Source organism: Dipodomys merriami, unplaced genomic scaffold, assembly GCF_024711535.1.
Source record: "Dipodomys merriami isolate MVZ:Mamm:240054 unplaced genomic scaffold, mDipMer1.0.p SCAF_8, whole genome shotgun sequence".
NCBI lineage: Eukaryota > Metazoa > Chordata > Mammalia > Rodentia > Heteromyidae > Dipodomys > Dipodomys merriami.
In genome coordinates, this window is record NW_027206401.1 from 41,644,623 (window position 1) to 41,788,801 (window position 144,179).

Consider the following 144,179-nt stretch of genomic DNA (forward strand, 5'->3'; position numbering starts at 1 on the left):
ACTGTGCTGAGAATTCAGGTTTAGAAGGCAAATTTAAAACATGAAAATCCTTTTCCCCTCCAAGGAATGCTTATATATCTGAAGATGGGTAACCCAAAGACGAGGTCAACCTTCAGGCAAGTACTAAGCCAGCCCTGGCTAAAGCAAACACCAACATCACCAGCAGCCTCACCAAGCCCCAGCTGGCATCATCTGAACCTGCGACCATTCACATCGTAGCCTCGTACATGTGCTTTAACAGGAGGGTGGTGCGGGCAGCCCACTTGGGCAGAGAAAGTTCAATAAAGAGAGAGCCACTTCCTGTATGCTTGAGGAGTAACAAGATCAGGCCAAAGATGTGAGGAGCCCACTTCCCGGGTCTCCGCCGTGCCCTTCACGTGCTGCACAGCAGTCCCAAAACATGTCCTTGAAGAGAGCCAGGGAGCCTGGGCACCAGGAGGCTGCCTGCCTGCCTGCTGAGCAGCAGCAGCAGGAGTGTAGCAGGAAAGGCAGCAAGTCAGTGTGCCTCCCGTGCCTCCTCTGGAGACACTCAGAGGGAGACTGAGGTCAGCATGCCACGCTCTGCTCCAGAAGGAGCAGCAACTACACTCCCCAAGGGCCAGCCCACTCAGCTGATGTACCGAGCCCCTGAGCAGGAGAGGCAGGTGGGCAGCAGGGTTGATTCGCTCCACACCTATTATATAATACGTGGGTAAGGAGTAAAAAAGGAACCAGCGGTATCAGGTTGGTGCCCCAGGCCCAGAAGGGTCAAGCCCAAAGAACCCAGGGGACACAGTGGACAGCAGTAAGCTGCCCTCCTGCCATCTCTCCCCCACTCCTACTCTTCCCCTTCCTCCGCGTCAACTCCATACTAACTAACTAAAGGTTTTCTCCTAATGGTTCTTCTAACCTCGCCCCTCCTCAGGACTCCCAGTCTCCTCCTTATTTCTCTCTCCTCCCTCTGGACTGTCTACTGTTTTCCCCTAACCTCCTCCTAACCTCCCCTCTTCAGGAGTCTGGACTTCCCCCCTCCCCACATACACCCAGCCTCCAAGCACACAGCTTATATATACCCAGAGAGGCTGCGCCCTCTCCCACACTAATAGTTTCAAACCAGCATTCATGCTTCTCCCCCATGCTGCCCCTTCTCCAATCCCAACAGGCAGTCCATCTCTTGATGCCCCGCCCCCTCCAGCAGGCTGGACCATGGGGCCAAGCTGACTATTGGGCCCCACTGACTATCAGGGCCCTATTATGGAGTTATTACATCTCAGACCTGCGCCTTGCAACTTCGCTGCTTGGTATTCCTAGGCTATCTCCACCAACACTTTTTTTTTTTTTTACGTTTGTGTGCTTTTCATTTTTTTTCTTTTTTAATATAAATATATTTTATTGTAAAGATAGTGTCCAGAAGGATTACAGTTATGTGAGTAAGGTAATGAGTACATTTCCTATGGAGCATTGTTACCCCCTCCTTTGTATTTCCCCTACCATCCCTTCCCTCCCTACCTCCCTGAGTCCTCCTACCCCCTTCTGAAGTTGTAAAGTTCATTTTCAATATAGTGTCTTGTACATCTCATTGTTACAATGGGTCAACCTGCATCCTTATTTCAGCATTTTGTTAATTCCCTTTCCCTCCCGAAATTAGGTAAATGTATATGCAAGATGCAGGGTACCAAATCCAACACAGTGACAACAGGGGATATACCATAGGGGGAAGAACATACAAAAGAAAGAAAAGAAAATCACATAGTATGTTAACAAGAAAGAGAAACCTCATCCATATTTTGGGGTTCATTTCACTTAACATCATTCTAAAAGTACATTTCTTCAAGCAAAATTGTTACTCCCTCCTTTGTTTTTCTCCTAGAATCCCTTCCTTCCCCACCTCCCCAAGTCTTCCCTCCTTCCCAAGTCTTTGCATTTTATCTTCACCCAACTAGAGGACATGATCCCAGAAATAGGAGATTCTAATAGTTTTCTTGTTTTTTGTTTTGTTTTGTTTTGTTTCATTGTTTTTGCAGTGCTGGAGTTTGAACTTAGGGATTTATGCTTGCTAGGAAGTTTGTACCTCTTTTCTTTTTTGTCTCTGCCTCTTTCTTTCCTTTCTCTCTCTCTCTCTCTCTCTCTCTCTCTCTCTCTCTCTCTCTCTCTCTCATTCTATTTCTTTTTCTTTTCCTTTTTTGTCAGTCATGGGCTTGAACTCTGGGCCTGGACACTGTCCCTCAGCTCTTCAGCCCAAGGCAAGTACTTGAGCCACAGGCTACTTTGGTTTTCTAGTGGTTTATTGGAGATAAGAGTCTCAAGGCCTTACTAGCCTGGGCTTACTTTGAACCCTGATTCTCAGATCTCAGCCTCCAAGTAGCTAGGATAACAGGGGTGAGCCACCAGTGCCCTGCCTAGGTTTTACCTCTTGAAGGGTTCTACCTCAGTCCTGTTTTTGCTCTTGTTATCTTTGACAAAGGATTCCACAATTTTTGGGTGTAAGTCTAGACAGGACCACAATCTTCTTATTTATTCTTTCTGCTTTAGCTGGTTTGACAGGTGTGTGCCATGCCTAGCTTTTTCTGTTGAGACTGGCCCAGATTGGCCTCAAACTAAAATCCTCCTATCTTAGCCTCCTATGTTGGTAGGATTATAGGCATGAGCCACCACACCAGTTTCTTGTTACTTGGTTTGATATTCTAGAAGAGCTTTACATCTATGTCATTTTATCATGATCCAGTGAACATAGCATTGTTATCTTAACTGCATGCTTGCAGGTATAATTTTTTAACTACCTTAAGAGGGATAAGTTTGATTTTCACTATTATCACTGAAGTTCAGTCACTCAGTCAAAATGCAAATAGGCCTCAAAGTGTATCTCAGTAAAGGTCCTAGAACACTGTTACATGAGCATTAAAGAGAAAGTGTATATAGCTGAGGCTTTTGCTGGAATGTACAGAGTTGTGCCTTCAGTCTTCTCTCAGTCTACATCAATCCCCTTGCCCTTGGGAGCCTGTTCGTGCTGCTGCTGGACCGGGGCTGGCCCCTCTTCCTGTTACTGGAGTTTACCATGGGATTGCAGGTTTCCAGGCAGAGTTAGATACCCATGTCTACCTCATAGCCTCTTTGTCCTTTTGGACAAACAGAGCTGGGTGCTGGTAGCTCACACTTGTAATCCAACTACTCAGGAAGCTAAGATCTGAGGATACTGGTTCTAAGTCAGCATGGTGGCAGACTTTTATCTGGAAATAACCACCAATAAAGCCAGAAGTGGAGCCATGACTCTTGTACAGTAGAGCACTAGCCTTTAGAAAACAAGCCCTGAATCCAAGCTCCAGGACTTGCACAAAACAAAAACAAAACAAACAAACCATAAAACAGAACAAGAGTGGGGAGCTGTATTTCTATTCTGAAGACAGCTCCTCTTTTGGAGAAACACAGTTAATTGCTTGCTGCTGATGGAGATGGACTCCCTTTGTCCTTTCCTAGAACTCAGGATTTTGCACTTGCTGTGCTTATTAGGTTAACCATCTACTGCTTGATCTCCCTCCCTCCTTCCTGGAGAAAGTACTTGTGGGCTGGTTCCCTTGGAAAGTCAATCCTATAAGAACTCAGAAGAAAACCCTACTACATTTTTGGTGGGAGTGTAAACTTGTAAAACCTCAAAAGACTCCACATAGAGCTCCCCTATGACCCAGCAATCCCACTTTTGGGCATTTACCCAAATGTTCACAAACAAGACCACACTAAAGCTACCAGCACGACTATGTTTATTGCAGCATTATTTACAATAGCTAAGATATGGAACCAACCCAGATGCTCCTCAGTAGATGAATGGATCAAGAAAATGTGGAATTCTATGCCTCCATTAGTTAGGAAATGGAGAAAATTGGAGAAAATTGGTTAAGTGAAGTAAGCCAGGCCCAAAGAAACATAGGTCCCATGGTTTCTGTTTCTCTCTTATTTGTAATATCTTATTTGTAATAACTAGTATATGTCTGGGACAAGCAGAAAAGGTCAGATAAGTTGATGTTAAGCGAAATGAACCCCATTTGTGTCCCTAAATGCTTTTTTTTCTTCCTTGCTATTGTTTCTAAAGTATTTATAAGGTACAATGTGTGTTGTTTTTTTGCTTTGTATGTCCCTCCCTTGTGGTATAACCCCTGTTTTCTCTGTATTTGATGTTGGTATAATTTGTGGAGGGGAAGGGAAAACATGTTTATGTAGGGATACAGATTGTTTTCCATTGAAACAATGAGATGTACAAGACGCATGTCAAAAAATGAACTTTACAATTTAGGCTGGGGTAGGGGTGCAGGGGGGTGTAGTTGAGGAGGTGGGAGGGATGGGATGGTAGGGGAAGGACAAAGGAGGAGGCAACCAATGCTGGATGAGAAATGTACTCATTACCTTGCTCATGTAACTGACTCCTCTATCCAGTATGGTACCTTGCTCATGTAACTGACTCCTCTGTCCAGTATTTTTAGTCCAGTATTTTCATGTTGGGAGCCAACTATCTCACTGGAACATCTTGAGGCTGTTTCACCTTCTCACCCTGCCCTAAGTAACGACCACCTTTTCACCTTGCCCTAAGCAAGCACCCTACAGCTGCTTCGGCCAAAAAAGCTTCCTTAACGGCCAATGAAAAAGCTTCCTTATTCCAAGCATATAAATACCCTTGTGTGAAAAATAAAAATGGGCAGCTTGATCAGAATCCTTGTCTTGCTGTCATTCTTCGTGTCTCTTGTCCCTTCATTCCTTCTCGCTTAGGTTCATTGCCCTCGTTGAAGTCCTGTGGGTTGGGACATTTTCACAATAAAAACTTATTTTAAAAATGTAACTGTGACCTCTCTGTACAGTATTTTCACACAAAAAAAAAACATTTAGAACTCAGCCCTCTCAATAGCTGGGACTACAGGTAAGAAGGCGAAAATGGTGAAAATGAAGGACACAAACTCAGAATATATGCGATCAAAAACAGAATATATGTGATCATGACTTAGAAAGTGTATCCAATATAGGACAAAGTAGTCTGTGAAGAAGTCTGTGAAGTATGTCAGCATTGCTGGAGGTAGCAACAGAGGGAAGTTTGTCTGCAGGCATGTTGTTCATGTCTTGTCTTCAAGGCAAGTACCATGGTGATGGATTTTGTGCCTGTCCACTTGAGCTGCAGGACGAAAGGAAACTCAGGGACTGAATCGCACAGGCCAGCACTTGACAGTGTTGTTCCCATCCCTTCCTTCTGAAACTTTATCCCTTTACACACCCCTACATCCCACCTTCCCCCCTCCCCCGGCACCCTCATTTTTTTTAACCTCCCCACCCCACTCCTAGATGAGCTAAAAAGATTTCCTTAGAGCATCAATAAAACACAGAGCAGAGCTCAGTGACCACCTACTTGTTTACAAGTGGAGATGTTCTGCACTTCCACAAGTTTTGGTTGGGGCTGTCCTAGCGATACAGGCAGCAGTAACACAATATCGAGAAACAATTCATAGTATTTTTCTTGAGTCGCTGCCAGATATTGGCTCTTCTATTGGCTGCAGGACCTGGGATAGAAGAGATGCTGCCCTCCCCCTCTGACTCTGGGCCCTGGGTAGCCATTTCTGCTGCTGGTGTTTCTGCAGGACGAGGGAGGGTAGGGGTGCTGCCCTCCCTCTGTGCCTTTGGGCCCCTGGGGGCCCTTTCTGCTGCTGGTGCTTCTGCAGCACAAGGGGCTGGAGGGGTGCTGCCCTCCCCCTCTGCCTCTGGGCCCTGGGTAGCCATTTCTGCTGCTGGTGTTTCTGCAGGACGAGGGGGGGGAGGGGTGCTGCCCTCCCTCTGTGCCTTTGGGCCCCTGGGGGCCCTTTCTGCTGCTGGTGCTTCTGCAGGACAAGGGGGGGGAGGGGTGCTGCCCTCCCCCTCTGCCTCTGGGCCCTGGGTAGCCATTTCTGCTGCTGGTGTTTCTGCAGGATGAGGTGGGAGAGGGGTGCTGCCCTCCCTCTGTGCCTTTGGGCCCCTGGGGGCCATTTCTGCTGCTGGTGCTTCTGCAGGATGATGGGTGAGAGGGGTGCTGCCCTCCCCCTCTGCCTCTGGGCCCCAGTTGGATATTTCTATTACCCATGTTATTGAAGGCAGCTTACTGCTGTCCACTGTGTCCCCTGGGTCCTTCGGAATTGACCCTTCTGGGCCTGGGGCAGCCGAGCTGAGACCCTTCTCCCCTTTTTTACTCCTTGTCCACGTGTCATACAGTATCTGGGGAAGGGAATCAGCCCTGCTGCCCACCTGCCTCTCCTGCTCAGGGGCTGGGGACATCAGCTGAGTCGGTTGGTCCTTGGGGAATGTAGTTGCTGCAACTTCTGGAGCAGGGCTTGGCGTGCTGCCCTCAGTCTCCCTCCTTGTTTCAATTGTGCTGAGTCTCCAGAGGAGACAGTGGAGGCACACTGATTTGCTGCCTTTCCTGCCACACTCCTGCTGCTGCTCAGCAAGCGGGCAGGCAGCCCCGTGGTACCCAGGCTCGTTGGCTGTCTTTAATGATATTTTTGAGGACTGCTGCATAGGCGTGGGGCAAAGCGGAGACCCGGGAACTGGGCTCCTCACCACATCTTTCGCCTGATCTTGTTGCTCCTCGAGCATACAGTAAGTGGCCCTTTCCTTGTTAAATTTTCTGCGCAAGAGGGCTGCCCACACCAGCCTCCTATTGAAGCCCATATACGAGACCATGATGTGAATGATTCTAGGGTCCGGCTGGGTCAGATGATGCTGGCTAGGGATCGGTGAGGCTGCTGGTGATGTTGGTGTTTGCTTTAGCCAGGGGTGGCGTAGTACTTGCCTGATGGTTGGCCTCTTCTTAGGATTCTCCCTCATAAGATACATGAGCAATCCTCGGAGTTCAGGAGAACAGGATTTTCTTAAGTTGAATTTTCCTTGTAAAACTTGAATTCGCAGAATAGTCCATGATCTTCCTTTATAGGGCACGTTGCCCATCACCATAAAATAAAGTAATATCCCCAGGGCCCAGACATCCACCTTGGGGCCCTGGTATCTACGCTGCTTGAACAACTCAGGGGCCCAGTAGGCCATAGTGCCACACTCCCCATCAAGGTCCTGCCCGGGCAGAAATCGAGTACTTGACCCAAAGTCACATAACTTGGCTGTTCCTGTGCTATTCAGCAGGACGTTTTCTGGTTTTATATCTCTATGAGCAATTCCATTGTCATGGCAGTATTTGACCGCCCTCAGGATCTGTTCAAACAGAGTCCTGGCCTCTTCCTCCTCCTCCAACCTGCCCACCTTTTGCACGTGGTCCACTAGGTCTCCTCCATCCATGTACTCCATCACTACGTACAGCCGCTCCATTGTTTCCACCACTTCATAGAGCTTCACTATGTGCGGGTGCTCTACAAGTTTGAAAATTTGCAATTCCTCTGTGAAGTAGAGGCTGTCCAACTTGTCAAGCACCTTTATAGCCACGAGGGTGCCTGTGAGCAGGTGCTTGGCCAACTTGACAGGAGCAAAGCCCCCCTCACGGAGGGTCTTCAGCACCTGGTAGTGAGCCCTAAGGAGCTCCTCGGAGGAGGAACTGGCCTCAAGGCCCAGCAGGGCCCTTGCCTGTCTACGCTTCGTAATCATCCTACACAGCACCCTAGCGATGCTGTCTAGGGAGAAAATAAATGAAATCCCCCAAAATATATATCATATATATATATATGATATATGTGATATATATGATGATATGAACAAAGCCTCTGATCACTATAATAAATGTAAATGTACAATGAATGATAAAATGTGCTAACTATATCACTAAACAAAATCTAATATGTAAATATAGAAGGAAGGAATAATGAACAAAAAGCCTAAATGCTACTGATACCTAATAGAAAACAATCAAGTCCAAAAGTCAAAGCCTAATCACAATCCAAAAACACAATCCTGAAAATCCAAGCCAAGTCAAGAAACCAAATCCACACACAAGCAATAATCAATATGATCAATCCGCTAAACTCCAACCCTCCCACTACCTACGAAAGTTCACCTGTCACCACACAATATATATACAGGCATGGTTGTCGTTACCTTACAATGATGTCTGTGATGTCAGAGCCACCAAGTTACTGGGCTAGAGGATACTTTTAGAGGTGTGTTCCTGGACTGGCCTTGCACTCAGGGCCTGGGCACTGTCCCTTAGCTTTTACAAAGTTGGTGCTCTACTAGTTGAGCCACAACCCAAATTGTATCTTCTTGGTGGTTCTTGAGAGATTATGGGCTCAGGGATTTCCAGTCCAGGTTGCCTTTGTATTGGCATCCTCACATATGAGCCTCCTGCTTAGCTAGGATGGCAGGCCTTAGCCTTATACTTACAAGACACTTTGAGTTCATTATAATTTGAGTGCAGTACAAGTTTCTTAGTTGGTTATATAGATTGATATAGAATATTTCTGTCCATTGCAATCTCATCAGAGTGTGGGTGCTCATATCTATCATTCTAGCTGCTTGTAGGGTTAGACTTGGGAAGATTGGAGTTGGAAGCCAGCCTGGGCAAAATAGTCCATGAGAGCTCATGGCAAGGGAAGAAGCCAGCAAATGGGGTATGCCTCTCCCTCCCAGCTAAGCTGAAGTGAAAACTAGGATGGGATTCGGCTCTGCCTGCAACAAAAGCAAGTAAGTCATAGGGGAGCTCTATGTGGAGTCTTTTGAGGAACCTCCATACTACTTTCCAAAGTAGTTGAACATGTTTACACTCTCACCAACAATGCAGTAGGGTTCCCTCCTGGCCACATCCCCTCCACCATCTGTTACTAGATTTCTTGATTATAGCCATTGTAACTGGGGTCAGGTGGAATCTCAATGTTGTTTTGATTTGCATTTCTTTTATGGCTAGACAGGTTGAGCATTTCTTCACATATCTCTTGGCCATTCTTATTTCCTCTTCAGAGAAGTTTCTCTTTAGGTCTTTAGCCCACTTATTTATTGGGCAGTTGATTCTTTGAGGATTTTTTGTTGGGGGATTTAATTTTTTGAGTTCCAAGTATATTTTAGGTATGAGACCCTTGTCCGTTGTATGGCTAGTGAAGATCTTCTCCCAATCCATAGGCTTTCTATTGATCTTGCTAGCTATGTCCTTTGCCATGCAGAAGCTCTGCAGCTTCATGCAATCCCATTTGTCCAACCTTTCTTTGATTGGTTGTGTTTCTGGGTCTCTATTGAGAAAATTTTGGCCTGTGCCAAGGAGACCTAGGGTTTCTCCTATTCCATCTGTAATGTTTTCAGAGTATCTGCTTTGACTCCAAGGTCTTTGATCCATTTGGAGTTGATTCTGGTGCAGGGTGATACATAGGGACCTAGCTTTAGTTTTCTACAGGTATTTACCAATTTTGCCAGCCAGCACCGTTTATTGAGGAGGCTGTCTTTCTTCCATTCTATTTTTTTAGCTCAAGCCTATAATCCTAGCAAGTTATTAAGCCGACCAGCTGACAATTGCTGTTCCAGGCAGCATAGGCAGGAAACGCCACCGGACTCATATATCCAGTTTGCCACCTGAGAACCAGAAGTGTCACTGTGGCTCAGAGTGGAAGACTGCTGGCCTTGAGCAAACTGCTCTAAGAGAGAGCTCTGGCTCTGAGGTCAAGAGCAATGACACCCCCTCAAAAAAAATCCAAGGGAGCTCAGAGAGAGAGAGAGATGTATGTAGCTCAATAAATTCAGCCTTAAACACACTAATTACCAAGCCCCAAATCTAGTCAACAGTAGGGTGACCAGCATATGGGTCCTTCAGAAATGAATAATGACAATGCTTTCAGACAGACTGAGGAATTTATTTTTACCTATTGATCTGCCCTGACAAAAACAAATGGGATTCTCATGGTGAATTCCAGGTTGCTTTGAGCTTTTTCTTAGAGGTATGAAGAAGGGAGGTCCCTCTGGCAGAGTTATAGTAAGGAATGTTTCAGCAAAATGAGCCTCTTTTTCTTTGCTAAATAAAAAAGCAACTCACCAACCGAAACCATAAACAGTAGTGTATTAAGACATCAATTGCATTCAGTTGGAAGCTAATAACTTCATTCATAAGGATGAAACCTAGCTCCTGAAACATGAAACAGACCTTGACCAGCCCCTGCCCACACCTCATCCTGAAATGCTTTTTTAAATCCTGGTTTCCACCTTCCCCATGAGGAAGGCAGAACGAGGAGCTGACACTGATTTAAAGATGAGCACATTGAGTGCTAAGACACATGACCACAGCCCTCTGTGATCCTCCTCTGTCTCTCCAAGTCACACCAACCGAAGGATCTTGGAATGTCAGTTAACTGAAAAGAACCCCTCCTGCGAGTCACATCAAGTCCAGCTGAGGCTACCTGACAAACCGCTTTGATGTTGAGATCATCTCCACTGTGAATATGATGCAGTGTCTGGACTGAGAAGAGAGCACAGGGAGAAGGCAGCTCTGGTGAGAGGATGTGGCTTCATCTTTGTGGGTGCTGCTAGTGTCTGTCTCTCCTGTGTGGAGCAGGGTCCTCAGGTAGAGAGAAGAGACTGTAGGAATGGGGCTTGGCTAGGTCTGTGTGGGTTCTGACTGGCTGTAGCTCACAAATCTTCAGGACAGGCCTTACTAACATAGTTGAGTGGAAGTGGTTTTGTCCTTGTAGAGGCTAAAGGGAGTATCCCTAGTTCAGATAGGACCCTTACTTAGAATAGACCTTTGGGGCTTGGGGTGAGGTCCTTGAGCCTGGCAATGTGTGCCCACAAGCCACCAGCTCTGGTGTCCTTGCCTGTCCTGGGGGGGGTCTGTCCCTTAGGTACACATGTCACCAGCCCAAGTGTACACACCTCTAATCCTGGCAGCCTAAGACCTGCAGCATTTTTTCCCCTGAAACGTCCCATTAGATGCTACTTTAACCTCTGTAACATCTCAGACCTGCGCCCTGGAACTTTGTCTCTTGTCTCTTTGGCTATTCATCCCAACATTTTTTTTAATGTTTAGGCGGTTTTCATTTTTATTCTTTTTTCATATATATACATACACTCATGTAAAGATACTGTACAGAGGGGTTACAGTGTAAGGTAATGAGTTCATTTCCTATGGAGCACTGTTACACCTTCCTGTGTTTTCTCACCTACTATGCCTTCCCTCCCCATCTCAACTCCTCCCCCCCAAGATGTCAAGTTCATCTACAACATAGTGTCTTGTGAGTCTTATTGTTGTAATGGTTCATCCTTGTCCTTATATCAACATTTTGTTATTCCCTTTCCCCTCCCCAAATTATATAATATATATATACACACACACAAGATGGAAGGTACCAAAATCCAAGACACTGACAACAGGGGAAATACCATAGCGGGAAGAAGAACAGAAAATCACATAGTCCGTTAAAAACAACTACAAAGAAAAAACTCTGTGTCCATATTTTGGGGTTCATTTTACTTAGCATCATCTTATATGGTCATATGTACATTTAGTTCCTCAATTCCTCAAAAAAAATCATACACTTTGTTCAAACAGGGTTCATTTCAGGGATGCAAAGCTGGTTCAGTAAACTCAAATCAATTCATTCATCAATGAGAGCAAGGATAAGCACCACATGATTATCTCAATAGACACAGAAAAAAACATTTGACAAGATCCAGCACCCCTTTATGATGAAAGTTCTGGAGATATAATAAAGGCTGTGTATGACAAACGTACAGCTAGCATTATGGTGAAAAGCTAAAACCATTTCCTCTAAATTCAGGAATGAGACAGGATTTGACTCTTTCCATTCCTCTTCAACTTAGCATAGAATGCTTAGCTAGAGCAGTAAGACAAGATGCAAACATAAAGGGGATCCAAATAGGAAAAGATGAAGTAAACCTCTCACTTGAGCTTTTGTGCTCAAGGTTAGAGGTCTGCCACTTGAGTGACACCTCTGCTTGCAACTTTTGGGTAGTTAATTGGAGATAAAGGCTCTCATGAATTTCCCTTCCCGAGCTGGGAGAAGCGGTCCTAGATGTGGTTCCCCTCCACAATCCTAAGCTGGACCACAGTGGTGATGCTCAGTCTCACTCCCATTACAACTCTGTGATGCAAAGTACCCAAAAAGCAAGAATCTTTTGCACTTTGAGGTTTCAAGTAAATAAAAGTAAATAAAATCAATAGGGAGAAGATTCCTACAGCAAGGAATTTCAAATGGATGTTCAGGAGTGACAGGAATCTGCCATGAAATTTTCCTTGAATATATTGGAGACATATGTTGAAGGCTCAGAAGTAAGACAGGGGATATGAACATGACTGGTCATTTTATTCAAATCTTGCTCAATAGTTTGTTATATACTTCTCCCCCCACCCCAAATACCTTCTGTCTTCTGGCAAGGACCTAGACTATCTTTGCTGGCCAATATTCTCCAGACTCTTGATTTGCTATTTATGCCTCATCTTTGATAAATCAGTGTTGACATTTGAGGTACACACACAGGGTTTTTGTGGTATTCTTGATGATAGCATGTTGATATGGGTTTTCAATTACTGATGAATTAGACTTTTATGCCTCAGGCATCTCAAGCTCTGAGAAGGAAGTTCTACCCCCAAATGAAATTCCTAAAGATCAGGTACCAAAAGCTCTCTCTTCCTTGAACAGTATCTTATGTTTCTTATGACATTTTGGTTGCCATGGTGATAGTAAGGGGTGAAAGCCTGAGTACAAGGAAGGGGTGGTGAAAGATTTTCTTTGAGTTAGAAGGAAATTTAGCCTTTAGCATCTTTGGACAAAGATCACTCTATCATGTTATGGAAATTTATCTGTGTTGCTGGTGCATATTCCACATGAAATTATAATTAAGTTATAATTAAAGCACAAGTACACATTTAACATAGTTGGCCCTCAACATATTACTTTCACTCAGTTTCATCTCAACCATCATTATCTGATTCTATTGATTTTTTGTTGCACTCTTGAGTGCTAAGATTCTGGCAAATGTATGCCCCAATACAACAGTTTTGACTGAGAAAGTTTTGAGTGGCTAGGTATTACGTGGGGGTTTCCTCTGGCTTTTTTCCTTCCCAGATGATTATGACTGGAGGCTATACAGTGCCCTCTCTAAACAATTATGCATTATGAAAAACAAAGAGTAGCCCCCTATATCGTCTGCTATTTTAATTTAAGATTTGGGATGTGGGGATTGGAGAAAAGTTGGCTTCGGTTACATTATAGCCTCTGTAAAACATCCAAGAGACAAAGGAACTGAATATCAGTTTCAGAAACAACTTTGGTTACAAGGTGAAGGTAGACCAGAAAGCTTAGTTATCCTTTGTTTTCTGAAAATATTTTTTCCCCACTGTCAGCTAGGAGAGAGAGTACATTGCCAATAATTTGAAGAAGACAGTTTGAATTTTGCTTTTCCCTGGGTTTGGAGAGTATTATTTGCATATGCAAATAATTTCATTCTATTACTCTCAATTTGGCAGGATAAATAAGTAAAAATAAAATATATATTGAAGAAATCCAATATACCTACCAGTCTTTTTTTAATCTTTTTTTTGTGTGCAAATACTGTACAGAGGGGTTACAATTACATGGGCAAGATAATGAGTACATTTCTTATCAAGCATTGTAGCCTCCTCCTTTGTTTCCCCTTCCCATCCCTTCCCATCTCCCCCCACACGCTCCCCCCCCCCGCCAAAGTTGTAAAGTTCGTTTTTCCACATAATGTCTTGTACATCTCATTATTGCAGTGGGTCCACCTGTATCCCTATTTAAACAATTTGTTTTTTCCCTTCCCCCCACAAAATATACCAACATCAAACACAGTGAAAACAGGGGTTATATCGTGGGGAGGGACATACAAAGAAACAAAAAATACCTTATAAATATGTTAGAAACAATCTCAAGAAAGAAAAATCATTTGAGGGATGGGAAGGGGAAACAAAGGAGGAGGCTACAATGCTTGATAAGAAATGTACTCATTATCTTGCCCATGTAATTGTTACCTCTCTGTACAGTATTTTCACAAATAAAAAGAAAAATAAATAAAGAATTATGTAAAATGTGATTGCTTTAAAAAAAGAAAAAAGCATTTGAATCCTTATCTTGGGGTTCATTTTGCCTAACATCAACTTATCTGACCTTTTCTGCTTGTCTCAGACATATGCTAGCAGTCTTGATTTATTTTCTTTATTATCATAGAGAACTGGAGAAATCGTAAGTTATTTTCCCCTCTAGAACTCAAAACCCTGTTTCCTCAACATCTGTTAGAATTGTTTTTTTTTTTTTTTTTTTTTTTTTTTGCAAAATGCCAGCCTCAGTGTTCATTTTTATACATGTTATAGAAGTTCATAGAATTTAACAAATTATTTATTCATTGCTTTGTGTACCTCAGGCTTTCTAGACAGCTGGTTCTCAAAAGGACTCCTAAAGGAACTGGAGTCACACAGACATTTCTCGGCTTTAGCCCAGAATAAGAATAATATTACCTAGATATTGCTATTTTTATTCTATAATGAGGACACTGAGTCTAAAATTATACACCGTTCTGAACTATTACATTTCTGGTTCACTTTAACCTCAATAAGGGCATCAGATTTTCCTGGAATCAGATTCATGCAATGTCTGTTTCAAAGCCATATATGGCTTGCTACCATTAGAATTCAGTCTTTATTTCTTATTATGAGAGAGCCCTCTGGCTGTCCAACCAGCTGTAAATTTTTGCCAGTTCTGAATAAAGATTTCCAAGAATAATGAGTCATTGTTGACTTGATGAAGAAAATGGAATTAAAGTAATTTACATCTGTGCTGACTATCCTTTAAAGTTTTTGAACAAATGTGGGGGAAGTGAAAAAGATGTAAGGCAAAAAATGACTGTGGCTTTCTAAATGTGCAGGAGTAGTTGAAAAAGATTAGTGCTATCCTAATGTACTCTTCTGTAAATGAAATGAGCAAAAGGTTGTGTCTTTGCTAGTGTGACTAACTGGTAATTAGAACTCCTACTTAGTTTTAAGAACTTCCCGAAGAGATTGGATCCCCCAAATAGATAGATCTGTCCCTGCTCTGTTTCTCAACACTCTCCTGCCCAAAGAAGATGGTGGAAGTTTTGGCTTGGTAGGAAGGTAATCTGAAGATGGTTTTCTAGATTTAAGATGCCTGGCTCAATGCAATCATTGAGTTTCCTGTGCTGGAAGCTTTGTCCCTATTGTGGTAGTATAAGGTAGGATTTTTATGAGGTAGGAGGGGATCAGGTCATTGCAGGACATGTCCTTCAGAAGGGCTAAGTGCTAGTGTCTTGGAGTGAGTTTATTCTGAATAGATGAGTTGTTAGAAAGCAAACCCCACTCCGTATGTGGTCCCATGTCATGATGCAGTCTTCATCAGAGGCTGAATCTACAGCTGCCTGATCTCAGAGTATGAGAAAATGGACCAATCCAGTGAAGGTCATCTCTGACCTGAAGCTGACTTTAAGGCCTAGAAAGTGGTACCTTTCCTTGATTTATCAAACTACCTGGGCACAGACTCCTCCACAGAGCATCAGTAAAGTAAAAGAATCTTTTGCAAATTACCATTAAAGATCACCTTTCCCAGATGTTTTGAAGAATCTTTGTCTGTGTTTATCCTTTACCACCTGGAGACCTTCTTGGGGCTCATCTGCCCAAGTGTCTTGCAGTTGCCTTTGTACCCTGGCCCATCACATGATGCACTTTTCTTAATCAAATGGACAATCAATATTTGAGCCAAATCAGTCAAGATATACATTTTTAGCCTTTGATCTTTCTATATGTTTAAAGTTTTGTTCTTTTGTTTAAAATGGTACATTTACTGTGCAGTAAAATTTTGGGAGGGATCATAGAGTCTTGGGAAAAGACTCCAGTGAGCTACAAGGTCCAGGGCCAATGGGCTTCCGCAAAAGTGGATTTATGCATGCAAATTCAGTCAGTAAGCATAAAACCTCCTCAGCACTCAGACTTACTCCTCTCAGGAGCATGGGCCACAGACTTCTGAGTGAGGTTTTCTGGTGGATCCCCACACATGCTCCTTGAGGTATGAGACAATTTGGCTTAATTTTCAGCAGAAAATACTGTTCTGAATAGATTATTCAAATAAAAATTTCCATTTGCACACACTAGAAACCTTATCAGGGGATTTTGCTTCCTAAAGAAATTTAGAAAAATATTTGCACTGATTTCTCATTAAAGTAAAACATGTAAAAAAAACCCTATATGTTTCTAAAATTACAGATTATAAATCATCAGAGAGAGAGAGAAAAAAACTGGTATTTTTTGTGCATGCCAAATATAAGCTGGAAAGCACCTTCATATTTTCAGAAGTCTGCAGCTGAAACACAGAAGAAGAAAAGGTGTAAGACATCGATAACGAATGTTTAAAAACTGATCAATCTTTTTGACAGAAAAGGAAACCTGGTAACTGTATTTTTGCTCCTTCATTAGATAAATGATCCACCCAAGATGTTGAAAAAGACCATTTGGTGATGGGTCTCAACTAGCAAGGAATAAAATTACTTTAAAAGGTAGATATATTTGCATAAGAAATTTGACTTTTTCGTTATGTTGAAAAACAAGCTTTACAACTTTGGTGGGGGGGGGTAGGGGGAGGGAGAGAGATGGGAAGGGATGAAAAGGGGAAACAAAGGAGGAGGCTACAATGCTTGATAAGAAATGTACTCATCATCTTGCCCATGTAATTGTAACCCCTCTGTACGGTATTTTCACAATTAAAAAAATACTTTAAGAACAAACTAAAAGAAAAGAAATTTGACTTTTTAAAAATCAGTCTACATAAAATTAATTTAAATTCATTAATGTATTTATATTGTGTTTAAGTAGTTGTAACAGAGAATTGCCATTTAACAAAACAGTTTATGAATACGATGCACCACGATCAATGTCACCCTTTTTAACATTCTCACTCATCCCTCCCCTACCCAATCTTTCCCTCATCCTTCTTAATATTGTAGAATGTACATTCAGTTACTGACTTCATTCTTCCCATCTTCTCTTTATTTGTCTATCCTTTGTCTACCCTTGACCTCACCCTATCCCTTTAGAGTACCTGCTTCCATGGTGTTTATTTTGTCGAACTTGTCTTTGCATGCCTAGGGTATTACATTTTTTTGGTTCTCCCTATCATAGTTAGGTTATAGAGTTGTATATATTTGCATTTTTTTTGTGCTGGTACTAAGGCTTGAGCTTAGGTCCAGGGAACTGTCCCTGAGCTTTTTTGCTCAATGCTTAGCATTCTCCTACTTGAGCCACAGCTCCACTTTGGGCTTTTTGCTGGTTCATTGGAAATAAGAGTTTCCTAGACTTTCCTCATGGACTGGCTTTGAATCTTTATTTTAAATATATATATTTTTTATTGTAAAGATACTGTACAGAGTTACATGAGCAAGGTAATGAGTCCATTTCCTATTGAGCATGGTTACCCCCTCCTTTGTTTTTCCCCTACATCCCTTTCCTCTCCACCTACCCAACTCCTCCCTCCCCACTCAAAGTTGTAAAGTTTGTTTTCAACATAGTGTCTTGTATATCTCGCTGTTACAATGGGTCAACCTGTATCCTTATTTCAGCATTTTGTTATTTCCCTTCCCCTCCCCAAATTAGAAAAATGCATATACAAGGTGCTGGACACCTTGATCCTCAGATCTCAGCCTCCTGAGCAGCTTAGGATTACAGGCATGAGCTGGTACTTGACTCTTGAAAATGACTAATTTTTATGTCTAAGAGTATGATGACTATGAAATGTGACAAACAATGGAAATAAATCTTAACAGGTCATGGAAGAAGAGAACCATGTTGTTCTTTCAACCTGATATACAAGGAGACATTGTCCACAGAAGGGCAAATGTTTTTGTCTTAAGATAGCATTTTAGGCTGCAAGAGGATTCTATTTCAGGACACTTTGTATCACTGTAGGTCTGGAAATGATGTCCACACTCCAGAGCCCTACTGTGAATGTTATTCATGCCTGTCCCTGTGGGAGAAAATGTTTTAGTGAAGGTTTAAGAAAAAAAAAACTAAATGCTCTGTGTAGATAAGTTTTAGGTCTTGGTGTTTCTATCTTTGAAAGTTACGTGGTCTATTTCTGGAATAGAGAAAACAATCAGTACATTCTTTTGAGTGAATAAATGAGTCAATGAATGAATAAATGATAAACCCATTTAGTCCCTAACGGAATTCAACATGTATCCTATCTAGCATTGATACAACATGCCTTGAAATTGTCAGGGTTGTCAAAAGGAGACCACCATATGTTTCAGGTCGAAAAGAGTTTATTGCAGTCTTCACTCTAGAGTAGTGTGTAGCACAGTGGCAAAGAGAGATTGCATAGGAAAGGGCCAGAAAGAGGTGTGACAGTATCGGATGAGGAAATGACCCCAGAGATTGTCCTTTTGCTGACTCACAGTCAGATGATTGACAATCAGGTGATTGACAGCCACAAGTGGTTACCAGCTTCAGGCAATTAATTTGTGGTAAAGCTACACATTGTCCTTCAAGAAAGGGGACTGGGAGAATAGGGTTGTTCCAAACAGTTTGCATTTGTATTTCTTTGATGGGGAATGATGTTGAATACCTATTCACTTGTACATCTATAGAAGGGAAAGAGCACCACGGAAGACCTCGCAGAAACAGTACAGTCAAAAGAAAGTCTGTATTACTGGGCACAGGACTACACTGGACAGTTGGAGTGCCCAAAAATGTGCAGTCCCCAGTCTGGTCTCATGGCCTCTTTTAAGGCAGAAAGCCCATCCCCCCCCCTTACTCACTCAGGGGAGGGAAGTAACTAATGGTTCTTTCCTGCAGGTGCAAGCCAAGCATGATGTTACAGAAGCTAAAACAATATTGTAAGTAAGCATGAGCGGGCTAAGACAATGCTGTATGCCATCATCAGTGAGGTAATCTGATAACTATAACTATGACTACTACTATGATCACTTCTATAACTCATTACATAATCATTTTCACAACCTGGCACTATGGTTTGCTATCTAGGAACAGAACGAAACAAGGCTACATATACCTTTAAATGTAGAACTATGAGTAAATAGTTTCATGGTTGGGGGTGCAGTCCTCTATAAGATGGAGTCATAAAAACAAAATGGAGTTATAGAAGCTAAAAGTAAACTCTAAGGTGGTGAAATTTTATGAGCCTTATAACAACTGGGCCATTTGGGTAGTTTTTGCAAAGTCTCTTCAGATTTTATAATCCTTGCTACTCAAGAGACTGAAAGCTGAGAATTGCGGCTGGAAAAAAAACCTGGGCAGACAAATCTGAGAGACTTCTCTCTTCAATTAACCAGCCTGTAGTGAAGGTGAAGCTCAAGTGGTAGAGCACCAACCTTGAGCAAAAAAGCTAACGGGAGAGTGTGAGGGCCTGAGTTCAAGCCCCAATACCAGCACACACACACACACACACACACACACACACACACACACACACACACACACACACACACACACACACACACCCCACACACACATTGTGACTGGCAATTAGCAGACATTGTTGAATAAAGGCAATAAGAGTAAGTAAAACTGGCTTTACTTATAAGGGTGTGTGTGTGTGTGTGTGTGTGTGTGTGTGTGTGTGTGTGTGTGTGTGGCTGGCCACAAGCAATGGCTCTCGGAAGCAATCAGTTTCTATAGTACACTTAAATTTTGGGGATTTTGAAAATATCAAGATTTAAATTCTAAACACAGCTGGTTATATTTATGATAGAAGTACTTTGTGATTTCACATTAAATATTGGTTCATTCAAGCATTTAAAGTACTTATCATCACAGTGTCTGGAAACCCAGAAAGATTTTAGACTAGAATACAAATTGTAACATTATCTTTCTTTTATACATATATTAGATTTGATGGTCTAAGCACAGGATTTACTAGCTTTTTTAAAAAAAAATTCTAGACTACAATATGTTTTCTAATCCTGTGGTATAAATGAGATTTTGAAAATATGAAAACATTTCTAAAGTCCACATCTAAGGCTATCCTATAATTTATTAAATATTTTTCTAATTATGAAAGTAATAGCCACACCATTTTGTGGATTTAGGAAAAGATGACAGTCTATTAAAAAATAACTTTAATTGGGCCAAATCATGTCCACTGGGACTCTCTGGCTTTATTACTTGTACACATGTCTCTATGTGTTTATCCAGACATGTAATGCATGTGTGTGGATCAGTGCAATACAGACATGTTTACTGTATACTTTCAGTCATAGCATGTGAATGACTGGAGGATTATTTGTGTAAATACTTGTATACAGAGAACAGTTTTTACTATGTTTTTGCTTTTTTGTTTTTAATATATATGTTTCATTGTAAAGATACTGTACAGAGGGGTTACAGTTACATGAGTACGGTAATGAGGACATTTCCTATCCAGCATTGTTACCCCTCCTTTGTTTTTCCCCTACCATCCCTTCACTTACCACCTCCCTAACTCCTCCCTCCCCCACCTCTCGAAGTTGTAAATTTCATTTTCAACATAGTGTCTTGTACATCTTGTTGTTACATGGGTCAACCTGTATCCTTATTTCAGCATTTTGTTAGTTCCCTTCCCCTCCCCAAATTAGAAAAATATACAAGATGCAGGGCACCTGAGTCAAAGAGAATGAAAACAGGGGTTATACCATGGGGGAAGAACATACAAAAGAAACAAAAAAAATCACATAGTACATTATAAATAAGTTAAAAACAATAGCAAGAAAGATAAAACCTCTTGTGTCCCTATCTTGGGCTTCATTTCATTTAGCATCATCTTATATGGTCATATGTACATAGCTTTTGACCTTTTCTGCTCGTCCTAGACATATACTAGTTATTGCAGATAAGGAAACCATGGGACCTATATGTTTCTTTGGGCCAGCTTACTTATCAAGTCTTTCTACTTCCCTAACAAATGGGGCAATGTCATACTTTCTGTTGGAAGCATAGAATTCATATTTATGTTTGTGTGTGAGTGTGCTTATGTGTGTCACATTTTCTTGATATCCATCTACTGAGGGGCATTGGGGTTGGTTCCATATCTTAGCTATGGTAAATAATGCTGTTATAAACATAGTTGTGCTGGTATCTTTAGTATGGTCTGGTCTTGTTTGTGATCATTTGGGTAAATGCCCAAAAGTGGGATTGCTGGGTCATAGGGGATCTCTATGTGGAGTCTTTTTTTTTGTTGTTGTTTTTGGTCCGGCCTGAACTCTGGGCCTAGGTGCTGTCCCTCAGCAATTCAGCTCAAGGCTAGTGCTCTACCACTTGAGTCACAGTGCCACTCCCGGCTTTTTTCTTTTTGCTTATGTGGTGCTGAGGAATCGAACCCAGGACCTCAGGCATGCAAGGCAAGCGCTCTACCACTGAGCCTCCTTCCCAGCCCATATGTGGAGTCTTTTGAGGAACCTCCATACTGCTTTCCCAAGTGGCTGAACAAGTTTACACTCCCACCAACAATACTATTTGCTTTTTGCAGCAAATCTAAAACTAAGTGCTCATTATTCCTTTGTTAATAACTGTGGTTCTTTGCAAAGGTAACTGCTCATCTTTTCTGTTCTCAGTGCCCAACATGTGACGTTATTTGGCTAGCGTCATTCCGTGTTTACAGAACTCATCAAATAATGATTCATTAGTAAACTTCTGTTAGAGGCTTACCCAGTGTGAGAAAGCCAGTTGGGGTATGTTAGGAAAAACCTAAGCTATTAGGTAATTCTGAGTAAGGCAAAAAATTCATGACTTCCTTCCACTCCAGAGGCCTCATAAAGGCAAAGACTCAAGAAGCAAATTCCTTAAAGATTTTCCCACATTCAGTTCTATGCATCTAGGCTGATGAATGTCTGAACCCTCCAGGATAGTCATGAATTTCTACTGTATTCTTTTCTTTAAGATGAAGACTTAAAATACCTTATTGGATGCAATCCTCTCCAAATGTTAATTCTAGGCAGATTGAATCAGTAATTTAATTATGTGGGAATAGCTTAATTTACAACTTTAACTTTACTGAAGTCAAAACAGATCATCCCAGCCCATTTGGGTGGTAAGAAGAAAGCAGTATGCTAAATTCACAGAGTAAAACCACTTATTCTCTAAAATAAAAAAAATCTTGAATATACAAAATTGTGGACCTGAAAGCTAAAATGGAATGTAGTTTTAAAAGTTAACATGTGGTGTAATTTTATAAAACCTCAGTTATAGTGAAAAATCAGTGGACATGGACAGGTATAAACCTCGTTATCTCTGACTGTAGCTTCCCTTAGATGGTTTATGAATGAAGGCACTGTGTGATGTCCCTTCAAATTTATCTCCAAGTTTTCTAGAAGAAAGTTATATGGGCTTTCTATTGATCTTGTGAGCTATGTCCTTTGCCATGCAGAAGCTCTGCAATTTCATGCAATCCCATTTGTCCAACCTTTCTTTGATTGGTTGTGTTTCTGAGTCTCTATTAAGAAAACTTTGGCCTGTGCCAAGGAGACCTAGGGTTTCTCCTATTCTGTCCTGTAATGTTTTCAGGGTATTTGCTTTGACTTCAAGGTCTTTGGTCCATTTTGGGTTGATTCTGGTACAGGGTGATATATAGGGACCTAGCTTTAGTTTTCTACAGGTATTTACCAATTTTGCCAGCACCTTTTACCATTCTATTTTTTTAGCTCCCTTGTCAAAGATTAGGTGGCTATATAGATCTGTGGGTTCATTTCTGGGTCTTTAGTACTATTCCCATTGGTCCTCAGGTCTGTTCTAATGCCAGTACCAAGCTGTTTTGATTACTAGGATTTGTAGTTGAGTTTGAAATTTGGTATTGATATTCCTCAAGCATTATTCTTTCTGTGAAGGATTATTTTTGCTATTTGGGATCTTTTATTGTTCCATATGAATTTTTGGATTGCTTCTTCTATTTCCTTGAAGAATGAGGTTGGATTGGGAGAATATCTTCACTAGCCATACAACAGACAAGGGCCTCATATCTAAAATATACCTGGAACTTAAAAAATTAAATCCCCCAAAAACAAATCTTCAAAGAAACAACTGCCCAATAAATAAGTGGGCTAAAGTCTTAAAGAGAAACTTCTCTGAAGAGGAAAGAAGGATGGCCAATAGAGACATGAAGAAATGTTCAACCTCTCTAGCCATAAAAGAAATGCAAATCAAGACAACATTGAGATACCACCTTACCCCAGTTAGAATGACTATAATCAAGAACTCTAATAACAACAGATACTGGAGGGGATGTGGACAGAAGGGAACCTTACTGCATTGTTGGTGGGAGTGTAAACTTGTTCAACCATTTTGGAAAGCATTATAGAGGTTCCTCAAAAGACTCCACATAGAGCTCTCCTATGACCCAGCAATCCCACTTTTGAGCATTTACCCAAATGATCACAAACAAGACCACACTAAAGCTACCAGCACAACTATGTTTATTGCAGCATTATTTACCATAGCTAAGATATGGAACCAACCCAGATGCCCCTCACTAGATGAATGGATCAAGAAAATGTGGTATATATACACAATGGAATTCTATGCCTCCATCAGAAAGAATGACATTGCCCCTTTTGTTAAGAAATGGAAAGACTTGGAAAAAATTATACTAATTGAAGTAAGCCAGGGCCAAAGAAACATAGGTCCCATGTTTTCCCTTATTTGCAATAACTAGTATGTCTGAGTCAAGCAGAAAAGGTCAGATAAGTTGATGTTAGGGGAATGAACCCTAAGATAAGTATTCAAATGTTTTTTTTGTTTTTTTTTTCCTTTCATGCAATTGTTTCTAACATATTTATAAGATTATTTCTATGTTGCTTTGTATGTCCCTCCCCCACAGTATAACCCATGCTTTCAATGTATTTGATGTTGGTATAATTTGTGGAGGGAAAGGGAAAATACCAAATCGTTTAACTAGGGATACAGGTGAACTCATTGCAACAATGAGATGTACAAGTTGTTATGTTGAAAAACGAACCGTGGGGGGAAGGAATGGGTAGGGGGTGGGGGAGAGTATGGGAAGGGATGGGAAGGGGAAACAAAGGAGGCAACAATGCTTGATAAGAAATGTACTTGTTATCTTGCCCATGTAATTGTAACCCCTCTGTACGGGATTCTCACAATAAAAAAATAAAATAAATTATATGGCTCACCCACGGCACTTTGCATAAACTAGCAATGTTTAAATGAAATAAAAATCCATCCTGATCCTGAATTTTCTTCTCAGGCACCAGGTGTTGGGAAAGGTGCCTCCCCCTTTGTAATTATCTCCCAAGAGTTTCCTGTGGGGATCTGTTGACATCCTTCGATAGGCTGGGGGTCTGTGGAAGGTAGGTGAATAACCTTGTGTCTTCTAAGAACTTAATGATTGACTTTTCTAGGCATTATTGCATTATCCATGGAAGTGTTTGCTTGTGGGGCCACTGAACTGCCATGCACAAGGAATGCTAGCCCTGTGCATGGCTACTGATCCCTTATAGGATCCGGGGATTTTTCATTTCCTTTCCTTCCTCCCCATCTCTCACAAATGGGAAGCACTAAACTTCTGAGTCTAGCATCTATCAGCTGTATATTTTAAACAGTGGTCTATGGCTTAGTAACTGGACAGATATCTAGTGCAATACTCAGTGTGTTGAAATCTGCTCTAAAAGTTTCTGTTTGTAAACTTGTTTCTTTCTACATCTGAAATATCAGATGTTTGGCAATCTAAGAAAATTCCCAATTTAGATAAACTTAATGAATTAAAATTCCTTTAGCAGTTCCACAACAAAATAGTGGGGTTAAGTAATTCTATACAATATTTTTGTTGTTATGTTGTTGTGGGGCCTGAATTCTGAGCGTGGGTGCTGTCCCTCAGCTCTTCAGCTCAAAGTGAGTGCTCTATCACTTGAGCCACAGTGTCACTTCTGGCTTTTTCTGCTTATGTGGTGCTGAGGAATTGAACCCAGGGAAAACGCTCTACCACTGAGCCACCTTCCCAGCCCCATTTGTTTTAACTTATTTCATATTAAACACTAGCTATATTAGCATATAGCTAGTTCTTTCTATGAAAAAGGAGACAGAAGCTTTGTGTGGTTTATTCTTTTAAATGCATCCTTCTAAAACATGACTGAAAATGCATTCTGTTATTAATCCCCTTGTTTCCTCTCCCCTGCCAGTCTGTTGATCACTGCTTAGGAGACTTGTTGGCCCCATGTGTCTTTAAAATTGCCAATTAGCAGCTCTGTCCTGATACAGCTTGTTACGAGACCCAAAAGAGAAATATTATTTAAAAACAGGCAATCATTTCTTCCATGATTAGGTTCAAAATATGTAAGGAGAGCTGTAAGAAACAAAGGATGGTTTTCAGGTTCTTTAAAAGCATTCTAAAACCTAGAAATATCACTACAAATGTAATCAGGAGCTGCGGCACGGTCCTCAGAGTGGGAATGCCCAGGAGACCGGGCGATGTTTGCTTCACTTAGTACACACTGTTTGGAGACTCTCTGGCAACATTAAGTCAAATTTAGGTCCAGACATTCTGTTCAGATCAAAGCCGAAGGCCCCTCTCTCAGCTGATTAAGTGAAAACTGCTCATCATGTGACACAAATGCGAAGTGTTCAACTTGGGCTTCTGTTTGTGGGAAATTAAATAGGCAGATGTTTGATCATTTGTCATATAAATACATATATACTCTTGGTATATATGTATCTTAAATGCTCAAAAAATAAAACACATGCATAACAAAATAGTGAGATATGGTATGTATCTAAGTTTATATAGGTGTTTTTATATTTAGTATATAAAATGTATAATAATTATATAATATGCATATGTGTATGCATATATATTTGTCATATGTTATATATAATTGCATAGATTGCATATAATATATGAATATAAAACTACATAATATGAAATATATAATGTATATGATTACTATATATAATATATAATGAATATATGTGTATGATTGTATGATTGTCAAATTATATATATAATACATATGTTACATTAAATAATATGATAATATAATAAAATGTAATATATGATATAATATAAATATATAAATCTATAAACATAAAAGTACAAATAAATATAAAAATAAAATAAAAAGATATTTATAATGTATGTAATATAATATTTAATATATCAATGCAACATATAATATGCAATGTAAGAAAATGTAATATATTATTATATATAATTCCATAATGCACTTATATAATAATATATTACATATTTATTATAACATACTTAATGTTATATATAATTAGATCTTAATGATGTTTCACTGCAAAAAAGTTAGCTTTTTTCTTCTCACAAAAATCTTTTTGTGGTTTATATGCTATGGCTTAGTTAACGATGTCTGAAGTCTAGAGTATAATTTTTTTGAGAAATGTTTATATTACTTTCCTTCCACATTTTCATCCTACATCATACTTTTACTTTTAGCCCTCCCCATTTAAAATACTTTATTTCTCATTTTTAATCTTTCATATTTATTTTATACTTTAATCTTGCATATTATTCCATACTAAGTATAAGTACGATATAATGCAAAAAGTTGTGTCTGAATAATATAAATACTGGGCAAAATTTATTAAAAGATATACAAATCTAGATATATATATTCAGAAATAAAATTTGGGTTCAAAACTTAGGAGGATAAGATCTGACCACTCCCAGTCAGTAACATATCAGAGTCAATATCAATGATAACAATGTGAGTACTGATGGCATTGTGTCAAGATTGATGTAAAGTACGTTAAATCCATAATCTAAGATAAACTATTTTGGATGAAGAAAGCAAGGCCCATGGGGGTGAAGGAACTGTCTAGGTCCATCACATAGAGATCCTGGCACAACAGATGTGGCTTGAATGGAACACAAAGCTAGCACATACAAACCTGCAGGTGAGGGTGATTCAGTGTCCAGGTATGTAGAAGGTAAAAGGGAAAACAGTTCCAAACCCAGATCATCAGGGAAAGACCTACAGGGCAAGCCTCTGTATGTCCAAACTCTGTGGGTTTAGCCTGTATTACATCACTGACTTTGTACTATTGGCAAACTAGGTACCTTATAATTAGTCATGAACTTTTCCATGTATTTTCACTTATTTTTGTATGTAGCTCATCTTCTTACTGAAAATTAGAATAGCATTATTTTCACTTAGGAGAAACTAAAAGAAACTCAGAAACATCTTATTAAAATGGTATTTTTTATCTTACATTTTTCCTTAACAGTGCATCGTAAGCACTTTTTATGTTATTACTCTTTTACACCATAATTTTTTTCATTTTTACTCAGTTGTTTTTTAAATATTTTTATTGCAAAGATACTGTACAGAGGGGTTACAGTTATATGAGTCGGGTAATGAGTACATTTCGTAGCGAGCATTGTTACCTCCTCCTCTGTTTTCCCTCTTCCATCACTTCCCTCCCCATCTCCCCAACTCCTCCTGCACCCCCCCCACATTGTAAAGTTTATTTACAACATAGTGTCCTGTACATCTCATCATCACAATGGGTCAACCTGTATCCCCATTTAAGCATTCTGCTATACCTCTACCCCTCCCCAAATTACAAAAATGTATATACAAGATATAGAACACAGTGAAAACAGGGGTTATACCGTGAAGGAAGAACATACAAAAGAAACAAAAGAATCACATAGTGCCTTATAAGTACATTAAAAACAATAGCAAGCAAGAAAAAAAAAACACTTGTGTCCCTGTCTTGGGGTACATTTTGCTTAACATTGTCTCATTTGGTTATATGTACTTAGCCTTTGACCTTCTCTGCCTATCCTAGACATGTGATAGTCATTGCAAACAAGGGAAACCTTGAGACCTATGTTTCTTTGGGCCTGGCTTACTTCACTTAATATAATATTTTCCAAGTCTTTCCATTTCCTAACAAATGGAGGCAATGTTATTCTTTCTGATGGAAGCATAGAATTTGTAAGTGTGTGTGTGTGTGTGTGTGTGTGTGTGTGTGTGTGTGTGTGTGTGTGTGTGACATTTTCTTAATCTAGTAATCTACTGAGGGGCATCGGGTTGGTTCCATATCTTAGCTATGGTAAATAATGATGCAATGAACATAGTTGTGCTGCTAGCTTTAGTATGGTCTTGTTTGTGATCATTTGGGTAAATGCCCAAAAGTGGGATTGCTGGCTCATAGGGGAGCTCTATGTGGAGTCTTTTGAGGAACCTCGATACTTCTTTCCAAAGTGGTTGAACAAATTTACACTCCCACCAACAATGCAGTAAGGTTCCCTTCTGTCCACATCCCCTCCAGCATCTGTTGTTGTTAGAGTTCTTGATTATAGCCATTCTAACTGGGGTGAGGTGGTTATCTCAATGTTGTTTTGATTTGCATTTCTTTTATGGCTAGAGAAGTTGAGCATTTCTTCATGTCTCTATTGGCCATCCTTCTTTCCTCTTCAGAGAAGTTTCTCTTTTAAGTCGTTAGCCCACTTAATAATCAGGCAGTTGCTTTTTGAGGATTTGTTGTTGGGGGGATTTAATTTTTTGAGTTCCAAGTATATTTTAGGTATGAGACCCTTGTCCATTGTATGGCTAGTGAAGATCTTCTCCCAGCCCATGGGCTTTCTATTGATCTTGCTAGCTATGTCCTTTGCCATGCAGAAGCTCTGCAGTTTCATGCAATCCCATTTGTCCAGCCTTTCTTTGATTTGTTGTGTTTTGGGGTCTCTATTAAGAAAATTTTGGCCTGTGCCAAGGAGCCCTAGAATTTCTCCTATTCCTTCCTGTAATGTTTTCAGGACGTCTGCTTTGACTCCATGATCTTTGATCCATTTGGAGTTGATTCTGGTGCACGGTGATACATAGGGACCTAGCTTTAGTTTTCTACAGGTATTTACCAATTTTGCCAGCACCTTTTACTGAAGAGGCTGTCTTTCTTCCATTCTATTTTTTTAGCTCCCTTGTCAAAGATTAGGTGGCTATATAGGTCTGTGGGTTCATTTCTGGGTCTTTAGTACTATTCCCATTGGTCCTCAGGTCTGTTCTTATGCCAGTACCAAGTTGTTTTGATTACTATGGCTTTGTAGTAGAGTTTGAAATTTGGAATTGATATTCTTCCAGCACAGTTCTTTCTGCTAAGGATCGTTTTTTGCTATTTGGGATCTTTTTTTGTTCCATATGAATTTTTAGATTGCTTCTTCTATTTCCTTGAAGAATGAAGTTGGGGTATTAATAGGTATCACATTGAATTTGTAGATTGCCTTTGGCAGTATTGCCATTTTCACGATGTTGATCCTCCCAATCCAGGAGCATGGGGGATTTTTCCACTTGCTCGGTTCTGCTTTAAATTCCTTTTTCAGGTTTTTAAAAGTTTCGTCATAGAGGTCTTTCACCTTTTTTGTTAACTCCTAAGTATTTTACTTTTTGTGTGGCTATTACAAAAGGAGTTGCTTTCCTAATTTCAGCCACGCTCTTCTCACTATTGGCACACAGGAAAGCCACTGATTTCTGAGGGCTAATTTTATACCCTGCTACTTTGCCAAAGTTTCTGATCAGCTCAAGCAACTTGGGAGTGGAGTCCATGGGTTTCTTTAAGTACAACATCATGTCATCTGCAAAGAGGGAGAGTTTTACTTCATCTTTCCCTATTTGAATCCCCTTTATGTTTGCATCTTGTCTTATTGCTGTAGCTAGGCATTCTAATACTAGGTTGAAGAGGAGTGGAGAGAGTGAACATCCTTGTCTCATTCCTGAATTTAGAGGAAATGGCATTAACTTTTGGCCATTAAGTATAAAGCTGGCTGTAGGTTTGTCACTCACTGACTTTAGTGTATGTGTGTGTATATATATATATATATTTTTGGGGGGGTCCAGTCATGGGGCCTGAACTCTGGGCCTGGGCACTGTCCCTCAGCTCTTCAGTTCAAGGCTAGCGCTCTACCACTTGAGCCACAGCGCCACTTCTGGCTTTTTTCTTTTTGCTTATGTGGTGCTGAGGAATCAAACCCAGAGCCTCATGCATGCAAGGCAAGCGCTCTACCACTGAGCCACCTTCCCAGCCCCTGCCTTTATTATATTGAGGCATGTTCCATGGATTCCTAGTTTTTCCAGAGCCTTCATCATAAGGGGTGTTGATCTTGTCAAATGATTTTTCTGCATCTATTGAGATAATGATGTAGTTCTTATCCTTGCTCTTGTTGATGTGATGAATTAATTGAACCAGCTTTGCATCCCTGAAATTAATCTGCTTGATCGTGGTGTATGATATTTTGATGAGTATTTGAAGTCGATTGGCCACAATTTTGTTGAGATATTTTGCATTGATGTTCATCAAAGAAATGGGTCTACAGTTCTTTTTCTTTGATGAATCCTTGCCTGGTTTTGGGATGAGGATTATGCTGGCTTCATAGAAAGAGTGTGGTAGTGAAATTTTGCTTTCAATTTCATTGAAGAATTGGAGGAGTATTGGTGTGAGTTCTGCTTTGAAAGCCTTGTAGAATTCAGCTTACACCATAAGTTTTTAAGCTACATATATTTCCTAATGGAGGTAAGATATAGTTACCTTAAGCAATTTTCTGCTCTTTGACATTTAGCTTGATGATATTCCTGAATTGTCAATGGCAAGGGAAAATATTTTTTATATTGTGAATAGTGGATAGAAGAATGCAATTTTGATATTATTAATTAAGTTAAATTATACACACTATCTAAACAAACAGCTGTGCCCTTTAGAAATAATCACATGCCATAATAATATTTTTTGAGTTTGATGAAACATTGGAAACAAGCATTCACGAAAGTAATGACATCATTGTACATTCATAAAATTAAATACACTTATAAGAAAGTTTCAACTGTGCCATTATGGAAAAGACAGTAGCATAGAATGAACCCATGCCAGAACATTTGTGAGTATATGTTTGTATAGGCACAAAACATGTCTGGAGTAATATAAATAGAAAGTTTTGTTGTTTTTTGTTCACATGTATAGGTTGGCCAAGGAATTCCATTTTATTTTACATACTTGCTATTTCCTTAACTTCTATGTCATTTTACTTAAAAGAAAGAGAGAGAAGGGAAGGGAACAAAGGGAAGAAAGGAAGGAAGAAAGAAGAAAGAAAAAAGGTCTCATGGAAAATAATACACAGTTCCAGGGTTTGGTAAGAACTGCTCTGTTTGGCTTCTGGTTCTTCATTTACTTGGCCCAAATTCTAGTTGTGTTCTAACCATTTTGTGCAATACCATTCCCTTTTGATTTCTGCTTGGTGGAGCTACCCCACTCTGGGGCACCTTTTTCAAGATTATAAGTAAGCTAGACTGAATTGCTCCTCCAACCTTTTCTGTCTGTATGCAGCCTTAGATGTTTCTCAACAAAGAGTGCTTAGTGAGATGATATTTCTTCAGAACTTTTTGACCCATGGCTCTGTCTCTCTCAGTTCCATGATTGACACCATCCACTCTGATATTCTGCAATTTGGACCCATGTGCATTGTACTCAACAAATATCTCTTGGGTATTTTAGCAATCTGTTGGCTCATACTCAGGGTGAAGGTATAGATTATCTCTATTTGTACGTTTCCTAAATTGTTTTGGTATGGAATAGAAAGAGGAGAAATGTTCATCTCCAATCACTCGTAATCCACAGAGCTCCTCAGCAGGGCAGGCAGACCAAAGAGAGTAGATAAAGTAGAAATACAAATAAAGGTGCAGAGAGTAGGAAGAACAGGGTACTTTGATGGAACTGTGAGTGAGTGGGCATAGCTTAAAGGAAATGTGACTCCTTTGGTGCCCTTAAACTATGATCTATCATGCCACTCTTGACTCCATACATGCAGCTAATTTGTGCTTATGGACAAAAATACCAATTAATTATAGAGGTCAATTCCCTTCCACAGAATTCTCCAGAAGCCAGCATCTGTGGATATGGAGAAAGGAACTCATTTTCCATCCCAGCTGTTACGTGTTCCCTGGGGCCGCTGTCTTCATAGTGTGACAGTTTATGGCAGTCATTGGAACAACATGTTGATAACACTGATTTTAAGTTATTTAATAATCAAATAATCTTATGAATCCTCCCATTCACTCCCAGTAGTCAAATGTAAATGTCTGTCCAAGATGATGATTGCTCGAGACTCAGGCATAAAACACCAGTACAGCTGCAAAGGAAGTCCAGGCTAATGGTCCATTTCATTTCAATTTAGGAGCCCTTCCTTCCTTCCTTCCTTCCTTCCTTCCTTCCTTCCTTCCTTCCTTCCTTCTTTTCCTTTATCCCTTTCTTTTCTTCTTGTACCAGCCCTGGGGCTTCAACTCAGGGCCTGAACACTCAAGGCTAACATTCTAGCACTTTGACTCAGCTTCACTTCTAGCTTTTTGGGTGGTTAATTGGAGATGATAGTTTCACCAGCTTTCCTGGCTAAGATTCTCAGATCTCACAAGTGTGAGCTACCAGCACCTGGCTATGAGTTACTTTATTGAAACTCAAATTCTACATTTCCCTTGTATATACTTCAACTGTGAAAAAAGTAATTGAACATTAATATGTGTTTTTAAATTTATAAAAGTATTAAATATTTTATCAAATAAAATTTTAACATGCACAATTCTGTATTTTATTATTTAAAAAATATTTTACTATTTTAAATGGTTGTATAAAGGAGTTGCCATTTAACAAAGCAGTTTATGATTACAATGCAGTTGATTAATGTGATTGCTTTCAATCTTCTCACCCAAACTTCCCAAACTCCCTTTCCTCTTCACTTTTCTGAATTTTGTAGGAAATGTATTGAATTATTTTTATATATGCATAAACTTCTTTTTTAAATGAGCTACTTCTTGATCACTATTCTAAGTCTTAATATTTTATACTTATGCTTGGTCTTTATTTAGCGACAAGATCGAATTGAAAAATGACATGAAAAATAATAGCACTGAAAATGCAAATTTCAGTGTTAATAAGTGAGACCCAAAAATCTGTTAATTTTACAGTCATTTATATTTCTGCACCATTTAAAATATACTTCTACATTTGGCAGTTATCCCTTTTTTTCTTAAGAGATTAGGCTTGAAAAATTGCATCCACTCTAATCCCTTCTAAAATTCTGTCTAATGCCCAAATAAGCTGTGCTATCCTGCTCAGAGCATCTTCCTTCTCCTTACCCAGCATCCTAAGAGCCACTGGAGCTTGAACTGAAGTTGGGGATTTTTGAACTCTTTGATACTATTTCAAGTTCTCAGTTCTGTTTTTAATGATCACTATCACAATATTCACAGTCAATTTAAATTCAATTATATGAAAATGTTTCAGCAACATTAATAGAGGAGCAATATTTTTATTTTTAAAAGTCATTGTCTAAAGCAGGTAAAATCAAAACCAGGAAGTTTGCTCTCATACTATTATTCTCCAAGGTATCCATCAATTTTCTTTTTTTTTTTTTTTTTTGGGTCCGGTCGTGGGGCCTGAACTCTGGGCCTGAGCACTGTCCCTCAGCTCTTCAAGCTCAAGGCTAGCACTCTACCACTTGAGCCACAGTGCCACTTCCGGCTTTTTTCTTTTTGCTTATGTGGTGCTGAGGAATTGAACCCAGGGCCTCAGGCATGCAAGGCAAGTGCTCTACCACTGAGCCACCTTCCCAGCCCCATCCATCAATTTTCTTATGTGTCATCCTTTAAGTTGTTGTCTAGGTAGAACAAAACCATTCAAAACTATATTCAAACATGGAAAATATTTTTATCACATTAGGAAGTACACTTTATATATCATGATCAAGATGTAAATTTTTATGAATACCATTTTCTCTTGTTGTCTTTTGTTTTCCATACTGTTTGGATTGTCCCAAATTCTTTTTTTGGGGGGGGTCCGGTCATGGGCCTGAATTCTGGGCTTGGGTGCTGTCCCTCACCTCTTCAGCTCAAGGCTAGCACTCCACCACTTGAGCCATAGCGCCACTTCTGGCTTTTTTTTCTGCTTATGTGGTGCTGAGGAATAGAACCCAGGGTCTCATGCATGCAAGCACTCTACCACTGAGCCACCTTCCCAGTCCCAAATTTCTTTTTCTGCTGTTTTCTCTTATTGGGCCAGCATATCACAGCAATTGAAGTGATGAAAATACTCCATCATTACTGTAGAAGGAGAGAGCAGTCTAACCTGGAAACTGTTAGCTTCAGGGATTACAAGTGATCATTGGAGTGCTCTCTTTTCAGATATGGCAACCTTATATTTATTGAATTTCTGTGTTATAAACCATGTGTTTTATAATTTTTCAAGTCTAAAGTATTTAATACTGGATACATTGGAATTTTTATCAATACAACAAATTGGTGGTAGCTAATAAGTTGAGAAAGAGATTTGTGGACAACTGCAGAACTGAGCAATTTAGACTAGTGACCAAGGGTCTTTCACTATCTCAACAAGTTGTGGTCACAGAAAGGCATGGCAATGACCTTGGAAGCAGAATAAGAACTATTGTTGACTTTAAGATGACCCTGAATGTGTTTCAAATATTAATCTGATTTAGGTTGGTGCCATAGAGTAACTGGTGTAAGGGCATTTTTAGTTTTAACATCAAGATTTAATTTTGTATACTGTATTATGCATGCTTTAGAATTTCCCCATGAACTGGGCACCAGTAGCTGACACCTATACTACTCAGTATACTGAGATCTGAAAATTGCAGTTTGAAGTCAGTCCCTGGTCAGGGAAGTCTGTGAGACTCTTACCTACAGTTAACCACCAAGAAGCCAGAAGCTGAACTCAAGTGGTAGAGTGCCAGCCTTGAGCAAAAAAGCTCAGGGAGAGTGCCCAAGCCTTGAGTTCAAGCTCTGGGACAGGCACGCATGTGTGCACACAAAACTTCCCCATGAATGCCAGCTTTCATTGATTTTTATAAAATCAGTTCTATCAGGATCCCAATAAGCAAGTGCTTGTCCAAAGAATTTTTCTTCAATCCATTTGATCTTTCTGATCAAACATACTAAAAAAAAAAAGTGAGCCTGGCACTGTTATCATCTCCATTTTTAAGATAACATGACTATTGCATGGATAGTTCCAATAATTTCCCCAGCCTAAGGAGGATCTGGGGGGAATCACTTTAAAATCCTGTCTGATAGTACTTGCTATGGATAAGAAAATGGGCATTATTAATCTGTATTAATTTAGAAACCTTCAAATGGCATTTGAATTCCAAAACACATTTGCAAAATTTATCCAAACCTTTGGTGCTACACTTTGTTGGCAAATGGGTCATGTCTTGTGGCAGTAAAGTTCCTTTGGGATTTGGGGTAAAAGCCTCTTTCTTGCTCCATTTGTTAAAAGTTCCAGGTCATGCTATCTGTTTCTTCATGCACTAGAATCTCTCCATTTGGCTTCTCTTCTCAACATAAGCCCTGATACCTTGAGTTTTCCTCTAATTAATTAGCATGAGATAATATGCACACTCATTATCAGGTAACAGGTTAACACTTCACTTTGGCAAGCTGACTAGATTTTGGTTCAAGACAAGCAGCTCATTAGGCTAGCAGAGGGTGAGTTTAAATTCCAGTACATTTCAGATTCAGAGGCAGTTGTGAAAAGAAACAAAGTTAAGCTTGGGGACATAGTAGTTGAATATGAGGAAGAAACCCCATCTTTCCTAAGATTCATTCTGCCCAGTGCCCAGAGAGCTGATTTCTTCTGCACTGGTTCTTTCTCCATTTCATTTGACAACATCTGGGAGAGAGCGAAGGAGGTTCAACGTTTGAATTCCTTGAATTTATCAGAGGTGCCAATCAGTGCTATATTCTTCCTATGAAAGGATCATTTCACTGCACAGAGAAATGAAAGATTGGTAATGTCACCATTGTCAGCTCTATTGAAACCCCTGTGGACTTGCCCTGCACAGTCCTGTATTATCATTTGGAACCTAGCATTCTTCATGGGTGGATGAAACCAGTCCAAGCTATTGCTCCCACTTCAGAGCATTTGCATGTCGTATTTGTTTAGATTTTATTTTTGAAATCTTAGGTGGAAATTGGAATTATTTAAAATCCTAAATTTAGACTCTTCATAATTTAATAAATTAACTGCTTCTAAATGCTCTAGAATATGAGTGGGGAAACTTTGACAACTATCTGTTAGATTCTTCTAGAAAACAAGAGCACACATAAGTGAAGCCTTTCTCTTATCAATTAGAACCACTCTGTGAATAGAAGAGTTTAAAAAAATCTGGTTGTACTAGTAACCGAAAAGTCAATAGGCTGATTCTTGGTTTCTGTCTTGCCCATAACTTGTTTTTTGAAATATGTATCAAAAGTATAAGTAATAAGGAATAGTGCCTAATTAGCTAGGATAAATGGTGAAAGACTAGAAAATCTTAAGCATGTAATTCATGACATGCTTTTTCTGGAAGGAGTACTTTAGAAATGCTCAAATGCTATGATTTGTTTGCATTTCAAAGCTAATCATAGAAAGGTCTCTTAGGAAGGAAACACATTTTTCAGGCCAGAACCATGTAACTCAGAAGAGAGTATTCTAAGGCAAGGAGTGCTCAGATGGTCACCATTGGAAGGCATCCTCCTATCAAGAGTAAGCAAAGGTGACCCACTGGTCCCTTGGACTTAGGGAGTTAATTCCATGAGTAGAAAAAAAGGCCATGAACATTTCAGGGAAAAATCCTCTGGAATACAAGGAGGGGCAATATCATCTCTACTTGAGTACTTCTCTTTTCCTGATTATGTAAAATGCATGAGAGGAACCAGAAGTTATATATATATATACATATATATATATGTATATATATATATATGTGCAAGGAGTGCTCAGATGGTCACCATTGGAAGGCATCCTCCTATCAAGAGTAAGCAAAGGTGACCCACTGGTCCCTTGGACTTAGGGAGTTAATTCCATGAGTAGAAAAAAAGGCCATGAACATTTCAGGGAAAAATCCTCTGGAATACAAGGAGGGGCAATATCATCTCTACTTGAGTACTTCTCTTTTCCTGATTATGTAAAATGCATGAGAGGAACCAGAAGTTATATATATATATACATATATATATATGTATATATATATATATGTATATATATATGTATATATATATATATACATATATATATATCCAAAGTTTTTGTCACCTAAAATTAACTACAAAAGAAAAGAAACTAGGCATGGTGGCACATACTTGTAATACCAGTTACTTATGAGGGCAGGTAGGAAAATGATGACTTTAAGGCCAGCCCTGCTGAGTTATTAAGTATAGCCAGATGCTGGTGGCTCACACCTGTAATCCTAGCTACTCAGAAAGCTGAGATCTGAGGATTATGGTTCAGGGCCAGCCTGGGCAGGAAAGTCTGTGAGACTCTGATCTCCAATAAACTACCAGAAAATCAGAAGTAGTGCTGCTGTAGCTCAAGGGGTAGAGTGCTACCCTTGAGCTGAAGAGCTGAGGGACAGTGCCCAGGCCCAGAGTTCAAGCCCCATGACCAACCAAAAAAAAAAAAGTATAAACAAAACTGTTGAAGATGTGGCTTAAGTTCTTGCCTAGCATGTAGGAAGCCCTGGGTTCAAGCCCTAGGTTTTAAAACAACTTTTAAAAAAATGAAAGATTTTCATTGCTAAAATATGAAAAGAATTTCTCTCTTTGAAGTTGCTTCAGCTGGTAGAAAAGCAACGCAAAGGTATGCAGACCTCAAGCACCTGAAAAAGACTTGAAGAAAGGGGGACAAAATATGAAGATAACATGGAACTTGTGTACTTGTGAGGAACATAAAAATGTAAGGCTTAAGGAATAACTAGAGATGGTAAAGATGAAAGAATTCAGGATTGTGAGTTGCTTTTTTCCCCCTTCTCTTTGCTGCACAAGTTGTTTTTTTTTTTGTTTTTTTTTTGTTTTTAAAGGAAATCCCTTAAGATAGTGGAGAGTTGGGAGAGTCAACCCTTTTTAATCCTAAGGGAAGAGAAGCCTTGTTTTAAGATTTAGACCCAGGATATAATAGGACTGTAGTACTCATGGTGAAAGAATGAGGAGTATGTTTGGGGAAAGAGTGGAATGGACGGAGACACTGAGACAAGAACATCCCTAATCTGTGATGAAATTCTCTAGGGAGTAAGGAGTAAGCCTTTTCTCATGATATCCAAATTTGGTTCTGGGAAGGGGTCAAGGTTGAACCGTGGTAGTTAGTGTGGCCTGCCTCCTGAAGGATTCCCAAGTCCTGCTTGTGCATTCAAGCAGAGACTTCATGCTGGTTGAGCTTGTTTAGTAAGGAGGCCAGCAATATCTCTGAGAGAAAGGATGGCAGAGCCCTTCCTTTTTCTCCATATGCAGTGTGCCTTTTAGTTGTGAATGCATATCCCAAGTATGAATCAAAATACACTGAACAGAATTTGTCTACAGTGGGATAGGACCCAAGTACAACTTGGTTGAATTAGTCAATATTAATTTTGACTATTTTTTTGTTAATGCTTGAAGATTTGGACTGAATTTCCTATCAGTTATATAGTATTTTCCAAGACTGGCTTTTATCCCAATGTTAACAAAATTCATGTTATAAGTCAGGTGTGCCCTTTCTTACCTTGTTGGCCAAATATCTGCTTTTCCTCCTCTTTTCTCTCATGGAATCATACAGAAATACCAGGCATGACTAAGACTTTTCTGAATACCATGTTTCCTTTGTCAAATAAAAGCACCCTGCCTTACTATTTCATTAATTCTGGCTTGTAAAACATAGATGTTGATATGTACAATAAGTGTTTGTAAGAATTTAACTCCAGTGCATTTGGTCGCAAATTTTACACTGGAGGGTAAAATTTTAAATCTATGATGATTATGCAAGAGCCTTACCTCAAGAGAAATTCCTCTGAAGTAGAAGCAGCAAAGGGCAAGTTTGTACTTGATTTGGGCCAGGACTACAAAATGCTAACAACTCTATGAACTGCAAGTTGGGGATTAGCCATGCTACAGACATGTATTTCTGTTTTTAACATTTATTGATAAGATGTAGAAGAGAGGACAGAACAATACCAAATTTGACTGAAAAGAGTTTTTTTTTAGTATATGCTTAATTAAAGAAATGCATAAGATATGTATGTTGTGTGTGTGTGTGTGTGTGTGTGTGTGTGTATGTGCATGTATCTCCAGATAGATACCACCGTCTACTCTAGATGTTAGTCTGCATTCTGCTTTATTTGATGAGCAATTATTGGCATTTTTCTATGTATTAAAAATCCTTTAGAAATATAATTTAAATACTGCAGAGATCATCAGGAAAGTATTTATTTATTTATTTATATGCCATGCTAGGGATCAAACCCAAGAGTTTAAGCATGTTAGGGGAAACTTCTAAACTGTATCCTCAACCTTCCTATGTTGTTTTTTTTTAAATTTTTATGGTGAAGGTAACTTAAATCTTATATAGACAATGATTGCCTTCTCATAATAGGTGCCTAAAACTGGAATGATTTGAGAGGACAAAAGACCAATTTTCTTGTCACTCTCACTTTATATTATTGTTTCCTAGAGAATTTGTTCCAGTGTATGCCCATTCTATTACAGTCTGAGGATTCTAGATGCTCTTTATATTTTGAAAGAATTTTATGCTTCTATCAGAAAGAATGGCATCGCCCTGTTCGTAAGGAAATGGAAAGACTTGGGAAAAAATCATATTAAAGTAAACCAGACCCAAAGAAACACAGGGTCCATGGTTTCTCTCATTTGTAATAATTAGTATATGTCTAGGATAGTCCTGGCAGAGAATCATAATAACTCAATAGCTATGAACATATGACCATACAAAATGATGCTAATTGAAATGAACTCTAAGACATGGAAACAACAGTCTTTTTTTTTTTTTTTTTTTTTTTTTTTTTTTTTTTTTTTTTTAGTTGTTGACCTTGTTGTCACCAATGTATCTAGTTCTTTCTTTTTCTTTCATTTTTATTTTTCCATTGGTTTATCCATGGCAATCACTGTCTTTGATTCTGGTACCCTGCATCTTGAATATGTATTTATCTAACTTTGGGAAGGATAAGGGAATAACAAAATGCTGAAACAAGGACAAAGGCTGACCCATTGCAACAATGATACTCAAGACACCATGTTGGAAATGAACTTTACAACTTTGGGGGGGAATGTGGAAGGTAAGAGATAGGAGAAAAAGGAGTGGGTAACAATGTTAGACAAGAAGTGCTCATTATGCCGGGCGCCGGTGGCTCACGCCTGTAATCCTAGCTACTCAGGAGGCTGAGATCTGAGGATCGAGGTTCAAAGCCAGCCCGGGCAGGAGAGACCGTGAGACTCCTATCTCCAATAAACCACCAGAAAACCGGAAGTGGCGCTGTAGCTCAAGTGGTAGAGCGCTCGCCTTGAGCTGAAGAGCTGAGGGACAGCGTCCAGGCCCAGAGTTCAATCCCCACGACCGACAAAAAAAAAAAAAAAAAAAAAAAAGAAGTGCTCATTACCTTACTCATGTAACTGTGTAACCCCCTTGTATAGCATCTTTATAATAAGGTTTATAAATTGTAATTGTTTAAATTTGCATTTCTTCAATTACTAGTGAACTGGAATATGTATTTCCCCCTTGGTAAATGTCTTTTACTTGCTTTTATTTTGGGAGTTTTAGTCTTTTCTGAAAGTATATATTTGCAAAGTATCTGTGATGTTCTTGTTAATACTTTAAGGGCTAAAGCCAAACCTTCCTTCTTCTTAAAAGCATTTAAGACCTTTGTGGTGAAAAGAAACATCTCCTCTTCTGTATTTCCACCTATTTGTTTTGATTATTCTATAACACCTGGTTCTACCTATTGGAGGAAGAAAGTTTCCCTCTTTGGGAAATGGACACTTTGTTTCAGTCACTTGAATTTTTTTCCTTTTACAATATGTAGCAGTGTACTTCACACAGAACACATGTTCAATAAATACTCATTGTAGTAAATGAAATAAAACCATTATAATTTAATTTTCAAAGATGATAGATTGTATTTTCTTGCAGTGGCAATTTGGTAGACTCGATGAAGTCAACTACAAATTGCTTTAAAAAACCAATGATTTTCCCTTTATAACCCAAGGATTTTTTTAAGCACAGAGAGTAAGGATTTATGACTCTAACAATAGTTTGAAGTTAGTCACGCATATGAGCATTTTCTAAATCATAACCTAGAGCCCATCTAATTAAATTTTACTGAGAGAAATATATTAAAAAATTCATTAAGTGACACAGTTGTAAAAAAAGAGAAATAAAAGGTAGACAGCACTCTTAATCATAACCTTTCAATAGTATTAGAAATATGAAAACAACCACCAAAATAATAAAAATATGTTAAGAGTGCCAGCAGTGATTCTGAGTAATTTTCTTTTATTGGTATCTGGGGTCTTTAGGGATACAGAATACAGAGAGAAACAAGACCAATAAATAGGCCAGCACACAGTATAAATGACAGACTGCTTAGCAGTAAAAAGCCTTAGCTACCCAATTTTAAAACTCAAGTTCCATGAGTTTTGAGAAGTTAGAGCTGATATTCTGATTTTTAGGAGTCATCAGAATGTAAGTCTAAAACATGGCTATAAGTGGAGCCTGACAATAATCTTAGGGTGCTCATTAATTAGGGTAATTAATTAATTAGGGTGCTCATTAACAGCAGGGTAACTTGTGCCCCAGTTGCTTTGGTTCAAGAAGGGCCTGGTGTCTGGAGAGGATCACTCATCGAGCGCATCTGCATTTCCCCTCTTCTTTCTGGAAGGAAAATGATTTCAGAATGAACAGATCTGCCAGAACTTGGAAGCCAAAAAGGGAGGAAATTCTCATGTAAGTTGAAAGTGTATACAATCTCAAAATGTACTCAATGAGAATGAATTACAGGGCTTTATTAAACTGAATTCATTGCTGTGGGTGAGCTCCGGTGGATTTCTAGAAGCTTTGTGGTGTCATCGACAACTAGCTAATGATTAATTAAAGCCTGGAGTCAACCAAAGCCTTCTCGATGAGGTTAAGATGGTAGATACTCCCTGACATGTTATATGGTACTAGATTTTGTTGTTGTTGTTGTTGTTGTTGTTGTTTTGTCGGTCATGGGGCTTGAACTCTGAGCCTAGGCACTGTCCTTCAGCTCTTCAGCTCAAGGCTAGTGCTCTACCATTTGAGCCACAGCGCCACTTCCATTTTCTGAGTGGCAAATTGGACTTTCCTGCCTGGGCTGGCTTTGAACCTCAATCCTCAGATCTCAGCCTCCTGAGTAGCTAGTATTAAAGGCATGAGCCACCAGCCTCCGGATTGGTACTAGTTCTTAAGCTTTTGCATGCTATAGAATTTGGGCGGGGGGAGCTTTAAAAACACAGTTTTATAGAATATACCCCAGAGTTGCTGAGGTCCAATTAAAGTCCAAAAAGTTGAATATTTTTGTTTTTGTCAGTCAGTGGGGTATGAATTCTTGGCCTGGGCGCTGTCCCCCAGCTCTTCAGCTCAAGGCTAGTAGTGTACCCAAGGCCTTGTACTTACCAGGCAAGCACACTCTCACTTGAATTATATCCTTAGCCCTTTAAAAACTTTGTTATTGAGATGAGGTCCTGGTCTAAATTTGCCCACACTATCCTTGAACTCACTGTCTCCATTGCCTTGCCTATATTGTTAGGAAGACAGGTGTGTGCTATTATGCCCAGCTTGTTCTTTATTTCTCAACCCCCCTCCCTTTTTTTTTTTTTTTTGTTTGGAGAAAAGGAGTGTCAATCTTGGGGCCTTGTACTCAAGGTCCCTGAGCTTTTGTGCTCAAAGCTAATGCTTTACCACTTTGAGACACAGTGCCACTTCCAGCTTTTTGTAGGTAATTGGAAATAAAAGTCTCATAGAATTTCCTTTCCAGGCTGGCTTTGAACCAGCATTCCTCAGATCTCAGACTCCTGAGAATTTACAGCCCTAAGCTGGTGACATCTGGCTTTCAACTCCTTTTTATTCTCCCTACTCTTAGTTTTTTGGGGGAGGGGCAATATACATAAGTGACATTAACCTGTTAAAAGCATATTTTCTGCTGAAGTTTGAAAAAATTGGTGCTTTTCTCATAAACTATGTACACATGAAACCAGTCAAAGTTGTGCATCCCAGTGGTGACATAAATTCCCTGGATATTTGACAACAGCATCATCTTACTAAATATATAACCAATTGTCAGTGAAGGAGCCATAGGCCAGTACTAGTTGCTTTATGAACATTCATGAACAAATTGTTACTTAACAATACATCATTTTTATGACATACTTACATGTCATGAAATTCCATGTATTTTTTAAATATGCAAGGTACTTTTTAAATGTTCTTAAAACAGTATATATATATTCCATAGGCCTTTTGAAAACACTTTAATTGTATCTATCTATCTATCTATCTATCTATCTATCTATCTATCTATCTATCTATCTATCTATCTATCTATCTTTTTGGTCAGTCATGGGGCTTGAACTCTGGGCCTGGACGTTGTCCCTGTGCTCCTCAACTCAAAGCGAGTGCTCTACCGCTTGAGCCACGGCACCACTTCTGGTTTTCTGGTGGTTTATTGGAGATAAGAGTTTCACAGATTTTCCTGCCCAGGCTGGCTTTGAACCTCGATCCTCAGATCTCAGCCTCCTGAGTAGCTAGGATTACAGGCCTGAGCCACCTGTGTTGGCCTAAATTAACTTTTTTTTTTTTTTTTTTTTTTTTTTTGTCGGTCGTGGGGCCTGAACTCTGAGTCTGGGCACTGTTCTCAGTTCTTCAGCTCAAGGAGAGCTCTACCATTTAAGACAAAGTACCACTTCCTGCTTTTTCTGCTTCTGTGGTGCTGAGGAATCAAACCCAGGACCTCATGCATGCAAGGCAAGCACTCTACCACTGAACCACCTTCACAGCCCTTAATTGTATTATAAATTATTTATTGTAATCTGGATGTCACATTGATATTATTTTATTGCCTATGTTTTCAGGGAATGAATGAGGAGTGATCTGTGAAATTTCTCCACATGCCACCAATCTCTTATATCAAATAGCCTAAGCAAAATCAATTTCCTGTTTAGGAAGAATTCCAGAGGCAGTTTTTTAGCTAATCATCCCTTCCCTCTTCCCCACTTCTCATTTAAGTTAGAATGATAGTTCCTTTCTTTCTCTTCCTCTTACCAAAACACAGATCCTAAATTGCTCTGCACTTTTTGCATTTTATACTCTTCTTTCTCTCTCTCTATTGTTAATTTAGTTAGTCTTCTACTCTAGGCTGTACCTTTCTGCTGATGTTACCATGACATGCTTTCAAACTTGCTGATAGCTTCTCACTGTTCACTGTAACAGAATTGGTCACCCTCCCAAGAAGTGTTCCTGAACTAAGAAAAAAAAATACACTCTAACTCCCTACGGCTTTCCTTGGCTTGCTATGCTACAAGTTCCTTATATTTTCGAAGCAAACCTCTCTCACACTCCTATCATCTCCCCATTGCTGGTTTGTCTGTGCCCATCATAAAGAAGGCATGCCAGTTTATTTCAGAAATATCCGTGAAAGACAAAAGGAAAGAAGGAGTAAATAGAACATTCAGCCATCCTGCAGAACCTCCACCTCAGGAACAATGTGGCAAAGGAAGAAGTGTGTCATAGTTCTAAGAGCAGTTTAGCCAGTATTGGGCCAGTATATTTATCACTGTCCTACTAACACAATCAAGAGATTTTTAAGGAAAGGTTAACATAAACAGAAGTATTTTTTAGGAACTTTCCAAATATATTCAATAAAAAGGAAAAATAGAATAATAAATGCCCATATAGTCATCTCCTAGCCTCAAAAATTATAAACCATGTTTTGATCTCCTCTGCTTTCTACTCTTTTGCAGGATTGTCAAATTATTTCTTATGCCCATCTGATGATTAGTTAATGATTAGTGCTCATAAAATCACCATTAGCCCCTTTATGGAATCAAATATTTATAATCTGACTTTCTTGCGTGTGTCAGGGATTCTTTTTGCAGATGGTTTGTTCAAAACAAAACACAAGAGTTCATATGTTGCATTCAATTATTATGATTCTAAAATCTTTTTAAAAATGTTTGCAGTCTGACGTCTGTTTTGCTCAAACTATTGATTTGGTTGAGAGAAAGGGTTATTTTTCTTACTGAGTGTTTGACAGTCTGCATTTGACTGAACGGAGAGAGGGGGAGTTCATTCAGTCCTCTCTCCTCAGTATATTCTGTTAGGTCTAGCTGCTTGATTAGATTCACATTCAGTTGCTTCGATAAGAAGGCTTAGTAGTGGTTCTATTTACTTCTGATTTTGTCCAATCGCAAAGCACATACTTGGTGGTTATCAACTTTTAATTTCTTGGGTTTTTCTCCCCTCCTTACCTTAATTGCTATATCTCTTTGGGAAGATTCAAAATGATGCTACAATTGTTGTATTTCCCCAACCAAAGTCTTAAGAAATCTAGATATACACAAATAAAATAACCAGGCAAGCCAAATTAGGCAGAAAAGTCTGAGAGACTCTCAATTTAACAGAAAGCCAGGCAGTGTGGTTTGTGAGCCAAGCTGTGGAGTTCAGGCTGACAGCCTGAACTATTGCTCAAGCCCCAGTACTGACAACTACAAAGCAACAACAACCAGGCCAAAAATCAGTGGTTCTGATTTCTAAGCTTGCATAGGTGTATTTGAAATTTCAGTACAAAGGGACTCACTGGCTGGTGCAGAAATGTGTAAATTATGAGCACTTACAATGAATGTAAAATTAACAAAAAGAAGTATAAAAATCAGGATGAAAAGAGTTACAATTTAACAAATCATTGGATACTTATTCAGCTTATGGGTTTCTAATATGGTTTGTTGTTAGTACTTCCTCTCTTTCTTGAGGAGTTTTTGTATTTCACTCCCTTTCAACAGCTCAAGAAACTCTTGAATGCTTCTAACTGACTATACATTGCATGGACAGAGAGGCAGTTAAAAGACTGTAACTCAGGATTCACGCTGTGTTGTTCACTGGGATAAGGCCCAAGTAGTCTGCTGCGTAGTTGAGTCTTTTTCCACGGGTAATGCACAGCAGAGTGTAGAATTCCAGTGAGGACTTAGCATGCTGTGCATGTCTAGGCGAAGATACTATGGTCATAAATCATGAAGGTCACTGTGCCTATTGAAGAAAGGATGCTTGACTGGCCGCTCAGACGCATTTTGCTATGGGCTCTGCTCAGTTGATCTCAGCCACAACTGCACATTGAAACCATTTGGGAAGATTTAGCCTCAGAAATATCCATCTCCAACCTCCAAACTGAATCTGTGCTTGCTGAAGTTTTCTCAAGCATTGATTGGTACTTTCACAAAGCATTCGGGTGATAGGAACGTTAGAGTGTCTATCTAGTCAGCATACAAGAAGAACTATTTTACGGGTTTTACTTCATGCTGAAGAGCATGAAGAGGTGTTATTTGCTTAATGCCTTGCTACAGTTCATATCCAGTCAAGTTGGCTTCAGAAGTAAGGCTTTCTAGCTGATTTTGAACAGGCTTACATTATAAATCAACATATATAATAAATATAAAACTGGTTGCAGTAGCTCAGGGTTGTAATTTTTGCTAGTCAGAAAGCTGAGATCAGGAGGATTGGAGTTCAAGGCTAATCTGGCCAAAGTGTTTAGCAGCCAATGAAAAGCTGGGTACAAGTCCATTATTTTAATTGATATAAGGTAAGAATCTCAATCCAGGCCAGCTCAGGAATAAATAAGACCCTATTAAAAAAAATAAAACAACTAAAACTAAAGTTGAGAGGGCAGGGGTTATAGTTCAAGTGTGACAGCACTTGTCTAGCAAGCATGAGGCTCTGAGCTCAAATCCCAATTGCCTAGAGAATGGCAGGCAAGTGCCCTATCACTTGCCTTAGTATTTTGTTTTGAAGAATTTGATCTTGCCTTCAGGTCAAGATTCACACGTCTCTGCCTTCAGGGTAAATGGGATTACAGACTTTCACTACAAGGTCTGGATTTCATGTTATATAGTTTTTACTGTGAGTTTTTATTTGTTAATTGTTATTATAAAGGTTATGTACAGCAGGATTACAGTTACTTTAGTCAGGAAAAGAGTACATTTCTTTTGGGACAATATCACCCCTTCCCTCCACTTGGAAGTTCTTTTTGATACATTGTGATGATCTGTAATTGTTTTATGTGTTAGATGATTATATCTTCTTAAATAAATTCAATCTCTTTGAGGATAGTGACCACATTCTATGCTCTTACTTTGTTCCTTTGAAATAGGCACACTACAGATGCTAAAAATACATCTGTGTGGCCTTGCAAAGTCTAATCTTTGAGCTTTAATTGTTTTATTCCTAAAACAAGGGGGTATGTTAGAGTATTCTGAAGTCTGTCTTAGAAACTTTAGAAAATATTAGGTGGCAATAGATCTGTGAGCTCACTTTGGGGTCTTCTGTTCCATTGGTCTTCAGACCTATTCTTATGCCAGTACCAGACTGTTTTTATTACTATGGTTTTGAAGTACAGGTTGAAGTTTGCTATTGATATTCTTCCAGCACTGTTCTTCCTGCTAAGGACTACGTTTGCCATTCAGGGTCTTTTATTATAGCATAGGATGTTTTGGATTGCTTTCTCTATATCATTGAAAAAAATGTGTTGGAATTTTGATGGGCATTGTATTGAATTTGTAGATATCTTTGGGAAGAATTGGCATTTTGACAATACTTCCAGTCCAGGAGTGTGGAAGGTTTTTTTCTATTTCCTTAAATGTGCTTTAATTTCCTTTTTCAAGTTTTTCAAGTTTTCATCATTGAAGTCCTTCACATCTTTGGTTAAAGTTAATTTCTGGGAATTTTATTTACTTAGAAGCTATTACAAATGGAGTTACTGTCTTGATTTCAGTCTGGATCTTCTCATTGATGGCAGGCCTCTCAGCAGACCAATGTATTACGAAAATGTGGCAAATAGACACAATGGAATTCTATGCTTCTACCATAAAGGATGATATTACACCACTTATAAGGAAATGGGAAGACTTGGGAAAAAATTATATTAAGTGAAGTAAGCCAGACCCAAAGAAACAGATTGCATGGTTTCCCTCATTTTTTTGTAACGAGAATGTGCCTAAATAATCTACAAGTAAACACACTGGAGTGTAAAAGACAAATATACACTTGGACATGATAAATTATATAGGACTTGACATTTACACAGTGAGGCCAAAGGAGGATATTTTTAGGACAGGATCACAATGGCTCAATAGCTATATGCATATGATCATATAAGATGATGTTTATTGAAATGAACTACAAGAAATGGAAACATGAGGGTATTTTTGTTATTTTGCTTTTGTTTCTTTTTTCCTCCTTTGTCGCCATTTTTTATTTCTGTAACTTTTGTATGTAAGTTTATGTGTTTGGGGGATGGTAAGGAAGAGCACAGAAATGGTAGAACAAAGGGTGAACTAATTCAGCAGTGATACTTATTAGGTACTATGTTGAAAATGAACTATATAACTTGTGGGGGAGGGGGGTCCAGGGGAAAACCTGGAAGAAAAGGAAGGATAATGTGACACTGCTCAAAAAGAAATGTACTCATCACCTGACTTATGTAACTGTAACATCACCTTTCCTTTATATTAACAATAAAATAATAACAAACTTTAGAAAATAGAGTCCATTCTCTTATGATGTGGACAGAATTACATAAAGCTTTCAAATAAAGGAAATATATAAAATTTTAAAAATGAACAAGTATAAGAAATGGTCTTGCGTGGGAAGAGAAAAGCAGAAACTGGCATTTTTGGTAGGCAAAATATAAACTTCTTCATTCTATCTCTATTCTTTATCTTTATAAAGAATACGTTTCTAAAGTGTGAAAATGAACTTAAGCCATATGGCCCTTATATACTGACGTGTGGTTAATTATAGAGCACATTCCCCCACTCCCACCCCAAGTTGAATGAATACACCAGTAACAAGGGATTTATATGGCCCCTACCACGTTGAATGGATTACATAATAATCTAAGTCCTAACAATGAATTTGAATTGAAGTGTATGGTGGAAGACTTACAATTTGAAGGAAAAAGTCCTTAAATAAAGTTATGTCTTAGCTATTATTTGTTTGCAGGTGGTATTAAACATCTCAGTGGGACTTGGGGCCAAAGGATGTGGTTGGATGGCTATTTACAGCATCATGACCATCAGCATGCAGGGAGGGACAGTCCCATGGTAAGGGGTAGCAGTGGTAGTGATGTGTGTGTGTGTGTGTGTGTGTGTGTGTGTGTGTGTGTTGGGGCATGGGAATCTATACTCTTCAGCTACTCAATATTCATCCCCTGATTAACAACACTGTCATTTTCCTTAGGGAATCTTTCCCACTCAGTTCCTTGGCTTTGGGTGTATGTGGAGAATGAGACAGGTAAGTTCTATTTCCCCTGACATTTTCCAGACATAGGCCAATGAGTCCAGCCTGGCTCTGTGCCTTTCATGTCATGGAAGTTCATGAGTAGTTCAGAGGTGAGTACAGGATCCAACTGAGTCCAAGGAAAACGATATTTTGTGTGTTCTCCGGCTGATAGGATCCACTGCCAAAGACGTTGAAGGAAGTCCTGGAGGTGAATGTATAGAATCCACTAGAGAAAACAGAACCAGTGCCTTTAAACAAGACATGGAGGGAAACTGAGTCCTCACCTTTTCAGAGGAAGAAAAAAGGAAGATTTTTTTTTGGAAATACTTTTGTTTGTATGTTCTTCTTTTGGGATTCAGAGATAATATGAAGCAGTAACCAAGCTACTCTCCTGTAGGTTTTCTGAAGTCAGTATGAGTTGAGAGCGTGGGTCATATCCAAGTATCCAGACTCTAAGTGAGCTTACCATAAAAGTTTTATCTTCACATTTGCTTACAGCTTCTAATCTTCAAGTCTCCTATTTTGAAGCGCCGGGCTGAGTTCCTTCCACATCTGGCAATAGATATTATGTCTACCTCTTGCATGTTTCCTCCTCCCTGCTCTCTCCCTCCTCCTCCCTTCCCCCCCCCCCCAAGCTGGACCCCAGCATTTGTTTCAACAGCAGCTGCAGCAAAGGGGCTCAGAACTCAGCTCAGGGCGGTGATGGCTCCTGCAAGTGAGTTCCTGAGTGACCTGGAAAATGCCATTCCCTCCCCTGGGCCTGGGCTTAGGATGGTGTTGGATCAGAACCCCAGAGGGCCCCTTCGCTTCCCAAGGAGTACCTCGTGCAGAGTAGAAATGGCACCGCACTCAGCCGCACCGTACGAAGAAGAAGGAAGAGTGGGAGCCAGGAGGTAGAGAAATGATCTCGAGAACAGTGGTTGTCCCCGTGCGGCTCAGGCCCACCGGTACTGGGGTCACGGGTGTGGTGGTCCCGGGCAGAGGCTCCTGCCCTGAGCCTCCCAGGCCTGCGCACGGCCGGCGGCGGCGGCGGCGGCGGCTGTGGTCTCCGGGCGATCGCCGTGGCGGGCGGATGCTGACGGGACACGCCAGCACGCGTCCCTGGAAAGCACCGCCGCCACTCCGTGTGCGTGGGATCTTTTCTCCGGAGCCTTCTTGGGTGTAGGCAGGAGAGTCGGTGGGTCCAGCGATCCAGCTGGCGACCACCAGGACAGCGTGGCCACAGGAAAATAACGCAGTACAGCAGAGGCGGGTGTTGGGTGTCCCGCGCTCCTGGACGCGCCCCTCACTTCACTGTTGGAGATGGGGAAGGACGGGCAGCGGGGGGCATTCGGGGCTCAGGGCAGGGTGGAGCCCAGGCGCTGGGCTCGGGGAGAGGGGTGTCCGGGTGCTGTCGGGGCAGTCAGGACTGGGGTGGCCTCTGGGCTGGTAGCCGACCCCCCCTCACCCTCTCCCCCGCAGGCTCCCGCGTGGAAGGCGGGGCGGGGTGGGGATCGGAGGTTTACCTGGGCTCAGGGCGCAACCCAGAGAGGGAAAGGGGGCACGGACCTCTCTCTCCCTCTCCCTCTCTCTCCTCGCTCCCTCTTCCTTACCCCCGCTCTCCCTCCCGCACCCCTACACCTCTGGGGTTCCCCCCCCCCAGCCTAAAACAGGGCCGGCGCCTTTAAGAGGCGGCTTTGGTTACCCTGGGGGCGGGAACCCCTCGGCGGCTCGCCGGGCGGAGGCGCGGCCCGCGGAGCTCCCCACTTTCGGCCCGGGCTCCCCGCGCCGCAGCCCTCCCGGCCGCGAGGCTCCTCCTCCTCCTCTCCCCCCCGCCCCCCCCGCTGGAAGCCGGGTTCGCCGCGGCCCTGGAGCGGGGGGCGATGTCGGGAAAGTTGCTGGAGGGCCGGGCGGGGGCCCTGCTGGCCGGGCTCCGCCGGAGGCGCCCGCTTTGCGCGGCCCTTTGTACGAGGTGAGCGGGGCCGGGGCCGGGGCCGGGGCCGGGGGCGGGCCGGGGCGGGCCGGGGCGGGCCGGGGGCGCGCGGCGCTGCGCGTGGGGGGCGCGGTGGGGGAGATGGGGTTGGGGGGGCTGAAGTTGTGCCAGGAAGCTGGGCGTTGAGGTGGGGTTCTTGCGGTTGGGCTGGAGTTGATCCCGCGGCCCGGGGGCCCCTCACCGCTCCCCTGCCCTGCCCTGCCCTCTCCCCTCCCCGTCCCCCCCTCCTCCGCCCTCCCCACACCCAGCCCTCCGCCGCGCAGCCCGGCCGAGGCCTTCGAGGAAAGCGGGCGCTCGGGCGGGCTCCCCGCTCGGCCGCCCGCCGGCGGAAGACGCGGCCCCGGGGTCTCCCCGCCCGCAGGTCCCCGGCCGTCCCGGCCCGGCGGGCGCCCGCTCGCCCACCGCTCACCGCCACCCGGCTCCGGGAGACCTGAGGTTGACTTCCCGCTCCCTTGCTCCTTTTTGGGAATCACTGTCTGTCTGTCTGTCTGTCTCTTCCCGTTTCTCTCTCTCTTTCTCCTTCTCTCTCTCTGTCTGTCTCTTTCTCTGATCCCGACTCCCCATCTCTCTCCATCACTTCTCTGCCTGTCTTTCTCTCTGTCTGTCTCTGTCTCTCTTTCTCTCTCTCTCTGTCTGTCTGTCTTTCTGTCTCTCGCTGTCTGTCACTATCTGTCTCTCTCTGTCTCTGTCTTTCTCTTTCTCTGTCTCTCTGTCGCTGTCTGTCTCTCTGTCTCTGTCTCTCTCTCTCTGCCCCCCCTCCCCCCCCCGCGTCTGTCTCCCTACCCCTAGCCTCTCTCAATACCCTGAATGTCCAGGATCCTTCCCCAACCTACCTTTATCAAAGATTTCCCCTGTAGCTGGTCTGCATTTTCCAATGTGATGTTTTAGCCACTGGTGAAGTATGTCGATTCTCAGTCTGGATACAGAAAATTAGAAATTCTTGTAGTAGGGTGAAGTTGTTTTTGTCCCCCCCCCCCCACTGAGATAGGATGAGGATTAACTTTACACACAGGTACACACACACACACACACACACACACACACACACACACACACACACACTCACAGTTACCTTTTTGGGGGGTGATTTTGTTTTCAAATAATGTTTTAGACGAGTAATGCTCCAACTAATTTTAGGAGGAGTATTTCTAAGAATGAGTAACAAAAGGCGACGTTCCTTGCATAACCTTGTGTGACATTGCTTCAGGCAGACCTACCAGTGGATGAGGTGGGTAATCATAAAACCTGCCCTATTAAGTCAGTACACTTATTACACCAATGGGTAAAGTATCTTTTCCCATGTGTCCCACGGGTGAAAAAACGAACCCGCCTGTCTTGACCCTGGTCTTTTCCTCTTGCTGTCTTTTCTACTTATTGTTGACACATCTAAGGTCGGCTACAAATGAGTTGGGATGCAGTGGCCCTGTACAGTGTGAACTGCTGCCCAGCCAAAATCCTAGTGACATCACTGATTGCATCATCCAGATCTTGGAGTCATAAAAATATGAGACCTTATTTAAAGAAGTGTCATACAGCTTTTAAGTTTACAGGCATATGTTTTGCATATAATTATATATATGTATATAGTATATCAGATAGTAGTAGGCAACATCTTATTTAGAATAGGGAAGTTTTAAAAGCATTTCAGAATAACCATGAACATGATAAATTTTGTTTGGGACATAGATTTTTGTCTCTGAAGTTCAGTTCTGCCACTTTGTTATCAGGTATACCGAAGTGAAACACAGAACAACAGCAGCAACTGAACATTGCCAGTATTTCCTGAGAGTTTGGAGTCAATTGAGCATTCTGAGTATACTTAGAAAAGTCACATACGTAAAACCCTAACTGCAGTTACCATTGTACCTGAAGTTTGCAGTAATCTAGGCCAGCCTGTGAGAGAATTTGGTCTTCTCAGGTGTATGCCAGTTAGTTCGTAGAACTGTATTAATTATTATAAACAATGAGATTTTGTATATTTGATTTGAGCTAATTGTTTTATGAATGATTTGCACGTGTGCGTTTGTGTTTGTGTGCCAGTCCTGGGGCTTGAACTCAGAGTCTGTTCACTCATTTTTACTCAAGGCTAGCACTCTACCATTTGAGCCACAGCTCCACATCAGGATTTTTGGTGGTTAATTGGAGATATGAGTCTTCTGGACTTTTCTTGCCTAGGCTGGCTTTGAACCTGATCCTCTGATCTCAGCCTCCTGAGTAGCTAGGATTACAGGCATGAGCCACTGGCATCTAGTTGTGTGATGGTTACTTTCTTTATTGAAGATACATGCATATACATGCATAAATACCTTTCATGTGTCACATACATGCACATGGATTTATGTAAGTGTTGCAACCTCATCACATGAATATTCCTAGGAGTCTACCTGTTTGTCTAGCACAGGAAGCAACACTCAGGGATTGGAAGATTCATATGCACTGAGAACAGCAGGTCTAAAAGATCAAAAGCTAAAAATACTTCTTGTTAGGGCTTGTCATTTTCAGCAGTTTAGCCAAAAGAAAAAAAAAAACCAAACATGATCTTGAACTCCTGCAAAGCTTGAAACAGGGAGCACTAGACCAAAGATCTTAAGGATATATTTGTCCTTTAAACTGGACAGTTACTCAACCAATAGATATTTTGAGCCAATAATTTCTTGCTATATATATATATATATATATATATATATATATATATATATATATATATATAGCAAAAATATTGTACGGAGGGGTTACAGTTACATTAGTAGGGTAGTGAGTACATTGTTACCGCCTCCTTTGTTTTTTCCCTACCATCCCTTCCCTCCCCAAATCCCCACCTTCTCCCTCCCTACCCCCCCATTGTAAAGTTTGTTTTCATCATAGTGTTCTGTACATCTCCATCGTCACAAAGGGTCAACCTGCATCCCCATTTAAGCATTCTGCTATATCCCTTCCTCTCCCCAAATTACAAAAATGTATATACAAGATGCAGAACACCAGAATCAAATACAATGAAAACAGGGTTATACTGTGGGGGAAGAACATACAAAGGAAACAAAAAAATCATATAGTGCATTATAAGCACATTAAAAACAATAGCAAGAAAGAAAAAACACTTGTGTCCTGTCTTGGGGTACATTTCGCTTAACATAATCTTATATGGTCATGTGTACATAGCTTTTGACCTTCTCTGCTTGTCCTAAACATGTACTAGTCATTATAAACAAGGGAAACCATGGGCCTGACTTAGTTCACTTAATGTAATTTTTTCCATTTCCTGACAATGGGGTGATGGCATTCTTTCTGATGGAGGCATAGAATTCCATTACACACACACACACACACACACACACACACACACACACACACACGTTTTCTTGATCCATTCATCTACTGAGGGGCACCTGGGTTGGCTCCAGAACTTAACTATAGTAAATAATGCTGTAGTAAACATGGTTGTGCTGGTAGCTTTGGCATGACCTTGTTTGTGATTGTTCGGGTAAATGCCTCAAAGTGGGATTTCTGGGTCATAGGGGAGCTCTGTGTGGAGTCTTTTGAGGAACCTCCATACTACTTTCCAAAGTGGTTGAACAAGTTTCCACTCCTACCAACAGTGAAGGTAGGGTTATCTTTGGGCCACATCCCCTCCAGCATCTGTTGCTACTAGATTTCTTCATTATAGCCATTCTAACTGGGGTGAGGTGGAATCTCAACGTTGTCTTGATTTGCATTTCTTTTATGGCTAGAGAAGGTGAGCATTTCTTCATGTGTCTATTGGCCATTCTTATTTCCTCTTCATAGAAGTCTCTCTTTAAATCTTTAGCCCACTTATTAATTGGGCATTTGTTTCTTTGAGGATTTGTTGTTGGGGGATTTAATTTTTTGAGTTCTAAGCATATTTTAGATATGAAACCTGTGTCCATTGTATGGCTAGTGAAGATCTTCTCCAGTCCATGGGCTTTCTATTGATTTTGCTAGCTATGTCCTTTGCCATGCAGAAGCTCTGCAGTTTCATGCCATCCCATTTATCCAACCTTTCTTTGATTTGTTGTGTTTCTGGGTCTCTAGTAAGAAAATTTCAGCCTGTGCCAAGGAGCCCTAGAGTTTCTCCTATTCCTTCCAGTAATGTTTTCACAGTGTCTGCTTTTATTTTGAGGTCTTTGATCCATTTGGAGTTGATTCTGGTACAGGGTGATATATACAGATCTAGCTTTAGTTTTCTACAGGTGTTTAACCAATGTTGCCAGAACCATTTACTGAAGAGGCTGTCTTTCTTCCATTCTATTTCTTTAGTTCCCTTGTCAAAGATTAGTTGGCTACAGGTTTATGGGTTCATTTCTGGGTCTTCAGTCCTATTCCATTGGTCCTTAGGTCTGTTCTTGTGCCAGTATCAAGCTGTTTTGATTACTGTGGCTTTATAGTAGAGTTTGAAATTTGGAACTGATATTCTTCCAGCGCTGTTCTTTCTGCTAAGGATTGTCTTAATATTGGGGTCTTTTATTGTTCCATATGAATTTTTGGATTGATTTTTCTATTTCATTGAAGAATGAGGTTGGGATATTGATAGGTATTGCATTGAATTTGCATATAGCCTTTGGCAGGATTGCCTTTTTTTTTTTTTTTTTTGAGTCCGGTCGTGGGGCCTGAACTCTGGGCCTGGGCATGGCCCCTCAGATCTTCAGCTCAATGCTAATGCTCTACTGCTTAAGTCACAGCGCCACTTCCGGCTTTTTTCTTTTTGCTTATGTGGTGCTGAGGAATCGAACCCAGGGCCTCATGCAAGCGCTCTACCACTGAGCCACCTTCCCAGCCCCAGGATTGCCATTTTCACGATGTTAATCCTCCCAATCCAGGAGCATGGGAGGTTTTTCCACTTGCTTAGTTCTGTTTTAATTTCTTTTTTCAGGTTTTTAAAGGTTTCATCATAGAGGTCCTTCACCTCTTTAATTATCTCTTAGGTATTTTATTTTTTGTGGGTCTACTACAAAAGGGGTTGCTTTCCTAATTTCAGCTGTGCTCTTGTTATTGCACATCAATTTTATATACTACTACTTTGCCAAAGTTTCTGATCAGCTCAAGTAACTTGGGAGTGGAGTCCATGGGTTTCTTTTTTTTGGATCCGGTCATGGGGCCCGAACTCTGGGCCTGGGCGCTGTCCCTCAGCTCTTCAGCTCAAGGCTAGCGCTCTACCACTTGAGCCACAGCGCCACTTCTGGCTTTTTTTTTCTGCTTATGTGGTGCTGAGGAATCGAACCCAGGGCCTCATGCATGCAAGGCAGGTGCTCTACCACTGAGCCACCTTCCCAGCCCCCATGTGTTTCTTTAAATACAAGATCATGTCATCTACAAAGAGGGAGAGTTTTACTTAATCTTTCCCAATTTGGATCCCCTTTATATTTGCATCTTGTCTTATTGCCCCAGCTAAGCATTCTAGTACTAAGTTGAAGAGGAGTGGAGAGAATGGACATCCTTGTCTCGTTCCTGAATTTAGAGGAAATGGCGTTAACTTTTGGCCATTAAGTATAATGCTGACTGTAGATTTGTCATAAACAGCCTTTATTATATTGAGGAATGGTCCATGGATTACTAGTTTTTCCAGAGCTTTCATCATAAAGGGGTATTGGATCTTGTCAAATGCTTTTTCTGCATCTATGGAGATAATCATGTAGTTATTACCCTTGCTCTTATTGATGTGATCAGTTATATTAATTGAGCCAAGAATTTCTTAGCTCTCATAATTTTACCTTTTTTAAGTCCAAGCTAGATAAAACTTAGGATGTGACTGTAATGTTTTCTTCTTTTAGCATTTCAAAAAAGACATTCAGAATATTTGTCTTAGTGAGAGGCTTAAGATAGCAGATCTTAAACTAATGAGTGACAAACCTTGGAAGTCTTGTTATTCTAATTTGTGAACTCTGTCTCCATGAGAGAAGGAGGGGAAAGGGAAGGAAGCAAAAAGCAGAAAAGAAAAGAGGAAGAGAGAGAAAGTAGAAAGACAGGAGAGAAGGAAGGAGGAGTAAAAGAAGGGAGAGGAAGGAAAAAAGGAAAGAAAGAGACAAGGGAAGAAGGCAGGAGTAGGAAACAAGGAGGAAAGGAGGGAAGGAAGAAAGGCAAGAAGGAGAAAAAGAGGAACTCATTCATGTTTGGGTAACTAATTCAGTGCTAAAGTCACTATAAGGAAAATTATCCCTTTTACCTTTGTAATACTTTTCAACCACATTTCACAGCAGAAACTGCTATATTTGAGTTTCGGTTTGAAAGTTAGAAATGAAATGAATAGCTTGTTAGACTGATTTTTTGCTTTGATTAATTCAGTGCTTATTGGAAATGTGTTTGTTTGCTGAAGATCTCCTTTGCAGTTGACATTCCCTGCCCTCCATTTCCTTCTTCCAAGTGTCATGCATATATTTAGCAGAAGGCTTTAGTATCTACTTGAATGCATTAATAGGTTTCACAGAGTTTCTATTATATCTGTAGCTCTCAAAAAAGAGCATTTCCCATGTTTGAGGTCACAGCTAAAACCAGTGGTTCTTGTTCAATTATAATTTCATTTTCGTGGGAATTTTCTGTTTGAGGTCAGATGTGACCCTCATTTGAACTGGATGATGCACAAAATCGGTACTTTTGCAACCACAAGACATGGAGAACATTCCACATAATTTGCAGTGTGGGCAGTTCCAACGTACTTGAATGTTTAGTTGGCTGGAGGCAGTATGCCATGCTTCTAAAACATGGTGTCTAAAGCTGACAGCAAGCTCTTTCCAAGTTTGATGCAGAAGATTAAATGCTTTTTGCCAGTGTGCCAGTAAGTATGGGCAAGACGGATAAATGGAGCCCACCCATTTCTCCTTGTATAACAGGAGATTTAGAAAGAAAACTCAGGAACAAGACTGTGAATATATTGGAAAGAAAAGCTCATTCATTCATGTTCATTATACATGTAATGAAGAGTTAGGCTCTGTGTGTGTGTGTGTGTGTGTGTGTGTGTGTGTGTGTGTGTGTGTGTGTGTGTGTGTGTGTGTTGAATAAACAGGTTTTGCATACTCCAGCAAACAGTTTTTTCCTCTTGCAAAAGGCAATGAATGCTATGTCCTTTACTTTGTATATATACTTTCTAGAAAGAACTGAGAGGAGAAATTTGGAACAGATATCTTAAGTTCAAGAAACATGACCAAAACCTGGGGAAAAGATGTTAATTAACCTTTTTTTTTTTTTTTTTTTGCTAGTCCTGGGCGTGGACTCAGGGCCTGGGCACTGTTCCTGAACGTTTTTGCTAAAGGCTAGCACTCTACCACTTGAGCCACAGCACCACTTCCAGCTTTTTCTGTGTAGTGGTACTGAGGAATCGAACTCAAGGCTTCATGCGTGCTAGCACTCTACCACTGAGCCACATTCCCAGCCTGTTAATTAACTCAAGCAATTTTCACAACTTTTATTCAGATCCAAGTTTCAAGAATCTTTATTTAAATGTCTATGCATTTTGTGTTTCTAGAATTACCCATATATATCACTGTGTCTTTAAAAAGTAGGAAAGGGAACTAGGTTTAAAACAAGGCCAGGCAAAAAGTCCTTGAAACTCTTATTTCCAATTAACTACCAAAAAAGTCTGAAGTAGGGCTGTGGTTCAGATGGAAGAACACTACTAGCTTTGAGCAAAAAATCTTAGGGATGGCTCCCAGATCCTGAGTTCAAGCCCCAGGACTGGGAGCTCCCCATCCTCTCACCCCAAAAACAAACATGTAAGGGTAAGAACATCTTCCTTTGGAAAAATGATAACTGCTGAATTGTGTTCCTAAGAATTGATTAATGTAGATGCTGGTGATTGGTAGAGTCTGTCTGTCTGGGGATATTGTTATCTACAATGAAACTTCTTTAGAATAAATGATCTTATACAGACAAGAATAATGGAAGCACTATTGTCAATAGGTGACTCCTAGTTTATATTCTGTTTTTTTTTCTTTTTTTTTTTTTGGTCAGTCGTGGGGCTTGAACTCTGGGCTTGGGCGCTGCCCCTGCGCGCTTCAGCTCAAGGCAAGCACTCTACCACTTGAGCCACAGCGCCACTTCCGGTTTTCGAGTGGTTTATTGGAGTTGAGTCTCACGGACTTTCCTGCCTGGGCTGGCATTGAACCACGATCCTCAGATCTCAGCCTCCTGAGTACCTAGGATTACAGGCATGAGCCACCAGCGCCAGGCTTCTTTGGGGTTTTTTTAAAAAGCTTATCCTCCTAATTGCAAATATATTGTTTTCACAAACATTACAGTTGTGCTAAAAGCCAACCTAAAAAAGTAGTCACAGTGATACATCCATTTACCAGTGATCATAGCATGAGAAAGCAGAGACAAGGAGAACTGATTCAAGTCCAGCCTGTCATACATACTTTATATTTAGGTTAATGGCCATACTTCTTTCAGGTTGGGTGTAAAGTAGTTCATCTGGATTAACCTTTCATAAATCATTATGCCATCTAAATTTAACAGGAAGTCCGTATTTGAATTTTCTCAGATCATTTCCACTCAGTTCTTCAAATTCTCTGCCTTCTTTTGCATTGTCCAGTCCCTTAACAAGGTATTCTAAGTCTTCAACTTGAAGTTTCCCCATTTTCTTATAAGTTATGTAAACTTGCCCTGACTGAAGGTATAATGATGTTGCCAATTTCTCTTTTCTATGTCTGTGTTTCATATGTAGTCACCATGGTAGGATTCCAGATAGTTATTCTTTATTTTCATACTCTAATATATCTTCTTATCATAGAAATGAAACTGCTTCATTATAAAAAAAATGTATCTAGCTGAGCATCCGTGGTTCACACCTATCATCTAGTTACTCTGGAGGCTGAGAGCTGAGGGTTACAGTTTCGAGCCAACCAGGGCACACAAATATGTGAAACTCTTAATTCCAGCCACTTAGCTAAAAGCCAGAACAAAAGTAAAGTACCGGCTGTGAGCCAAAAAAAAAAAAAAAAAGAAAGAAAAAGAAAAAAACTACACGAGATCTAAGGTGCCTGGAGTTCAAGCCCAGTAGTAGCACAAAAATTATGCTTAGTTAGCATCTTTTATATCTTATTCACATATAGGAAGATGATAGTTTAATTTGTAAAAATAGTATATATATATATATATGTATGTATCTTTGTATTTTTGCTTAAAGATGAGCTATCACATTCCATGGCCTTTTGAGTATGGAATATATACATAGAAAGTATATATGCATTTATCTGAATTAGGGAAGGGAAAAGGAGCAACACAATGGGGAAACAAAGGACAAGGGGGAAACAATGCAACAATGATATTAACAAAGCCATATGTTGGAAATTAACTGTACAACTTGAGGGGGTGGGAAGGAGGGAAAGTAGGAGAAAAATGAGGGAGGGGGTAACAAGTTTGACAAGAAATGTACTCATTACCTTACTTATATAACTGTAACCCCTCTATATATCACCTTGACAATGAAAAACTGAAAATGTAAGACTTTCTTCATTTAGTCTTATGGTTTTAGAATTTGATGGCGTCATAGAAGGTCAGAGAAAATCAGTAAACACACATTTCAAAACTTACTTCCCAAGTTATGTGCTTTGTCCTCTGACTTTGAATTCTCTGCTGTGGAACAGATGTATTTCCGGCTTTAAGACCAATGTAGGTTCTGTGGAATCCTTTGTACCTGGGTGTATTCCTTTGCTTAACCCTTCAAAATCAATTTTTTTTTTGTTGTTGTGGTGGTGGTTGTTCATTTACAATTTTCCTTTTTATCTCTAAGAACCATAACTGTGTCAAACTTTTGTTTCTGTGACAACAGAAAAAAAAGCACCTTATGCCATGAAAAATGGTTTGTTTTGGCCTACAGTGTCTGAGGTTTCAGTCTGTGGTGGGCTATTACATTACTTTGAGTTCAAACCTCAGAGCATTGAGCAGTGACAGTGAGTGGAGGAAGAGACAGGAAGCGGGGGGAGAGAGAGAGAGAGAGAGAGAGAGAGAGAGAGGACAAAATGTAGTCCTAAGGACATGCTCCCATTGACCTACTTCCACTCTATCTCCAGAATTTTCTGTCACCTCCCAGTAACCTGATCAAATTATGAATGCACTGATGGATTAACTCACAGAGTAGGTCATAGTCTTTGAGATCCAATCATCTCTCCAGGACTAGGTTGACCTAGTCCAAACCTTCCAACACATGAGCCTTTGTGAGGGATACAGTCTTCAGATATGATAGATTAGATTGATAATAGATTGATCAGGTAAATATTTTTTTCATGAGGACCCACAGAGATGCTCAGTGCCTGTTTCAAAGTTCAAAATATCCTTTTGAGACTGAAACTAGTTTTGCCTTGTAATTAAGAAAATTAATAGTTATTTGGAATATAGGTGCAAAGTCCCTAAAACATTTAAAAGTTACAAAAGTGAATATCCATGAGCCTTTACCACACCAATCTTTTGTCAAGAGGAATTTGTCATTGTAACTGGTTTTTTAAGAGTATTGTACTAATATCTGACTGTAATGGCACATACTAACCATCCCTGTTTAGGAGGTGGAGGTAGGAGGACTGAGAGTTGGAGGCCAGACTCAGCTACATAATAAATGTCCTAAAAGAACCAAAACCAACCAACCAACTAACCAACCAATCAACCAACCAACCAAGCACATACAAACAAACACATACAAACAAAATCCAGACATAGTGGCAGGCATTTACAATCCTAACACTGGAGAAGCAAAGAGGAGGAGGATCGTGAGTTTGAGTCCAGCGTCATATAGTAATGACTTAAAGGCTGACCTTGTCATACAAGCCCAAAGCTAAAGTCATAGAAACATAAATAGCACAGTATAAGTCTTTTTTTTTTTTTTGGTCGGGTCGTGGGGCCTGAACTCTGGGCCTGGGCACTGTCCCTCAGCTCTTCAGCTCAAGGCTAGCACTCTACCACTTGAGCCACAGCACCACTTCCGGCTTTTTTCTTTTTGCTTATGTGGTGTTGAGGAATCGAACCCAGGGCCTCAGACATGCAAGGCAAGCGCTCTACCACCGAGCCACCTTCCCAGCCCTCAAGTCTTTCATTTTGTCTTTTTTTGGGAGGGGAGTGATTTCCTGGGGCTTGAACTCAGGGTCTAGGTACTGCCCGTAAGCTTTTGTGGTCAAGGCTAGCAGCAGGCTACCACTTACTTAGTAGCAAGGATTACAGGTGTGAGCCATCAGCCCCACCTCATTTTGCCTTTTTAATCTGTTTAGATCACAGCTACATCCATAATTTGTCCCATCCTCCCACCCAAATGCTGCCCAGTTACCTTGTCTCTGTCTTCCCCAAGTTTTAAGATTTGTGATTTCTCTTCTCCAGGAATTACTTTTGGCTTTGCTGATCACCTCTGTTACATTCTTGTTTCTAACGCATCCATTGCTGTGCTGTTCTTTCTTCAATATCTGTAGTTATATTCTACCTTTACTTCAGTCTTCAAAAGACTCTTGAGATTCATTCAAGGACTATGAACTTCCCTTGAGCACCTTACCAGAATATTTTGTTATAATATAGTTCTAATTACTTTCTGTGATTTCTTGGGTCCATGCATTCTTGGAAATGGTGTTTCCTAATTTCCCATATCTATGATGTTGTCCTGGCTGATATGATAGAAACCAGAGCACATGGTCTCTATCATACCTGTTGTTTGATGCTTGTTGAGGTTAGCTGTGCGAGTATTGTACGGTTGAAACTATGTGTTTACTAGGTTCTGGGGATGGAACATGTTGTCTCTAAGAGAGGAAAGACACCCATGGTCTGCAATGATTATATTTTACTCTCAAAAGTTAAAGTTGGCAAACTGTAGTGCTCTTTCAAGTAGTTTACTTTTGGAAAGGAATTATTACTCAAGTCATTTGATTCAAATGGTTGAATCTTGGGGAGTAAACATTTTAGGAAACTTTCCTTTCTCTTACAGCATTGCTGTGGCTTGAATGTGTTCTTAAAGTTTATGTGTTGGAATGGTATGTAGTATGTATGTATGTATGTATGTATGTATGTATGTATGTATGTATGTATGTATGTATGTATGTATGTATGTGTTGTGCCAATTGTGGGTCTTGAATTCAGACCTGTTCCTTAGCTTTTCCCCTCAAGGCTGGCACTCTACCCCTAGAGTCAGAGCTCCACTTCCAACTTTCTGGTGATTCATTGGAGATTAGGAGTCTCACAGACTTTCCTGCTTGGGTTGGCTTTGAACTGTGATTCTCAGATCTCAGTTTCCTGAGAAACTAGGATTACAGGTATGAGCCATCCTCACGTGCTTTAATTGTAGGAAATGCAATCCCCAATGCAAAATGAATTGGGCTGGAATCCTTAAGAGGTATCAGATCCTGAGGGCTCTATCCTTGTGCATGGATTACTATCACTATTGTGGAAGTAGTGCTGTCCTGAGGATGGGTTTGTTATAAAAATAAGTTTGGTCTCTCTTGCTGGCTCATGTGTGTACTATCTCTCTGCCTCTCATGCATGTGTTTTTTTGCCTTTTCATCTTGCAAGACATGGGAGACATAGTGTTAAGGCCCTTACAGGACTCACCCCTTCAATCTTAGCTTCCTAGCCTTCAGAATTTTGAGCCAAATAAGTAACTGTTCAAGTATTCTAAGGCATTCTGTGTCAAGTATTCTAAGGCATTTGTAATTCGTTTAATCCCTACATAATATAGCAGTGTTGTGTGCAACCTTGGTTGAAGTAAAACAGAGTTTAAGAATCTCAGCATTGGCCTGCTGCCAGTGACCCACACCTGTAATCCTAACAACTCAAGGAGACTGAGATCTGAGGATTACTATTCAAATCCAGTCTGGGAAGGAAAGTTGTGTGTCTTATCTCCAGTTAACCACCAGAAAACCAGAAGTGGCCTGTGGCTCAAACTGAAGAGCTCAGGGACAGTGCCCAGGACCAAGCCCCATGACTGACAAAACAACAACAACAAAAATATTTTCAGCATTTATATCTCTCAAGAAAAATAGGCACAGTCAAATGAAGCTGAATAATATTTATTTAAAAAAGAAAAAACGTTGGGGCTGGGAAGATGGCTCAGTGGTAGAGCGCTTGCCTTGCATGTCTGAGGCCCTGGGTTCCATTCCTCAGCACCACATAAGCAAAAAGAAAAAAGCCACAAGTGGCGCTGTGGCTCAAGTGGTAGAGCGCTAGCCTTGAGCTGAAGAGCTGAGGGACAGCACCCAGGCCCAGAGTTCAGGCCCCACACCGGACCCAAAAAAAAAAGAAAGAAAAAGAAAAAAGCAAATTAGCTTGATTACTTTGAGATAACTATTCCAATCAGCGACTGTGATTGACCATTACTTTATAAAGCTACAATTCAGCTTTTGCTATTTTGTATGCTTTTTAAAAGAAATATTTCTTTTGCATTCTCAGTTTTGAAGGCTCTTTGCCCTACTTTTCCTCTTACATAAAGAAACACCAGAATAGAAATGATCTCTGAACTTCACGCGTTGGAGTCTCACTTTGGTGAGGTCTGCTCAATATCTAGATTCTAGAGACAGGTCTCTCTGGCATTTATTTATTTATTTATTACTAGTGGACATTCATGAGAAATTTGTTTCAAAAAACCAGTGTACAGTATCTATTTTGTTTGTGGCCTCTTGTGGCCCTTGTAGGAGAGTGAATTTTCTATTTTTTTAAGCTAATTTTAACCTAAGACCTGATTACTCCCTGAGTGCTGTGTTTTCCCAGAATCATGTTAATTTTTTAAAATGAATTTCTGTATAATAAATACTGTACACATAGAAGAATTGTCACACTTATTTCAGACAGGCAAACTTCACACACCACACACTGCACACACATACACACACACACACACACATATACACACACATTTCTGCTAGAAGAAATCAAATGAGAAATGGCATGAGTAAGGCATATTAAAAAGGGAAAATCATATAAAGGTAAGAGGTATTATGCAGCAGTGCTCAGTGCTTTCCCCCTCTTCTGTTGGAAGATAGCCAAGGATTGCAGTTCAGAATATTGGGTGTACACTCCACACGGAGCCAGTGAATAAATCCCCCATAGGTTCTTGGATGCTCCAGTCGTGTGTCAGTCCCCCCAGCACCCTGTGAACATGCAGAGCATTTACTGATGCCTTCCTCTTTAGGCAGAGGACCAGAGATTTGCAGCAGGCAAGGGATGCTGACTGTCAGCATCGCGTAGGAGGATGACACCCAGCCTTCTCATGGGCCCTATTTCTCTTGTGGTCCTATGAACCTTGATGAGAAATTTGCTCTGGTATTCAGAATGTAGCTGTTGTATTATCTTCATTGTCTTTTTAAATTTTAATGTTCAAAAATGAATAGTATACATTGAAAATAATTATGTACCCCCATGTTGGTGGGAGTGTGAGCAGGGTTTATACTGATATATATATATATATATATATATGTTATATATATATGTGTGTGTGTGTGTATATATGTATATATATATATATATATGGAGAGAGTAGTTTGAGTTTGCAATGACAAATTGTGTAGCCCTTTTCACTTGGAGTGATTCCATTTATTTGCTGTATAATAAACTTGCTCAAAATTGAAAATTAGAAACTGTAGAAATGGGGCTGTTTTAGGGGAGGTAATTAATTTTATGGATGAACTCTGTCTCCTGGCTGGCATTAGTAGAAAGAGCTACTGAAGTTCCAAGGAACATTAAATATTCTTGGGTTGAAAGTACTTGTCAACAACTGAATTGTAGAAGATTTTCGTTTACAGGACAATATGCATTTTGTAACATTTCATCTAAGTACAGTACTTTGTTTTTTCTTCTCTAAATCCTCTTTTCACATTCCTTCCCCAAAACCAAATAAAAACAAATAAAACATAAACTATAACTTTGAAACCAAACTCCACTAGTATTCAGTCTATGGATTCACCTAGAATGTGAAATGTAGAGAATGTCACAATAACTTATAAAGACTCATTTCCACTCTTGGAGTGTGTCAGGATTTTCTTCACAGCACTCATACATGGGTAAACTTTTGCTATATGTATTCAATGTGAGTCTTCCCACTAGACCTGAAAGTTATCTAGTTCTTCATTAAATGCAGTCTTTATGCGTGCACACGCATGTTCACACAGAGCACAGAGTATACACACACATATAACACACATACAGTTCCTCATCAGATGCAGTGTTTATACCCAAACTGTCTTGGAGCAGCAAGTGCCTAATGAAGACTGAACATCCTGATCTGAAAATTTGAAATCCAGAATAAAAGATTAAACTCTTGAGCATTTCTGATTTCAGATTTCAAGATCTTCTTTAAGTAGAAACAATTCTGACCCCACGCATTTGGATAAAGGATATTCAAACCACGTGTGTGTGTGTGTGTGTGTGTGTTGAAAGAATGAAGAGTCTTCAGAGAAGCAAATGTGTTATAAAGTAGATCTCAAAAGTTTATATCATATGTGTGGATAGCATGACAGAAGGCTAGTGACAGGGAAGGTAATCTAGGGAAGGTGCTTTCAGTTGGCATTTAATGATTCTGTCAGTGCCCAGTCATATCTCACAGATTTTCTATGGTTTTGGGTTTTGTCTTGCTGTCTCAGGCTGGCGGCCATGAACTTCTAGACCTTCTATTTCATTCTCCTGAGTGCTCTGATTGCAGGTATGTGACACCACTCACAGCTTTTTCAGAGATTTTTGAATTATACATATTTTAGGTATGGCCTTTAGATTTTTCAGAATCTTCTCATTTTTATCCGGAATTATTTTGATCAGGGCAGTGAGTCAGGGTCAAGACAGATTTGCCATTGTTTCTGACACTGTGTCAACTCTGCTCTTCACCAGTCCTATTTTGCGATGACATTTGAGCAACACAATGATCTTTACTTCTTAGCTGCTCCTTGTGCTTTGTTTTCTAGCTTCCCATTCATTAAGAAACAAAAAACAAAGCCGGGCGCCAGTGGCTCACACCTGTAATCCTAGCTACTCAGGAGCCTGAGATCTGAGGATCGCAGTTCAAAGCCAGCCCGGGCAGGAAAGTCTGTGAAACTCTTATCTCCAATAAACCACTAGAAAACCGGAAGTGGCGCTGTGGCTCAAGTGGTAGAGTGCTCACCTTGAGCTGAAGAGCGCAGGGACAGCACCCAAGCCCAGAGTTCAAGCCCCATGACCGACCAAAAAAACCCAAAAACCAAAAAATGATTTAATTCCACACTTCCCCTTGTGTCTATTATTTAAATTTGCTCTGGCATTGAAATACATTTATATAGACTGTATTTCAGAATCAAAGGTCTATAGAGATCTATCAAAAGATGGTCTAAGGTTCCATTCTTTGATTTTTAAAACACGTGCGCGCGCGCGCGCACACACACACACACACACACACACACATGAGTTTACTTAATTGTCTTTATTATACCACAGGAGATGTGTCTTGTTGATGGAGATGAGGTGGAATAGTGGGGTGGGATGCCTTGTCTTGCACACATGTTTGTGATATGCCATGAGGTTGTATTTGAAGTATCTCCAGCAGAGACATTGTCTGGATGTGTGGGAGGAAAGTGGAGTGCAGGTCTATTTCCCAGATGTTTTTGGAGGACAGCATGTCAATGTGACTATCAGACAAGCAGCTCAGTACCTGGCACATGATTGATGCCTGAAACGTATTTGTGGATTTGGCTGGAGCTCTGAGGGATAATTACAGTCAGCACCAGAAAGTGTTGTGATGAAAACCAAGTAAGTCATAGACCCCTGTTCCATCTGGAGGTATAGGATAGAATGGGCCTGGGTGTGGCGACTATTTCTAGAGAGTCTCATGAGGAATGTAAAGACTTGCACCATGTTTGAAGCAAGGAGAGGAACAGAGGGCTCTGAACTCCAGCTTCAGCCCCTATCTGCTGTGTTCCCTAACCTCTCAAGCTGCCTCCAACTCAGCTTTCAAACCTCTCAGCTGCTTATAAGCCTTTCAGTCGCCCCTTCTCAGACTTTAGGTGCTCAGTTGTCCTGACTCTCTCTCTCTCTCTGGCATTACATTTTAAAACTCTTTCAATAAACAGATTATATATCAGTCTTTCCTCTCCGCTCCTCATCCCCCAATCCTGAGGTTAAAATCAGGGCCTAGGTGCTGTCTCTGAGGGTTGTTTTTTGTTTATTTGTTTATTTATTTATTTTCATTATTTATTTTGCTGAAAAGCTAGAGCTCTACTACTTGAGTCACAGCTATACTTCCAACTTCTTGCTGGTGTAATGGAGATAACAGTCTCATGGACTTTACTACCCTCGCTGGCTTTGAACCATGATGCTTGATCTCAGGTTTCTGAGTAGCTAGGATTACAAACACAGACCACCAGTGCTCAGCCATCTATCTGCTTTTTAGTAGTAAGTAATCTCTTACATTATTGGCCAAGTATACTGGTACACAGCACTTTCATGTAGTTGTTTTTCATTATCATTTTTATTATCATTAAGCAGTTGTACAAAGGGGTTTCAGTTCAAAGAAATGTCTTTTTCCTCTGTAGATTTGGCACAATAAAATGATTTTTTATGTTGTTAATGCCAACAGTAACAACAATGACAATAAAAGAAATGGCTCATGACTGCACAGGAAAAGTATCGCCTATTACAGAGCTGTCTCACCTTTCTGTATTTCTTTCTCTGGGATCTTAGCCTCTCTCAATCCTCACGGAGGTGGTCACTTTTAGATGTTTTCAGTTTAAAAGATGTTATCCATCTTACTTGGTTGTTCTTGGTGTGTGGGCTGAAACTTGATATTCTGCCATAGCTTATCTTTGTCAGAGGAGAAATATGCCTAAGGCTTTATAATTATTATTAGGTTGTATTTTTCATTGGCTGAATACTGGTTTTCTAGAATTGTTTTCAGCAAAAATATATTAGAAACCTTACTATATATAAAAATAATATGACCTGAATGCTTGTAGCTTATACCTGTAATCCTAGTTACTCAGGAGACTGAGATCTGAGGATCACATTTTGAAGCCAGACCTTTAGTAAAGTCTGTGAGACACTTGTCTTCAATTAATCAACAGAAAGCAAAAGTGGACCTGTGGTTCAACTAGTAGAGAGTTAGACTTGAGCAAAACAGCTCAGGGACAACACCAGGCCTTGAATTCAAACCTCTGGACTGGCACCAAAGCAACAACAACATAAATGTACATGTTTAATGTATTCATCTTGATGAGTTTGGACTTATGCACATACCCATGATGCCATTACAACCAAGGCACTAAACATATCCATCATTGATATGATGTTTTGGTTTTGTGTAACTTTCTGTGTGTATATATATGGATGCTTGAATGAACACTTAGCATGAGATTTGTCTTCTTAACTTATTAAAGAATATAATATGCTAATGTTAACACTAAGTACTATATTGTACAGCAAATCTTTAGAACTTATTCATCTTGCATGACATACCTATTACAGAACAATTTTTCTCTTCCTTGCCCTTGTCCACCTCCATTCTATTCTTTGTTTCTGTGAGTTTGGCTAGCTTAGATACTTCCTATAAGTTGGATCAGAAACATCCTATTTTGAGTCTTTATGTTCTTTCTCACATCCATCCAAAGCAGTAATTTAGTACAAAAATTCTCCATTGTGATATACCATGGCCGTTGAAGATAAATCTCCCTCAAAGTAAAAGAAAACCATATACAGGCATTATGTAAATATTGAGGGGCAGCCTTACCTGTTGGAGTTTGGAGTATGCGAGTATGGACTTTGGATTATGGGAGTATGCAGTTTCAGACCTACTTCAGAGTGCTAAGCATGCATGTAAAAATTTAAAGCATTCTCCATTCACACAGTTTATTCAACTCCTACCATGTGGTGAGATTTCAAACCATCCCCCAGACAACTTAGTTTTTGTCAGTATTATGAAAATAGTCCGAGATTGAGGCATAGTGGAATTTTCCTTATGCTAAACTGACTTAACACTCTTTTAATTATGAAATACAATTTTATTCCCAAGCATGTTCTTGTTTTAGTCATCGCCCTACTTTTCTTTTATTCTTATCAACTGCATAAAACATAGTATCTGCTCTCAAGAGGCCCTGGGGAATGATATTCTGAAGAAAAAAAAGATGATGTTCCAAAAAAGCCAGCCTGTAGGGAAGGCTGGACTAAAAATAATCCCCTCAAGGTGTTAGGCCAAGGATATGAGCCAGATCTAAGTGTTTTGAATATTGCAAATTGCCAGAGGAATGAAATAAACATCTTTTTTTTATTGTGAAAATACTGTACAGAGAAGTTACAATTACATGGGCAAGATAATGAGTACATTTCTTATCAAGCATTGTAGCCTCCTCCTTTGTTTCCCCTTCCCATCCTCCCCTCCCCCCCCATCTAATCCTCCCTGCCCATCTTTTGTTCATTCTTTCTCTGCACTTAGGGGGGTTGATCTTTCTTACTGCCTTTGGTGGGGAGACCCCTCACTGTAGTAGTTTGCTTTTACTGTGGTTGGGAAGGTTAGGAGCCTTCAACCTCTCTGAAGTGGGGGATCCCTTACTGCGAGCTCTGAAAAGCTTAGCAGTTGACCTGTGTGTGGGGTTAGGGCCACCTTCCCACATACCCTTCCTGAGTGGAGGTAGCCTGGCCCATCACAAGGAGAGAGACTTACAGAGTAATTATTCTACCCTTCTTTTTAACATACAGACATGTTTATAAACACACACACACACACACATACACACACACACACACACACAGTTGGATTTTCTTTCACAGATACCAATTGTTTCCAATTCTTTTAAATAAACTACTTGATGTCAAATCTACATGACAAAGTCCCTTTCTCATTTCTAGAGTATGGAGTGAAACATTTTAAAAAGAGAAGAGCCTGAAGTTTGGAACCAGGTTTTCCTTCCTGGGAATTGTCCTAGGTTTCAGATCCACCTTTCCCAGGATCACTGTGCACAGAGGCCTGACATTCTCCGATCTTCCTTTCACTTCTCAATATAGGAGAATTAACTTCTACCTTTGGCTTATTTTGTCTGGATTAGCAATGATGTATGTGAAGCATTGAGACAGGAAAAGGTGACTCCATTTGTTGTTGTTCAGAAATATACACCAGAAATGAGAGGAAGCAAATGCTATCACCAAAGATTGCGACCAAAATAAACAGAACCAATGTCCCTGGAAGAAACAGAGATTAATTAAGGAATAGAATACAGCTTAAAAGAAAACTTTAGGGGAGATTCAAGATGGTGGCATCTGGAAAATAAGAAGTGGCTATAAAGTAAGATGGATACAATCAAAGAATGAGAAGGAATTGTTTGAAGTTAGACTTCTAGGAAATTTAAAATATCTTCAATGGGAGATTGAAAGATGACTGTAAGGAAATCTAGTATAAGGTGAGCCACAAGAAGAGCAAAGAAACATGCCCAGGCAAATCTTAAGTAGTTGTATTTATGGAAGTATAATAAAGGAAAGAAAAGTTAAAAATGTTAATAAATATTAGAAGCTTTTATTGTTCTTTAGAAATAATCTGAATCTTCAGATTGGGGAATTTTGAGGGTACAGCAAAATAGAGAAAGATAACTTAAACTCAGACTAATCCTTACGGAACTTAACAATGCTGTGGAAAGCAAAGACCTTAAAAGCCTTTAGAGAGAAGTGAATTTGCTGAGTCCCCTATCATCTGTGAGTACATTTTTTTTTTTTTTTGGTCGGTCATGGGGCTTGAACTCTGGGCCTGGGTGCTGTCCCTTAGCTCTTCAGCTTAAGCTAGTGCTCTACCACTTGAGCCACAGTGCCACTTTCGGTTTTCTGAGTGTTTTATTGCAGATAAGTCTCATGGCCTTTTCTTCTTGGGCTAGCTTTGAACTGTGATCATCAGATCTCAGCCTCGTGAGTAGCTAGGATTACAGGTGTGAGCCACCAGCTCCCGCTTACAACTTTGTTTTTTTGTAATAAGGGATTCTAACCTGGCCTCAGAATATTCTGTTCTATAACTTAAGTTAACCATTTTCCAAGGTTCTTCTTGGTTCCATTGACTGGTGAGTAATGTTTAGAAACCAAGACTTAGGTTTAATTGAATCCACCATATTTTGGATTCTAGATGCTATCAAGGGATAGAGGTGGAATGTGGAGTGTGTGTGTGTGTGTGTGTGTGTGTGTGTGTGTGTGTGTGTGTGTGTATCCAACCATTCCTATCTTACTTTGTCCTGTTTTAGTTTCTACTTGTCCCTTTATGGTCATTAAATGGCTACAAGATAGAGTTTATAAATAGTGGAAAGTGTCTGGCAGTTCAAGCCCACATATTTCCATGGTTGCCTTCTTTCCTTTTCTATGTATAGCAGAAATAACATAAAATATGTACATTGGAACTTTGCTTCCATCAAGAGGGAACAACTTTGTTCTTCACAGATTCTTCCCCTTGGACATCATATAACAAATAAACATAGGACATTTCTGAAAAGTGTAAGGCAGGAAGGCTGCACATGGACCTTGAGACCTGAGGAATAATGGGACATAGAGTTCCTAGGGCTCTGTGCAGTCCTTCAACCTATGCATAGACATAAATAATCTCCAAAAAGTATATTTTTCCTACCATAGGATGCGGGAAGTAGAGTATTGCAACATAAACTTAAAAAATCAATACTTCTTTACTGTTAGGTTTTTACAAACAACAGATTTTATTCAAATGTCTAGATAGAAAGCACAGGCCCTAAAACAGCCAAAACAATCTAGAAAAGGAAGTTGGAGCAATTGCTTTATCCAAAACTACATAGGAATAATAAACATATAGATGAATCAAACAGAATAGAGAACCCAGAGATATATTTGACAAAGGAGTAAAAATAATTCAGTGAATGAAAGGTAGATCTTTTGTAAAATGATGCTAGAGCAACTGGACATAGAAAAAAAATGAACCTTGGGCTACACCTCATACTGTCAAATTAATTCAAATGTTATGAAACTATAAAACTGAGCAAAAAAAACCCTCTGGCACTAGTTCAAAGCAAAACTTTCTTAAACTTTACAGCCAAAGCACCATTCATTAAAAAAAAAAAACAGATAAATTGGACCTCATCCAAGATTAAAAGTTGCTTTTCAGAAAACTTTGTTGTGAAGATGGCAGAGCAAGCTATAGGCTTGGAGAAAGGTATTTGTAAAAATGTATTTGAAAAAAAGTAGAATATAGATTTTATAAAGAACATTTTGTGGTAATGACGTAAGTGGTAGAGCCCCTGCCTAAGAAGTAAGAGACCTTGTGATTAACCTGTGTACCACCAAAAAAACCCCCAAAAATCAAAAACAAAAAAACTCTTAAAACTCCGTAAGAAAAATAAAAAAAGCAGCCTGAAATTGGCCAAAGGTGTGGGCATTTCATTGAAGATGACATGCAAACAGCAAATAGGCCCATGAAAAGATGTTCAACATCCACTAGCCCTTTGGAAAAGCAAGATTGAAACCACAGTGATTGTTAGTATATAGCTACCATATGGCTAAAAGTAAAACCAAACCAGTGACATCAAATTCTAGTGTGAATACAGAGGAACTGGGTTATTCATATATTGCAGGTGGAAACAGCTACTCTGGAAGAAGAATTGGACAATTTATTATAAGGGTGCTGGTAGCTCACGCCTGTAATCCTAGCTACTCAGGAGGCTGAGATCTGAGGATCATGGTTTAAAGCCAGCCCAGGAAGGAAAGTCCATGAGACTTTTTATCTCCCAAGTAACCACTAGAAAACAGGAAGTGTTGCTGTGGCTCAAAGTGAAAGAGCACTAGCCTTAAGCTGAAGAGCTAAGGGACAGTGCCCAGGCCCAGAGTTCAAGCCCCAGGAGAGGCAATAAACAAAATCTATATATAAGAGTTCACTCAAGCAGTGTAGAGTATACATAGAACCTGGAAACAACCCAGATGTTGTCCAGTGAGTGGTTACACAAACTGTTGTTGACCTGTTGATCTATGGAATATTTAGGAGACAAATGCTTGGCACAGTATACAACTTGGATGAATCTAGAGAACTATGCTGAATGAAAATAAAATGGTAACAAGTCACATATTGTCACATATAGTCACATGCTGAGTAATCATTTTACATTCTTAATAGGATAAAAAAATTGAAGCTGGGGAGGAAAGGGGGAAATGGGAAGGGATGGGAAAAGGAAGCAAAGGAGGAGGCAACAATGCTTGATAAGAAATGTGCTCATTATCTTGCCCATGTAATTGTAACCCCTCTGTACGGTATTCTCACAATAAAAAAAAAAAAATTGAAGCTATAGAGAGTTGATTACTCATTGTGAGGGGTCAGGAATAGTGGCAGAATCAGATGGGGAGTCAGATATGCCCATGAAAGGGCAAGAAGATGGGCTGGGAAGGTGGCTCAGTGGTAGAGCACTTGCCTTGCATGCTGGAGGCCCTGGGTTTGATTCCTCAGCACCACATAAGCAAAAAGAAAAAAGCCGAAAGTGGCGCTGTGGCTCAAGTGGTAGAGTGCTAGCCTTGAGCTGAAGAGCTGAGGGACAGCGCCCAGGCCCAGAGTTCAGGCCCCACAACCAAACCCCCCCCCCAAAAAAAAGGCAAGAAGAGTGACCCTGTGGTCACTGTCCTGGGTCTCTATCATTGCCAACGTCTTGGTTGTGATTTTGTACATAGTTTTGCAAGAAACTTGGGAGAAATGTATAAATGAGATCTCTGCATTTTTTCCTTTTAATTGTTTATGAATCGACAGTTTTCTCAAAACAAAAAGCTTCATTGAAGCTGGGTACTAGTGGCTCATGCTTGTAATCCTAAATGCTCAGGAATCTGAGATCTGAGGATCATGGTTTGAGGCCAGGTTGGGCAGGAAAGTCTAATCTCAAATTACCAAAAGAGCCAGAAATGGAGCCATGGCTTAAGTGTTATAGTACTCCCTTTGAGCCAAAAACCTCAGGGCCTGAGTTTTATGCTCTAGGACTGGCATGTGTCATGCGTGCATGCACACACACACACACACACACACACACACACACACACACACGTACACACGCGCACACACAGAAAAAGCTTAATTGAAAGAATACCTGTCTTGGTTTGGTGTCTGAGATTTCAATTATATGAATGCTATTCTAAATCCTAGAGAAAATATATTTAATTTGGAATGAAAAGATTCCATAAGTGATCTATAAATTGTTTTTTTTTTTTGCAGAGAAGCTAGACTCTTACTGACAAAGTGAAGGCAAGGGATACCCTTGAACTTGTTCTTGAGTTAACATAGCATTGCATCTGTAAGTAGAGGTATGGGGTTTTGGAAACTGAAAACAACCTAGACCAAAACTCTTAAATCAGTTATTCCATTTGACATGAATGGAAACCACTCCAGAATCTTGGTAAAACACAGGTTCGGATCCAGTAAGTAGGAATACTGACCATCTGCATTTCTTTCAAGCTGGTCATGCAGATGTTGCTGCATGTGCCATTTGAATGTTGCTGCATGGGATGCCATTTGAATAGGGCATTCCTGGGTAATGCATCAGGCCTGCTAATTTTTTTAAAATCTATTTTTGTAGGAAAACAAGGAACAAGAAACAAAAACATCAACTGAATGAATTATCTTTACATTTGAATCTAACAGCATAGGTGAAATTGATAGATATTAAAAGATACAAGGAAAAGAGGAAAAGACAGACAGCTAGTTCCCTGCCTTTTCCAAGAGTTTCAGTATCTTGTGTTGCAGAAAATAGAAGCATTGTTAGGGCAGAAGTTGGAGGAGCCATGAGAAGCAAATGGAATTACTGGGTAGTGGAGGTTGGGGTAGAATTTCTCCCTTGTACAAGTATAGGCCCTGAGAAACATATGCTCCATGTGGCTGCATGTAGAGTTCACCATGTCAGGGAAAATGTATGTGTCCCACAGAGGGTAACAATCCATTCAAACCTGTCCTTCTGAGATGTTTTGGGAGCTATCAGCAATACACAGTAGCAGATCAGCCATGAGCTGCAATCTTCATCTTAGTGACATTGCTGTCTAAAGAAGCTAGGAAGTGAACAGTACTTGTAGAAATATATCTGTCAAATTGGTGGTTAAATTCATGCACTAACCTCAATCTGAGCTGAGTGACTCAGCTAGAAAGAGTAATTCTTAGTAGCCTGAGGTTGTACTGTGTCAGAATTTCAATGAGGCATGGCTTTTAATGCCTTCTTTCAAATGTATTGAGAACATTTCCTTGGGATTCAAGATTTTATTTTTATTTTCTCGTAAAAGTAATAAAAGCACATTCAAAATGTGGAGGATAAAAGAAAACAAAAATCCTCCAGCCACCATCAACAATCTGCTGTGGGCATTTGTGGAATTGTTTCCCGTGAACTTGTGTGTGTTGGTGTGAATGTATGTAATAACTTCCTTTTATGTCCTAACAATTTTTGTTTTCTGAAAAAAAAGTCATTTGTTTGGCTATAGTATGGCAGATAAAGTTAAAAGCATAGGGAGAGTCTCTTTTAGGAGCCCTGGTTATAGAAGTAAGAAAGTAAGCAGGACCAACTGTTAAAAAAGACTTAGGAGGAGAGCCACAGGTTTGTTGTGTTGGCAGAGGGACAAGGAGCAATGGGTGTTTGACTTTTAGGTTTGGGGTTAATGTAAATGGCAGATCATGAAGTTATTAAGTAAAATAGATCACTATCTCCTCTGTTTCTGTGTTTCTTCTAGCTGGGGTTTCCTAGACACCACATGGTGAAGCAAAGTGAAGATAATAGAAGGCTGTGTTGGGGAGAAGGGAGGGTTTTTACAATGCCAGGGCAGCAAGAATGAAGGCTAAGGAAGGAGGAAGGAAAAGCACAGGAAAACTTCTGATCTTTCTGGTTTCATTAAGCGAGTTGTCTTCTGGGCTTCAAAGAACTCTCTACAGTCCAGTGATTAGCCTGGGTGGAATCAAGAGGCATCTTTTCTAGCTCCTGTGTCTCAGATTATAGTTGCTCCCCACAGTCTTCAGCCCTCATTCTTGGGCTGCACTAAGGGCCACTCTGGACAGCAGGTGAAAGTTAATTCCAGGTCCCATAGTGTGGTAGTGTGGTGAGTCATATGAGTTGAAAAGTGAAAGGAGTGACTGGAAACTTACTAACTCTCTCTCTCTCTTTCTTCCTCCCCCCTTCCCCTCAGGGTGTGTGTGTGTGTGTGTGTGTGTGTGTGTGTGTGTGTGTGTGTGTGTGTGTGTGTGTGTGTGTGTGTGTGTGTGTGTGTGTGTGTGTGTGTGTGTGTGCAATTATAAAGGGGATATACAGAGGGGTTACAGTTACATAAGTCAGGTACTGAGTACATTTCCTTTTGAAGTGTCACCCCTTCCCTCACTCTTTCCTAGTTTTTCCCTCCAGTCTCCCTCACAAGTTGTATAGTTCATTTTCAACATGATGCCTAGGAAGGATCGCGGCTGCATTTGTTCGTCCTTTGTCCCGTCTTTTCTTACCCTTGCAAAGACAGATAAACTAACAAAACGAAACAAAGGTAAAGAAAACAAAAACAGTAACAAAGAAAAAGAAAACCTTGTTTCCAGTTCTTGGAGTTGATGTTGATAAACAGGATTTTCTGTGATCATGTGCACATAGCTATTGAGCCTCTGCTAAGAACAGCCTCCTTGAGTCTCACTGTGTGAATGTCTAGGGACTTGCATCATTTACCATGTCCCAGTGTAATTTTTTTTGTCTTTGATTATCTAGGGTGTTTTCTTGTAGATTTATAGGCACATTCTAGTTACCACCAATTCTACTCTTCAATCAGAAAGAATGATATTGTACCCTTCCTAAAGAAATGGGAAGACTTGGAAAAAAATATATTAAGTGAACTAAGACAGACCCAAAGAAATATATGTCAATCTTTAAATTGGGTTGAAAAAGAATCTCCTAAGCAAAACCAGTGTCACAACTTTGCCTTGCGGCCTTTGCTTTTCAGCAAGGCTGGAGCAAGCATGGGATAGGCCTGAATCTAGGAATGGTGAGGCTAAATGTAAAATGACTGTTCACTAAGGGCTGTCATTTAAAAGTATAGGTTGAAGCCAGGCACTACTGGCTCTCACCTGTAATCCTAGCTACTTGGAAGGCTAAGATCTGAGGATAGCAGTTTGAAGCTAGCCCGAGGAAGGAAAGCCTATGAGACTCTTATTTCCAATTAACTACCAAAACAGCAGGAAGTGGAGCTGTGACTCAGGTGGTAGAGCAGAGTGCTGCTAGCCTTGAGCAAAGGAGCTCAGGGACAGTGCCCAGGCCCCTAGTTCAAGCCCCAGAACTAGCTCCCAAAATAGAAACAATTTTTTTAAAAAAAGTAGTTGTTGAAATGAAACAATATGACAGAAGTTGGCTTGATTAGGGGGCTAAAGTAGATTCCCATTGTATTTTAAGAGTGAAAATTCATAAAGTAGCCAGGCTCTGGTGGTTAATGCCTGTAATCTTAGCTACTCAGAAGGCTGAGAGGAGGAGGATTATAGTTCAAAGCCAGCCTGAGAAGCAAAGTCCGTGGGACTGCATCTCCAAAATAACCAGCAAAAAGTTGCACTGTAGGTGTGCATTAAATATTAGAGTCCAAGCCAAGCAAGTAAGTTATATGAGTGCCAGGCCCTGCATTCAAACTAGTTCTGGTAAAATGAAATCATAACATAAAAGGGAAGTGCAATTGGTAATGGTTAACAGAAAGCTAATTACTCCTTTAGCAAATGTTTTTTTTTTTTTAAGACTAACTGTGGCACAGGCACAGTTGTAGGTCCTAAAAATACAGTTGTGAAGAATCCAGGCAAAAATTCTTATCCCTAGTGAAAGTTGTTGGTAGTTTGGATTAGAGTGATAGCACAGGGGTTGGTTAGTTTTGGAGGGAATGGAATGAATTAGAGCTTAGTGAAGAAGCTGCCAATGTGACTTTCAGGCTTGTGGTTTATACAACATGAGTAGTTATCTGGGTACTGTAGGTTTATGGTTGTGATACAATCATATGAATAGTTACTCAGGCACTGTGTATAGGAACACTAGTAAGAGGCCTGGTGGTTTAGGGTTCTCCAAAGAAACAAAACCAATGAGTGTATGGATAGGTATGTAATCAGATACAGGTGTACAAATACATGGATTTATTAGAGGAATTGGTTTGTATAACTATAAAGGCAAACACTGATACATCATCTGGAAACTGCTAGCAGGAAAGCCAGGAATATATTTTTATCCGAGCCCCAACTCATGAGATCCGGGGGAGTAAATGGTGTAAGCAAATCTCAGCCTGAAGCTGAAAGCCCAAGAACCTGCAGTAGTATTACTGTGAGTCTTGGAGTCCAAAATCTGCTGTTCTGATATGCAAGAAATGAAGATGGATTTCCCAGTTCCCCAAGAGACAGAAAAACAGAAAGATCACCTTGCCTCTGCCTTTTTGTTCTATCTGGGCCCTCAATGGTTTGGATGGTGCCTGCCAACATGAGTGAAAAAGGCTGTTTCTTATTCAGTCCACAGATTTAAATGCCAGTTTCTTTCAGAAATACTCTCACAGACAAATCCAGAAACACTGCCCAACTAGCTATCTGAGTAGTTGTTAACTCAATCAAGATGACACCTAAAATTGACCATCAAAGGTAGCTTGCTGCGGAGAGGGAAGTCTTCCTGAACTCAACTTAGTATGGAGATGTTGAGATGACTTTGAGTTATCTGAGTGGAGAAGTGAAATGAGCAATGGGGTATTTGGAGGCTGGAAGTTAGAAATTGGGTTGGGGCTACAGGAACCTGTTTGTTAGATATGTGCATTTAGCTAACAATGAGAAGAACTGGGCAGCGAGGAGATAGTCTATGGCACAATGAGAAAAGATCCAAACTTTTCATCTTTGTTTTATATTATGTGCTTTCCCCTCCCAAAGTTAGACTAAATATTATGGTTTTTAGTTAATATATAAGATTTCCTTTGAAAAGTGGTATTCCTTTAGGTACAAAAAAATCCCAAAAGTTTTCACCATTGCTCTCTGCAAATAGTTTGTAGGTAATATTGAGGTCTCAGTGTGGTTTGCCCCTACCAAAACTTGTGGTGGGGGTTGATCCCCATGTAACATATTGGAGAGGTGGTGAATCATCCACCTTCAGGATGGGCTTCCTGCTGTATGGTGGGAATGAATGAGTTTTCACCTTAGGGGGACTTATTTAGTCACTTGGGAGAGTAGGAAGGTAAGAAGTAGGGTTTCTTATTGTATTGAGTCTCTCTAAAGAGCTTTTTTGTCCATCCAGAGCCCCTTGCTGGCACTATGTCCTTGGACAACCTCCAGAACCATGAACCAAAATAGAACCTTTCTCCTTTACAGAGTAATTCATTCAAGTATACTATAATAGTATACTAAAACAGACTTTGATATAAAAGGAGATTAACTGAAGTTTTTGCAGAGCAATGATAGGTTTTGAACAAATTCCATCATCCACATTCAAACTGGTACTGGCAAAAAAAAAATCCTTTCCATTTTTTTTTCCTCTCAAGGCTGGCACTTTACCACTTGAGTCATACCTCCACTATTTGTGGATTTTTTTGGTGTTTATTTGGAGATAGGATCCAGTATTAGCCACTTAAGTAGTTGTTATTATCAAAGCTTATAGAATTAACAAACTTTATAGACCAGAATGATGACAGTTTGCCTTGTGAAGGTTAAAATGTGTTAGTAACTTTAAGTATCACTATTCTACAATACTGTGAAATTTATGAAATTTATATAATCACTTAATTTCAATAAAATTATTTTTTTAAGTGTGTATTTCTTCGGTCTGGGAAGGTGTCTGGGGGAAGGTGGTAGAGTGTTTGCCTTGCATGCATGAGGCCCTGGGTTCGATTCCTCAGCACCACATAAGCAGAAAAAGCCTGAAGTGATGCTGTGGCTCAAGTGGTAGAGCACTAGCCTTGAGCTGAAGAGCTGAGAGACAGTACCTAGGCCCAGAGTTCAGGCCCCATGACCTACAAAAAAAAGTGTTTTTCTTCATTTTTAATTATAATAAACCAAGTCTTCTGTGAATACTGACCTTTCTTACCACCTCAGTTTTGTTATCAGAAGTCCCTGAGGGTATTCTCTGAAACAGCCCTGGCTAACCTTTAATTGCTTCTTTGTATTGTTGGTAAAAGTAACAAGAATAATAATCAGTTCTCTTAATTTTTAGTATGTCTGTAGAAAAACTATTCTTTTGACCTTAGTGAGAAAACTCTTCTCTTTTGTGTGAATATTCTTGTTGAAATTACAAATAAATTAGGAATGGAAAAGTGTTATAAATAAGAACACTGATTACAGTTCATATTAAAAATAGGCAGAACACATTTTCCCCTTAGGTTTTATTGAGAATCGATATTAAGTAAGGTATATTTTAGAAATAAGTAAGATTTAGATGCAGTGATGTTTTGTACTTTATAAAAATAACTTCAAGGCAGTGGAATTGCAGATCCATGAAAGAATGTATGCTCAGCATCTATGAAACCTTCCTAAAGTAATTGTGCGTGCGCGTGCGCACCTGTAGAGGGGCTTGAACTCAGGGCCTGGGCCCTGTCCTTTATCTTTTTCTTTCAAGGCAAGAGTTGGGTGGACTTTCTTTGAATCATGATCTTGAGATCTGATCCTTCTGAATAGCGAGGATAACCTGTGCAAGCCGCTAGTGCTCAATGTAGAATAAAATAACTTTAAATAAGCCCTCTACCCCAATATGGGTACATCTTCTAAAGCTTCCTATTACTCTATTTACAGAGAAAGAATAATAGAATTCAATCCCCCCCCCAAAATCTTGCAAACATTACTAAATTTATTTGTAGATTTATTTTTAAAATTTTAATGGAAGTTTCCTAGTGAAAATACAGATTTTTGATTTTCATGAAATGAAGGGGAATTTGAGGTTGCTTTTTGTTTGTGGTGCCTCCACCCTCTACCAGAGCTCTAGATATAGTTCCTTCCATCTTCCTGTGTCTTTTGTCTGCCATTTTCCCTTTCTAATTAGAATCATTGGACATGTGGTAAGGATCTAGTGTGGGCAAGAAATAATGCATTTATGCATGCTATTGTTTTTTCTTCTCTTTGGATTTTCCATTTGCTTTCCTTACAGAACCAGAGGAAAGATAGAGATGGTGGAGGAAGTAAGCTTCTGGGCCCAAATGGTATTGTTTCTGGCTGCGAGGGTGACAGAGGGTGACAGATGTGACAGGTGACAGAGGGCAGTCATAGCCTCTGGCAGGAATGAGGGAGATGCCCGTAAGCCAGGATGAACGTCTTCTTTCACTTCGTTCAGGACAAAAGCAGAGAGTCTCTCAAAGGCCATTATTTCACCTTTTTAATCCTAGAATACTTGACAGTTAGTGACTTAGTCCCTGTATCAGGAGCCAATTATGCATTCACTTCACTTCTTAAAGGATGTAACAGTTCTAGAGCTGCACTTTACTATATCCTCCCCACCATCTTGAATCAGGACCTAACTTGAGAGCAAGTGCAGTGAACATAGACCACACTTCAGGTGATTGTGTAGGGGCCCAGAGATGCCGGTGCTCAGGTCCTTTGCTGAGTACAGGTGCTAAGGAGTGTCAAGTCTGTGGTGTTCCCCTCCACCCCAATTTGTTTTCGTTTTCTTTATAGTTCCAGTTTTGTTGAGGGCTCTCATGCTGGATTTTAAGGAAACCCTCAGCACTTGTACCTTTGAAACTTTCTTCTCTGAAAAACAGCCAACATTTATACTACTACAGCATGATGAAAGCCTTCTGAGCACCCAAACAACTGGTATGAAATCTTTCCTGGGACTTACTAACTACTTCTTTTAGGACTTTAGAAATTCCCTTCCTTCCTTGTTTCCTGTGAGGATGCGGTTCAAAGGTGGTCATTCTGATTGTAGAGTCCACATAGGAAAACCAATCCATGACTCTGGACCATATGTGTGTATTTTTTTTTTTTTATCAGATATTGATGTCATCTATACTTGGAATCACTCAACATTCACCAATGCTAACATTCCTTTTTTCTTTCTTTCTTATTTTTGTTTTTAAGTGAATTCATTTCTGGGAGCAAAAAATAAATGAAGAGTACTTACAATTCCCAGGCCTGTTTGGATTCCATATGTCATACAGTTCTTGGCAGAACCAGACTTTGGTAATCAAGGCACTGAGCCCAACATTGGCAGGAATATATTCATAAAATACAGATGTAATCTTGATTCATTTCTCAATCATTTCTAAATTTATTTAACTGTCTTTTAAATTTGGTATTATGTCTTTGAAAATATGTGATATGTAAATGAAAACAAAGTAGGTGTCATATTTTCTCTTCTATAAATAATGCTTCTTTTTTTTAAGTTTATAGAGTCAATGTATTGAAAATATCTCCCAAACACAGAAGCAGAATATTAGGTTTATAACAACTATAAAGATGGCTATCTTTATACCAATAAAAGAAATGTTGGTGATATAGTAGTCTCAATTTATAGCATAACAGTCTAGTTAAGAGCAGACTGCCTAGGTTTGGTTTTTTTTTTTTTTTTTTGGGGGGGGGGTTGGTCGTGGGGCCTGAACTCTGGGCCTGGGCGCTATCCCTCAGCTCTTCAGCTCAAGCCTAGCACTCTACCACTTGAGCCACAGCACCACTTCCGGCTTTTTTCTTTTTGCTTATGTGGTCCTGAGGAATCGAACCCAGGGCCTTAGGCATGCAAGGCAAGCAATCTACCACTGAGCCACCTTCCCAGCCCCAGACTGCCTAGTTTTAAATCTAAGCTTTACCTGTTATTACTTGTGTGACCCTAGGCAAGTTTTTTGGGCAGTATAGTTCCTAAGAAAATAAATTAGGAGAAAGGTTATTCTCTTTAAGAATAAAACATCCTTGAGTATTAAATATTTTGATTTGCCTATTTTTTTAAACAGTATTCTAAATGTTTCAGTTTTGATTTTCCACTTTCTATTACAAAATTATAGCTATGATCAGAGTGATTCTAACTCTCTGTTACATGTAGGACATAGCAAGAGACAAAGGAGGACAGGGTACTGCATACTGACCTCATGCTTGATGACTTAATTTGACAAAATTATTCAGGATATGGTCGTACTCCAATTAGAACAAAGTCTCTAAAATAATGGACATAGTCCTTGTAATCAACAAGCCACCAGATGGATGGCCAGCTGTCTGGCTGCTGTCCCCAGGAGACCATGCTGTACCGAGCAAGTGGAGTTTGGGTCAGTATGTTGTGACATTGACTACTCAGGTCCTGTAGCTACGTTGATTTGGGTAAGTAGAAGTTCCTTGTTGCTTCAACACATGCACAGCATGTGTCCCTCTACACTGGCCCTATTCGTGACCCCTTGGGTGAAGGGCAGGTAGGATTAAATGAAGAGATTGAAAGATCTTGATGATATGAGTTATTTCATTTGACTGATTACTAAGCTGATGATTAAGCTCCTTCTTCTGAGGTTGTTATTAGGTGAGCACTTCCTAGTCAGCCAAGCCTACTCAACATTATCTATGAATGAGAACATTTCTGCTGCTCTGATGTGTCTCCTTCAACACATGAGCAGCTACATACAGACTTCAGAGTTTTGCATAGTGGAAAACTGTCAGCATGTCCTGCAAGATTGTTGAGCAGGGCTGTTACGCTACAACTCTTAACACATTCGCCCATCAATCTATTATGCAGCACAGTCAGAAGTCCGACCCGAATATTTCCATTCTTTAGTTAACTGGTCATAGCAAATCCTCACTGAGACCACAGATGAAGTTCAAAGAAAATGGATCAATGTAGTAAAAAATAATAGGAGGTATGGAAATCGGAGATCATTTCTTAGAGTACTTCACTGTGCCTTCAGGACCATATAGGCTTAATTTTTTTATAAGGTAACTTCTATTTACATTATTCTAAATTTGCTGCACACTGGCAGTTTCATGACTTCAGAGGTGAGCCTAAACCAAGTTTGTATGAAGACCTCATGCTGTATAGTTTTGTTCCAAAGTCCTAAGGGTCATGCTGTAATCCACCTACAGGGAGACTTCCATGTGCCAGACAGCATTCTTATCTGCTACAGACACTTTAAAATGCCAGTGAATCATACAGGTCAGGTGGCAGCATAGCTTTCACAGCAGCACCTGAGACTTCTCTTGTTATTGCTTATTATTCAAGACTTTTTATTCATGTCTTTTAAGTTACTTGAGAAATGGATCAGAATTGTATGCTCAAATGAGGTGGATGTTTTCTCCAAAATCCAAAAATACCTGCAAGATTCTGCATCTTTTTTCCCTAGTGGTAGAAGGAACCAGCCATTACTTTGAAATATATATCTTTTTTGGGGGCAGAAGGGGTCCGGTCGTGGGGACTGAACTCTGGGCTTGGGCGCTGTCCCTCAGCTCTTCAGCTCAAGGCTAGTGCTCTACCACTTGAGCCACAGCACCACTTCCGGCTTTTTTCTTTTTGCTTATGTGGTGCTAAGGAATTGAACCCAGGGCCTTTTGCATGCAAGGCAAGCGCTCTACCACTGAGCCACCTTCCCAGCCCCTGAAATGTATATCTTGACATATCACTAAACCCTCAGGAAACTGGCAGAAAGGACAGACTTTGGAATTTCCCCCTACCCCGTTGTATACATAATAATACTTTATCAAGGTGTAGAGAGTGGTTACTACTTACGGTTAGACAGTGTATAATAGACAGCATGAGTTTCTGTGGAACGGAGGGACAGTTGAGTTCAGGATATATAATGCTAGTGTGCTGGAGTGTTGATTGAATCCTGAGGTAAGAAAGTAGGATGCCAGTGGAAGGAAATTACCTCAGATACCTTTGCCAACATACACAAAAGACAGAATGGCAGATTAATAGTTGTGTGCCAGATGCCAGTGAATATGTTGTTTTGTTCCAACAATGAAACCACATCTGGTACAACATCTGCATACTCTGTATAAGCAAGTCCTTACAGGTGGGCCTAATCTCTGCTTATAGGAATGAAATGTGACTTTTACTTTACTATATCCATACACAGAAGTTGTTCTAGACCTTTCCTATTATTATAACTCTTATTTTACAGATAAGGAAGCAGAGGGAATCTGCTAAGCATGTCTGTTCTGACTATCCTATTTGAAACTGGAAAAATAACCATGGCACAAATTTTAGTATGACTAGAAATTGGCATTGAAGCCAAATTCCATCCCATGATTTATTTAAAGCCCTTCTTTCAGTGGTAGAACACAATACAGTTTTGGGTCTCCAGGAATGAGCATATATCAAAAAATCTCACAAAATTCAGATGATTTCCCTGGCCTCATTATTTGTTCACCCTTGGTAATTGGGTGCACAAATATATTGAGGGACAATTGAAAGGAAGATTTATAATCTAAATATTTGAGTAGCAAGGTCCTCTTACTCAAGGGACTGTAGGTCTATGTACTGGCTTAGGTTTGAGAATTCATTGACAGACTACATCTTTTTTAGGTAGCATTGTAGCTTATATGAGTTTAGCAGGACCTTAGGGGGTTTTGTCTTTTTTAGACACAATAAACATCAAAGATCTCTGTTAGTCAGACCATTCTGATTATATCTTTTACTTGGGGTTGCCAGCTGTGATCATTTTTCTCACCTTGTCTCAAGTAAGTGCTGTCACGCAGCTCCTGACATTCTGAGATGTGTGATCTGCATTCCATTCCAATATCTTGGTAAAGGAAGTGTCTTTTTGGGTCTTCCCAGATGTTTAGTTAGAGGTGGGTGAGTACGACTTGCATTGTAAACCTAGCCCAACATATCTGTCTGCCTAAGATTTGGATAGTTTCCTCTGTACCAAGTAAGTTATAGATTTTCAGTTCCATGTAAAGGCCGGGTTTCAGCCTTCAAAGCAAACTATTAGAAACATGTTCAACTACTCCAATCTGACTCAAGACCCTCTGATACATTTCCATGATACGTCCAGGTTTCTGTTTACATAAACTGAAAAAAAATCTCACATTTCTTTTTATGAAAATGATACTTCATTTCTTATCGTACTCAATACCTGACCCCTCTGTATTTTGCTGAAAATTGAGTTTGTTTAGAGGTTTAAATGTAATGATTTGATGGAACAAGATTCATAGGAAATACAATGGCCTCACGTAAAGGACAACAAGGAGCAGTCAATCTTAATAGACAGGAGACAAAGGTCACCTATTTCTAATGATAAAAGAGACTTTGCAGACCAAGGTCCTCAGCATCTTCAACAGAACCTCTGGATGTCCTCATCCCAGTAAATACCGCAACTGTAACAAAACAGGCTCTGTAAATGTGGGAATTCCACTTGCTTTGTAATGTAGCCACTCACATGATTAGACTTTGATTTGGATTTCAGAAATTTCATCTTCAACAGGTACACAGTTCTTTCACAGCTGTCGCAGAAGATTTCTGGACTTTCACTTACTCCTTGAATTTGAGATTTTAAAGTCCTTAAGTCCATTCCTTTCCTGTAGAAATGCAAATTATGGCTCCAATCCCAGCTACAGAATCTGAAACTTGGGGATGGGGCCCAGAAATCTACTTTAACGAGTGTACCAGGTAATTTTCATGTACCCTCATCTTTATTATTCGATTGACTTCTGTCAAGTTGTTAACACATATAAGTTCAGTTTTAGGAGAAGAAATAGAGAAGAAAGAAACATGCATCAGAAAACAAATGATGAAAAACAAATGGTGGGGTTAGGAAAAAAGGGATATAGAATATAAGCAAAGAGAGCTTAGGAAAAGAAAAAAAAAATAATATGGCCAAGACTTTTCTTCTCCTGAGGGACTTCCCTTATTGTAGTTTATGATGATGTGTGAGTGAGGGTGGGAAGAAACACAAGAAATAAAAAAGAGAATGAGGGAGGAAGAAAGGTAAAGAAGGAAGGGGAAGAAAAGGAAGCCAGAAACGTTTTAGAACTCAATTGAAAAATAACATAGTACTTCTAAGTGCTTAGTACTTTTAAGTACATCTTAGTCCCCTTATAAATGTAATTTTCATATACAAAATAAGAATCTAAGTTTTGAGTATTTTTGCCGCCCAGCTCTGTACAAATATAAGAATACAAACTTGTACCAAAGAGCTGTTAAGAAATTAATACTCAAGAAGAATCAGACCAGGAGATGTTTATTAGTAGATACTGTAGAAAGCTATGAGGCTACCGTACTTTTTTAAGTTTAGCAATAAGGTGAGAAGGTTGGTTTTATGAGGCAGACATACATTTATATATAAATGTGAAATATTCATCACGGTGGACTCAAAGTAAAACAATAGAATGGCAATACTAGTGCCAACGAGGCTAGAGACGAGCATTTTTGTTTAAAGAGTTAAGAAGAGCAACGTTGAGCCTTCATTAAGGAAAGGTAAGAAGTCAAATATTGTTTAGAAATCTCATTTCTGACTGACTTTTCATGTTTGGGCCTTATTTTCAGGCAAAAGGACTCCTGTGGAAGATGGAACTCTCTGTCCTTTATCCAGAATGTGTTTCCAAGCCCATCAATGGAACCTGACACCGCTGCTGCCCTGTCTTGGAATGTTTGAAGAGCACTCACATTTTTCGCCTCTCCTTCCCTTCCTCCTGAAATCATGGTCTTCGCGGCAGTGTTGATGGAGGCCCATCCTGGGGCATCCAACACGACATTTGTAGTCTATGAAAATTCCCACACGAATATTACGCTCCCTCCCCCATTGCAGCATCCCGGGCTTGGTCCTCTGCTCAGAAACAGCTTTGAAACCATGAGTCCCAGTGGGTTGAATTCCTTGACAGTGAATAGCACAGCCGAGCCCCCGACACCGGAAAACCTGAAGAGCCTAAACCTGCCTCTCCAAATCATCTTTTCAGCGATAATGATCTTTATTCTGTTTGTATCTTTTCTGGGGAACTTGGTGGTTTGCCTCATGGTTTACCAAAAAGCTGCCATGCGATCTGCAATCAATATCCTCCTAGCCAGCCTGGCTTGTGCAGACATGTTGCTGGCAGTGCTCAATATGCCCTTTGCCCTGGTAACTATTCTTACAACCAGATGGATTTTTGGGAAGTTTTTCTGCAGGGTATCTGCTATGTTCTTCTGGTTGTTTGTGATAGAAGGCGTCACCATCCTGCTCATCATTAGCATCGACAGGTTCCTGATTATAGTGCAGAGGCAGGATAAGCTCAATCCGTACAGGGCAAAGGTGCTGATTGCGGTTTCCTGGGCCACTTCTTTCTGTGTAGCTTTTCCTCTGGCCGTGGGCAACCCTGATCTGCAGATCCCTTCCCGCGCCCCGCAGTGTGTGTTTGGGTATTCCACCAACCCCGGTTACCAGGCTTACGTGATTTTGATTTCTCTCATTTCTTTCTTCCTGCCTTTCCTGGCCATCCTGTACTCGTTCATGGGCATACTGAACACGCTTCGGCACAACGCCTTGAGGATCCACAGCTATCCAGAAGGCATTTGCCTCAGCCAGGCCAGCAAGCTGGGTCTCATGAGTCTCCAGAGACCCTTCCAGATGAGCATTGACATGGGCTTCAAAACACGTGCCTTCACCACCATTTTAATCCTCTTCGCGGTGTTCATCGTCTGCTGGGCCCCCTTCACCACCTACAGCCTCGTGGCCACCTTCAGCAAGCCCTTCTACCACAAGCACAACTTTTTTGAGATTAGCACCTGGCTGCTCTGGCTCTGCTACCTCAAGTCCGCATTGAACCCCCTGATCTACTACTGGAGGATTAAGAAATTCCACGACGCCTGCCTGGACATGATGCCCAAGTCCTTCAAGCTCCTGCCGCGGCTCCCCAGTCACACCCGGCGGCGCATTCGCCCCAGCGCCGTGTACGTGTGTGAGCACCGGACGGTGGTGTGAATACTGAAACGGAGGGTTTTTCTTTATTGATTGACTTTCCCTCCCCCCCTCCACGCGTGACTTGTGTACTTTGTTGTTATTGTGTGTGTGTGTGTGTGTGCGCGCACACGCGCGCGCGCACCCAGGCAGTGTGCAGAGTGCTAAGCAGGTGTAGTCCTGCTACCAGGGATGCACGACAGGAAGTCGTGCACACGCGTTACCTCCAGGTTCCCTCGGTGTAGGAGGAGAGGTGGAAGAGGTGGGCGTCTTGTCCGTGGAGTCACCGATTTCATTTTCTGTAGCAGGAATCAGGATGGCGTTTTACGGAGCCCGCAGTGACCTTGCCCTGTAGGTGGTTTGTATGCTGCTAAGGTATGCTTTGTGGAATTTACCAATTTTTTTTTTTTCTTCTCTAGAAGATACTGCTGCTCTTTGCCATCACAGTGGAGCCAAAACCCCCATCCATCTTTTTTTTTTAAATTTTTTTATTAAATAACCCAAGTTCGTTAGTGACATTTTCAAGGTTATTATTGTTTACTTTGGTGCACTTTAAAAGACAATGTACAGATTAACTCAGTCTTATTTTTTCCACAGCTGTTTTACTACACGACACATGGTTCTTTAGGAAACGCGTGCATTGTCATTTCTAGGGAACTAGGTTTTTGTCTTTGTTTTTGTTTTTTAAAGAAAATATTTTTATCTGCCTGTACAATTTCAAGAGAGCATAAAAATGTAGACATGTTTCTAAGCACAACAGAGAATCTTCAGAGCAATAGGAAGAAATTGTGGAGACAGAGCTTGAAAGGAAGGGGGAGTAGCTGGCCCAGGACAGGGCAGTTCCATTCATTCAAGGATTCTTATCAAGAATAACTGGGGAAAGAAGCTGCCACTCTTGGACACCTACTGTATACCTGGCATCAATTTATCCTCATAGTCTTCTGAAGTAGTTATTATTTTGCTTTTTATAGACTAAGAAAGCAAAGCCGCTAGGGGGTCTAAGATCCTGGTTCAGGTTAGTTGTAGAGCTGGAATCCAAACCTTTGTTGAACTTCTGAGACAATGCTGTTTGACTGTGCCATAGATACAGTTATCTCATTCCATTTAGAAATTTTATAGTCCAAAGGGACCTTTACACAGCTTTGTTTTAAATGAAAACTTTATTTTAACATAGGTCCATTTTTGGTAAAAAAAAAAAAAAAAAAAGACATAAAAATCTGATCCACAAAATCTGAAAAACAAAACATGAAATCACTTCAGACACCTTTTAAATTTGTTCTTGTCTAATGATGAAACATTATTGCAAATAAGTAAAAAATGTAAAAATGAGAAAATACGATGATTTTTCTTTTAAATTTGTAAAACAAAAAGCTGACAATTATTGAGAAACTCAATGTAAGTCTTACCCCCGCAGACTTGGAGCTTTCTCGGTCTCCAGCTGTGTGTGTTGTAAACAGTCTAAGCAGAGCAGCCTTGTGGCCTTCATGCTTGTCCTGGTAGCACTGGAATTGCTCTTGATCCTACTCGGGTGTGCTTCCCTCAAAGAAGGGAGATAAAGCTGGGTCTGAGCTTAGAGCAGATTTTAATAAGAGGGCATGTCTGAGGGTTTATTTATTTATTTATTTTTCTCTTGCTGACTGTCTGCAAGTTGTATTTAAGGACTTAGCCAACTCTTCTCTTTGTTCCTGCTGACACATTTTATCAGTCAGCCGGGGTAGAACTGTATACTAAAGGCCTCAGGGCTGTAAGTGTAATTTCTTGGCTATCGCATGAGTGAAATCCATACTTTTAACTGGGGATGTATAGCATTCCTAGGGCTTGATGAGTTATTGGAAAAATAAATCTCTTTTTTTTCAGTTGTCAAAGAGAGTTGGATTAGCTGACAATCTAAGTACTTAGACAATTCTAACAGCCTTATGTCCCCCCCAAAATCAGAGTACAGGTATTTGAAGAGTCCAGGCAAGTATAATTTTAGCATCACTTTTTGGTCTCCAGTATTATTTCTTTGCATTTTTACTTCACTAGCTATATTGTAAAATGGAATTACTGAAGATCTTGTGCTATGGTATCAGAAACTAAGACATTGGGAGGTTAATGATCTCACCTAAAATCTGGAAAACCCACCTCTTAAAGTGCAAAGGTGATGGAAGCCATTGTTGAGTTAAATAGCTCTTTAGGGACTCAAGTCTGTTATTTAAAATACTGCTTGGGGAATCATCTTCAGATGATAGTCACCTACCTCTTTAATTTTTTATTTGCATTAACTTCAGATAAAATTGTTTTTGTTCATAAGGACCTTATAGGACATTAAGATGGTGGTACATACTGATAGTGTAACTAAGTATATGTTGCTTTCCATTGTCAATGCAAACTGGATTTTTAAACACATAATTCATAAGGATCTTGGAGATTCAACTTTGAGCTAAATCAGCATGATCTCTATTCATCTTAACATATTGACACGGTCTGTCTCAGGCGTTTTGTGTCTGGGGTTAAAACTGAGCTTGTTTTTCTATATCCTGGTTTCAAGAGCAGCTTATAGGACTCTCTGCTGCTGAGAAAGCAGGGCTGTATTTGGTGAGAATTATAGGGTGCTCTTTGTCTGTGGAAGACTATATGCAGAGCCTTTGTCAGAATTAGCCACAGAACTGAACCTGATTCTCTTTACACTGGATAATCTTGAGCATATGACAGTTTACAAATAGTTTTTTGAACATTTTAAAAAATTAATATATACACTTTGAAAGCTTTAAAAGAAAAAGCAATCTGGTGCACCTTTGAAAACTTCAGGTGCAAAATTGCATGTTGCTTGTTCCCCTATATTTTCTCAAGGGGGTGAAATACCACTACTAATTCTCACTGCTGACTGACATAACCAGAAATGATGTTTTTTGGTGTTGTCATTTTTTCTGAAAGAGTTAATCTAATATTTGTGATTGAAAGAGTAAAGAGAAATACCAAATAGACTGCAGTAGTGATACTTTAAACTTTAATAAATGTTTCTACATATCCAGGGGAGGCTAAATAATAGAAATTCCTAGGCCCACAGAAGTTGGGGGGAGGGGTGGTCCAGGATTGTTGATTTTTATTTTATTGAGCGTTTTGCCTCATTTTTTGTTCAGGTGATCCCTGGGGCATACTTATAGCCATTTAAACATTATTTGTTCTGTCTCTAAATACGTGTTCTCTACTGGAAGCCATTATCTCCTAGTCCATAGGCAAATCCATATTCAGAGGAAAATCTGCATATTGCGTGCCTATTGCTTTCCGTGTGTTTCATGGTGGATCTAACCAGTTATCTTTCTTTTCTTTTAACTGGAAATTTCTGACAAACCAGATAGTGCACAGTAGAGCCCAGAGTGTGATTTGATCTTTGAAAGTCAAGATTTTTCAAAAGTCTTAACTACCCTAATAAAAAGACTATTTTTCTCTTGGAGACAACCCTCTAGGACATATCTTTATTGTATGCAATTTGTTGGAGCACATGAGGAAAGTGTAAAGATTCATCGAACTCCTACTGCTCTGTTTATGCCAATTGTATTCATTGAAAGCATGGAGTAAAATAATTTTTCAATCTATGTATTGTTGGGGACAGACAAGAATATTCAAATTTTCAATGGTTGCTTTTGTTTACATAAACTACTTATGTATATATCATGGAAAAATTTTCCACTGCTTACCATTTTATCCTACTGTGATTTTTAGTTTAAGAACTAGTAGGTTCAAATTTATCCTCACAACCATAGTCCTGCTAAATTGCCTACATGGAAAACTCATTTTTACAATAATCAAAATATCAAAGCACATGTTTGTTATTGCAAGTAAATGGTGATATTTTCTTAAATATCTATTGGTACTAGTGCTTAATAAAATTAATTATACAGTGGTATCTGACCTTAGTATAAGCCCTTACATTTTGGTTAGTATTTCAATACCAGAATTTATGATCATTTGTGCATTCTTATTACCACCAAGAAAAGAGTTTCCAATAAGAAAGTGAATAAATGTTCAACATGTCAGAAAAGTTTGTTGTGAATACTACTTTTTTGTTAAATTAAAATCTGAATTTAGTTTCAAATTCTGATTCTTCTGGGTTCTTATTTCCAATTTGGTTTAGCCTGTGTTCATGTAACTATATTATAGTTTTAGAAGTTCTTGGAGTAGTTCAGGATGAAATAATGAATATCAGTAACAGTTTTAGGAAGCTTTGTCCAGAGTTGTGAAAATTTTACTGCCCAGCCACTTAAAATTAGATTGGTAAAACTACCAAAGTAATGTCACAGTCTGCTTTTATTTTTAGTCATTTCATGCTGCAATTTTATATCTAAAATCCACTTATAAATCTTTATGAAACATTATGTATCTGAATTTAAAGATTTCAATTTTGTGCCAGTTAGACATGACAGTTTTTCTTGTTTTCATGTGCAACAGCTAATTAAATGTATTTCTTCCTTCTAAGTTACAATAGCAACTTAAGATTTCCATCAAATCTATCTATCTATATATAATTTCCTTCTGAAACGGAAACATAAGAAAAATAAAGCAAAATAGAGCAACATGCTGAATTACAAGCTAGTTTCATCTGCCATGAAAATAAACAACCAATTTATCCTTAGAAGAGAGACTTATGGAAGTCATTTCTACCTGAAATATAAAGGCATAGTAACTAGATTTAATTCAAAACAAGAAAGTAAAAAATGTATGTATCTGTTTCAGTCAGGACTGGTTCAAAAGTTATTAGTAAGATGATAGTATTTATTTTAAGGAATTAATTTACACAATTATGGAGCTGTCTAAGCAAGCCTTAAGTCTGTCTGTGGAGTAACTGAGGATTGCCACCTAGCCAAGTTGGTCCATCAAGACATAATGAAGATGATGTCTCCCCCAACCCAATAAGGTAGTATCCTTCTATGGATCTTTAGGTGATGATGCAGAAAGTTCAAACATACAAATCTCAATGGTCCACAAATTGGAGTGGTCAAGTTGATAATGTTGCTGTGTATGGTATACACATTCTGTTTATATTATATTCAGATTTGCATAATCACAAGACACTGGCTTTCACTTCACTGTGAAACTTCAAAGGGTAGAATAATGAATGGTTTGATCAGATGATTATGTAAACCAATGTCCTTTATAAATTTCACTCTGTTGAAACTTGTTAAATACTTTCATTCTAAGGAATTTGAAAGCATTTATAGTTACAGAAATACTTACTCTAAGACTAAAAGTATCATAAGAAGAGAAATACAATTTTTGGCCAGGTATCATGGTCAGTACACAGTATCTACTTCAATTCACAATATTTCTCCTCTATCTGAAGAAACTGTTCCAAAGAGTTTAGGTATTTCAAATGATATTCAAATTGAGGTCTAATGCCAAAGTTGATATATTTTTCTTGCCACTTTTAATCTCAATAACATATATTAGGCTTTAGAACAACAGTTTCCTAAAAAAATCACACACTGAAACATAATCACAACAGGAAAATTTGTATTCCAAGTTGTCTATATTATTGCTAAGCCTAGATTGGCCTGGTCTGTGCCTTACGTCATTCGTTGTACTTGGCCAAGTCAGAATGCTGATGTCTGGGATATTGAGGATACTATCTCTAATGTCATTTATGGCGGTTATGACTAGGGCGAACTCTGGGAACCCTAACACCCAACCACTACTTTAAATCTCATGGATCTTAGAACGAGGGTGGAAAGTATCCTGAAGTACTGCATAGATGAACACAGGGACTTATCTATAGCAGCCGAAGGTTGGGAGAGCTGGCAGGGTGGGGCAGATCTTAGATGATAGAAGAGACAGTGAGAGGTAGCCCTGCTTTTATTGAGGACAGCATCCTAACTCTTGTCCAAACACCAATCAGATGAAGGACTCAGAAATTATATAGAGGAGAAAAATCTCACAAAGAGCTGCCTCTGAAAATGATTGCCCCACCAGACTGTAAACCCCTTGAGCAATGAGCAGTGTTGTGCTTGCTGCTATATTCCCAATGCTAATCTCAGGGCTTTCCTCTAATAGGTGATCGACTAATATTGTCAATAAACAGAAGCACCAGAGGCCGAAGAAAACACCAGCATTGTGATTTTCCACAGAAATTGGCATCACCAAAAACAAACTGACCAATGGAAAAATTTCTGAATCTGTATTATAGTAATCCATCCATTTTGAATTTGATAAGTAGGCATGGGAGTATATGTGGTTATCTAAGTAATGTGAATTATACCAATTACTATTGTGAACTATTGGGGGTTATTTAACTGTCAAATATAACAAATCAGATAAGCCTGATATGCTGAGCTGGAAATTGCTGGAAGGGGGAGTCTTTGTAACTCCTGCTCATCTCACAATTCTCAGTGTATCATAAAATGGCCAAATTGAAAGATGCCCAGAAAGTCTTGATTGGTTTAGTTACTAGAATTGCTTAATTCATTGAGTCATTTATATAAAACACAAAAACTATCACTATAATTTGTTGAATATTGTTTTAAATACTGAAACCATATTTTTTAAATTCTATAATATATCTACTTAGTCATCTTTTCTGTGACAGTTTATCTAAAAATATCCTATCCAGTAGATGTACTGTTAAAGATGTACTTTCAAATAGATGATACCCTAATAGACAGATGATGAAACAGCTTTAGGTCAATTCAGTGACTTGCTTGGATTATTGCTGCAGATCTGGGATTCAAACCAGATTCAACAGCTCTCTCTTCATTTCTAGAGTTCTTACCACTTGAGTTGCCAAGGTTTTGTGGGGGTAGTGGGAGAAGCCCTGAGGTTTGAATTCAGGTCTTCACATTTGCTAGACATGTGATCTACCACTTAAGCCAAACCCCAGCCATTTTTCCTTTAAATAGGGTAGCACTTTTTGTCCACCAGTCTTAGTGCGATTCGATTTATGCTTCCCCACATAGTTGGGATGATAAGCACTTGTCATAATATCCAGCTTTTTAATGGCTGAAATGGGTCTGTTGAATCAAAATAGCTAGATTGCAGATGTTAGCTAACCCAACTGAACTGATGAGATTTTACTGTCAGAGAAGGACGAAATAGTAAGGTTACAAAGCTCAGACAAACCAGCAATTAAACACAAGCTAGAAAAATGATCCTGTATGATCTAATAGTCACATCTTCATTAGTAGAAACAAGAATAATGTAATTTAAAAAATATTTTAAAGAGGGCTGGGAAGGTGGTTCAGTGGTAGAGCGCTTGCCTTGCATGCATGAGGCCTTGGGTTCGATTCCTCAGCACCACATAAGCAAAAAGAAAAAAGCCGGAAGTGATGCTGTGGCTCAAGTGGTAGAGAGCTAGCCTTGAGCTGAAAAGCTGAAGGACAGCGCCCAGGCCCAGAGTTCAGGCCCATGACCGGACCAAAAAAAAATATTTTAAAGAAAATAACAGTTTATATGAGTTTACCACTCAAAGAAAAAGCCTGAGCTTTTAAAGAAAACAAATATGGATTGGTCACTGTGATAAGATCAGGAATTGCTGCTTGCTAGCATTTGAACCAATGTTTGATCTTCTCAGGCTGTATTTAAAACTTCTGAGTGCCCTTAAATTGGCATTGCATAGTTCCACCTGCCCTAGTAAGTATTGCAATCACTTCACTTTTGCTCATCTAGATGTAATGTTGAAAGAACTTTTCCTTAATGGCTTTCCTTCTGCTCTGTCTTCCTCTCCCTAAACTAAATTATTTGCAGATGCACAGAAGCCATTTCTCTGTGACAAGAACAAAGACAGATTTTTCTTGTATAACTTTCCTAAAGATACTAATAGTCGTGAAAACAATAATTAACTTGGATGACAAGGAGTCACAACATTTTATATTAAACCATGCAAAGGCTACTCTTGCCAAGCAGTAAGTTGCATGTGATCTTTCTGAAGGAAAAACAAAAGCTTTGCTTGAAAATAAATATATAGAAAACAAGAAGCACACTGAAGAGGAATAGAAAGTGCATCTGATAGAGAAGCAATGACAGCCAAAAATAAAGGAAGATTTCTCAGATAGATCCATTCTTCTCTTCCTTTTATGCATGCCAGTCCAGGACTTAGACACTATGCCTGAGATTGTGTGCTCAAGGCTAGTGCTCTACCACGTAAGCTATATCCACACTTCTGGTATTTTGGTGATTAATTGGAGAAAAGAGTTTCATGGGCTTTCCTGCCTGAGCTGGTTTTTGAACCACAGTTCTTACATCTCAGCCTCCTGAGTAGCTAGGATTACAGGTGTGAACCACCAGTACTCAGCTAACTAGTGTCTTCTCCTTGAACTTATACTCTCTCTGCAAGATGTTCAGCCAGCACTTCAAGGCAGAGTACTGTATTTGTTCATCATTTTCCATTGTCCTACCATGGCTTCTTACAGAGTAGTATCCCTAAAAGTCTGGAAATGGATCTTTACTAACGGAATCTTGGGGAAAAAATCAAACTGGACTTATACATACCAAGTAATTTCTAAGTAGTAAGATTAAGAGTTCTGTATGTATGTATGTATGTATGTATGTATGTATGTATGTATGTATGTATGTATGTATGTATGTGTATGTGTGTCTCTATGTCTATCTATCTTCATATGTATATTTATATATCTGACCACATAGTTTCTAAGTCACATGGAGCAGTTCCTCTGTTCTGTTTCTTTTTAAGGCTGATCTCTGTCTTATGCTCTTGGTTAAATACACTGCATTCCAGCTCTTTAAAGGGCAGAGGGGTAGAGGTTGGTCCTGACTGAAGAATGCAGATGTGGACAGACTGACATCATGGCAAGGAAAGGAGTGTTTTTTTATTACTGTCCTGTGTAATGTCAGTTTGTTGGTAAATGAAGGGTGATGGTGATGTGGGCAAGATATATTCTGTAACTCTCTCCATCATGGAAACTCTGGTTGCAAAAGTTTTCTATGGATGGAATTTGACATCCATATGTCAAGTAACATTTGGAACACTCGCAAATGGATCAGCAGAGTTTAAAATGCTTTCACCATGGATCTGACAGGACTAGGAACACATTTTTTTCAGCTGTTCTTTCTGATGGGAGCTATAAATAGCTTTGGGGAAGTATATAATTATCTCAAAGTAGAAACTAAAGATAAAAAGCTGCCTGAGATGTTAAAGGAACATTTAATAGATATTATTATGTAACATTTATTAAGTATGCTCACTGTGTTCATTGTCTTTGCCAGGAAGAATTGGAATAAAAACTCAATCCAAGAAGAGGTGATATAAATAGACAGGAGGTACATTAACTTAGTTCTGGAACAAAAAGATTGGCCTTCTTACAAAAAAAAAAAGAATGAAGTCAAAGCAGGGGGCTGGGAATGTGGCTTAGTGGTAGAGTGCTTGCCTAGCACTCATGAAGCCCTGGGTTTGATTCCTCAGTACCACTTAAACAGAAAAAGCTGGAAGTGGCACTGCAGCTCAAGTGATAGAATGGTAGCTTGAACAAAAGAAGCTCAGGGACAGTGCCCAGGCCCTGAGTTCAAGCCCCAGGACTGGCAAAAAAAAAAAAAAAAAAAAAGAGTCAAATCAGCTTAGTATGGGACAGAAGTAAAGAAAAGTTATATTTAGTAACTTTTGTGTGTGTGTGTTGTGACGGGAAGTGGGGGGTGGCATTGAGGCAATGGTCATGTGTTTGGTAGACTGGCATTCTGTCACCATGAGCATTCTTTGCTTTAGGTATGATCTTCAGTTTTGAGACTCTTAATCCCAGGGTCGTGGGTTCGAGCCCCACGTTGGGCGCCACCTGCAACGGACCAGCTCGGCTGGAGCACTGGGACCGACGGGACAGGGATCTCGGGATAGGTGGGCAAAGGAGTCGGCAAAGTGACAAACAGACACAGACTCAAAAGAGTTGCATCTGAGTGTATCTTTATTAAGGAGAATTAACATTTTTATACAGTGTGTGATTGTGACATAGATTTTTTGTTTATTTAAGCACGTAATCAATTTTTTAAAGGCAAAGCATTGATGAATTACATGAAAATTAATGACTATCCCACCAACTGTTTAAGCTAAGTGGTGCGAAACAAGTCTAGCATATTGTTTAATAGAATACGTCATCTATTCAGCCTCTTTTATGTTTAATAATTAACAAACCTAAGACAGGGCTGTACTTACATTGTACTCTTTTTAATTTTATTTTTATTTAACTATTTTTATCTTTATAAGCTCCTGTATAAGGAAATGGTTCTTGGTTGGTTCAGGAAATATGTTACTAACTTTATATTTTGTGTGAAAACACCATCTATTCCCTATAGTAAGTTGGACTAAACTTAATCATAACTGTTGGGAGAATCTTTATTTTTCTTTTATAATCAGAGGTCCCTTCTTTTTTAGAACTCTCTGAGTACTGGAATAACTCTTTTTAACTTAGTTTAGTTCATTGATTTTGTCTGTTGGACATGTCTAGAAATTTTAAGTCTCTATATTTACTATTCGTGAGCTGCAAAACCGCTTGTGAAGTTGTAGGAGTTTCTGGAGGCAACGTCACATCAGATGATAGATTGATTGGGGGATTGCCCACATTTAATCTTTGGCCTTAGTCTTTATTACTTAGAGAAGCCATCTCTATTGGACTGGAAAAATACAACATGCTCTGTTCGCGGATCAACAGAAAAATAGCCAAAACGAGAATAAAGGCAACGAATGAACAGCCAAGAAGAATATAGTAAGAATAAAGGTAGAGGCTATAAAGGTGCAGCCAAGTGTATGGGAAGCCTTGAACCAACACCCCCTTCCTCGGGGCATGCTTCCTTGAAGCTCTTTGTCCAACACAATCTCTCACGCAGACTCCGCAGAAGGTGGCGTGGCACCCACTGGTCACAGAAAGATGTCCACTCAGCTGGAAATACCAGGAACCACTGGAAGTGAAGAAACTTAAGCGTTTGACCTTGTTTCTCTGGCCAGAGACTATTCATTGAACTTGCAGTCCCTTATTCTGTTGTCGAGGTCCAATCAGAAGCCATCTATCCACCACAGGCAGCTTTATGGAAGTGCTCCGCCCACCTGCGCTGGCTTCTCTTTGCTGAACCCAGCTAAGGACTCCTTGCAGATACATCTTCATGGCTGCTTTGCCTGCTGTGATCTCTGCTCCTTTCCGAAAGCTTGCTTCGGCAGCTTCCTCTCCATTGTGCCTCTCAGACTGGGTTCCCATGGTGGTTGGATACTGAGCTGCTTGTTAGAGGAGGAAACAAGGGTTGTTGTATACAATGGCAGGCCTGAATTGGCCTGGAGGCAGGACAGACGCTCTCCCAGGTGGGACTTGTTAGGGCACAGGGCAGGCATCCTGCCACTGGGCCCTGGGTCACTGTGGTGAGCAGCAGTCACACTGGAACTTCTCTTTCTCAGAGAACAATGGGTTAAGTCTGACCAGATTGTCTTTTTTAGGGAATCCAGTTCTCCACCAACTTCTGGGGGATGCCTGGGGCTTGAGTCTATGCCAGGCTCCACTCCTGTCCAGAACCTTTCATTCCAAACGTTTTAACCAAGTGTACGTGGCGTGGCATTTCTTTCCTTTTTATTTTTTAATTGAAGCTCATGAATGTTTTGGTGCACAGAAGAGACAGATTTAAAGATCAGCCAGAAAATGATTGGAAATATAAGAATAAGAATTAAGAGAATTGATCCGACAATAGCAATTATAATTATTACATGAATCCAATCCAGAGGATTGAGGGCCTCCAAGTTATGCTTAAGTGACTCTGCCAAAGACTGTAAATTTTTTACATCTATATGAACTTTACTAACTGCTGTAATTTTGTCCTGTAAAGCCTCCATATCATGAGAGATATCGTTATCTCTTCAAACTCCTAACAGATGATTTTTGGTGGCATTCCAATTAAAAGAAGAGTTATATTTTAAAGGAGTAACACAGATATAATTAAAACTAGCATGACATTTAACTAAAAGTTGTATTTTTAAATTTTGAACTTCCTGACCTATAGCCAGAACCGCTTCCTCCAGAGCATTTATTTTAATTTTAACTTTTTATCTATAATTTGTTGTTTTGCTAGGGCTAATGTAACATTCTTGCTTAAATCATTAACAAAATGAGCAGTATTTACTTCATTTACTAAGGCTGCTGTAGAAATTACTAAAGAGGTAATTATTGTTATTAAAGCACTTATTCCTAAAATCAAGGCCGCAACAAAGCGTTTTGGCTGCAACATAACATACAAAGTTTTTAACATTTGTAAAGCAGAATTTGAACTCAGATTGCAATCCACTTCCATGACGCTGCCAGGACTGCTGGGACCACCTTCAAAGTTATCATTCCCAGTGTGTTGGTTGAGATGTGTCTCATTAACTTTTCGTAGGGATGGCTTCGAATTTCCATCCTGTAATCTCTCCAAGTAGGTAGAATTACAGGCATGCCTTGCCCAGTAACAAATAGTAACAGATCTTTCAAACTGATGGTTTAACACCAAGATGGAGAGTCACCTAAGAAGAGGAAAACTAAGAAGGTACAAGCATAAGCTGGGTAGGACTATTTGTGTCAACCGTACTAGATATTTACATACCAAAGTGTTGACTGTTCCATCAGTAAAGAAATGCTAAAAGATTTAAATTCTAAATATAGATCCAGTGATAGGGAAAGCAAAATAAGTGTAAATAATGATTTCTCTTGTCATTTATTACTTAAAGCCCAGGTAGGCTACCACCATCATTTGTTTTATATCTATTAGATGATGCTAATATTACATAAACAGAGCCTCCATTTCTTATGATCGGTAGATGTTAGCATCTATTTTTACACGTTAGGGCTCCAACTGGTTGAAAATACCAGAATTCAGTTCTATGTCTTCATGTACTGATTATCCAACCTCTGGCCTTCACCTCGTTTTGTTCCTCATTCACAAAGGAGTTTTCTTCAGAAACTGTCTACTCAACCTAGTTTGGGCTTCATGTCTTAGATTGCTCTCTGGGCCTGCTGTCAGCTTGTCTCAAACACTTTGGTAGGATCTGGGTGTTAAGCATCAGTGATTTATCTGCACTTTTCCTTATTTCTTTTTCTTGGCAGGAATGTACTGTGCTCTTTACAGCTAAGTACCATTCAATACTTGTAATCTGAACAGATTCTACCTACTAGGTTTGACAGATAAAACATAACTGTCCACACTGTGGCCTAAAGTCATGTGTTTGTAATTTGTAAGCAAGAGGCACAGGAAAAGAACAGTAAGATCCATAGTAAGCATTACTGATGGATACTAAGTCCTCTGAGTACATCTGAATATAGGGCAGAAATCTAAGCAGGACAGGCAGGCACATGGCTTCTTCAGGCCCAGGAAACAGAACACTTTTGAAATCAAAGGAGTTTGTGCTGAAGTTCTTCCTGAGGAGATGTTTATAGACAGAATGGCCATTAGATAGGAAAGACCTTGGTAGTGAGAAGGTCCTGGGGCTAGTGAACTTCCCATAGGTCAGATACCTCCTTCCTTAGGAATAGTTTCATTGCCAAGGACTATGGAGCCCTCAGGTCCTTAAGTCCTGAGATCAGAAGCAGGGCCTCGTGGGACTCAGCCTCCATCCATGGCCTATGTGCTCGTCTCAGTGCTTCTAGTATAATCCCCAATGTGACTAAACAGGGGTGAATGGGAGTTGGAAGGTTAGGAATGTCAGTAGAGTGATAACAACAGTTCCCTTCTTTTTGTGGCAAGGGGCCTGTTAACCATGGCCATGTTTGTGATGAGTCAGTATATAAGATTCCCTACCTTCTCACCTTGTTTCTTAATTCTTCCATTTGTATGTTCCCTTTACTCCAGGGATGTGAATCTTAGCTCTTAATTTTTATTATATTTCTTTGATTATGATTCAAATCATGCCCCTGGTAGAGAGGCTGTACACGTCTCAGGAAAATGTTTCATCTGACCTAGATTTCTTCCTGATTGCTATAGACCACCTATGACTTAAGCTGCTGTTTGCCTGCACATGCTTTTTGGGATCTTTGTAGTTGGGGTTAGAAGGAATTATTTCGGCTGATGAGATTCAATGAAGATATCCTAAATTGCCTCACATCTCAGCTTCTTTTACCCCTAAAGTGAGACCGAGCATAGATCCCACTTTGATCTCTGCTACCAGAGATGGCCAAAGATTTCCTTTTCCCAACTTCTGTTTTTATTTCATTTGGGATTTTAGCAACCGCAAATTGCAGGCTACAGACAAACTTAGTCTCCGTTAACCTCGCCGTAATTTTCATTCCTTCTATTCACAGAGGCCTCCATGAATTTTTTTATTTGTAGAATCTGTCTGAGTATGTGAAGTGTTTTATTTAGGAAACTTTAGGAAGCACACGGTTTCAGCCTCAAAGTATTTCACTTTTCCTTAACAAGGACTGCCAACTTCCCTGTTCATAGAAATTTCTGTTCCTTTCCACCATAACTTTGCTTATTCTATCTTTTCAACCTTCACTTTAGAAAACTATCCCCCTTTCAGTACTGCTTTTTAAAACAAAACTCTGGTAGGATTCCTGTGCATTACAAGGGACAGAAAGTTAACTGATCTCTTTGGGCCTGCAGAACATGATCCATCCAGGAACTCAGAGGATGAGTGAGGGAAGGAGTGAGGGATGAGTTCCCTGCAGTAGTGGGAACACAATGATTATAAGGATGACCTATGAATAGCGAGTGATCTAAACCAATCCATTTCTACTGCACTTGAGTTTTAGCTGAGCTGTAAGGGTTGCTCAAGACTTTCACTTAACCCTACGATTGCTGCCACTTCGAGTTCTCTCAGCTTTACTCAGAGAACGTTTCAGTTTGCCTCAGACATCTCTTTGAGATTCTGAAAATGAGTATCACTAACTCCCTTCATTCCTCCTAGTCTAACTCTCTATTCCTTGTAGCAGATAGCCTCGCCTCTGTCTTATCACGGAAAACAGGATGAGACTTTCCTCAGCTTCCTGTTTCTACATATACAAACCTGTATGTCCGTTCCAGCTTCTGTGTCCTGAACTCCAGTCTTCTGTCTTCTGTAGGGAGCCACCACTGTGGCCTCTCTCCTCTCTATTCACAAGTCTTCCTCTCTACCAGCATTTCACTGCCGGAGCTGGATGTGCCTTAAAACGAATGAAACTTAAGTTTCAGGGCTTGTCATTTGCTTTGAGTGCCTTTCAAGTTTCCTGATGGTTATTTTACCAGTGTGTCTGCATGATCGTATGTATCTCTGCAATATACCTGTGTTTGCCTTTTGTTGTGACAAAAGTTATGACATACACAGTGTAAGGGAGAAAGGCTTTATTTTTGACTCACAGTGTTAGAGACTTCAGTTTCTATCAGGATCAATTGCTTTGGGAGTGAGGCATTACTGTGGTGGCAGGAGAGCCCATTCTCTTTATAAAGACTACCAAGCAGAGAAAGATAGTGAACAGGAGGGTGGCAGAACTAAGATTTATTCTTCAGAGGCATGTCTCCTCCCAGCCAACTTCATCTAAATAGGCCTTCAATGTCACAATCTTATTACCCCCTCCCCCAATAGATTTTGCACTCCATCAGTGGGTTAAACCATGGATTAGGTCAGACTCCTTATCTTTCTAATCAGCTATCAGTGAGGGCAGCCCCTCCCGGACACACCTAGAGGTGTGCTTTATCAATCTAGATGTCTCTCAATCCAATTGAATTGACGTTTAAGAGTGACAATCACACTGGAAGGGGTGACATTGATCAAGATGCATTGTACTCATACACAGATACTGAATTATAACTCCACACAACTACTTAAAGGTAATGATAATAATGATAATGATAATAATAACATCACAGTACAAAAGTTACATATTTTAAATATAATATTTCGATGAGGGCCATGGTGGAGAACCAATGCACAGTTTGGAACCAGAAAGCAATCTATTGAAAATCCTCCCTTTTTTCTATGAGTAGGAATTTTTGTTTTCATTGAAATCCAGTGAAAAATCTTCTATTCATCTTAGAAGTGTACTTAATAATTCAGTAAGTAACAAATTCAGTTTGTATGTTACTTTGTTTTTGTGCTAGTACCAAGGCATGAACTCAGGAACTTGTGCTCTACTGTGGCTTTCTCGCTCACAGCAGGTAACTCTTTTACCATCTGAATTATGCCTCCACTCTAGAATTTTGCCAGTTAATGGCTATAAAAGCATCACACTTTTCTGATTCAGCTCAGCCTGCTTCAAATTGCCATCCTCAGTCAGATCTCAGCCTCCTGAGTTGCTAGGATCATAGGAATGACACCAGAATCTGGCTATAAGTTTCTTTTGTGATAAAAATAATGTAAGGAGAATTTATCAGAATTCATGTGTTGGCAGATATGTCAGTGTTAAGTCATATGTTTCCACATTCTTACTATGAATAGGAAAATTTGATCAGAGAAAAGACTGTTATCATTATATCTTATAGAAAATCATATTAAGGGGCTGGGAAGGTGGCTCAGTGGTAGAGTGCTTGCCTTGCATGCATGAGGCTCTGGGTTCAATTCCTCAGCACCACATAAGCAGAAAAAAAAAAGCCGGAAGTGGTGCTGTGGCTCAAGTTGTAGAGGACTAGCCTTGAGCTGAAGAGCTGAGGGACAGCGCCCAGGCCCAGAGTTTAGGCCCCATGACCGGACCCAAAAAAAAAAATCATATTAAACAACTTTTTGTCATACAAAGAAATAATCAGAGTGTACACCCAGAACGCATGAGGAAAACTTGTGGAGCTGTATGAGGTATTAATAGGATATTTATTCTGGACTTTGTAATGATATTTGCCATATATTTTTAAATGAGTAATTTTTTATGATTTTTCTTTTTCATAATCAGCATTAGTTTTTACCTCATAATGAATTCTTAATGTCTTGTTATTTTATTAAAAATTCTTCAAGACTTCATGTTGTCACAAAACCTAGACTTTTGGGGCTGGGGGTTTAGCCCAGCAAAAGGGCACCCGCCCAGCACACGCAAGGCCCCGGGTTCGGTCCTCAGCCCTGGAAAAAAAAGAAAAAGAGAAAGAAAAAAAAAAAGCAAAAAAAAAGCTACCAAACCTAGACTTTTATATGCCCTCAGTGTGTGTGAATGTGTATGTGTGTGTGCGTGTGTTTACAAACTATATTCTTTCTACTACAGATCAGTACAAATTTCTATATATGCACCTACATTTGTGAAGGAGTTTGCTTGTTTCAGATAATTTCTCAGAGTTTAAATTTTGAGATTTAGAAACAATATTTTTTAAATTGGGAGTGACGATGTCAAATAACTCTCTTGAAGAGTACAAATTCATTTGACTCCATGAATACCAAGTCCATGTCCTAACCTAAAATTAGACAGAATTAAAGTTTAATTCTTATTTTGGTAAATGAAAATGAATAATATTTTAATACCCATTTTCTATTTATTAATGAGCCAAGAAAGAAATATTTCATATGTTCATTACATTTTTGTACTTACATATTACTTTTCCTGTTTTTATTTATGGACATTTATTTTTCTCTTGTCAATATGTAAGAGTTTTACAAATAGGTAAGAGAAGTAATTTTTTTATCAGTTTCTCTAGACTCTAGCTATGATGACTGCATTTTCTTTGTCTGTCTGTCTGTCTATTAATCATCTTAAGTAGTTACACAAGGGGGTTTCAACTCAACATGTCAGTTTATGGATATAATGTATCTTTGATCAATGTCTTAAGTGCTCTTTGGGGCAATTTCTTTATAAACCTCCCTTCCCAATGATAAATCTTTGTTATATGTTCCCAAGCAAGCAGCATATACTTTACTTTTTCATACATTCCTTATAATAAAAATTGCCTGTTTATTGTTTGCATTCTGCACAGTGTAAAATCTGTCAGGCTCACCATTGTTTGTAAACTTGTTAAAGTTCAATTTTGGAATTTAAGACTTGTCTTCTTAAAGCAGTTTGTCCTATCCTTTATTTAGTAGAACTGGATTTTTTTTTTCTTTGTGCTCTTTTCAGAAATCACCCATGGAGTCTAGGGAGACTTTTCAGTTGCAGGTAAGAAAGTAATGAGTGGACATGGTAAAAAACAGAAGGATCTAAGATCTCAACCCTGATTCAATAAATCAAGACTGGTGTTCTTTCTTTACAATGAAGATTTAATTCTTAGTTACATTTATTTATCTACCATCAGTAGTAGCTACAGTTTTTGATAGCTCTATTAAATTGTATTTCTTTCTGAGTGGAGATATTTTAATTCCTTTTTACCAGATAGTTGGTATATGAAGAGGTTCATGGTAAACAAGTCTCTGTACTTCCCTTTAAAGATAAATAGGAAGGCAAAACAAAGATTTTAAACTGAGGAAAATCTAAGGTCACTTTACATGGCTATGCTCCAGGTAGACAAAAACAAAATAAAAAATATTAAGACTTTTTCTATTTCCCTAAGGAACAATTCATTCTTGGCAGCAGCAGCAAAACCCAGTGTGTGTGCGTGTGTGTGTGTGTGTGTGTGTGTGTGTGTGTGTGTGTGTGTGTGTGTATAAGAGAGGGACAGAGAGAGAGAGAGAGAAAGAGAGAGAGAGAGAGAAGAGACAGAGAGATCCAGAGAGAGAGAGAGAGAGAGAGAGATCCAGACAAAATAGTATAAAAGTAAAATAAGGTCTCAGTATTTCCAGAAGCTTTTTTTTTAGTCAACTAAATAATACCAAAGAGAATCAAACAGAACATCTGGTCCTAAATTAACCGATCAGCCAGTGGGATAAAGGTGGCTCTCATTTCTGAATAAGTTCAAAGCACAGACAAAAATTAGCTCCTCGGGGTATAGTCATTTTAGACTCCAATAACCCAGGTAATTTTCTGAGGTTAGAAATATTGCAATAATCTAAAGCCCATTTTTTCCCCCTGCAGTAACGGCTCAGCTTATCCAAATATAAAGTAATCCAAAGCTTATAGAGAGTAAACAGTGAATTGCACCTGAAAAATCAGAAGCAGAAAAAAAAATAAACAAGTTGAAGGACAAAAGAAGATGACCATTTTATTCTTAGAAATTGACATGAACAAATTTTGAATTGTTTTTATTTGAATTTTTTTTTATCATAACCTGTTAATCACTTGTCATCATGCTGACAAAACACCTAAGAGAACAACTTAGAGGAAGGATGCTTTGTGCTAGTCTAGCCAATGGCCATTTGGCTAGTGCTTATGTGCCTGTGCATGTGGTAGCAAAATCACAGCAGGGAGCTTGTGGGGGAACAAACAGCCTGGAGAAAGGACTCAGGAGACAGAATGGGTCCTTCAAAGGCATGCTTGCAGTGACCTACTCCCTTCAATCAGGATCCACTATTCCAGTAGGCTCTGCCTATTCAATGAACCAATCATTACTCAACAGCACAATCAGCTGGGGGGAGACCCTTCAACACCTAAACTTGTCTTATACCCAAACCACAATGCATACAGTCACAGTTTTATTTTGTTTATCTTTTCCTGGGGAGAATTAGCTAGTAGCCCTTCACAGGCTGAGTCATACACACAGAAGCTTGAGAACATTCTCTTGATTAGAATACTCAGTAGTTCTATATTTGGAATTCCCTGAAGGTGAATGTTACCAGAATATTAAACATATGACTAGGAGTACATTTGAATTCATTGAATTCTTGTGACGTTGAATTTTTTGTGTCATAATCAGACATTATCAGTTGTATATCAAATATCTTAAAATGACTTCATGCAAATAAGTGTTATTATAGTTTATAGGGATCTATGTGTTTTTAGAAAAGTGAATTGCTGAGTATATATTTCTAATTTGTAATTTCCATGTTCATTGGCTGCAGAGATATTATTAGCAATACCTTGTTTTCAACAGGATAAGTTTGAACCTGGTAAAACCATGAGTTCTAACCTGAGTTTGAGGGGATAATTGAAGATAAAAGTTTCACTATGACTTTTCTGCTGGGACTGGCTTTGAGCTGTGATTCTCAGATCTTGGATTCCAATGTTGCTAGGATTTACAGTCCTGAGCCACTGGCACCCTGCTTTGCACAAACAAATTATGAAAATAAATTAATTTTGATTTAATCAGGGAGCAATTAGCATTCCAGACAATTGCTATAAACTGAGAAAAAAATCTGAAGTGTCTTAACTCTTTCTATACCAGAGACATAAATGACTACAAATTCCTCATGACAACTTATGTGTCCAGGGCAGAGTACAGATGGGAGGACATTCACAACTGGATGGAATAAACTTTTCTTTATTGTGTATTTAATTTATAATTTGAGCTTAGAAGATATCTAAGCATAGTAGTTTTATGCTATTTAGAAAGTTAAAATATTTAATTTGAATATCAATACATTATCTTTTTTAGAATTCATTTAGTTGGTCATACCTTAAGATACAATAATTTAGGAGCTAATGCTGGTGGTTCAAACTTATAATTGAGCACATAGAGTCTGGGACAAGGGGATCACAGAGTTTGAAGTTAGCCTGAGCTTTATAGAAAGGCTCTATCTTAAAAATTAAGGAAATCATGTTTTGAATACAAGAAAAAAAGGCAAAATACCTTATTAGTAGGTTATACTAAAATGAACACATACATGCTAGTGGGTAGAGATTCAAACCTGTTTTATTACAGCCATTTCAATGAAGATAGATTCATTAATAGTTTCAGAGTCCATTACTAAACAAACTTCAGTCTCAGTAGAACTCTAAAAATCCTAGAAATGGAAAGACTTGGAGAAAATTATACTAAGTGAGTTTAACAAGACCCAAAGATACATAGGTTGCATGGTTTCCCTCATTTGTGGTAATTAGAATGTGCCTATAAATCTACAGGTAAACATACTGTTTGGTAAAAGACAAAAAAAATACACTTGGATGTGATAAATTAGACATTCTCACAGTGAGATCAAAGGAGGATATTCTTAGAAGAGGATCACAAATGTTCAATAGCTATGTGCACATGACCATATAAAATGATACTGAAATAAACTCCAAGAAATGGAAACAAATGGTTTTTGCTTTTTCTTTGTGGCTTTTTAAAAATCGTTTGTCTTGTTTATAATATATCTGTCTTTAGCAGGGTAGGGGGGAGCACAGAAAGGGTGGACCAAAGGATAAACAAGTGCAGTACTGCTATTCACTAGGTACTATTGTTGAAAATGAACTATACAACTTGTGGAGCAGGATGGACGGGAAAAACTAGGAAAAAGCAATGGAAAGGGTACACTGTTCAAAAACAAATGTATTTAATACCTGACTTATGTAACTGTAACCTCTTTGTACATCACCTTTACAATATCAATTTTAAAAATTCCTTGCACAGAGACCAGAAATAGCTTTCTGTTTTGTTTTTTTTTTCAATCAGTTATGGGGTTTGAACTCTGGGTCTGAATGCTGTCCCTCAGCTCTTCAGCTCAAGGCTAGTGCTCTACCACTTGAGCTACTGTGCCATTTCTGGTTTTCTGAATGGTTTATTGGAGATAGGAGTCTCACGGACTTTCCTGCCCTGGCTGGCTTTGAACCCTGATCCTCAAATCTCAGAATAGTTAGGATTACAGGTGTGAGCCACTGGCTGTTTCTCCTCCTCCTCCTCTTCTTCTTCTTCTCTCTTTCTTTTTTTTTAGGTCTGGTCGTGGGCCCTGAACTCTGGGCCCGGGTGCTCTCCTTCAGCTCTTCAGCTCAAGACTAGTGCTCTACCACTTGAGCCACAGTGCCACTCCCGGCGTTTTTTTCTTTTTGCTTATGTGGTGCTGAGGAATCGAACCCAGGGCCTCATGCATGCAAGGCAAGCACTCTACCACGGAGCCACCTTCCCAGCCCCCTTCTTCTTCTTCTTTTATATGCTGGTACTAAGGTTTGAACTCAGGGTCTCATGATCTCACTTGGCATTTTTCACTGAAGGCTAGTACTCTACCACATGAACTGCATTGCTATTTCCAGCTTTTTGTTGGTTAAGTGAAGATAGAAGTCTCATGAACTTTTCTGCCAGGGCTAGCTTTAATCTGAGATGATCAGGTCTCCTGAGTAGCTAGGATTTATATCCCTGGGCCACCAGCATCATCAGACTGGCTTTTCAGATTGTTACTGATAGAGCTCAGTATGGGGGTGAATTTCTATTTTTACAGTACTGATTCTTCTCTTTTATGAACACATACAACTTCATTTGCTTCTAAAATTTTATTGCTTCTAATAATGTTTTATAAATTTCTTAATAATTGCCTTACATCTTTGAGGATAATTTACTAGTATAATCTAATTTGCTAATAAATAAATTATATATTTTATTTCTATTGGTTACAGTATATTTAAAATTGTACTTGTGATTGTTGCTGAAGTATAGAAAGACTAATTGAATGTTATATTGATTTTATATTTAGAACCCTTTTTGAATGTTCTTATTAATTTTAATGATTTGTAGATTGCCTTTAATTTCCACTTAAATAATCATATCTGAAAATTAGAGGGGTTTTGTTCTTTACATTTAAATCTTTGTACATTATATTTGTTTTTTTCTTCTTACTTTTCCTCCTAGGATCCATTTTGAAATACTTAAAATACATAGCATATGTGTTACCTCAGGTACTGATTTTTTTGTATGGAGCAAAGAATACTTACATGTACGTGCAGCAATATTCAAACGTATCATTAATAAGTATGGACATTTTGTTATGCAGTAAACTTCCTGAACTTAATTCTCCTGTCAAACTGAAATTTAGTTTCATGTGTGTGTGATTTTTTCCCAAAGTATTTCTCCAATTCCATTACCACCCTACCCATGGCAACTACCAGTCTATTCTCTGCTTTATTAGTGTTTGATTTCACCTAGATTTAGGTCATGCAGTAAGATGTCTGTCTGGGCCTGGCTTATTTCTTTTAACATAATAATACTGTCCAAGTTGGGTCATCCATGTGGATTTAAATGACAGATTTTCTTTCTCCTTAATGCTGTTGCTGTCTGAGGCCTATTAGGCTGTTTAGAAGTCCAATGTATGTGCAGCTGATGGGACTTATCGATGGTGGTCACAGTTCGATTTTGCATGTGGGGTTCTTTTTTAAATTATTATTGTATAGGCAATGTAAGAGGGGTTATATTTATGTGTCAGGTAACAGTACATTTCTTTTTGAACAGTGTCACCCCTTTCCTCACTTTCTCCCACTTTTTCCCTCCTGTCCCCACCCACAAGTTGTATAGTTCATTTTCTACATAGGGTCTACTGAGAATCACTTCTACATGTGTTCACACTTTGTTCCTCTGTTTCTGTGCCTCCCCTTATCTTCTCAAAGATACATTAAAAAAGACAAAAGGAAATGAAACAAAAACAGCAACCAAAGAAGAAAAAAACCTTCTGTTTTCATTTCCTGGAGTTCATTTTGATAAATATTATTTTATAAGGTCAAATACACTGAGCTATTGTGCCTATGTGATCCTCTCCCAAGAATATCCCGTGTGAATGCCTAGGGACCTGTCTAGTTTATCATGTCCCAGTGTATTATTCTTTCTTTTACCTTCCAGAGTGTTCACGTGTAAATTTGTAGGCACATTCTAGTTACCACAAAGGAGGGAAACCATGCAACCTATGTTTCTTTGAGTCTGGTTTAAGTCACTTAATATAATTTTTTCCAAGTCTTTCCATTTCCTTATAAGTGATACAACACCATTCTTTCTGATGGAAGATTTTTACCAGCTGTGCATCAGACAAGGGTCTCATATCTAAAATATAATTTGAATTCAAACAATTACCCCCTCCCCCTCAAAAAATAAACCTTCAATGAAACAACTGCCCAATTAATAATTGGGCTACAGACATAAAAGAGATTTCTCAGAAGAAGAAGTATGAATGAACTATAGATACATGAAAGAATAGTCTATAGTGCTACCCATAAAAGAAATGCAGCTCTAAACAACAGTGAGATCCTACCACACCCCCACTAGAATGGCCATTATCAAGAAAACTAACAATGATAGATACTGGGGGGTTGTGGCTAAAAAGGAATGTTACTACAGTTGATAGGAGTGTAAACTTGTTATACCACTTTGGAAAGCACTGTGGAGATTTTCCACTGTAAGGTCTGCCCCCCCCCTCCCCCCAGGCCATGCAGGCCCTGTTCAGACACCTCCTTACCTTTTGGCTAAGTTTCTACCCAGTATCTATGTTACCTAGGTAACTGGCACACCTGGAAGCAGTCACCTCCACCTCCTGCTACATTACAGCCTTTGGTCAAGCCTCCCATCAGACCATAAGAGGGTCCCAGGCCCTGAGGTCACATCCAGATCCAATGTGGCCACACCTTTTCCACACCTGGCCACATCTCTTCCTGTCCCTGGCCTAGCTAAGCCCTGGCCTGATGGGTGGGTCTCTCCTTTTGGCCATGCGTCTCCACCATGCAGGGTAGGGGCAGCAGTTCAGTAAATAAACTTCTTTTCCTGCCTGAATACAGTGTGATGTTCTCTTCATGGGCTACCTAATGAAACATACCTATTTAATATACCTTACCCTCACAAAACTAAACATGACCTAGCAATTTCACTCTTGGACATCTATCCAATAGACCACAAACAAGGCCACACTAAATCTACCAGGACAACCATGTTCGGGGCAGCATTATTTACCAAGATGTGAAATCAACTCAAATGCCCTTTATTGGATGAATGGATGAACCTTTCTTTCTTAACTATTTTTATTTCATTTTTGGGAATTTAACCTTTAGAAAACTATTGCTTCCATTTTGTAAGGTTTGGATGGTATCAAACTAAATGATTTTGATTATGTTTATCTGAAGCATGTTACAACCATCTTCAGTACTTCTGGAAAACCTGCACTTAGATTATTCACATATAGCATACAAAACAAAGATCCTTGCCTTTGTCTCCTAATATTTTACTTAGTATATTTGTATGTTGGGTGATTAAGGTATTTAGCCTTGAACTTTTGTGGAGGAGGCCCTTATTTAAAAAGACATGGTGGACAGAGAAATGCCAAGGTCCTGGTGGAATGTAGATAAGCCAAGGAAACAAATGGGCTAGGTAGAATGAGAAAAAAAAGTCATCAAGAAATGAGCCAGATGGAAATTACATGTGAAAACCCTATTGGCTGGATTTCTGTTTCTTTTTCAAACCATTCCTGCACCCCCAATATTTGATCCATAGTCTGGAAAAGAGAGAGAGAGAGCCAGGCAACATTTTCTACAGAAAGAGAGATCAACAAAATCAACCAACAAAATCCCTACAAATCTCATAATAGCCTGGCCCCAACCACAGCACTGTGCTCCTCTACCTAGCTGTCTACCATGTCACTCTTGTACTAGCTTCCTATTAAATCTTTTCTTTTTCTCATTCTTTCAACTTGATAAATTCGCTTAACATTTGGCCCCAAAAATATTCACAAAAATTTCCTTAATTTCCCTCTCGCTTTCCTTCCTTCCCTTCCTATTCCTTTTTCTTTCCATTTCCCTTTTCTATCCTCTTCCATCCTCTCCCCTCTTGAGACTAATAGCCCTTTTGCCAATTACTTTTTGCTATAGTTCAAATGCCATGTGCTTTTGTAATCCTTTTCAGTAAAATGAAATTGTATTTTGTGAATGTCTGGCACAAGTTAATGAGATTTAGATTGGTATCATCTGTGAGTCCTAACTGAAGAGCAATTGAGGTCCATGGTTTTGCTATTGGGGCATGATAAACTATACAGATCCCTAGGCATTCACACAGTGAAAGGAGGCTATTCTTGGGAGAGGATCACATAGGCACAACAGCTAAGTTTATTTGACCTTATAAAATAATATTTACCAAAATGAACTCCAGGAAGTATTAATAAGATGTTTGGGATTTTTCCTTCTTTTGTTGCTGTTTTTGTTTTCATTTGGCCTTGTTCATTTATTTATGTGTCTTTGGGAAGGTAAGGGGAGGCACAGAAATGGAGGAGGAAAATGTGAACACATGTAGCAGTGATTCTTACTAGATCCTGCGTTGAAAATTAACTATACAACTTCAGGGTGGAGACAGGAGGGAGAAAGTGGGAGAAAGTGAGGGAAGATGTGACAATGTTAAAAAAATAACCTGAACTCCTTTTTATCTGGCTTGTGTAACCATAATCCCTCAGTGTATTACCTTTACAGTAACATTAAATGCATTTTTGAAAATTGTTTTTAAAAGGTTCCTTTTAAATGTGCACATATTAGTTGTACAAAGGGGGTTTAGTGTGGTATTTCCAGATATAATACTATAAACATCATCACAGTCACTCCTTCTTATACCCACCATTCCTGATTCTTAAAACAATAGGCTTTATTTTTCTATTTTCATAATCTGTAGGAAGCACTTTTCTTCATCCTCTTTGCCTACTGCTGGTATCAAATCACAAAGAAAGCTTGTTTTACATTCCTGTCATTAATTTCTAAGGGCTCGATCCCCCATGTGAGAGAGACAAGGTTAGATTTATCTTTCTAAGTCTGGCTAATTTCCTCTACCATAATGATCTCAAATTCCATCGTTCTTCCTTCTGGAGAGGGCTACTCTAACTGTGAATATTGACTACATTTGTTTTAGCCATTTATCAGATGATGGTTTCCATATAATGGCTATTTTGTATAGTGCTATCATGTGCTATAAGTGTGGATATGCAGGTGTCTTCATTAAATTCAGTTTTCCTATCCTTCAGGTATAGAGCAAAAGTGGCAAAACAGGATCATATAGTAGTTCTATATTTTTCATTTCTAAGAAACTTCCATACTGATTTCTATAGTTGCTACACTAATGGACATTCACACATTCCCATATGGTTCCTTTCCCATCTGGGTTCACCAGAATTATTGTTGTGTATTTTCTTGAGGACAATCATTTACAAATAGATGGATGATATCTATGTAAGACCAGAAACTTTAAAAGTGGTGGAAGAAAACCCTTGACACTATAGATAATTTTCTTCTAAAACTTCAGTTGCTGAGAAAATGATAAGAATTGAAAAAATGGAATTGCCTCAAACTGAAAAGCTTCTCTATTAGACTCAAAAGCAAACTGATGATGGCCTGGGAACTGGTGGCTCATGTCTGTAATGCAAGCTACTCAGGAGGCTGAAGTCTGAGGATCAAGGTTCAAAGCAAGTCAGTTCATATCCAAAGTTATATAATGGTTCCCAAAACTAAGCATCAAATGAATAAGTGATTCAAATAATTAATGGGCAAATGAACTGAACAGTTTTCAAAAGAGGAAGTAAAAATGACTAGTGAATACATGAAGAAATGTTCAACATCCTTAACCATAAAAGAGATGCTGATCAAAAATAGGTATTAACAAATGCCATTGTGTTGGATCTCCTTTTACCTTCTTGTTCAATTAAATGCTTTCTAAAGCATTTTATTTATTTACAGAAGTAATCCGAGGTGTTTTGAAATATTTTTTTTCAAAAATTAGCTGTCTGTATTCTCAAAGAAAATGGACATGATTATTGCTGCAGTTTTATTATGAATATGAAAATTGAAATTTTATTTTTATACATTATTTGGTCTTTAAGAAGTAGTTGTACCAGAGTTAAAGAATTTTGGGGGTTAGTATTAGCATAAGAAAAGAGGTTGTGGTGTTCCAATTAAGATGTGGATTTTTTTTTTCCACTTGTGGAAAAGACAGTTCTTACTGCCTCTTGTACTGTATAGGTTTTTTGGTACTTTTTAATTGTAAAAATGCTGTACAGAGGGGTTACAGTTATATGAGCAAGGTAATGAGTACATTTCTTATTGAGAATTATTGCCTCCTTTATTAACTAATCATTGTAATTGAGAGCTTAGATATCCAAAGTAGATTAAAGGTCTTATAGTCCTTTATCCTCCCCCCCACCAAGACTGGTTGCATTTGGTTGGATGATGGTGAGCTATTCTCTGTTATGTCAACCCCAAAATCTTACATTTGCCATGCTATTTCCATTTACTACATTAAATAACTATAGATGATATTTTATAATGGATTTAATATCCATAACATATAAAATATTCTGTTAGATGATTTAAAACTAAATCATTTTATAAACTTTTACAACATACTTGTGAGTTAAATGGTGACAGTAGTGGTAGGGGTGTTGTTCAGGCTTGTGAAATATTACAGGGGTATCTTCTGGGCTATCCCAACCTTCTTTCATTTATTTAGAAGCACAAACAATGAATTTCTAATGTCAGATTCTAGAAGAGAAAAATAGGGCTTCTGTTTGCAAATTCTTTATGCCTGGGCATTGTCTTGATCCAGACTTCATTTCTCTGGGTGGATATTGCTAATGATTGACAAGATGTAGGCAGTGCCTGTAGGGTACCACTTTCTTTTTCAGACCTAAACTTTTCAGTGAATCAGTTTCTCTGTGGGCAGTCATTTCCAAGTTCTACCCTAGGCAGGGGCAGCATTCTTGAAGAGCCCCAAGGAACTGTCGCCCTAAGCATTTGTGTGAGATCATGAGAGAAGTGTTTAATTTCTATTGATGTGTTTCTTTTTCCACATCCAGCTGGAAGAATGAGTGTTTAATTTTGTTTGCTTTGTGAACTGCCAGTCTCTGAAGAAGCCACATCTGTGTTGAAGATTCTGGGGATTGTTCAACTGAATACAGAATTGTGACTGTACAAAGATGGGATGTTGCAGACTAAGAGCCAAATTATCCAGAATGAAAATGAAACCTGAACTCTGTCAAGGCTGAATGCTCATGCTGCTAGCCCCTGGATTTCTTGATGCCTGCTGTGAAAATTCTGATCAGCAGATACTTTTAAGCAGTAAAGAGAGGAACGTTTGGCTAGGATGTGCCATAATATCATGATAATGTTATAATTTCACCAGAATATGAGTTCAAGCAGATTACAAACATCGTTCTGTCTATTGTTATATTCCTAGTTCCAAAACCTCGGTGAATTTTTATTGATTGAATGAATGAGTCACAAATAAATTTGTATTTAGACATATTATATGTTAGGTAGGATCCAAATGGAACCAATGTGACAAATTATATAGAGAGAAAATTGTCATAAGATATTCACTTGTGTGATTATGGAGGCAGAGAAATCTCCTGTCTACAATTACATGCTGGATACTAAGGACAGAGACTGGTAAAATATCAGCCTGAGCCCTAAGACCTAAGAATCAAGCAACCAATGGCAGGAGCACTCTGGTGTTCAGCGTTAGCAGGGCAGGCAAGACTAAGGGTAAGCGTTTCCTCCTTCTCCTTTATCTATATATGTATTAATAAAGAACAAGTTTAATAACATTAGCAGGCAGGTGTCTATTTCATATATTGCTAATGAGACTCAACAACATAATTTTTGTGAAAAAACTCGACATATTTTAAGAAAAATATGAACAATTTTAATCAGGATGCTTTAAATTGTACATCTTTTTGGCCAGGAATTTATAAAGTAAATAAAGCACACAAAAATGCAATGAATGTCTAGTGAAGTATTTCTTATAATAACAAAGAAGAAATCTGGAAACTAACTGTAATTTAAAAATAGAATTGTTAAATAAATAAGGAATGCATATTAAAAATATGTATACAGTGAAGAAGATAGATTGTGACCACAGATTCCAAAGTATTTGACACTAAGTAAAGCAAGAAAAAAAGGAGAATGAGCATGAGCATGAGAAGAAGAAGAAGAAGAAGAAGAAGAAGAAGAAGAAGAAGAAGAAGAAGAAGAAGAAGAAGAAGAAGAAGAAGAAGAAGAAGAAGAAGGAAAGAAAGAAAGAAAGAAAGAAAGAAAGAAAGAAAGAAAGAAAAAGTAGTAGTAGAAGAATATATTGCTTAAAAGTAATCCAGGTTCTATAAAACAAACAACGAGAAAAGAACCAAAAACTCATCAATAATAGGTGATAAGAAGTTTGGAAGATAAAAATAGCACAGTTATTTTTAGATGGAAACATTAAGACTGATTTTATCTGTGCTCATTATATATTTCTGTATCTCATGAAACTTTTCTAAGTTAAAGATTTGTTGTTTTATAATGTGAATGAAATAAAACTTTATAGTTGACCCAGTAGTTCTAGGTAACATCTGCAATCTATGAACTGTTATTTTAGCATATTTGCATGGACTTTTGTTACCTTACTTTCTTTGGCTAATAGTGAGGCAGTATAGTAAGGAATAGTAAGGCATATTTCATTCCTCAAAACATATAGGTCTAATTACAAAGTTACCAATGACATAGTTATAGGAAGAAGCCTATGCAGAGTAAGCAATTACACAATTAAAATAATTAGTTGCAATTATACCTAAATTTCCAACTTAAGGACTAATTTTCATGTGGTGTCTACTCCTAACACATACTAATATTTAACTTTATAAAGCTTCACTAACAAACCTCCTAATTACCGTTATTTCCTCTTACTATGTATTTACAGTGTCCTGAAGCCTGAGAATGCTGTCTTCACCTAATTTATAGTCACCAAATTAGACACATTGTAATTGAATTTACTCTTATTATAAATGGCAAAAGCATTCTGCTTTTACCAAGTGTCTCCTGTTAGAAATACCTATTTAATAAGGTGTTGAATATTAAGCTGTTAAGTGGTTATAAAGAAGTTAAGCACTAAGAAGTTAATAGAATTTACCTGGGCACTGAGGGATTATGCCTGTAATCCTATCGACTCAGAAGGCTGGGACCTGGGGATCACAGTTTGAAGCCAGCCCAGGAAGGAAAGTCCCTAAGACTCTTATCTCCAAAACTACCAAAAAAGCTGGAAGTATGACTCCAGTGGTAGAGCATTAGCCTTGAGCAAAAAGAACCTTAAGGACAATGTTCAGGTCCTGAGTTCAAGCTCCAGCACAAGAAAATAATTTTTTTAGGATTTAAAATGTACTAATGTATTCATTTTCCTTTTATCTTAGGAATATAGGTAAACTCTCACATTGAACTTTTGAGACAGAGTTTATTATTAGAAAATTATTAGGTCATCCATTTGAAGTAGATTACTAAGATTTACTGTAGAAATTAACTCACGGTTTTCTACCTCTGTGAATATTTCTCAACTCCACAAACAGAGATTTCAAGCATCATGCATTATTACATCCTGTTCTTCATTCTTAAAGTTTATTCTTCTTTATTACAAACATCTGTTGATGCATGTAATTTTTTTCTCATGAGTTCCATGATGCCAAGGAGTTCCTCAGTTTCATTCAGATGAAACAGAAAGTTCGATGAAAAAGGCAGCAGATAGTGAGTCTGAATTTTACCATGTTTAGTACAAAGATGTCACATTTCATTATTTTTAAAAATGCGATAACTCTGCATGGAATTACTTTCTGCCATTCCTGACAGAGGCAATTTAGTCTAAATCATAGATGAAAACTTTTCCAGCTCATCTAGGGTCATGTAATGTTAGAGAGAATCTTAATTAAGCAAATATGTATGTATATATGTATGATAGATATATTCACATATACATATATATGTGTATATGTGTATATATGTGTGTGTGTATATATATATATATCTACTATACTAAGGCCTGAAGTCAGGCCTTTAAGCTTTTATTTGGCTTGCTTGCTTACAAATAGTGCTCTAACATTTGAGCCATGCTTCCAGTCTAAAATTTTTGCTGGGTAATTGGAAATGGAGGCTTATAGACTTTTCAAAATTCCATCTTCTAGCTCTCAGACTTCTGAGTAGTTAGTATTACAAGTGTGAACTGCCTTCACTGGTCATTTTTAATACTCATATTTCTAAGCCTGCAGCAACATGAGAGTCCACTACTTTCCTGCTAAACTTGGCCATGATAATCTGAGATCTCATATCCAACCTGTCAAGTTGTATAGCCATACACACACAGTTCCTTCACCTTCTTCACCTTTTTTTTTTTTTTTTTTGGTGCCAGTCCTCAGAGCCTGGGCCTTGTCCATGAACTTCTTTAGCTCAAGGCTATTTCTGGCCTTTTCTAAGTAGTTTATTAGAGATAAGAATCTTATGGACTTTCCTGTGAGGGCTAGCTTCAAACATCAATCCTCAGATCTTAGCCTCCTGAGTAGCTAGGATTGTAGACATGAACCACCAGTGTCCTGCTGACCTTTATTTTTGAACGTGAGATTCTAGGTAAGCCTCATGTTAACCTACCTCAGATACCCAAGAGCCATCTCCTGAAAAGTAATCATGAAAAAGAATAATGTTCAATCTCTAAAATCTTGGAGATTATATCCCTAACTTCACCTATCACCGGCCCAAAGTCATAAAGATGTAAGAAAATTAACAATTCTATTTTGAAAACACAAATGTGAGTGGTTGTGTCCTAAACATCACAATTTTTGTTAAAAGTCATAACTCAATGAGCTGGGTGCTGGCGCTCAGCCTGTAATTCTAGCTACTCAGAAGACTGAGATCTGAGGATCAAGGTTCAAAGCCAGCCCCAGGAAAAAAGTCCCAGTGAGACTCTTCTCTCCAATGAACCACCAGAAAACTAGAAGTGGTGGTGTGGCTCAAGTGTGGTAGAGTGCTGCTAGCCTTGAGCACAAAGAGGCTCAGGGACAGATTCAAAAATAAAGTAATTCAGTGACCAAGATTTTTTTAATTTTATTGTCAAGGTGATATACAGAGGGGTTATAGTTACCTACGTAAGGTAGTGAGTATATTTCTTGTTGAACTCCCTCTTTTCCTCCCCCCATCCCCTTCCCAAGTTGTACAGATCATTTCTTTCTTTCTTTTTTTTTAAAATTTAATTTTATTTTATTTGTGAACATACTGTACAGAGGAGTTACAATTACGTGGGCAGGATAATACGTACATTTCTTACCAAGCATTGCAGCCTCCTCCTTTGTTTACCCTTCACATCCCTTCCCAGCCTCCCCCCTCCCCCCATCATTTCCAACATATTGTCTTGTGAGTATTGCTGTTGCATTGGTTCCCCCTTTGTCCTTTCTCTCACCATTTTGTTGTTCCCCTTCCCGTCCCTAATTCAGATAAACGTATATGCAATATTCAGGGTACCAAAATCAAATACAGAGAACAGAGGATAAACCATAGGGGGTAAAACACAAAAGAGAAAAGAAATCATGTAGTAAATTAAAACAATAACAACAAAAATCCCCACTTGGGTCCATGTTTTGGAATTTCTTCAGCTTGACATCATATGTTTATCATAGAATTATTTACCATAGCTAAGATATGGAACCAACCCAGATGCTCCTCAGTAGATGAGTGGATCAAGAGAATATGATATATATGTATATATTCATATATGTGTATATATGTATATGTATATACATAATAGAATTCTGTGTTTCTATCAGAAAGAATGACACTGCCTCATTTGTAAGGAAATGGAAGGACTTGGAAAAATTATATTAAGTGAAGGAAGCCAGACCCAAAGAAACATAGGTCCCATGGTTTCTATTATTTGTCATAATTAGTATATGTCTAGGACAATCTTAGCAGATGAGCAGAATGTCCATATGACCATATAGGATGAGTTGTTTTATTTTCTATACTGCAAAGAGTTTTTCTAGTTGAGAGGTGATTTTGTTTTAATTATATTTCCTCAATACTTGCAACATTCTACAGACCTTAGTTTCAACTACACATGGTACAGTTCTAAAAATATTTTTTCTGCCCATATTGATTTAATGAATCTTCCTTCCCATTGGTAATTGCCAACATGTTAGCCTTGCTATGTAACATTAAAGGCAGAAGCCAAAAGAAAATTCAAAAGCTTAAAGGTGAAATGATCAAGACATGGGACCTTCAGAACTGTTTAAGTGAAAAGTCATAGGAGTGCCCACTTTTCCACTGAAGAGAACAGTCTAAAATTAAACATGGAGTCGCTAATGCTAAATTCCATGTTGGAAAGCTGAAACTGAGCCCTTTACCTAAACTTTGAGAAAACAAGGTCATAGAGGGAACAGTAAAAATGTCTCTAAATAAACCAGCTTCTTCTGTCAGGACAAGTTGCTTCTTACCCTGGAAAGGAACCTGACACTTACCAGTTACAGTTCTGGCATTCTGTCTCTCTTTTCTGGCCTTACAACCAAATTAATTTTGTAATGATACATCTACTATTCATTACTTGTTATGCACATACTCATTATTATGGATTAAACTGTTCAGTTTATAATTGAAAATAAAGCCAATTAAGATAGTTAAAGTCTCATCATTTTGTTTTGAGCAAAACTCACATCACCATGTCAATATTAATCATCTGGAGGAAAATGGAACTTGTGCTGAAAATTATATTTTTTCAAGGACAAATAAAATGAAATATAAGAGAATTAAATTTCCCTGTTGATGTCGAGGGAAGAGATTTCACCCCATATCCTTATTTTTGTTTTCTTTTTTGGTCAGTTGTGGATCTTGAACTCTGGGCCTGGGTGCTGTCCCTCAGCTCTTCAGCTCAAGGCTAGCGTTCTACCATGTGAGCCACAGCACCATTTCTGGTTTTCTGCTGGTTTATTGGAGATAAGAGTCTCACAGACTTTCCTTCCCAGGCTGGCTTTGAACCACAATCCTCATCTTCCTGAGTAGCTAGGATTACAGGCTTGAGACACTGGCACCCAGCTTATTTTTGTTTTTTAAGAGAGTTTACTTTGAAAATTTTGTAAATAACTTTGAAAACTAGATAGTGGTTATATGGTACCACATCCTCATTTTACAATGGTAACAAACTCAGGTTATGATTTGCTAGATTAAGAGTAACAAAGACTCAAGGAAAGGGAGTCTCAGAATATTGTATTTGTGCTGTTTTATTGAAAGATGGAGATGTGAAGTAAAAAGGAAATATTTAATGTAGAAATAAAATGAATTATAAAACACTGAATTCTAAGTGTCTCTTGAAGCCTTTCTTCTTTCCTTTCTTTCCTCTCTCCCTCCTGGCCTCCCTTCTTCCATCCCTTCCTCCTTCCCTCCTTGCCTCCCTCCTTCCCTCTCTCCTTCCTCCCTCCTTCCCTCCCGTCTTTCCTTCCTTCCTTCTTTCCTTCTTTCCTCCCCCTCCCTCTCTTTCTTCCTTCCTTCTTCCCTTCCTTCCTTCCCTCTCTCCTTCCATATCAGCTTTCCACAAAAAATAAGCATGTGCCAACTCAGATCATCCATTCTGAATGTATCATCTAAAGAAATATAGAATTTGGTGTCTTAAAAATATGGAATAGAAAGTTTATTTTTATTATATATTCCTTAATGAACCTCTTAAATTGTATTAAAATATAAACAATTCAGTTAGATAAAACTGTAAACTAATTGAAAATTAATAGATAGAAAATAAGATTATTAGAGATATTTTGTTTCAAAAATAAAATTTTAAATTCTATTTAAACTTTATTTTAAAATTCAAATTACTAAAATTATACATTTTAACTCACTAACTTTTTTAATATATGTTTTTATTGTAAAAATTCTGTATATAGATGGGTTACAGTTACATGAGTAAGGTAAGGAGCACATTTCCTATTGAGCATTGTAACCTCCTCCTTTGTTTTTCCCCTACCATCCCTTCCCACCCTACCTCCTCAGCTCCTCAGCTCCCCCCCCCCCCAAGTTGTAAAGTTCATTTTCAACAAAGTGTCTTGTACATCTCATTGTTGCAATGGTTCTACCTGTATCCTTATTTCAGCATTTTGTTATTTTCCTTCCCCTCCCCAAATTAGAAAAATGTATATATAAGATACAGGACATCGGAATCAAATATGGTGACAACAGGGGTTATACCATGGGGAAGAACACACAAAAAACAAAAATAGATCACACAATACATTATAAGTACATTTACAAGAACAGCAACAAAGATAAAAGCTCTTGTGTCCCTATCTTAAGGTTCATTTTGATTAGCATCAGCTTATATGGTCATATGCACATAGCTTTTGATCTCTTCTGCTTAGAATGGCTATAATCAAGAAATCTAATAACAACAGATGCTGGAGGGGATGTGGCCAAAAGGGAACCCTAATGCATTGTTGGTGGGAGCGTAAACTTGTTCAACCACTTTGGAAAGCAATATGAAGTTTCCTCAAAAGACTATACATAGAGCTCCCCTATGACCCAGCAATCCCACTTTTAGACATTTACCCAAAGGATCACAAACAAGGCCATACTAAAGCTACCAGCACAACTATATTTATTGCAGCATTATTCACCATAGCTATATGGAACCAACCCAGATGCCCCTCAGTAGATCAAGAAAATGTGATATATATGTATATATATATATACACATGATATATGTACACTCATATATATATATATATATATATATATACACACACATATATATACTGGAATTCTATGCCTCCATCAGAAAGAATGACACCGCCCCATTTGTTAGGAATCGAAAGACTTGGAAAAATTATATTAAGTGAAGTAAGCCAGACCCAAAGAAACATAGGTCCCATGGTTTCCCTCATCTGCAATAACTAGTATATGAGAAAATAAACTTTAAAGAACAACATTTACTTTGGCCCATGGTTTTGGAGTTTCATCTTTCGTCACTTGGCTATTCCTTTAGGATTGACACAAAGCCAAACATTCATGGTGGAGACAACATAGTAGAGCATTAAGAATAAGATATATGCCACAAAATTATGAAAAGTGAGGAAAGGGGTTGAGGGGTATGGATGAGAATGTAGCAAAGGTGACATTGATCAAGACATGATGCATTCATAAACTGTTTTGTTGAATGGCAAATCCTTTGTACAACTATTTTACGATAATAAAAATAAAAACAAAACAACAAGCAACAAAAACCTGGTGACCTTGTGGAAAGCCAGGAAGTGGGAATGGAGGCACATAGAAACTGACAAGTGGGCATGTTTCTAAGGACCCACTCCAACGAGGTGTCACTACCAAAGTTTTCATCACTTCCCAATTGTTCATCAAGTTCTGGATCCATCAATAGATTAATCCAGTGATGAGGTCACAGCCCTCATGACCCAGACCCACTTCTCCTGCATTGAGGAATACTCTTAATAGGTGACACACTTTTGTGACACACTTTTGTGACACCCAAGCTATATTATCTTATATCTAAAGAGTCGATGTAAAGGCAACACGACTGTGGGAGTATTTTGTGTTGTATTCTTCTTTCACTTGTACCCTGGTTGTAAAGAAATCTTGCTTTGTAATTAGCTCCATGCCGTTGGGCTATTGTTTGGAATCCCTATACATATAGCAAAACTCTACTGTGTCAATAGAAAGGAGCAAAGGGAAAATTGATAGCACATTGCCTTTGTGTGGGTGTTTACACTTGAAAACAGATGGAAAATAAAGCATGGAAAGCCATGCTTTCCGATTGTGAATAAACATTTGAGAGAGACAATTACATTTTGAACAGGCTGATAAAACATTGTAAAGGATTTGAATCAATCTCGACATAAATCTGGATTTTGAAAAACCACATTACAAACTGCTTTCTTCAGTACAGGAAATGTTGTCAGCTGCACATTTCAAATACTGCCTTCTTGAAAGACAGAATTGTTCACAATTTTCCAAATGTGCAAACGGTCTTGGTGACACACTGAGGTTCAGGGCTCTGGACATGGGTGAATAGTAAATAAACATTGCCTGACTGTCAGGAGAAACAGAAAATAGGGTACAAATAAGACTCTTGAAAAGAATTTTCATGTAAGTCATTGATAGAAAAAGGAACATATAGAGTTCCCAGTAAAAGCAGAAATTATAACGGTTATGTAAAAACTGTTGTGCTATTTTCTATATTAGTTGCTTCATATCTAGGGAGTTTTTCCTTTCATGCTAAGTTTGTTCTATGAGCCTGCTGTCATACTTAAACAAATATAGTAAGAAGACATTTATTCACAATATGTCTGGGAAATTATTGCCAGGAGTCAGGGACCAAAAATGCCTGTGTTTTAAACAAGGAAGTGATTTTTCTGTAATTTTTCACTGTAGCCAAGTTTATTCAAAAAAGTTTTTTTGCTAAAAATTTGCACACAGAAAGTGTGATTTTCTGATTAGCAGCTCATTTGAAGAAAATGCCTAATTTAACTTAAAGTGATATTCCCCATTATGTTTTAAAATTCTTGAAAACATATCCCTTTATGGATGGATATGTTTTCAAGAATTTGAACAGAGTGGACATCGAACACTGCTACAGCAGTTTTCTTGTGCTGATATCAATGGGATGACATTCAGAACAAGTTCAGCCATGTGAGGGCTTCTCAGGCTTTTGCTCCCCGTGTTTTAGTTATTCCTTTGACATTCAGATATCGAAATATACTATTTCTTTGAAAAGGAATATCTAACTCCAGGAATGTTTCCTTCACCTCATTCCAATCTGACTCCATGTTTGTCACATATGTCTAGTAAGATGTTAGTAGGTATGCTGGGGAGTAAACAGCTTCAGTTAAACTTGGTTTGCGTGTGGCCTGGTGGAGTCCCAGCTTGAAGGATTGGCTTGCCAGAGTTGTTTGCCCACCCACTTCCCCAGCCCTGCTGCTGTTGCCAGCTTTATGCAGCATGGCCCTGACCAAGTCCAGCCTCAGCTACATTTTCTCCTGACACTGATATGTGCAATATGGACATACGAATAGTGAAACTCCTGTAAGACCACACTTGATAACAGGGCCCAAAGCAAAAAAGCTTTTCTTCCATCTCTGCAGTGGAGTATACAACATGAAGGTACCTTCTCCCCCTCTCTTCAGTGGGTTGCAGGGAGCTGAACTTCCCATAGCAGAGACTAGGTCAGTAATATGCTTGTATTCCAAGGGTTTTCCAGAAGATCAGCCTGTGGAGCATATATATATATATATATATATATATATATATATATATATATATATATATATATATATATATATATGTATACACACACATATATTCACGCACACACATATATATATACACACACAAACATATATATATATATACACACACACACACACATATATATACACACACACACATATGAGTGAGATTTATTATCGCTTTTTCGTGGTACTGGAGATCAAACTCAGAGCCTCACACTCATTAGTGAAACATGTGAGCCACAGGCCCAATAAGCAATCTATCATGATAATTTGGCTCATTGGGTTATAGAGGCTGAGAAGTCCCATGATCTGTCATCTGCAAACTAGGGAGGTTCAGGGAAGCAGATATGTAGTTTCAACTCAACCCAAAAGATCGGAGAACCAGATTGCCAATAGTCTAAGTCTTAGTTTGGGTCTGAAGGCCTAAGATCTAAAATCTGCTCTCTGAAAGCAGGAGAGAAATGTCTCAGTTCAAGAAGACAGAGAGCTGATTGATTCATGTGTTCTTTTCAGGCCCTCAAACTAGGTGAAGGTCACCTAGCCTACCAATCCAAACAGTAGTCTCCTCCCACAACAACCCCACAGGCATAGAATTAACATGATATCAGCTATCTGGATATCTCTGGCCCAGTCTAGTTCATACATCAAATCAATCATAAAGTTTATTTGTTCCTTCTTGGTATTACTCTTCCCCATTTCTTGACTATTCTTGGGAATAATTATCCCAAATAAAAGATCTCAAAAAAGCTCACATCTGACAGATTTCTGCTCTGTTCAGGAAGAAGGGAAAGTTAAGAAAGACACAATAAGGAGCTGGGAAGGTGGCTCAGTGGTAGTGCACTTGCCTTGCATGCATGAGGCCCTGGGTTCAATTCCTCAGCACCACACAAGCAAAAAGAAAAAAGCTGGAAGTGGCACTGTGGCTCAAGTAGTTGAGCGCTAGCCTTGAGCTGAAGAGATGAGGGACAGCGCCCAGGCCCAGAGTTCAGGCCACATGACCAGCCCTCCCCCTCAAAAAAAGAAAGACACAATAAGCCTTAGTATACTGACATTTACTGAGAATTCTTAAATTTAAGAAGTAAATAAAAACACAAACTAGCAAAAACTGTTGCTTATCACTGCTTTTCAATTTATGGTTGTAAATTATTTTTATGTGTGCCAGTACTGGGGCTTGAACTCAAGGCCACAGTGCTATCCCTTAGCTTTTGTTGTTTAAGACAGGAGTTCTACCAGATGAGCCATACCTCCCATTTCAGCTTTTTGCTGGTTAATTGGAGTTAAGAGTGTCACAGAATTTTCTTCCCAGACTGATTTTGAATTGGAATTCTCAGACCTTAGCCTCCTGAGTAGCTAGGATAACAGGTGTAAGTCACCAGTACCAGGCTCCTTTTTCGTTATTTTTTAAAGTAAGCCAGACCTGAAGAAACGTAAATCGCGTGATGGTAAAAGACAAAAAATTACAATTGGGCATGATAAATTAAACAGAACTCTAAACATTGACACAGTGAGACCAAAGGAGGAAATGAGATTTCTTTTTTAAAATCTTGCTTTCTGGTGTTTTTTATTTTCTCCTTTGTCTCTGTTTTTTGAATTCTGTACCTTTTGTCTTGTATGTAAGTTTATGTGTTTTTTTGGGGGGGAGGGGGACAAAGGGAGACCAAATGCAGCAGTGACACTCACTAGATAGTTTGTTGAAAATGACCTGCACCACTTGTGGGGGAGGGGAGACAGGCGGGAACAGCTGGCTGAAAATGGGAGAAGAGGTGACACTGTTCAAAAAGAAATGTACTCATCATCTGATTTATGTAACTGCAGCCTCTCTGTACCTCACCTGTACAATTAAAACAAATGACAAAAACACAATACATTGTTACTGAATAAAGAATGTCCCCAAACCCTTGACCAGAGTCAGTTTCTCCTGTGCACGGCCTGCCCCTGTATGCTCATGTCCAGACTTGCACTTAGAAGGGTCCCGTGCTTGGTTTAATCCTCTGCTTACCAACTTTTAAAAATTCTTAATAACTGATGGAAAGAAGCCCCACATGTTTATCTCTCACTGAACTATTCATATTGTGTAGCAAATATTGAAATTGAAATAAATTGTTCTTAGGTCCTTCAGGAAGCCCTTTGACAATGGACAGTCCCTGCAATCAAAAGCTTTTGTGTTAAGCAGATGGCACTCTAATTCCATCCATGCAGCTCTTTCATTTGTGCATGTAGACCAAGGGTTGAACTTATTTAGGCTGCACGTCCTTGACTGAAAATGTTTCATAGATTAGATAAGACTCTCTTGACTCTGTCTGAACACTAAAATGGTCTGAGAAGTATCAAGAGTTGTACCTCGCCTTTCATAGATCCCAATTCAGTGAGTGAGGATGATAGCAGAGTTTTAGCATATTTTCTATCATTGAAATTGTCCTGACCGAGGAGGGAGCCATCCCCAAACTCTGATATATCTCTGATTGTACTTGCAATTTGTAGTTACAGGCTCAGACCACCCAAGTCTCCACAGTTCTTACAATATAAAACAAGTTTGAAAGAACAATGAAAGCTAATTGTAACACAGGAAAGTTAAGAGATAAAGTTTAAATTTTCAGAAGAGTTGATCATTGTAAGTTGTCTTGGGGGATGATGGCCTATTCTTATTACTAACGCAAATAGTACTTATTTTTCCAGCCGTACACTGAGACATAATAAAAGCTGTAAGAAAAGGGGAATGATTCAAAAGAAAAGGGAAATTCAAATGTTTCTAATAGGAAGAATCATTCAAGCATGCCTTAAAAATAAACCATATAGGCAAGCGAACAAAATTAATTGTTGGACCACTCTTCGTTTCATGAAAAAAAAAGGCAGCTCTATTTAGAAACATCTCTGAAACCATCTGGGAGTTTGTAGGGCTTTAGTGGAAGAGAATGTTCTGATTTGGAGAAAAATAACTTTGAATCCAAGACAAAGTAAGAAGAAAAACAAGCTTGTAAAAACATTGATTAAATAGTTGCTTGCACCCATAATAGGACAAGTCTCTCACTGATATGTAAAGTTGATTCATGATAATGATTCTATTCTCAAATAATATTTGAGAATAGAAAAAGACACATCTGAACTCTTTCCTGGCTTTTCCTCTGATAATGTAGAAGGAAACCATGAACAACTTACTATCGGTTGGAGGAGAAATGCTTTTTGAAAATAAGCTTTTGGTTGTTAGTGAGTTACTTTATTTCCCCTGCAAAGTAATCACTTGGGGTAAAAGGGGAGCAAATCAACTGTGCATTTTTTATCAGTTACTGTGGATCTCTTCAAGTGTCTGTCTCAGTTTTACTTATCATCACCTACTAATGTTTATCTACTTAAGTTTAAGAGCTATCAATGAGAAGTCCCTAAAATAAAATTACTGTTTTATTATTATTTTCAAAAATATTGAGTTAAGAGACCTGGGCACTGGTGGCCCATCCCTATAATCCTAGCTACTCAGCAAGCTGAGATATGTGGATGGTGGTTCACAGCCAGCCTGGGCAGGAAAGTCTACAAGACTCTAATTCCCAATTAAACACAAAAAGCTGGAAGTAGAGCAGTGGTTCAAGTGGTAGAGCACTAATCTTGAGCAGAAAAGCTCAGGGATAGCACCTAGTCCCTAAATTCAAACCCCAGGACCAGAAATTAAAATGAATTTAAGATCAAAAACCTTCAGGAGAAAATTGTGTGTGTGTGTGTGTGTGTGTGTGTGTGTGTGTGTATGTGTGTGTGTGTGTGTGTGTGTGTTGGGGGTGGTGGTGGTATTAAACAATGTTGAACAAGAATTGTACTCATTGACTTACTTATGTAACTGTAACCCCTCTGTATATCACTTTTGCAATAACCGCACCCCCCCACCCCCAGCAAAACCCTGTGTCTTCACAGGAAGTGCAGATCTACAGGGCAGACCTCTCCCTTGTGTGGTATCATCGTGAGTGCACGTTTATTGGTGGGAGGGCCTGCCCTCATCACTGTCCTGGGCACCATAACTATTGACTGGTTCTTCTTTTTTCTTCAAATTGGGAAATAATTTTAGTCCTTCTCAGGAAGCATAATCAGGTCAGTGATTTTGTAGCTATCAGGTTGCAAATCTTGGTCCTTTTTCATTTTTTTTTTTTGGTCTGATTTGCTAGCAACTCTTTCCTGCATATCTCAGCATGATCTTTGTAGAAAATGTCAAGCCTCTGATGAGCTGTGGAGTGAGTGGGCTTTAGTATATAAAAATATCCCTCCCATAAAGATATTTTTGCACCAAATGTCTCATAATATAACTTTTTGTACCTAATATACGTAGAAAAGTACAATTGGCTTGCTTTATGGAATATGTATTTATGATGAAATACTTAATTAGAAGTTAATGCTTGTGCTCCAGTAGCTAATGCCTGTAATTCTGGTTACACAGGAAACTGAGATCTGAGGATCAAGGTTTGAAGCCAGCCAGATCAGCAAAGTGTGTGAGATTCTTATCTACAATTATGGCTCAAGTGGTAGAGTACTAATCTTGCGCACAAAAGCTCAGGAATCGTGCCAACGCTCTGAGTTCAAGCCCCGGGACACACACACACACACACACACACACACACACACACACACACACACACACACACACACACACACACACACACACACACACACAGAGTTATTAGTGAACTTTTATTATCAGTGAATAATGGAAGTACAAAATCCAGTCCCTTGAGTATCTACTGTAACACATTTGGATCCAGGTGATATATTATCTACTTATTCATCAGTTCCCTCTGGAAAATGGTGCAAAGACCTTCATTTGCTTTCCCAAAGTGATGTTTGTCTTTTAATTAAAGCTTCAAATTTGCTAGACAGTAAAAGAGTTGTTTCTTATATTTCTTCAGCTCAATAGAAGCTTTGCAATTGTGAAAGTTACAATAATGGTGAGGGTTAAAATCTGAAAGCCGCATGTGTTAAAGACTTGGCCCTCACTATATGGCCCTATTGAGAGATGACCTTGAGGGTGTAGCTCTCACCAAATGCATAGTTCATCCTTGGTAAGTCCACAGCTGAATGGGTTATGAGCATGTTCCCCTAGCTAGAGAAAGTAGTTCACTAAGGATATGCATTTGAAGGGTATATATTGTCCCTTGTCTCTTCTTCATTCTGTCTCTAATTCCTGGCTACCATGAAGTGAGCAACTTTTCATCCACTCTGCCCTTGGGTCATGGGCCGTCTGCCTTGCTTCAAGCCGAAAAGCAACTAGGCTACCCAAGGACTGAATCTCTGAAGCCACGAGCTAAAACAAGTCTTTCTTCCTTCCAGTTCTTTTTCTTAGAAATTTTGCCAATGAGGAAAACAATAACTATAAACTAAAATTCAATAACTTGTGTTTTAAATAGAGTACTGTGTAACATGGAAAGAAAAATGATTGGGAATCCCACCTACACACAAAAATTATTTTAGGATGTCTGCATTTCAGTTTGGTTATTAATGAACATAGAAATTTCAGTAATATTTTATAGAGATAACAAAAATGATCACTATTTTACTCTCTTAATATAGACATAATGTAAATACATCTCATCTGTATGTAATATGGTATAAATATATTGTATCTATATATGTAAATACACAAAAACAGCCTTCCTTTTTGTTTGCTTAAATTTGTAGCATAGGAATAACTAAGAGATAAATATTCTGCTATGAAATCTATAACTAGATGTTCTTTAAACATAAATGGAAATTATACCCCAACTCTGAGCTACCAAGTGTCAGTTACTGTGTACTTTTCCTATCCTGGGTTTCTTTTGCATGTGCACTGTCAAGGATATCTGAGAATTGTGCTTTTCTTCTCATTTCTCTTGCAGGCTTCACCGCTGAAAACTTAGTTCTCCATCTGTCTTGAACAGTGTTTTCTTTTTTCTTCTTCTTTTTTTTTTTCCAGTTTCTGCCCCATTGCTGCTTTCTTTCCTGGTCCAACTTTATACCCTTCTACAAGTTTAGTTTTCAGTCTTTATTCTTTCTTTCATTGTTTCTATTCATTAGTCTCTGTTAGTTTGTAGAAAAATAATACTAAATAATACTATAAAAATGGCTTTTCATGGAATCCCTTCTCAAATGTTACTTCGTCATTCCCATCAGTCTTCTATAATTAAGACCAAGTCATGGGACCTTGGCCTGTTTCTCTAAGGAAAGAAAAGATACCCAAGAAGTCATGGTTGACAATAAAAAAATGTGGGCTTAGCTTTGAGTTTCAAGTATAACTATTTTTAAAAATTCAAAGTGAGACATTAAGAGAGCTACAGAAAGAACTGTTTTAAAATAGTCAGAGAAAGGCTGGAAGGTGGCTTAGTGGTAGAGTGCTTGCCTTGCATGCATAAGGCCCTGAGTTCTATTCCTCAGCACCACATAAGCAGAAAAAGCTGGAAGTGGTGCTATGGCTCAAGTGGTAGAGCACTAGCCTTGAGCTGAAGAGCTGAGGGAAAGCTCCCAGGCCCAGAGTTCAGGCCCACAAAAAACAACAACAAAATAAAAACTTCAGAGAAATTTGAAAGAATTAAAGTTCCAAAGGCACCACATGAGGTAGTAGCCTCCTGGCTTCTGAGACATTTGTACTGAACATTACTATGTCTTTCATGAGGTTGAATTGGTAAATGGCTGGATAATAAATATAAAAGAAGTTGGGTTTGATTACAACTTTACTAGATCCAGGATATTTCAAAAACACCACCACCATCAACAACAGCAAAAACCCAAGTCAGAGTAATTCTCTCTAAAAAGCAGCAGGGACACAGATAGATTGGGAATAAAAGAGGTGTTTGATAGAGATCAGGAGGCCATACTTCGGGGCCTGGGACCACAGTACCTGTACGGTGCACATGACTGCATGAGAAGGTACCAATTCATCGGAGACCAATGCACAATGCCCAGGAAACAAACAAAAACAAAATTCAAAGGACATATCAACACCACATGGAATGCATAAGGACTGGACAATCTTCCCTATGAAAGCCACCTAGTGATATAGACTCCTTAGAATCCAGATACAAAATTGGAAAGATACGGAGGGTGCATCACTTCATAAGAGATACAGGCTTTGCATTTTGTTAGCAAGATCACTTATTACGTCCGTAGAATCTCCAAATTTCAATGTCCTATGTTGGATCAGATCCATGCATTATGAAAAAGGACTTTTTCCTAATCTCCATGGAGCTCACAGTTCCTTGGAATATTTCAAGCATCTCTTTTTCTCTGTAATAATGCACTGTGCATTGTCTGGCAGATATGACCCCAGCAAACTAAATTCCACATGTGGAGTGCTCAGCTTATAGTATTTAATGATGCATCTACATTGCCTATTTTGTCACATATACCTCACACACTCATAGATTGGGTATCAACTTTGAATTTTTCATCCTTCTTCTTAATCCCTCTGTCCCAGGAGTCCTCAGGCAGATCCTTGTTTTCCCTCATATCTGCCTCCTGGTTCCATTCTTGGTGCTTCCACAATGGTTCAAGTAACCATGAATAAATGAAATAACACAATTTAACTTCAAAACACTCATGGATGAACAACTAGCAATAGTCACTTCATGAAAAGTAGCTACTTGTTTGTGTAGTATGGCTTTAAAGTATCTCAATGATTGGATGCTCCATTCATAATGTTCTCTTTTTTTTGTAATGACTGTGAATGAAATGGTTTTCAGACAAACACAATGTGTCCTACAGTTCAAGAAGTCAGTGTCAGTGGGCTACCTTCTTTCAGGTTCTGATCTGTTCCTTATCTTTTCAGCTCTTAGAGATTGCCTGCATTCTTTAAAAGGCTCATGGTACTTTCTGTGTATCACTTCTAACTTCTAATCTAACTTCAAATCACATTCTGCTCAGTCTGATCTCCTAACCGTCTTCTTTTGTGAAGAAGTCGATTACATAGTGCAAGCTTGGATAATCCAGAATAATGTCAACTTCTCAAAATGTTTAATTATTTCTGCAAAATTCCCTCCCCTCCCCGCCACACACAAACTATGGAGTTAGACATGAATATCTTGGGCTGGGGAACATTATTCTGGTCAGGATGTCCACTTAAGAATCTAGGCTCTCTTCAGCTATATCTCTCTGTTCCAAGGAGCAATGAGACTCTTACAATTTCTGTCTCATGGTAGATTTCCTGCATTCTCATCTCAAAACATTTTTTTAACTTTTCCCATATTTGGACTACCTGTTGCTGCGAGCTGCCTAAGTTCTACTCACCCTCGCATTCTCTGCTATTCTTTCTCATGCCTTCAGCCTCCTGCGATTTTCTTCTTTAATTTGCTCTAACAGTCATTTTGTATACCATCTGGGGAGGATGGCATTTGCTGAAGTTCATGTTGATAATTGCCTTAATTATATGGTGATCCTGAAACAATCAGTCTGCAATGAGTGAAGCATCAGTTTTAGATGTTAAGCAAGTTAAACACAATCAAAGGTGACTTCTGACTGAAAATTTATAATCTGGTAAGAAGTGAAAATATTATTAGATCAATGAGTGTATTTTTCAATTTTGTTTGCTCTTTTTTAATACGAATTTTATTTTATTTTCTTTAAATACTTGTACAAAGGGGTTCCAATTTAACACACGCCAATTTATGAGTATAATACAACTTGATCAATGTACCTTATTCATCATTTTCCCACCACAGTTATCAAAACCCTACTCATCCTTTCAAGTTACCTAGTTTCATTTTCACATATGTACATTGAATAGTATGACAGTATTTACTAACCATTCCTCTTTCCATTCATCTCCTTCAGCCCTTTAACCTCTTTCCCCTCAGACAAGACACATTTCAATTTCCTGGTCTTCATTTTGTTTAACTATCTGTTAATTGTCAAGGGAGATAAACTATATGGATCTACTCCTGTGTATGTCATACTTTCATCAGTTTGTGCATATATGCATAGGGCCCTCTATGCATTTTCCTATATGTTCATAATTTAGATCTAACTTTCACATACAAGAGAAAACATATGCCCATTGTCTCTCTGAGCCTTACTGACTTCACTCAACATAATTTTTTCCAGATGAAAAAACATAAGTTTGAAATCATACTGTCCTGAGTTAAAATGTGCTTGTAATTGGAACACTTTATCTATCTTCATTAAAATTCAAGTATTCTCATCTATAAATAATGAAGACATTTTTATTATAAGATTGACTAAATATATAAAAACATAGTTTGTAAAGTTCATGTTCTATTGGAAACTCAAAAAAGTTTCTTACATGATTGTTGACATCGAAAAATCTATTATGGGGCTGGGAAGGTGGCTCAGTGGTAGAGCGCTTGCTTTGCATGCCTGAGGCACTGGGTTCCATTCCTCAGCACCACATAAGCAAAAAGAAAAAAGCCAGAAGTGGTGCTGTGGCTCAAGTGGTAGAACGCTAGCCTTGAGCTGAAGAGCTGAGGGACAGTGCTCAGGCCCCATGACCGGACCCCCCCCCCAAAAAAAAAAAAAGAAAAAGAAAAAAGAAAAAGCTATTATGTATGCAGAGGACCAAGAGAGAACACCCAGTCAGACAGCTGCTAAATGGAGATGGCAGGATTGGAGTAAGACTGACGTCTGTATATAATGTTTCTCTTGGAGATAGCAAGAAGCATCCTGGTCATTAAATCTGACTTGTAATGGTGCACACAGATATTTTAGGGGAGCCATGGGACATTTTTTCATGGAAAGTATAAAACAGGCCTCAGGTTTTTTTAAATTTTATTTTTATACAATAAGTTTATTTTTTCTTGTTCTATAAAGCTTCCCTTTAGGGTTTTGTTTTTTGTTTTTTGTCATGGGGCTTGAACTCTGGGCCTGGATGCTGCCCCTCAGCTCTTCAGCTCAAGGCTAGTGCTCTACCACTATAGCCACAGTGCTACTTCCGGTTTTCTGGTGGTTTATTGGAGATAAGAGTCTCACAGACTTTCCTGCCCAGGCTGGCTTTGAACCACGATCCTCAGACTTCAACATCTGAGTAGATAGGATTATAGGAATGAGTCGCTGGCACGCGGTCCTTTAGTTTGTTTTTTAAATGTAATATTATTTTCCGTAAGTATTTGTACAAACAACAGAGCAGTTTGTCAATACAGTGCCTCTTGATCATTGTCACTCCTTTGAACAGTTTCACCCACTATTCTCACTCTACCTATTCCCTCACTTTTCTTGATTTAGTAGGATATGGACTGAATGTTTTTGTCATTTAACAGAGCAGTTTATGTATGCAATGCATCTTGATCTGTGGCATCTCCTCAACTTTTCCATCTCCTTCCTGCCCCCTGCTGGACCCACCTCTTCTCTTCTCTCTCTTTTCTCAGGTCTGTGGCATATACAATGCTTTCTTGCCTAAATTCTACTCATTTCCCCTGTTCATTCTTCTACTCCTCTCCTCTTGCCCTGCACTTTGCAGGTACCCATTTCCTGATATTTATTTTGTTAGGCTTTAACTTAGTCTTTCTAAAGAATTATACTATTTTTAGACTCCATAGATTTCTATTATACTCTGGTTAACTTATTTACAACTACTTGGGTGCCATCCAATATATATATATATACATATATATACATATATGTATAATATATACATATATGTATATATATGTATATATATATATATAACCTGCTATCCATCAGACAAAAGTCTAATATGGAGCTCAAAAAATTGAACCCTCAGGGCTGGGAAGGTGGCTCAGTGGTAGAGCGCTTGCCTTGCATGCATGAGGCCCTGGGTTCGATTCCTCAGCACCACATAAGCAAAAAGAAAAAAAAAAGCCGGAAGTGGTGCTGTGGCTCAAGTGGTAGAGTGCTAGCCTTGAGCTGAAGAGCTGAGGGACAGCACCCAGGCCCAGAGTTCAGGCCCCATGACCAGACCTCCCCCCAAAAAATTGAACCCTCAAAAAGTAAACAAACCCTCAAAGAAACAGCAACCTAATTAATAAATGGGCTAATGACTTAAAGCAGATGTTTCAGAAGAATATGGCCAACAGATACATGAAAAAAATGTTCAACATCTCTAGCCATAAAAGAAAGGCAAGTCCAAACAACACTGAGATCCCACCTCACCCTAGTTAGAAGAGCCATTATCAAGAAAACTACCAATAACAAATGCTAAAACATGGGCTGGGAAGGTGGCTCAGTGGTAGAGTGCTTGCCTTGCATGCCTGAGGCCCTGGGTTTGATTCCTCAGCACCACATAAGCAAAAAGAAAAAAGCCGGAAGTGACGCTGTGGCTCAAGTGGTAGAGAGGTAGCCTTGAGCTGAAGAGCTGAGGGACAGCGCCCAGGCCCAGAGTTCAGGCCCCATGACCAGACCAAAAAAATAAAACAAAAAACCAAAAACCAAAAAACAAATGCTGGCACAAATGTAGGCAAAAGGGAACTCTATTACGCTGTTGGTTGGAATGTAAACTTGTTCAACCACTGTTGAAAGCAGTATGGAGGTTCCTATGACCCAGCACTTAAACTCCTGGGCCTTTATCTAATAGAGCACAAACAAGGCTTCACTAAAGCTACAACTATAACCATGTTTATTGAAGCACTATTTACCATAGTCACGATATGAAATCAGGCCAGATGCTTCTCAACAGACAAATGGATCAAAGAAATATAGTATTTATACACTCATCCGTCAGAAAGAATGACATTGTATCATTTGTAAGGAAGTGGAAAGACATGTAAAAATATATTAAGTGAAGTAAACCAGACCTAAAGAAATGTAGGTTGTGTGGTTTCCTTCATTTGTGGGAACTGGAATAGGCCAATGATTTGAAGCTAGCTGTTTCCAGAAGGACATAATTTATTGTCAAGCTTCACTCATAGGCTTTTATCATTTACCTGTGCTGGTAAAGGCTTTATAATGATAGAATCTGTATTTGTTTTGTTTATTTCTTTATCCCCAGCATCAGGATAGAGCTTGGCAAATATTAATGTCTATTGAATAAATAAATGGAGAAGTACAGGAAGACAACCTTAACTATGTAAATCCTTTTAGCTTCTCTTGCAGAGCAAATAATCTGAGGATTTACCTTTCTCATATACACTTTCCAAATTTTAGCTTGTTTTCTAAAAAAACTGAAGTGAGGACTATAAATGTGAAAAGACAAATTACTTGCTATGTCGAAAACTGGAAAAGGAAAGGATCAACATTTAAGTGAATTTTAACATACTCTACATAAAAACATCTTGCCTGAGTCTCAAAGTTATTTCTGTAAAAAACAATTCGTTATTAATTTTATTCTTATGATCCTGAAAATTTGCTTGCCTTACTAATTTATGGTAAGGTAGGTAGACTGAGAAGCACATGCATAAACAGACCTAATTTGACGATGCTTTTATAGCATCCAAGTAAATTTATATTTTTGCATAATTCATACTCTCTCACACTAAGTTTCTGGGTTCTCAGGAAATTCTAATGAATCTATAATGTATAAAATGTTTATCACTTCAAGAACTGATTGCTGTAGCTGATGAGAAAAACTCTCAAAAGCATCACAGGCACACTGGAGACAGATCTACTCACCACTGGCTTCTAAAAACTTCAGATCTTATCATTCTAATTATTGTGCCACCAGGAACATTTTAAAATATTAAAAAATGGTCTAATAAGCTGAAATACCTTTCCCATATTCACAATTCGAATCGTAAGGAGCGTAAGGAAGTAAGTTTAGTCACTAATGGCTTCATAACTATGGTAGCATCATAACCACCAACATTTTCTAACTGAGCTGAGAATACCATAACATAATGTTAAGGGTTTTAATTTTAATATTATTGCTCAAGCTGAAGATTAATAAATGAGAAAGTTTAAATGCCATGTCCTGATTGCAGAGACAATTTTTACGTTTTCTAGAGACAATGGGAATAAGTGGTAGAAACGCCAGTGATAGCTAGCCCATGTGTTCCTTGGTATCATTCTATTAGATCAGGCCATATCTTAAATGTTTGTGTGTGTGTGTGTGTGTGTGTGTGTGTGTGTGTGTATGTGTGTACATGCATACACACACATTTTGTGAATTATTTTCATACTCAGGATTAGACAGATGACTATTAAGGAAGTGAATGGCTTATTTTTTAAAATCCTTTTTGCCATACGTGGGGAAGTCACCGGTTTGGGATTGGACATGGCTGTCTTTCGGTGAGTAGGTGTTATTTTCCTTAGGTTATCTTCTACCACAGTACTCCGTGATCCAATCAAACTCTTTCAATTGTGGAAAATTGGAAAAAGTAGGAGCCTGCTTTTGATTTGTGTGACAGAACTGAGTTTTTCCTTAGATTTTACCCATAGCAGGTGAAGAGAAATGGTAATGATGAGAGGGCCACACCCGTTGAGATGATCAAACCAATCACTTGCTCTTTCTCTGCCCATTGCCTGGATGGAGAGGGCTCAGCAGAAGACTCCAAGGTGGAGAAAGATCAGCTCGATGGATCTGATGTCCCTGAACCATTGAGGGAGAGGGAGGAGAAAATGTGTTTAAGACCAAGAACAATTCATGAGGTATTAGGGTGAGTATTAAGCATTTCAGTCTTTCAGGTGGAAGGCTTTAAGTCTGTGGTAACTCAGTGAAGCACAGATGGTCAAGTCTGTAGCTTATTTCCTCATGAGATCATAAGGCCTATGTTCAGTACAGTTGGACAAGGGAAGTAACATCAATTTAAAAGTTGAAAGGTGGGGGCTGGGAAAGTGGCTCAGTGGTAGAGTGCTTTGCCTCACATGCATGAGGCTCTGGGTTCGATTCCTTAGCACCACATAAACAGAAAAAGCTATAAGTGGTGCTGTGGCTTAAGTGGTAGAGTGCTGGCCTTGAGCTTAAGAGCTGAGGGACAGCACCCAGGCCCAGAGTTCAGGCCACATGACCAACAAGAAAAAAGAAATTGAAAGGTGATAAGTATGCTTCTAGTCATGTGCTTCAGTGTATTCAAAACTAAAAGAAAAAATTTAAAGACACTTTAATTTCTTTATTTATTTGATCAATGAATATATTCACTAAAGATTAGACTTTTGGGAATGAGAAGGATGAATCTAGTTTATATCTCTGTGGAGTTTGGACTACACTAGTCAGAAACATTACGCAAACAATGAAAAAGAAGATGTGGGTATCTGTTAGGATTAAACAGAACAGAGAGAGCTGGGCACCAGTGGCTCACACTTGTAATCCAACCTACTCAGGAGGCTGAGATTGGGGTTTGAAGCCAACCCAAGCAGGAAAGTCAGTGAGACTTTATCTCCAATCAACTACTCAGAAAAATCCAGAAGTGGTGCTGTGGCTCAAGTGGTAGACTGGCAGCCTTGAGCATAAAGAGGCTCAGAGACAGCATTTACTCAGACCCTGAGTTCAAGCCCCAGGACTGGCAACAAAAGAGACAAAGAACAGAGGAGCACGGTGACCATAACCCCAGTGCTATGGTGAGGTGGGCTGTAAATGTGGCATACATCATTATCCAATCATTGAGAATTTTGTTCCTTTGCCTCAGAGACTGTGCTCCTAGTTCTTCATTTGCAAAATGCTTTTACTTATGACAATGGACTCCTCAAATCCATAGTTGTTTCAGTTGAGAATCCTCTCAGAACACTTGGCTCAAGAGCCATGGTAAAGCTGGGATTCATGCTTATAATCCTAACTACTTCAGAGACTGAGATCCAGAGGATTATGATTCGAGGTCAGTCCATGCAGAAAAGTCCATGAGACTTTATTTCCAGAATATCTACCAAAAACAGCTAGAGGCACAACTCAGTCATGGAGCACCAGCCAACCAAGCAAACAGCACCAGGCCCTGAGTTCATACTCCAGTACTCCCATGTTTCCTCAAAATAGGTCCTGGCAGGGGCCCAGGTTTCTGACTGAACGCTGGAGTTTTGTTCTACTTTTATTGTTTCTGATTGAACTGAGATGTTTCTTATAACATCATCTATTTCTATTCTGCCTCTGCTATTTGAGGAAGATCCTCTGGTGTTTAATAGTTCCTTCTGCTATGATATATGATGCTAGTGTTATTCCTCTAAACTTCACAATAATGGCAACAGTCAACACTTGTGGAGCCTTTTCTATGTGGATTTTTCACATATTAACTCACTTTATCCTCACGGCACCCAGTGCACTGCCGCTTTGTTATGGCTTCATTATAATGTAATATTATTGTTTGCTGTTATAGTCTCATTATTGATCTTCCTGGATTTCAAGAGCTTATGTTTCCTTTGACAACTACACAATGCATTTCCTCAGATTTTGCCCATTGTCCCAAGGAAATTTCTTTCTTCCTACAATTTAATCAGTCTGTCATCCTTGATTTATTTTCATGCTTCTACTTGTTCCTGTTCTTAGCATAAGATTGCACCAGTTTTAAAGAAAAAAACACTCTCATTTTCTCCTTGATTCCCAAGTGAGCTAGCACCATAGAGGCAGAATGTTTCATGCCTCAAAAACAACTTTTGCTTTTGCACAAAGTCAGCCAACTACCTACCTAGGCCTCATGTTAACAACTTAAAGCTAAAACTTACACTCTATTTTTTTAGTTTGTATAGAATATAGCTGTAATTTAAGATTTAGTCTAAGTGGCAAACAAAACTCCAAGAAAACAATGGCCCAATGGAAACACCAAATTATCCACCCTTCCCTTAACCATGAATTCTTAAAAAATAAAAGCCCACCTAAGAACCCTGACATGGAAAGACTTTTCTCTATTATCAGATACTCCAATACTCAAGGTCCTTTGGTTCCCCAGCATCTGCTAGTTTCTCCTATCCCCAAACTGCAT

At 39.1% G+C, this 144,179-nt stretch overlaps 2 protein-coding genes and 1 long non-coding RNA gene across 4 annotated transcripts; 2 read left to right on the forward strand and 1 right to left on the reverse strand.

The window, feature by feature from the left end:
- Nucleotides 1-4,964: 4,964 nt before the first annotated feature.
- On the reverse strand, nucleotides 4,965-7,904 carry LOC138819025 (sperm motility kinase 4A-like). Its single transcript, XM_070010157.1, has 2 exons — nucleotides 5,363-7,904; nucleotides 4,965-5,131 (listed from the first exon to the last, which is right to left on the reverse strand). Exon 1 carries the CDS (start codon nucleotides 7,573-7,575, stop codon nucleotides 5,416-5,418), a length of 2,160 nt encoding a protein of 719 aa, XP_069866258.1. The 5' UTR covers nucleotides 7,576-7,904; the 3' UTR covers nucleotides 4,965-5,131; nucleotides 5,363-5,415.
- A 2,377-nt stretch (nucleotides 7,905-10,281) lies between these two features.
- On the forward strand, nucleotides 10,282-49,698 carry LOC138819178 (uncharacterized). Of its 2 annotated transcripts, XR_011369342.1 has the most exons (6): nucleotides 10,282-10,393; nucleotides 16,148-16,268; nucleotides 16,358-16,437; nucleotides 18,731-18,822; nucleotides 49,160-49,213; nucleotides 49,374-49,698. It is a non-coding gene; the product is annotated as an uncharacterized lncRNA (long non-coding RNA). The 2 variants fall into 2 exon arrangements; XR_011369341.1 differs by having other exon boundaries at nucleotides 16,148-16,437.
- A 1,370-nt stretch (nucleotides 49,699-51,068) lies between these two features.
- Gpr63 (G protein-coupled receptor 63) lies at nucleotides 51,069-93,845 on the forward strand. The gene is made up of 2 exons (XM_070010171.1): nucleotides 51,069-51,152; nucleotides 88,445-93,845. The coding sequence occupies exon 2, from the start codon at nucleotides 88,599-88,601 to the stop codon at nucleotides 89,853-89,855; it is 1,257 nt and encodes a 418-aa protein (XP_069866272.1). The 5' UTR covers nucleotides 51,069-51,152; nucleotides 88,445-88,598; the 3' UTR covers nucleotides 89,856-93,845.
- The last annotated feature ends 50,334 nt before the right edge of the window (nucleotides 93,846-144,179 follow it).

Excerpts from the sequence above, each read along its gene's own strand:
- Gpr63 (XM_070010171.1), top strand. The coding sequence starts at position 88,599 with ATGGTCTTCGCGGCAGTGTTGATGGAGGCCCATCCTGGGGCATCCAAC.
- LOC138819025 (XM_070010157.1), bottom strand. The coding sequence starts at position 7,575 with ATGATTACGAAGCGTAGACAGGCAAGGGCCCTGCTGGGCCTTGAGGCC.